The sequence below is a fragment of the Pelodiscus sinensis genome, chromosome 17 (assembly GCF_052426305.1).
Source record: "Pelodiscus sinensis isolate ZL-2025 chromosome 17, ASM5242630v1, whole genome shotgun sequence".
NCBI lineage: Eukaryota > Metazoa > Chordata > Testudines > Trionychidae > Pelodiscus > Pelodiscus sinensis.
Window position 1 is genome coordinate 10804341 of NC_143068.1, and position 136396 is coordinate 10940736.

A 136396-nucleotide genomic window follows, 5' to 3' on the forward strand; every position below is an offset into this window, starting at 1 on the left:
ACTTCTTCAGATGAGACAAAAAACAGGACTATGTAGCACTTTAAAGACTAACAAGATGGTTTATTAGGTGATGAGCTTTCGAGGGCCAGACCCACTTCCTCAGATCAAATTGTGGAAGAAAATTGGCACGCCCATATATACCAAAGGAAACAATCAAAAAAATTAACACATATGAAAAAGACAAATCAAATTTCAGAACAGAAGAGGGATGCGAGGGGAGGTTAATGTCTGTGAGCTAATGATATTAGAGGTGATAATTGGGGAAGCTATCTTTGTAATGGGTATGGTAATTAGGGTCCTTGTTAAGACCTAGATGTAAAGTGTCAAATTTAAGCATGAATGACAGTTCAGAGGATTCTCTTTCAAGTCTGGTGTTAAAAGGTCTTTGAAGCAGGATGCAGGTAATCAGGTCATTGAGACAATGCCCTTTCTGGTTGAAATGGCAAGAAACTGTTTTTTCTTTGTGATCCTGTCTAATATCTGTTTTGTGGGCATTGATTCTTGGGCGAAGTGTCTGAGACGTTTGTCCAATGTACGTAGCAGACGGACACTGTCGGCACATGATAGCATAAATTATATTTCTCGATGAGCAGGAATATGTGTTCTTGATCTTATAACTCACTTGGTTAGGTCCAGTCATGGTATCAGCAGAGTGAATATGTGGACAAAGCTGGCAACGGGGTTTGTTGCAAGGGAAAGTTCCAGGGTTGGTGTTAGTGGGGTATGTTCTGTGGTTGTTGGTAAGGATCATCTTGAGGTTAGGTGGTTGTCTATAGGAGACTATGGGTCTGTCTCCTAGAGCCTCTCAGAGTTTAGTATCCTGTTCCAGTATAGATTGTAGTTTATTGATAATGTGTTGGACGGGCTTAAGCTAGGGGCTGTAGGTGATGACAAGTATGTTCTATTGTTGGTTTTCTTGGGTCTGTCTTGAAGTAGATGGTTTCTGGGTATTCGTCTGACTCTTTCAATTTGTTTTTTTATTTCTCCAGGTGGGTAGTTGAGGTTTATAAATACTTGTTAGAGATCCTGAAGTTTCTGGTCTCTGACAGTGGGATTAGAGCATATGCGATTGTATCGAAGGGCTTGGCTATAGACGATGGATCGTATGGTGTGTTCTGGATGGGAGCTGGAGGCATGAAGGTAACTGTATGAGTTGGTGGGTTTTCTGTAGAGTGGTGTCTAATTTACCATTGGTGATTTGTACTGTGGTATCCAGGAAATGGATCTCTCGCATAGAATGTTCCGGGCTGAGATTGATGGTGGGGTGTAGGTTGTTAAAATCTCTGTGAAATGTCTCCAGTGTTTCTTGGCCATGAGTCCAGATCATAAAGATGTCATCGATGTAGCATAAATAGAGAAGAGGTAAGAGGAGACGGGATCTGAGGAAACATTGTTTTAAGTCAGCCATAAAGATGCTAGCATACTGTAGGGCCATGCGTGTACCCATGGCGGTGCCGCTGATCTGGAGGTATAAGTTGTCCTCACACTTGAAATAATTGTGGGTGAGAACAAAGTTACATAGGTCTGCTGTCAAACTGGCAGTGGTGTCCTCTGGAATAGTGTTTCTAATTGCTTGTAATCCGTCTTCATGTGGGATGTTGGTGTATAGAGCTTCTACATCCATGGTAGCAAGTATGGTGTTATCAGGGAGGTTATCAATATTTTGAGTCTCAGACACTTCGCCAAAGAATCAATGCCCACAAAACAGATATTAGACAGGATCACAAAGAAAAAACAGTTTCTTGTCATTTCAACCAGAAAGGGCATTGTCTGATTACCTGCATCCTGCTTCAAAGACCTTTTAACACCAGACTTGAAAGAGAACCCTCTGAACTGTCATTCACTTAAATTTGACACTTTACATCTAGGTCTTAACAAGGACCCTAATTACCATACCCATTACAAAGATAGCTTCCCCAGTTATCACCTCTAATATCATTAGCTCACAGACATTTACCTCCCCCCTCCTCCAACCCCCTTCTGTTCAGAAATTTGATTTGTCCTTTTCATATGTGTTCATTTTTTTGATTGTATCCCTTTGGTATATATGGTCGTGCCAATTTTCTTCCACAATTTGATCTGAGGAAGGGGGTCTGGCCCACGAAAGCTCATCACTTAATAAACCGTCTTGTTAGTCTTTCAAGTGCTACGTAGTCCTGTTTTTTGTTTCAGCTAGACCAGACTAACACGGCTACATATCTATTACTATTCTTCAGATGAGGTTTGTCCATGAAAGCTCATGAAACTCTGTATGAGTGTGTGTATATAAAAATAATATATTTATTAGTCTCTAAGGTGCTCTAGGACTACTCGTTTCTGCATGGATATAGTCACATTTCCCTTCCTTGGGAATACCTGATTCCCAGAAACAATTATACAGATTAATCACTTAGGATGCTACGTGTCACTGCTAGAAGAATACAGCAAAGGTCTTTTGTTTTCACCTCTTTTGGGATGTGTGTTCTCCCGGACAGAAGGAAAATTAAATCTTGTGTTAAAATATTATTAGAAAGAAGCAGATTCTGTTCTTAAAATCAACAGCACGAGTCTGTGGGCTTGGTCACATCAGGTGTAGCAACAAAAATAAGCATAAGAAAGTTATCATGGAAGATCTGTTTGTAATTTATCATAGTCGGGGGTGATCCGTTCAGAGAGGGATACAGAGTATGTGACAGATCATTGGGAGTCAGCTGCTAAGTGTGGGCAGTTAGCAATGGATTGAGAAGGCTTCAGAAATCCTGCTGTGTCAGCAAAGGAGTTCACTTTGCTAGTCATTCAGGGTTGAGGGAAAACACTGTCAGAAGTTAAAGGGTCCAAGTTGAGGTTGGTTTAACTTACTATTTGGTCTAAACGAAAAGATAGAGATTTCTTTGCAAAGTCCTTATAATTCTTCACTTGTAATTTGTTCTTTAAACAAATCATTCAAAGAGATTCAGAGATCACTGGCAGCCGCCCAGCGGGAATGAAGAACTAGCTAAATAAAGCAAACCAAGGCAGCCACGCAAGGGAGGAAACCAATTTCAGATTCAGATTTCCAAGAGATTGTTGGCAACAGCAAAAGGTAGGGGAGAAACAATTTTCTACCTTTTGGAACACCTGCAGCAATAGACCATTCCAACCCTTGCTTGAAAGAGGGAGCTCCCTTAAGTTGCTCTGTTACATCCCGGGCCAATACTCCCACCATATGGTCACCGATCACCTGTAAGTGAACCAAACTGCTGGATTCTCCATGCTCCCAAGTCAACTGGCTTTGGAAAATCTAGTTACAGCTACTTGTACATGTTTCACCTAGCCTAGTGGCACACTGGGCGTCTAGTTTAACCCCTCGTGAGGCAATGTAGCAGGAAAGCACAGAGCACAGGCTTAGCAAAGGAATCTCTACACCATGGAAACTCAAGGACTCAAGACAAGAGTTACAGACCTTTGCAAAGAACAAGTCTTGAGATGCCCCCGCTCCGAGGCAGAGCCAGGCTTTTCTTCCAAGTCTGAGGCTTGTCGGTATTCCAGGCTGTGCAGAGTCTATCCTGCTTTGTCTTTCCTGCAAGTCCTCCTAATGTTTGGCAGTGGTTAGAACCCCTGGACCATGGCAGAACCTCATTCTCAAATATATTCTCTGCTCTGGGCTACAATGCTGTATACTTAGCTGGAACCTCCATGCCCGTTCGTCAGTCATGTTTGCCCCACCCACAGGTCCCTGTGTTGGAAAAAAACACTGTTTCACTTGGGAGGACAAGTTGCTGAGTCATTCAAAGTCAATGGCTTCAGATTATGGTGTTGCTGGCTATTAGTCATTGAGGTGTCAAACACCTTTCTTTAGCAAGGCAGCTGTCTGAATGCAGCCTAATAGGCTAACTTTGGGGCATGTCCAGACATGGTGTAACTCATTACGCCAGGGCTACTCAACTTTGGAAGCGCCGGGGGCCACAATGATACTCACAGCACATGCCGAGGGCCGCAACTTAAGTGTGGTTGCATATACATGCACATATATATGCAAATAGCTTCTTTCACACTGACAGGCATGAATACAAAGATTAAGGCAAGACTACACAACACGCAGGCCCCATTTAAGTCAATTCTGCTGATATTAATAAAATGCAATATCTACCCGATTTCCACCCATATGACAGCACTTTTAATGAGCAATGACAGTCCAGGGATTTAACTACTAAAACACATATCAACAGAAACATTGTATTGACTCCTTTTTTGTTTTGGCTTCACAACAGTCCAGGAATTTAACTACTAAAACACATATCAACCCACGCTGCACCCTAAATCCAAACTGCACCCTGGGCCACAAACAAACGGGCCACAGGACGCATGTTGAATAGTCCTGCATTACACAATAGAGGTCAGATTTGGACATCAATTTTGCAATTTCTAACTGAATCCAGTGAAAGCAATGAGGAGTCCTGCTGCACCTTAAAGACTAAGGGTATGTCTACACTTGCAGCCTATTTCGGAATAGAGCTGCAAATGTAGACATTCGGAATTGCAAATCAAGCCTGGGATTTAAATATCCCGGGCTTGATTTTCATCTTCCCGGCCGGGCGCCATTTTTTGAAATTTACAAGCCCGGAATAACTGCCCATGTCTACACGTGGCAGTGAAACAGGCGTTCAAAATAAAGCCTTATTTCAAACTACCTGTTATTCCTCCTGCAATGAGGTTTAACAGGTAGTTCAAACTAGGGCTTTATTTCGAACGCCCATTTCCTGCCTCATGTAGATGCGGGCAGTTATTCTGGGCTTGTAAATTTCACAAAATGGCGCCCAGCTGGGAAGATGCAAATCAAGCGCGGGACATTTAAATCCCAGGCTTGATTTGCAATTCCGAATGCCTACATTTGGAGCCCTATTCCAAAATAGACTGCAAGTATAGACATACCCTTACAGATTTATTAGGGCATCAGCTTCCATCGGATGAAGTGGGTTTTACTCACAAAAGCTTTTGCCCCAATAAAGCTGTTAGTCTCTAACAACGCAGACTCCCTGTTGTGTCTGCTGACACAGATGAACACGGCGACCCCTCTCTGGGACTTGAAACCAGTGAGCTGCTCTTGTGGTCCGGGAAAGCTTGACGGAATGGTTGCTGGTGAGATCCCAAAGGGGAAAGTGGAGAATCGGCAGGGCTCCAGAAGGGTGGCACAGGGTTCCCTGGATGACACAACATTCCCAAAGTCCCTCCACAGTGCATTCTTCCTACTCATCCCAGCTGCACTTGCATTAACATTTGCACGCTCCTGAGAAGCACAGCTTTCGGACTGCCCACCAGGTCAATGGCTGCACCAAAGGAGCAGATATAAATCCCCCCAAACATGATGTGTAATCATATCCTATGTTAGCGGGATGGATCAGACCTCTGCATCTTTGCTCACTGACTGCAATGGGAACTGGGGCAGCCGCTAAAGGCAGAGTTGGGGACAGAGCATGCACACACTGAAAACATTTCTAAATGGCTTCAATGTGCACCCTACTGTGCCTGGGACAGGGTTGCCGATAGAGGAGGCGGGGAAAGAGGCCGATGCCCTGAGGCCCAGTGATTTAAAAAGGCCAGCGGCGGCCAGAGCCCCAGGCCCTTTAAATTGCCACCAGAGCCCCACGTCTGGTCCTTGCTCCGCCCCTTCTCCTAATGCCCTCCCCCTTCCCTAATGCTCCGCCTCTTCCCGGGCTCCCAGAGCTGAGCCCCCTCCACATTGCGCAGGGCCTGGCAAAGTCTGTCACCATCCCTGACCTGGGAAATAGAACTGGGCCTTGCAGCGTGTGAGAAAAGTGCATTAGCAGCTAGCAAGAGGCAAGAGTCTGTAGTTCACTATCTTTCAAAGTACCAGGAGATTTCTTAAGTGCAGTCTGATCATATGGAGTATAACTCCTCATATTTCTCACTCAATGGCCTGCTTCACAAAGCCCTGAACATGGCAGACAATAGCACCCTGCCCCAGTGCTCGTTCCCCCAGCTCTGACAGAGGCTCGCATAGGCTGAAGTACAAAAGACTTTTTTTTAAAAAGAAGATATTAATTATGCCTTTGATGTTCCATAAAAACAGCGCGGCTTCTGCTTAGTATCCAGAGGCCAATTGACAATTGTTTATTAGTTTTCAAATAGCTGAAATTCATGTCAAACATTCCGCATGGTAGAAAAATGTTTATGAAGTGTTATCGTGGTTTATTTAACCATGAATGTTTGGGAAACCAGTATAAAATATAAGGGACCACACAAGACTCTGAGTATGATGATCATGACAAATACTTTACAAAGCATTGGTAAAAGTCATGTCACTTTAATCCGCAGACAGATCTCAGTCAGATAAAAGATGTGATTGAGATACAATAGCATTCTATGCTCATTAAGGCAACAGAATGGGCAACCTATTTCATTTTTACTGTAAAGGAAATGTCCAATATTAGGAATACGCTAGACAATGTTGCTCATGAAGGCCAAATTATTCTGAGGTTAATTGCTGATCCTGCACTCAGCCAAGGTCTTAAATCCAGGGAAGGGGGGAATTTCCTAATACGACCTACAAAGCCCAGCTGGAGTGTTCCATGAAGAGCACCAGGAGTCCTGAGAGGGAATTCAGATGTCAAAGATTAATATTCATGCATCATTAATATTTATAATAGGCAATACTCTGCATTCATATGGATAGTATCCAGGCCACTGCAAATTAGTAATCTTTTTTCAGACTTCCACTTGCCATGCCAGAGAGCGCTCTTCTGGTGTTTGATTTAGCGGGTCTAGATAAGACCCACTAAATCAAACGCTGAGGGTGGCCCTAATTGATGCTGGTACTCATGGCAGTCATGAGGCGTAAGGGAAGCCAATGGGAGCATTTGCTCCCTTAGTGAAGATGGCATCAAGTTCAAGTTAAGGTGAGCCAACTCTAGCTGTGTATTTTACTTAGCTGGAATTGCATACCTTAACCCAACCTTCCAGGTCTAGTGTAGACCTGCCCCTAGGATATATTTCTTAAGACTGTTAGGGTGTGCCTGAACTACATGGCTCTGTCAACAGAGCCATGTAGATTAGTCAGGACGGCAAAGGGAAATGAAGCTGCGATTTAAATAATCGCGGCTTTATTTAAATCAAAATGGCTGCCGCGCTGTGCCGATCAGCTGATTGTCGGCTCAGCGCGGTAGTCTAGATGGGGATCTGCCAACCCCAGAATCCTTTGTTGGCGGATCCTGTAAGGCATAAAGGATCTGCCGATGAAGGGTTCTGGGGTCGGCAGATCCCCGTCTAGACTGCCGTGCTGTGCCGACAATCAGCTGATCGGCACAGCGCAGCAGCCATTTTGATTTAAATGAAGCTGCGATTATTTAAATCGCAGCTTCATTTCCCTTTTTCGTGTAAACTAATCTACATGGCTCCGTCGATGGAGCCATGTAGTTTAGACGTACCCTTAATGCTGCAAAGATGTTTTGCTAACATGTACTCCAGTTCTGCAGGGTGTTTCTTATAATGTCAGAATCTACCCTCCTAACACAAGTCAAATTCCCATTGACTTCATTAGGGAAGGGAATGCATGAGGATTTATAGAAACAAAGGAAAGGATCATCTAGTAAGCATCAGATAGTAGTTCAGAGCCTTTCTATTGGCAGCAGCTCCTGTTAGATTTGATTCTCAGGTTAGATATTACAATATCTTGTGCCATTTATCTCCAAAGAATCCACATTCCAAGCAGAGAATCACAAGGGAATCTACCCCACACTGACTCGCTCCCCAGAGTAACTGCCTTTTCCTTTCACGTTTATATTTGACTGCTCCACATTATTTCCCTCATTTATTTTATTTTTGCCTTTTGACATATGAGTGCATCTGCCTAAGTCGCTTTGCTTCACTGTTGTTTTGCAATGAAACTTAATTTTTTTTATTTTTTTTATCCCTCTCTAGCAACTTCATGATGGGGCTAGAGTCTGTTCCCATTCAAAAAATCCCACAGGCTTCTCAGTGCATGCAGAAGAGAATACCGTGAAAGTTCACATTGCAGGTTCGTTTCAAACCATCCAAGTTCCCGCACAAAGGGACCCCCTCCTCTTCCTCTGCTATCAAGGGGCCGATTAACCCCCTTTTTTTGCACTTTTTTCCATGTCACCTTAATCCTCATCACCTTTTTCCTTCCATCGTAACATTCTTGCTTTTCATATTTTAAACTCTGATTTCTCAGAACCTCCCCCCAAAGTATTAGAATTTCTCTCAAGAAATATACCATTAATATATCTTTATTATGTGTAGCTGATCCTCAGTGCATGGGCAGTGACTTTTTTATTTTCCCTGCTTGTCCCTGAGGCATCTGTTAAGTCATTTTATTTTGACATGTTATCCCTATTTGTTCAATTAAAACTTGGTTTTTATTATCTGTTACGTGCCAATAGACAACAGAGCCTTAACGCTGTTGTATAGCCCCTCCTGTCGTGATTTTTAAGCAGTATGGGGAACCTCCCTCTCTTTCTCCATTCCCCCCTTCCCTTCCAAAAAACCCCATGGATTGAGTTATCCAGACTGGCAGCAATTTACAACCCCCGTTAATGGTCATATAAATTCCAGTGGCTCAAGGAAGCCTCTAGTACTTGCTGCTCAGACACAGCTAATAGGTCTGGGATAACTGCCATTGCTTGTTTCTGTGTTATGAGTCTGGCTGTTTATATCTACAGTACAAGTAAGTAGTAAAACACGTTTTCACGATCTCAGAGTCATTCAAGGAGACCCAGTAATTGCTCCCTCCAAAAGCCATCAGGGGGCTGGAGGTGGCAGCAGGCACTCCCTATCTATAGTGAAAGCCATTGGACCAGAGGCCCAGCACTTTCCTAGGCCCTTCTAGGGGCCTTGCTCTCAGGTCTTAAATCTGGATCCATTAAAGTCAGTGATTCCCAATGACCGAGCCACCGGATCAGACCCTCGGCAAAAAGGGCTTGTCTACATTTGAAAGGCTACAGCAGCACTGTCTGAGTCAATGTAGCACTTCAGTCAGGGGTGGGGAACCTATGGCCCAGGGGCTGGATCCAGCCCCCAGCTTGCCTGGTTCTGGCTCCTGAGGCTCTGGGCTCCCCCACCGAGCATTGGGGAGCTGGCTCTCCAGCCCTCCTGCTACCCCTCTCCACTCCTCCACCCTACATCCCACCCGGGCCTCCCACTCCTGCACCCTCCCAGTCCCACCAACCCACTACTGCACCCTCCCGCCCAGACCCCACACCCCAAGCCCACTTCCTGGCAGCCCCCTCCCACACACTGAACTCCTCATTTTGACCCATCTAAGAGTGTGGGGGGCACAAAATCTAGCCAGGCCCCCCCTAGGCTCTGGTGTGAGAGGGGAATGTGAGGAGTCATTCAGGATTTTTTATATTTTGGCTTCTTTTTTGTGTGGCCCCTGACCTGATTTTTCTATGGGTCAGCGGCCCCCAACCCAAATAATGTTCCCCACCCCAGCCTGGAAGGATTCTCCTGTCAGCATAGCTAATCCACCTCCCCAACAGGTGGTTGGTAGCTCAACAGCAGAATTCTTCCATTGACCCTAGCTCTGTCTACACAGGGACTTAGGTTGGTGCAACCAGGCTGCTCATGGTGTTGATTTTTCACACCCCCATTCGCTGTAATTGAAGAGGGGTAGAGGATGACTTGGAAGCATATGATTATCAATGACACAGGAAGATTTCATTTGAAATAGGAGGACATGGGTCACATGGCAGCTGATAAGCAAGCCTGGAGGATGAGGGACGAGCCCAGTTTGCTGAAAAGCATGGGATGGACTAAGGTCATTCGCCAGAGTTACGCTGACCTAACAGTCTACTGTAGACTAGGCCTAAGATAAAAAAAATGAAACAAAACAATCCTGTTGTGCACCAGTTCTTATGGTAGGAATGTTCATGCTGGCTATTTGTAAGGGAATCCATAGAGTCCATACAATCCATGTTGACTGTTCTTGCTCCGCAGAGAGCCTCTGGCTATGGAGAGAGAACAGGCAGCAGGGCAGGGCAGAATAAGAAACCAAGCAAAAATAAAATGCATGATCAATTCCACCTCGTAAGGGGACATGATGCATCGGGGACTTAGGAGACACTGCTCACCTGGGACAGTTACTGGATTGGCTGTGTCCCTACTGAAAGTCTTGTGAACAGTGTTTCCTGTGAGCTGAGCGCTTGGGCAGCCCCCCAGGAGAGATTCAAATGCCGCCCAGCTGATGAGCAGAGTGCCCACAGGGTCCCACAGTGTGTTTCTACTGGTGGTACATATCTGCACATGTCGTGGTGCATATAATAAAATTTATTCTGCACATGAGTGGGAAAAAATTAGAGGGAACAGTGCTTGTGAATAATTAAATTGGCACCCAAATCTTGTAAAATGGCTCTGGCAGTGCTGAAATCCACTTATTTAACACTTAATAGTTTATTTTAGCTGCTTGAGGAAATTGGCTGGCTTCATGCGTGTAAGCTGCTAACCACATTAGTATTTTAGATCATCTTTATTTTTATCAATGGCAAATATTATTGGCGACAACAACTTATTTATTCATTGCAAATTCCTTATTGGTGGGTATTCACAACACTTGAAGGACAGCGGGCAAATAAGGTTGTACACACATAGACAGGCATCTGCAGACTTGCATTCACATTTGTTTCTGTTTGCAAAAAAAAAAAGCACAATCGTCAATGTCATATTTGTGCTTTTTACTGCATAGTGAGCACGTCTGCTGGCATAGCTGAGCTAGCACTACTGAGAGATGTGCAAAGAGCTGTTAATGGCAGGCTCCTTTCAAAAGACTGGGTCAGAGTTTCCTCTCAAGTTTTCATAGCTCCATTTGCTTCCTTGGTGCCACTCCTGAGCTGGTAAGCAAGAGAAAAATCAGTTCTGGGATGTGCTGGGATTAGGGTTCCCAGATGGTTTAACCAAAAATACCACACACACACATACACACACAGACACACACGGTATGTCTACACTACCCCCCTAGTTCGAACTGGGGGGGGTAATATAGTCATACGGAGTTGCTACACGCGGCACGGGGTCCGAACTAGCCGGCATTTAAAAATGGCGCCGGCCGGCTTTATGCAAATGAAGCCCGGGAAATTCAAATCCCAGGCTTCATTTGCAACTCCGTATGACTACATTACCCCCCCTAGTTCGAACTAGGGGGGTAGTGTACACATGCACACACACCAAAAAAAAACACCAGGGAAAAAATTCTGTTGAGAAAATAAAAAGGGGGGGATCAAAATTGTTAAGTAAAAAAACTAGTGTGGTCCCTTAAAGAAAAGCTTTTGAGGTGCCACTCACCATCTTGCCTCCCTGCGCCAGGCCAGACAGCTGTGGAACCCAGTAAGCACCCAGGATTTTCGCCTGCTGGCTGGGAAAAAATCAGAAAATACCGGACATTTTAGGTGTCCGGTATTTTCTGAATTTTTTTACTGTAGAGGAGGCAAAAATACCGGACTGTCCAGTTCAATACCAGACACTTGGCAACCCTAGAGTGGATCAATGTTACCAGATGAAAATTACTAGCTGAAAAGGGCATATTTAGCCAATTTTCAAACAGAGGTGCAGTGTTCTCTCCCAGGGGAACTTTTTAAGGTTCTTTAAAAAGCTGGCACTGGGCCCAGTTCATCACTGAAATTCTTAAAACTTTTCTAGAAAAATTGGTAGCTTGGGAACTAATTTGGCTCAATTTTCAAAGGTCCCCTTTTCCCTTCGTATGAGTTCTAAGCAGGGATTTACAGTTTCTCTTCAAAGGACACAAGAGACACATGGATAGTGACTCAAAACCAGATAATATTTAGTGATTTCAGCAGAATTCTGTATGGGTTTTCAGCTTTGCTTGGAAGTGGCTTCATCTTAAAGTAAAATTCAGGGGGCCTGAGTCTTCTCAGCTCAAACCAAATTATAAACTTTCAGTCAAATCCATCTTACCTTACTTGTGCAAACAATATCCTAGAAAAGCCTGTGGGGTCTTAGAATAAGGCAAGCAAGATTTGCCCCCTATAAATTATTTGAATGCACCCTGCCAGTAAGGTATCTTTCAAAGCTTGTATTTGTCTCTATACCACTGTTCTCTACAGGACAGGAACTTACATTTCTAAATCCGTGTCATAAATATTTCAACAAAAATACTGGACACACTTGACATTATATCACAATCTACATGACATTTTATTTAGAAAATACCGGACATTTGTATTTTCTCATTTATATTTTCTCAATTTGTTTCCTGAACAGAAAGCTCAAATACTGGACTGTCTGGTTCAAAACTGGACACCTGGCAACCCTAGTGATAAACCCCCTACTGTGAATAGAAAAGGGAGATTACCTTTTTGTTCACATAATTAGGGACAGTGCATTTGAAGCAGGAGACTCTGAAGTCTATTCCTGATGCCACTGTGCTGTTGAATGAGGCTGTGTGTGAAACGAGCTGATGGATTTCTAGCTGGCCACAGATTTGTCATAATATTACTGTGTGATATATGCATTATATACCCTGTGAGTACTTCTTATACTGAGTGTAACTGGGAAGAGGTCACTGAATGAATACTGTAATTGTGACACCTCTCCCCCCCCCCCCCCAAGTTTCCTCTCATGAAAAGAGGAATTTCCAAAATGATTAAGGTGGAGTTTACACTGAAAGCAGCAGGGATTCAATTGCTTCATGTATAATAAATGCAACTTATCCTCCCTAAAACTATATCACTTTGAATATATTAAATATGCTGCTGACTGCATGTCTTTTTCACACTGTATTATTCACTGTATTTTTTTTCAGACAAACCCACCTGCTACTGATAGTAAGAGATATTCCACCATAGGAAACCGATTCCCTGCCAGTCTGTTACCATTCACCAACTTCATTAGGCAATATTCCTGTTTGGGGATAGAAAGATCTGGTTTGTTTTTCTGCATCACAGCTGCCAATTTAAAAAAAAAAACTTTTTAAAAGAAATCATGGACAATTTTCATGTTTAGTGGAAAAATCTAATGTTTTGATCAAAATGGCATTTAAAATGGTTCCTAAGTTTCCATTTACCAAAAATATAGGCTTTTGGAAAATGAGAAATTTTAACTACAGAGTTTTGGGGGTGGAAATGGACTCACTTCAAACCCTTTGCCACAAAAACAACTCAGAATTTGCTTTCACAAAGTCGGTATTTCATTTTCTCAAACAACACTAGATACAACACAATAATGGGCTGACAGTGATACAACACAGACCGGTTTTCCCTGGGTGGATGATACATAACCTCGTTCTAATTATGTTACAGATCCATGCATTGCTTTATGCAGGACTGTAGGTATAAACCAAGGTTCTAACATTCTTCTGTAACAGGAGTTGGCCCCGTAGACTCGCAGCCCATTACTAGACATATTTTGCTGTAGGCCCATAGATTACCTAACAGGGACATACATTGTGAAAGGAGTGGTATAGTCAGTAAGGTAGAATTTGGTCATCTGGCATGTTATAAGTGTTCTGAGATTACCCAAAAACATTCAACAGAACAATCTGTGACTGAATCTTAGATTCTATATTGCCAGATCACTGCATTGACACCATAACCAGTGCTGAAGGAATAGTCAATATTCCCTCCCCTTCTGTTATTTATCAAGTCCTGGGTTACCTGGGTCTTTGCAGTCATGAAGGATCCAGAAGAGCTGGAGTAGGCAGGAGACAAGTGCAGTAAATCAGTAGCTATTGTAGGAGAGGTGATTTTAAAAAGCCAACCTCCTCCCCACCAGGCCTTGTGGAAGAAACTTTGTCTCCAGAACTTAGCTCCACAATCTTCAGTTGTCTCCTTGCAACAGATCAGCAAGAAGGTGAAACAGCCCTGAATTTCCAGGATACTACATCATCCCCAAAAGGATTATCCTTCCCCTTCTTCAGCAACGGAGGTACTATCTCCACCCACGTGGTTTAGATGATTCATTGCAGCTTAACTTCCCCCCCACACACACACACACTTGCTCTCTCACAAGCCAAAAAAACCCTTCTCTTACTAAATGAAGATGAAGCCTCTGAATGCTGTCCATTTTTCATAAATTATTTGTGAGCTCTAGGCTTTCGTGTCGGCGGGGTATGTCTGTGGTGCTTGCGGGCGATTGATTGCCTCCCTTGCGTTCCAGGGAGCAATTTGATTATGATATAATTAAGCCTGACAAGGTTATCAGATGACCCTCTGCAAAATTGTGAAGCACTTTCTGTCTTTGGCAAGTTAGATAAATGAAGCTTTTTCTGGGAGCAGCACAGCAAACCAGCATGGAGAAAATGCCAAAGGGATACCAATGGCTCGATGCCATATGTAAGGAGAGAGGCACAAGTCCGACTCCTTTCCAACGCATGCCCCATTGCCTCCATCATTCACACCCCTCAGACTGCTGGGGCACTAACTTTGGTATGTTAGTTTATGATTCTTTTTGAGGTATGCATTTTCACATACAGGTTGAACCTCTCTAGTCTGGCACCTTGGGACCTGACCGGTGCCAAACCAGAGAATCTGCTGGACCGTGGGAGGTCAGTATTGTCTAGCAGCATGACCAACACTTCCAGTGCTTACTGGGCTCTTAGAAGACATTTAGGGGTGAATTAGAGCTAAATTATAGCACAGAACGCTGACAGCCGGGACTGGTGGCTGTAAATAAACTTTATGGGACTGTGGGAAACTTGGTTGCACCCATGCTAAGTGCACATCCAGCTGACTAAAATCATGCCGGACCATGGAGGTTGCTGGACCTGAGAGTGCTGGACAAGTGAGGTTCAACCTGTACTTTGTTCAGAGTCACTTATGTTCCAGTTTCCAACCATCTTTCTGCAGTGGATATTGTTTTATAAATGGACAGCTGTAGCCTACCCATAGAAGTGATAATGCTTAAGCTGTAGAATGTGGTGGTGGTATGAAATTTTTCTCCAGGGGATAAACTAGAGACTTGGCTTTGAGAAGGAAAGTTCTCCTCTGCCAGCCTATGGGAGGAAGGTTGCATCACGCACGGAAGGCTCCCAGCAGGGTTGGCTCTAGAGAAACATTGTTCATGCTGGTTTGAGTGGCAAGCAATAGGACTTTCATGGTGGCATGGCCACCATGTCTCTGTCCAGTACCAACTCTGTCAAGCTAACAACTTAGTCCCAAGCCACCATGTGAGCCAATGGCATAGCAGTCTACTATGCACCAACTTGCCACTGTGCACCAGGCCTGCTGATGGGGGCGGGGGGAAGGGGGCAATTGCCCCAGGGCCTGGAGATTCAAAGGGACCTGGAGCTCCTGGCCACTGCCTCTGCTGCTGTGGCAGCAGCAATGGCTGGCGCCCTGGGCTCCTTTGAATTGATGCCAGAGCGCAAGAGTGCTGCTTTGCATGGCTCTGAGGGCTGCAGGGGGAAGGGGCAGGGAAGTGTGCTGTGGTCTGGGCAGTGCTAAGGGCTGACTGCCCATACCCTTGTCCCCTCTGCCCAAGGCTCCACTCCACGATGCCTGCCCTGATGGCTGTGCTCAGTGTTTTGTGATCTCTGCTGCCCTGCAGGCATGCACCCCTCTCCCCTTTAAAGCTGCAGGAAGTATCTGACAGCTGAATGAGCTTCTCCCTTTGGGGAACAAAGAACAAAGCATTGGAATGCTCCTGCCTGTTCTGCCCTGCTAGGAACACAGCGGCAGGCAGACTGCTGCTGCAGGGGGAAGGATGGAGAGACTACTGTACTGCTTTGACATTCCTCAGCACCAAGAGCTCATAGAGCTAGGAAGGAATCCCAAGAAGCGCAGGAATCAGTTCTGCTTTCCCACAACACTGCACTGGGGGATGCTCACCCCCCATTGCTTCGCTCTACCTGTCAGTAGGGGAGCTAGCAATGTGGCAATGAAATGTCGGTAATATGAGGCAGAAATACTGGCTTGACCAATTTTCCCTTTTGGCGACTTTTGCATGTCCACAGCACTTGTGTCACCGAATCTTCCCAGTGTAGACATAGCCTAAGATTTTGTGCTGGCAGATCACCAACTGGTGGTTCTTGGGACCTTAGCTACAGTGATGGCAGCACAGTATATCACACATACAGGCCTGGCTACAGTACTTATATTGTCATTTTAATGGCTGGCTCATAAATCTGCAGACTTGCCAATAGTCACGGGGTGTTTGGAAGGAGATGGTGATCATTGCTCGGAAGGCACCTCATTTACATAGAGCCAGAGATCATACTGAGAGCAGCTCTCTGGCACGGTTGAGTCCAGCAGCTCTGACGGACATTTTTTATCTCTGAACTTTGTTTTCTCTTTGGGAGGAACAGGGAAGGTTTGTTTCTGTGCACTTGCAGGTCTCTATGGAGTCAAAACAAACTCCCCAGACTCGGGGTAAGTCCAGGAGCCGCTGTCAGCCAGGAAAGTGCCGGTTTGGGAAAGGAACGCAAGATTGACTGACATTAGTCTGCGCTGTGCTCATACTCCTTTCACAACCTTCTCAGGTTGAGGGGCCAAGGCAATGAACGCGTGTACTCGGAGTCCACAGTAAAGGTCCCTGTAGAGCTATTCTACACACAGACTTGGCCTAAAATTACAAAGTCAGTTTTTTAACTCACTGATTTTGGACTCAAAGTGTTTTGTTCTCAAATCAGTGACCACACACAGCCTTGCACAGACTTTGTGTGTAGACCACCCTTAGTGCCCACATGATCAGTAAGGTGTCCATACCTAGAATGGGCATGTTTCACAGTACTGTCTCAATGGGGTTGCCAGCACTTCCTCCACACGGGCTTTATTCTCCTATGTGCATAACTTGGTTTTAATACTCTAAAGATGGCCAAATTTCTTATTGGTTGTGAATTTAGCCCTGTCCTCAGCAAGTAAACTTTCCCATACTGAATCTCCTATATCCAGAAAGAGATGACTAGATCTCCCATCGACTCCAGCTACTCTTTGCATCTTGGTGGCACACCGGCATCAATGGGAATGTGCTTGGAGAACCATTCATCACGTCTACACTGCAGCCTCAATCCATCTTATAGTGTAGACAAGGCCTCAGATTAATCTAATGGCCTACGTGTGGAAATCAATGTCAGTGAAAAGGCAGAAACAATTGAAACTTGTCAGATGGGCAAAATTCTTGGCATATAATTGAGTGCCCTTAAATATTCTTACTCTTAAATAATGAAAATTATTCATGACTCCTCTTTCCCTTTAAAAACCAGTGGGTTGCTATCTATCTAGCTATCTAACTTCTGCTCTCTAACACTTTCTTTCTTAGCAACACAGATCCTCTGGATTTCTTTTAGTACAGGGAGCAGGCATTTTACTGTTGATTTGAGACACCTCCCAAAAAAATTCTTGTCCTTTGCAAATATTTATGCCAGAGCTAATAAAGCCACTGAAATCATCTTGCATTCTGCAGTGTATGTAGCTACTTAGACATGAGGGAGAGACTTTGTTTTCTGTGTATTGCACCAACAGAAGCCTTTCTGTCATACAAAAGTCACTGAAAACACTTACAATCCCCTTCTTCCTCCAAATACTTACTGAGCAAACAACCAAAAACGTACCCCAAGCAGCATTTTTATCCTAAAAGGGAAGGCATGTGAGAGAGCCCCTCAAGTCCTCTGGGGACTTTGCTATTGCTGTAGTTTATATGGAAGACGCTTAGACATGACCATGATGAGTGTTGGTTCAACACGTGAGAACCGAGGGAGGGACTCTTGATGCTGGGGGTGGGAAACCAAGACTGAGAGTCAGTTCAAGATGGAGACAGAGACAGAGCAAAACTCTACTCTTTCTCTCCTGGGGATGATGATGCTTCTTCCTTTATCTCCAGCAGAAGTCATCTCCATTGAAAGTGCATGTTTTGCTGCCAGTGCCTGGAGCCGGTAGACCGTTTAGTTCTGGTTTGTATCTGAAGGCAAACCTATCCAGCAGGGCAGTGGCTGCAGTCACCTTACGCACCACTGAAAGACGGTAATTAAACTCCTCTTTGTAACAAAAACCCTATTTTCTTTCACATGTAAATGAATCACATAGGGTGGAATTGGGGCCCCAAATGAAGTAAATGGCCAAATGCCTGTTGTCTTTCATGGAGACAGGATTGCAGCCATCATATACAGACTTCCTTAATTGCATAATTAGGAAAATAATAACTTATACTAGATGAAGATCTGACCCAAAAGTTGGTGGTTAGGTCCATCAGCGGCTATTAGTTTGCCAGAGGCTGGAAATGGACGACAAGAGAGGGATCACTTGAGTCCCTGTTCTGTTCATTACCTCTAGGGGCATCTGGCATTGGCCACTGTCAACGGACAGTATACTGGGCTAGATGGACCTTCGGTCTGACCCAGTCTTGCCATTCTTATGGCACCAGGGGTGGTGTAAGTGAGCACTGTCTTCACTGGAATTACTCCTGATTGTATCAACAGGTGTGTTGTAAGCAAAACTCGTGAAGTCATTCTGCCGCTCTACTCTGCGCTGGTTAGGCTGGTTGTGTCCAGTTCTGGGCGCCACATTTCAAGAAAGATGTGGAGAAATTGGAAAGGGTACAGAGAAGAGCGACAAGAATGATTAAAGGTTTAGAGAACATGACCTATGAAGCCAGGCTTCATGAACTGGGCTTGTTTAGTTTGGAAAAAAAGAAGATTAAGGGGGGACATGATAGCGGTTTTCAAATATCTAAAAGGGTGTCACAAGGAGGAAGGAGGAAATTTGTTCCTCTTGGTTTCTGAGGACAGGACAAGGAGTAATGGGCTTAAAGTGCAGCAAGGGAGGTTTAGATTGGACATTAGGAAAAAATTCCTAACTGTCAGGGTGGTCAAATATTGGAATAAATTGCCAAGGGAGGTGGTGGAATCTCCCTCTCTGGAGATATTTAAGAACAGGTTAGATAGACATCTGTCAGGGATGGTGTAGACGGAGCTTGGTCCTGCCTTGAGGGCGGGGGGCTGGACTCGATGACCTCTCGAGGTCCCTTCTAATCCTATGATTCTATGACTCCTGTCTGAGAGGAGAATCGGGTGCTGTTTTATGCTTTAGCATCTACAACCACCCCACTAAACGTGTATTTGTCCCGCAAAAAGCCAGGTCTGCGATCCAAGACGAGAAGGGCTGCAGGGGGCTCTAGCCACATGTCTGTATAACTCCTGTGCCCTAAGCTCCCTTTGGCTTCATTCCTTCAGGGAGAGTTTTGAGTGCGTGGCGCGCTAAGCTGGCAAATGAGAGCTGAATGGTAAACAAGGGCTTAGTCACCTTTCCTGGGTCCAACTGGGTCAGTGACCTAACAGAACAGTTCCTCTCTGCCCTCCAGCCTAGCTCTTATTAAAAGCACTTGGATTTCTCCCTCCTTCCCCACCATTAAATCAATACTAATGGGCTATGTCTAGACTGGCAAGTTTTTCCGCAAAATCAGCTGATTTTGCGGAAAAACTTGCCAGCTGTCTACACTGGCTGCTTGAATTTCTGGAAAAGCACTGATGATCTCATGTAAGATCGTCAGTGCTTTTCCAGAAATACTATGCTGCTCCCGTTTGGGCAAAAGTCTTTTTCCGAAAGACTTTTGCGCAAAAGAGCCAGTGTAGACAGCACAGTAGTGTTTTCCGCAAAAAAGCCCTGATTGCGAAAATGGCAATCGGGGCTTTTTTGCGGAAAACCGCGTCTAGATTGGCCACAGACGCTTTTCCGCAAAAAGTGCTTTTGCAGAAAAGCATCCTGCCAATCTAGACGCGCTTTTCCAAAAATGTTTTTAATGGAAAACTTTTCCGTTAAAAGCATTTTCGGAATATCATGCCAGTGTAGACGTAGCCGTGGTGAGGAGAGAACACCCTGCGTGACAGCCTTTAAAATCGGAACAAACCAGAGCCCTTTGGGAGTGTTGCTGGGAATATCCTTCGCTGGTTTCTAATATACCTCCCTGTTCTGTAGAACAGAATGTTCTACTCATGAAAGGAGGACACACAAACATTCGCCCCCTCCCCATCTGCACACACAAAATCCAACGCCAGCTACTGATGTGGATGTGCTCCCCTTGGGGCAACTGAAGAGGGAAGGGGACAAGGTTCTTGAGGGTATGTCTACACTGCAACTCAACACCCCTGGTGGTCTGTGCCAGGTGACTAGGGCTCGCAGGGCTTGGGCGAAGGGACGGATTAATTGCAGTGTAGGCTTACGGACTTGGACCTTGAGAAGTGGGAGGGACCCCGAGTTTGGTCTGCAGCCCGATTTCAGAGGCCTACCCTGCAATTCAACAGCCCCACAGGCTGAGCCCTGGGAACCGGAGTCAGCGGGCACAGGCCAACCGTGGGTTTTTATGTGCAGTGTAGACATACTCACAGCTCCTCAATGCAGGGGAATAGGTGGCTCCTACTAGGCAAAAATATGGGCCAATGGGGTTTTGTTTTGGTGCTCAGCACTCGCCTGAAGTCTAATTTCTATTTTCAGTGACACTCCCCAGGTCCCTTTTCTGTAGTCAGCAGGGGGCAGCTGAGGACAGAATTTGGGTTACAGTTTGGGTGTCTTTCTATTTTTCAGCAATAGAGATGTAGCCGTGTTAGTCTGGTCTTGCTGAAACAAAAGACAGGACTATGCAGCACTTTAAAGACTAACAAGATGGTTTATTAGGTGATGAGCTTTCATGGGCCAGACCCACTTCCTCAGATCAATATGTGGAAGAAATCTGAGGAAGTGGGTCTGGCCCACGAAAGCTCATCATCTAATAAACCATCTTGTTAGTCTTTAAAGTGCTGCATAGTCCTGTCTTTTGTTTCTGTTTTTCAGCATCCTTCTCAACTAAACCGACATGCCCCGGCCACTAGCCCTCCTGGATGGTCACAAACAATGCAGCCACTTGGCCTTCCTGGCCCTGCAGAGGGCTAACCGCTGAACCCCATTGGATGGCTCTGTGGAGCAGCGCTGCATACACATCTAATGCCAGGGTGCAGCAGGGCTGTGCGATAAAAGGCATCCTGGGAAGAGATAAGCAGGCTCGGTATTGAAATCCTGTTCCCCACTTTGGCATGGGAGGACTAAAATGTCTCTATTCCTGGCAAGCTGCCTTTACGCCACCCACAGATTAGATGCAAAGCAAATTCAGGCCAAACGTTCACCACCCAGATTAAATATCACCCCAGGGACAGCGGTGCCAGAGCGGGCAGCACAGGAAGCGAAGTGGTGTCAAATTAGCATCCGGAGAACAATAAAAAATGGACAAATAATTTGGAGGCCCTTTGGGCGTCTGATCTAATCTTCTCCCATGGGTCTGATTTTTCTCACTGCTTTTCCTGCTATTGCAGCAGAGCTGGGCCAAAAGTTCCTGCGTGTTTAGAAAAGTAGCAAGGGAGGTAAGGTAAGAAGGAGCTCGCTGCGGTGCATACCAAGTGTCGGGCATTAAGATATTGCAAAGGGATATTCTGAAAGGGGAGAAAGGGATTCTGATCTCACTGCTGTTTTAAACGGGTGTCACTGCATTGAGCCATACTCTGCTCCCAGCAACAATGGGGCCAATCTGCTGCTGTTTCACTGAAATCAGTGGAGTCGGTCAATATTAGGTTTACACCTGTGTAACTAAGAGCCGTGTAGCTTAGTGAGTTGCATCAGCTGAAAACAGTTACTCCCAATTTACACAGGTGTAAGTGAGATAGGAGCTGCTCAAACAATTCCAACAAATGGGGCCTTATTTTGATTGAGGGGACCAGTATTTTCCAAGCCATGAATTCCTGAACCAGATGCTACTCCTGCTGCTAGTCAACTTAGGTTTTAGTTAGCAAAGGCTGTTCCCGCCACCATTACCTGTATCTCGCTGGCATGCATTTCTTTTTAATAAGTTGAGCACTGAACACTTACGTCGCTACCTGCCATGGGAGATACTCAGTCCACTAAATCCCTCCGGAAGGCAAGCATTTCTTTAATGATATTGTCTCCAATGGGGTGAGCGATGCATTTGACACAGGGTTCTGCTCACTCGCCGTGTGCCTCACATCTCTGGTGGGTTTTTTGGCTAATTGTGGTACGAAATCCAATAAAAGGTAATGATCGGGAGAGTAAGAAACTGTGAGGATGTGGGGGAGGGAAAGGTCATAGTTCATGTAGTCTGAGAATAGCCTGGTTTTTAGCAGTTCCTGGTTGCTGAAGCTATATGCACCTGAATTAAAATTTTGATTTATTAAACAGAGTTTGCTCTACGAGTTTGTTAGTATTATAGCAATTCCTGAGCTGGCACCAAACAGATCAAGCAAGTTCCTGGAGGACTGTTGCTACCCTCATTTACACCAGTGTAAAACTGCAGTGATGCCACTAAAAGTTATGGTGGCGGTGCAAGCAAATCATACACAGGAATCCTGACCGAGGGCAGATGCAGGCACAGAAAGGAGACCAGGGGACAACAGCGGAGGAGTCTCTGGTGGAGTCCCAGGAATAGGGTGGGCATTTGGAAGCCCAGAAGCAACTTGCATGGGCACATGCCCTAATAGAGGTCCCAGTTTTCTGAGTGATAGGAAAAAGAGCATAAATGGAAAGGGAGAAGCTAGCAAAGATAATCCTCGCCCAGAACTTCATCTCCAGAACCATGGCTCTGGGGGGAAATGGATCACCAGGAAATGCCAGGGTGGAGGCCACAGCAGTAGGCTGGATTAACCATGTATCATTTTGCAGAGCCAGTATTGGTGCTGTGAAAATGGCCCTGCTAGTTCTTTGCTTATTTGAAAGTGCAGACCCGTGGGTCCCAAAATGTGATGTGTAGAGCTCTCTTGTGGGAAGATGACTGCGCACAAGGGCTACATCTAGACTGGCATGATTTTCCACAAATGCTTTTAATGGAAAAATTTTCCGTTAAAAGCATTTGCGGAAAAGAGCATCTAGATTGGCACGGACGCTTTTCCACAAAAGCACTTTTTGCGGAAAAGCGTCCGTGGTCAATCTAGACGCACTTTTGTGCAAAAAAAGCCCCGATCGCCATTTTCACCATCGGGGCTTTTTTGTGCAAAACAAATCTCAGCTGTCTACACTGGCCCTTTTGCGCAAAAGTTTTTGCACAAAAGGACTTTTGCCCGAATGGGAGCAGCATAGTATTTCCACAAGAAGCACTAATTTCTTACATGAGAGCGTCAGTGTTCTTGTGGAAATTCAAGCGGCCAGTGTAGACAGTTGGCAAGTTTTGCCGCAAAAGCAGTTGCTTTTGTGGAAAAACTTGCCAGTCTAGACACAGCCCATGTGTTGGCCCTCAATCTTCCTTCCAGCAGCCGTATTACTGAAAGGAAGTTAAATACAGCAAATGCTTTCCTAATTGTACTCTCCCCTGCAGCAATGGCTGTAGTTGTCATAGGGATGTTATTTTATCCCCAGCAAAAGAGGGAGTGGTCTGCCCAACCGTGAACCGGAATGATGGTCCATGGTTAAGATGCGTGTCAGGGTTATCCGTAATAGCCAACATAGCTTTGTCAAGAATACATCATGCCAAAAACTAACCTGATTTCCTCCTTCAATAATGTTGCTGACCTAATGGACATAAGAGGGGGAGGGTAGGGTGTGTAGCAGTAGATGTATTATACCTTGATTTTGACATAATCCCACATGACAGTCTCATAAGAAAACTAAGGAAATATGGTCTAGATGAAATTACTAGAAGGTGGGTGCACAGCTGATTGAAAGACCATACGCAAAGCGTAGTTCTCAGTGTTTTACTGTCCAACTGGGAGGCCTTATCTTTTGGTTCTTTTGGTCATGTAGGGGCCAGTACTAAGTTCCGTACTAGCCAATATTTTCATTAGTGATTTTGGTAATGGAGTGGAAAACAAGCTTATAAAATTTGCAGGTGACACCAAGATGCTTGCACGGTGAAGCCAGGATTAGACTTCAAAATTACCTAGACAAGTTAGAGAATTTGTCTGAAATCAACAATGTGAAATTCAATACTGGAAAGTGCAAAGAACTACTCTTAGGAAGGAAAAATAATCAAATGCACAAGTACAAAATGGGCAGCAGTACTGAAAAGGGGTTATAGTGAACCACAAATTGAATACAAGTCAACAAGGTGACCATTGCAAGAAAAGCTAATAACAGTCTTGAGTGTATTCACAGAAGTATCATAGGTCAGATACGGGTGGCAATTGTCCTCCTCTGCTCAGCATGGGTTAGACCTCAGATGGAGAACTGTGGCTGATTCTGGGAGCTGCACTGGAGGAAATATGTGGATAAACTTGAGAAAGTCCAGAGGAGAACAACAATGATAAAAAATTTAACAAACCTGGTCCATGAGGAAAGGTTAAAACTGGACGGCTACGTCTAGATTGGCATGATTTTTCGCAAATGCTTTTAACTGAAAAGTTTACCGTTAAAAGCATTTGTGTAAAAGAGCGTCTAGATTGGCACGGATGCTTTTCCGCAAAAGCACTTTTTGCGGAAAAGCGTCCATGCCAATCTAGACGCGCTTTTGCTCAAAAAAGCCCCAATCGCCATTTTCACGATCGGAGCTTTTTTGCGCAAAACAAATCTGAGCTGTCGACACTGGCCCTTTTGTGCAAAAGGACTTTTGTCCGAATGGGAGCAGCATAGTATTTCCGCAAGAAACACTGATTTCTTACATGAGATCGTCAGTGTTCTTGCAGAAATTCAAGCGGCCAGTCTAGACACAACCGGCATGTTTAAGAAAAGAAGATTGGAGGCAGGATGTGATAGCAATCTTCAGGTGTGTGAAGGACTCTTACAAAGAAGGTGATGAGCATTGCTCTTCATGTCCACTGAGGGTAGGATAAGAAATAATTATCTTGTTCTGCAGTAAGGGAGAGTTAGGATAGATATTAAGAAGCTCTTTCTAATGATAGGGAAAGCTAAGCACCGGAATAGGTTTCTGAGGGAGGTTATGAGATCCCCTTCATTAGAGATTTTTAAGAACATGTTGGACGAACACCTGTTAGGGATGACCTAGGTTTACTTGGTCCTGCCTCAAGACAGGGGAATGGACTTGATGACCTTCCCAGATCCCTTCCAGTCCTAAATTTCCATGATTCTATTATATAAAGCCAGTGCATTAGTTACCATGAATCAGACTGCACTACAGTCACAAGAGGAGGAATGTTATAGCTAATAGGAACCTTTAAAAAACACCTAAAAGAGCTTTTCCATATATCATAGTGTCATTATTTTCCCCTTCCAGAGCTCAGAGCAAGTGCTGAATATTCTATGGAAATTCTGAGAACTGGCTCTTTTAAGTGGCACATTGCTTCCTTTTTTAGGCCTTATAAAGTCCCACATTACCAGAATTAAAGTCAGTCACTAGCGATGAATGCCCACAATGCACCACAGCTCCTGGAGCTGTGATGGGAAACACCCCATTTGGGAGGAAAACACACATCTGCCAGATGAGTGTTTCAAAGAGATATGATGACTCTTCCGAGCTGCTCAGAGGATTGATCTCGGGGAAGTGTTAATGAGCAGAGTCCTCATGAGGCAGTTAGTGGAGCAGGTTAATTTATCACAGGAATATCACCCTATTACACAAATAGTATCTTCAGATACTTACCGGGAGACTGGCCCTGTGGTGACTGAGATTGATCCACTGGGGATTGATTTAGCAGGTCTAGTAAAGACCCACTAAATCAACTGCCAATTGCTCTATCATAGACTCTGGTACTCCATCAGAACAAGCAGCGTAAGGGAAGTTGATAGGAGAGTTTCTCCATCAACACCCCACACACACGGTGGAGACAACTCAGTCTGAAGTATGTCGACTTTAGCTGCGCTATTCACATAGCTGGAGTTGTGTACCTTAAGTTGACATTGCTCCGTCGTGTAGATCTGCCATCAGACTCAGACCTGCTGTAACTCCATCCATGTCAATGGAGCTACAGCAGGGTTGAATATCAGTCCTTGTTATTGCTGAGGTGAGGGATCCTCTGTCATTCCTGGCCTAATCTCACTGGCCCTAATTATATCTCAGAAGGGTTCGGAGTAAGACAAGAATCCTGACCAATAACAGAATTGCTCTAGAAAGATCATCACTTTTTAGGAGTCTTAATGCTTCTAATGCAAATGCCATGGAACCTGATTCATCTTCACTGACACTGGTGTAAACTCTGGGTAACTGTGAGTAACCAATCAAGGCAATAGGCCATCTCTTTACCTAGGGTTCAGCAGTATAGCTCTCCTGGAGTCAGTGAAGTTATGCTGATATTATACCAGCTGAGAATCTAGCCCAGTGAAGCTACATAAGTGTCAGACTAAATATATTATCGTAGCAACAAAAGAATAAGCCCCCATGCAAATGTTATTTCTTGTGACACGTTAGCTGCTTTGCCTCTGCTCCCTAGCCAGAAGCAAGAATTGCAGAGATTGAGGAAATTGAAAAATAATTCAGAATTAATTTTGAACCTCAAGAAAGATGGCTATTTTGGGGCAGAGATTCAGGCTAGTTCTCACTGCCTATAATCTAATCCCAGTGGCTATTCTGATTCATGGCCAAGTGGTAGAAACTGGCAGCAGTTGCTTTTAAACAAGGCTGCACTGTATTTTTTTTTTTTTAAGAAGTGCATTTGGTCTCAGGAGGATGCATCAACACTTTGATGCCGAGCAGAAAATAAAAATATTTGCACTCTGCTCATTTCCAGAGCTACACATAAAATGGTTCCCCGTAGGGCATATCCAAGAAAAAGACACTAGAAATAAAATATAAATTTTAAATAGCAGTAAAATGGTTATAGCTTTTGAGGTTATGAGTATTCAGCTTTTATTGCTATGAAAATCAATTTACTGAACTTAGGTTTACTGCAAAATTAAAAAAAAACAACCTTAAAATCTGAATTCATTTTGCTTCGCTGGGGTTTTTATTTTATAGTCGATACACTAAAAGGAGATTCACTTCCCCTAACAGATGCCACTCAGCACTGAATCTGCAAACTATGTGCTGTGTTGAAGCCGTTTTGTTAAACATCTGCTCTGACCTGCCTGCATCTTGCCTTTCATTTTCCCCTCCCTCGGAATAGGAAAAGCAGATTCAGATGTTTGACTTTTTTTCAGGACTGACACACTTTCTTGCATACTGTCACGGGCTCCCTATTTGGGCCCCTATATCTTTATATAAGGAGCGGCCAGTAATGCTGGTTGAATGAAAGTCGCCCTGGCAGCGGGGTGGGGGGTCCGGGCCCTTCCTCCCTCCCTCCAGACCCCGACCCAGGGCCCTAACACCAGGAGCTGGGGATCCTGATGGCAGCAGATGGGGGCTTGCCCCTAAACACGCCTGCTCACGGGTTCCACAACCCTCCCTGGGTCTGTTCCTACCCCGCCGGTGAGTCTGGCCGAGCGCCCCCTCTCCACACCTACGATGGGTGGGAGATTACCTCCTCTGGCCCCCTTCCGTCCGTCGCTTCCCCCTTCTCCTCGCCTCCTCCATCCCTTGTGCGTTTCTCCTGCTCCCTGCTTCCCCTGCTGCCCTGTCCCTCCTCCCTCTTATCCGTGGCCGGGTCCATTTCACCCTCTCCCGCTTCTGGGTGCCCCACCCCTCTCGCCGTGGTCGCACCGCTGACGTCAGCGGGCGTCCCTGGTGCGTGGAGATGACCGCCCGTCTCCGCGCTCACCCCGTATGCCGGCGCCGTCCAGGCTGAGCCTCCCACCCTGCTGCCAGAGTCCGCACCTCCCGGCGCCAGTGGGTGATGGGGTTGCCCCACCCCGTCACACATATCTCCTCCAATTTATTAGTGAATTTATGTCTGGTAAAACACCAGATTGGCAACTGCATGATGCCCTCTCTATGGACACAGAACAGACGTAGCATGGACAGTGGTAACTTGTTCCTCCCAACTATCCTGTCTAGCTGCCTCACAGTTCTTGTGGGAATTGTGGGATCACCTCTAGGGGTGATCTCCAAACTTGTTCAGTCTTCTTCGCCAAGATGGCAGGCCATGGGGCAGTTAGCCCATGCTGATGATAGCTTTTGTATCGTGGACTAGGAAACTCCTATAGTTTTTCCTTTCTCTGTAAATAACGTAGCTGGGGTCACCATGTCTTAAGCCAAGCTTGGTGCTGTCTTCACATTGGAAGATTGATGTAAGCAAATGCTCCCGTCAGCATCCCTTACTCCTCTTGCGAGGAGTACTGGCATTGAATGGAGGTGCTCTCAGTGTTTGATTTAGCAGGTCTTAAATAGTCCTGCTAAATTGAATGCCAAAACATGGATTGCCAGGGCATAAGTATGTGGCCCTAGACTTCAAGAACACTTCTTCCTTTAGGATTTCTGCATTTCTATGTGTGTCGTCCTGAATGAGGAAAGTGTAGGCAAATTATTTCTGGCTCCAAAGGCTGTTCGTTACAAAGAGGAGGAAATGATAATTCATAAAGAAGAAAACTCCACTGTATGCAGACATATATTAATAAGTAAACCATTTGTCTGATATGGACACAAGTGCAGTTTGCAGGTATTTGGCCCCATTACACTTCAGTCATTCCACTCTGCTTTATCTGTCTACCAAGTAACACAAACATTTATGAATCTACATTTTTAAGGCTTTTAAAGGTGTATTTAAAATGTGTTTTCTTTGAAGTCTTATCTTTGCAATTGCTCGTGTACTGATAAAAGCCACGTTTAGCTGCCTCTCAAGGAGCTGGCTTGAATACTGTCTGTGCCTGAAATATTTCATTCGCCTGGGTCAGAGTGACAGGGAAGAGCATGCAGGAAGCAACAGGAAGCTGATAAATGCTGCCTTATAAGTGGCATTTGTGTTGTTTCATGCAATGTAGTGTGTGCTGGCTTTTCCCCTGTTCTTGTGCAATGGAATGGCCATTCTTGCAAGAAGTGGCACTGTCAAGATTGACTGGCAATAATCTGTTTGGGTCTTTGTTCAGTAGAACCCCTTTATAGTGAACTCAGACACAGTAAGGCTCTTTGTATGCATGTTTTACTTCTCTGGAAAGCTGCAGGCTCCTCTATCACACTCTCTAAATAATGGTATTTATGGCCATGATGGACCAAGGAGATGTGTATGGATATGGATTTGAGAGGTCAGTCCACATCATGACTTAGGTTTGGATTCTGGTTCACTCTGGCATATGGATCTAATCTGGAATAAAAGTCACACTTACTGGCTGTTTAGACAGAAAATGAAATGAGCATCCCAAATAATTTCAGCATATCACAATGTGTAAACTGTGATTCGGGCTGCAGTCAGTGTTCCCTGTAAGCTGAGTGCTTGAGTGGCCGCTTGGGAGAGATTCAGATATCACCCAGCTGATCAGATGAGTGCCCACAGCTGGCAGCAGGTGTTTCAACTTGTGGTGCACATCTACACATGCCTCAGTGCATATAACAAAATTTATTCCTCACGGGATGGAAAGAATTAGAGGGAACCTTGGTTATAATGAATCGCCATTGATAGCTATGATGCTCTGTGTAATACATGACTTCACTATCTCCATGGCATATTTCCAGTCTTTCCCCTTCCATTTAAAATAAAGACAATATCAACAGCCAGTGTGAATACCCTAGACAGAGGCTTGACCAAAAGCCCATTGACGTAAGTAAGTAGAAAGGCTGTGATTGATTTCCATGGGCCTTGGCTCCAGGGCCAGCCCAAGGGTTTTTGGCGCCCTAGGTGAACTATAACTTTGGTGTGCCTCCCCCCCACCCCCATACATACACATTTAGTATAGAAAAAAAGGAGAAGTCTAGAACGAAATATGTTGGCATTCAAAATGAACAATATAAAACTAAACCTAAAAATTTTTATTTATTTTTTTCTACTTTGCATTAATCCTAACACAATTATACTGGATGGTGTAAACTGCCAGTAGCTGACACTTTAAAGTTTTAACCGCTTTGAGTTGTATGCTGTGTTTCCGGTCAGTGCTAAAACGTCTTCCTTCCGAAAGAACCAATGTGGGGGAAGTTATGAAAATCTTTATTCCTTCACACTGAATGAATTCTGGTTTTGAGGTGCAACTCTTTTGCACTGGGCCATCGATCACAGCTCGTACCATGGAGGAACACCTATTGGGGGTAACTGACCAGCCTTCACTAAGCAGCAAGCAACACTGACTCCACTGTATGACTGGACAACACTGGGCTACTGAGAATGACTGGACTACCAGACCCTGCCCTGGGCAACAAACCCAGGCAGTGCTCATTTGAAGCTATGCCATGAGACGTTTTACCTGTGTTTACACACACAGCTGGTCTCCACAATGTGGAAAAAATAGCTCAGTGTCTGATATGGCAAGAATGCATTATTTTACAAGTACGATATTTGATACTTTCACGTAGAAGAGACTAGAAGACTTACCCAGTGTTGCCAGGGTCCTTAAGAGCAGCGAGCTGGTGCGGGGGCGGAGGGGGGGTGTGAGTTGCAGGAGTCAGGTTGTGGAGTTGAGGAGGGGCGCAGGGCAGGTGGCAGAGGGACACCCCACTTGCTGGCTTGGCCCCCGGGAGAGGATGGCTGCGCACTTCACTCGCTGGCTTGTCCCTGGGCCAAGGGAGTTGAGGGCCCTGCCTAATGGCTTGTTCACCGAGCCAGGGCAGGGGAGACCCGGAGCAAGGGGGGTTGCATAGGCCAAATCCACCAGCACTCCCCAATCCCAGTCTTGGGGGCAGAGGAGAGGCCAGGTAGGCTAGCCAGGGGTGTATATGGCTCCTCTTGGGGGGGGGGGCTTTTCTCCCACCCACCCCCCATGCTGGTGGTGCTTTTTCTATCCCCCACATCTGGCAGGGACCTTTTCTCTCTCTCCTCCTCACATCTAGCAGGGGCCTCCCCCCCCCCCCCCCCCCATACAACAGGAGCCTTTTCTTTCCTTTCCCCTGTCCAGCAGGAACCTTTTTTCTCCCCCACTTTTCCGCCAATGGTCTTTTCTTTCTTCCACCCATTCAATAGGGGCCTTTTCTCCCCCCTCCATCCAGCAGGGACCTTCTCCTCCTTCTCTCCCCCAGTGCTCTGATGCTGCAGACTAGGGCTGGAAGGGAAGGATGGGGGGGGGGCACTTACTTGATCCAGTGGCTGGCAAAATGGTGATCTCCAGTCCTAGCTGGCCACACTCTTGCTGATGTGGCTGCCCCCAGTGGTCACTATGCAGTATAGCATCCCTCCAAACAGCCCCCTCCCTTTCAACGTAATGGAAAACAATCCCATTCCAAGCACTTCCCATTTTCCTGGTACAGGCAAACCATGACTTTGCTTTCAGTTAGGAAGAGAGGAAGCTGCATACCAAATGTGGTGTTCTTAGATCTTACCGTTCTTGAACAAACGGACTCACAGGTGGACAGACAGATGCACATTTCTAAAATATATAGATAGATAACATATTAATATATTTTTAAATAGAGAAAAAGATCACTTCTGTTTAATTTGGTACCCCTTAAAGTTAACCTACATAGTTGGACTGGCCCTGCTTGGATCAGAATACAAATACAGACAAAACCCTTCCTAGCAACATAAACAGTACCATCAAGCCCACAGGGAAAATTAATCAGCAAAGCAGATTCCTTTTTTGAAATTCCCAAGGAGTTTCTACAACGACTGATGAATAAACCGGGGACCCATACCTTAGTAATTGCCCCTTTAATTACAGGCAGCTCTGGACAGGTAGCAGTTATGTTAATTTGGTGAAAAAACTCTAATAATGTGCAGCTATCATAGATTTAGCACTCTGCCCCTGTCAGGGCTGTGGCTGACTCCCTCCAATACTGCCTTACTAGTGAATAACTTGGAATAAAGAACTCCTCTCTGGAAAGCAGCCATGTTCTTTCAACCTTGAGCTCAGTAACCGTTTCATAGTTACTTTCCTTCATTTTCTTCCTCAGAGTTCTCGGGTACAACTTGTCTGAACATATGCTGAACCTGATAAGCCTTTGGCAGCCTCCCGAATAAATTGCTTTAATAAAAAAAGGTAGCTATTTCGTCAGGAGATGCAAGTGAGGGCGGGGGGGGGGGGAGCAAGACACAAATGTGAAAATAGTATACAGGCAAAGGGATCATGTGATCAGCGTGGCAGTTGAGGTGTTAGGAACACAAACAAAACGTAAATTACCACAACTTGAGCAATCAGGCCATAAATCGGAGATGAAGGCGATTGCTAAAGCCTTTTACCTGGAGGTTTTATTTGCGTATTCATTTCTTTACAGACCACAAAGAAGAGACACACTTCCTATCCGAGAGCACAAAAGACTCATTAACAATGCTTTGACAAACCCACAGAAGGTGAGAGAGATGGAGACAAGAACAGAGGAGCGGCTGGAGCGGCCCTAAGGGCTGAGGGGGCAGTGTGTTTTGCTCCAGGAGGTGCTGGGGGTGGCTGCCCCAGTCCTGCCCCTTCCATATGAAGCCCCACCCTTTCTGGGAATGCAGAGCTGCCCCCTCCCACACACATAGAGGAGAGGTGATACAAAAGCCACTCCAAGGGCTGGACAGTGGCACCAGTACAGGTGTTTCTTGAGAGGAGGGAGACAAATTCCAGTTCCCAACATGCATCCCCATCAGGGATCACAGCTGGGATCAGTCCTCCCCATTCTCATGTTCACACAGCACCTGAGCTGGTACTCATAGACTTTAAGGTCAGAAGGGACCATTTTGATCATCTAGTCTGACCGCCTGCACAGTGCAGGCCACAGAATCTCACCCACCCCTCCTAGAATAATCCTCTCACCTGTATCTCAGATATTGAAGTCCTTGAAATGATGGTTCAAAGACCCCAAGATGCAGAGAATCCTCCCACTAGCGACCTGTGCCCCATGCTACAGAGGAAGGCGAAAAACCTCCAGGGCCTCTGCCAATCTACCCTGGAGGAAAATTCCTTCCCAACCCCAAATATGGTGATCAGCTGAACCCTGAGCATGTGAGCCAGACACCCAGAAAACTGCTAGGACTTGAGTTCTCTGCAGACCCCTACCCCCATTTCTCCCCCCATACTCTGCCAGGCAATAGGAGACTCTCTGTGCCCCAGGTTGGAAAACCACTTGACCCAGCTGTCACTCCATCTGGATGGACCGGCGGACAGACCTGTTTTGAATGGACTCCCATGCACCCAGTCACAACTCCACTCACTGCAATTTGGCCTGGCCTGGCCTTCGGTGCAGTGATGTGGTCAGGTTGGATTTTAGTGACGTTGTGACCATGCAACCAGAGCAATGCTCCAGACTGCTGATTTAATATGGGACCACTGCTTAACAATGGTTAGACCATGTCCCCATGGCTCTACATCCTGGAGAACATTGAGGAAATGCAAAAACCTTGGACAGAGTAGAAGCATTGGCCTTCCCCCAGACCATGCCCAGGGGCAAGATCCAGCCTACCTAAAACTTTGGTCAGGTCCGCGGACTCCATCTGGCCGCTTTCTACTTATGTCCTGCTCCACTGTGCCACGCGGTGGCTCAGGCAGCAGGATCCTATTTAAATAGCTCATAGCTCCTGGTTGCAGCTCTACCCTGGTAGAGCTAAAGCCGCAAGCCCTTTAAATAGCCACAGCAGTCCCGGGAGGCTGCCAGGCAACGCAGTAGTGGCAGGGCTGGGAGCCCTTTGTTGTGTTTTTAATTCAACTCTTCTGGCCATAGACAATTTGGGAGGGGGGGCTAGTCCCCCCCAGCTCTGCCCCAGGCCCCGCCCCTTCTGGGGGTGGAGCCAGCCCATGACCATGTACCAAAACTCAGTAAGTGGCCCTCCTGCAAAAATTATTGCCCAGCCCTACCCCAGACCCTAATTGGTGCCCTGGCCAGATCAGGACTCTTACCGCATGCTCATGAAGGGAGTTCTAGACCCCTCCAGTACTGCTCTGTGCTTGCAACCCATCTTGCAGGTAGAAGTGTGATGCGGGAGAACAGTGTCCCCACCAAGATTCTTCTCCTTCTCCTACACTGAAGAGCAACAAACATGATGAAAGGTCTAGAGAACATGGGCGATGAGTGAAGACTGAAAGAATTGGGCTTGTTTCTTTTAGAAAAGAGAAGACTGACAGGGCACATGATAGCGGTTTTCAGGTATCTAAAAGGGTGTCACAAGGAGGAGGGAGAAAAATTGTTCTCCTTGGCCTCTGGTGATAGGAAGTTTTTCCTAATGTCCAACTTAAACCTCCCTTGCTGCAATTTAAGCCCATTGCTTCTTGTCCTGTCAGGGTGGTTAAACACTGGAGTAAATTGCCTAGGGAGGTGATGGAATCTCCGTCACTGGGGATATTTAAGAGCAGGTTGGACAGACACCTGTCAAGGATGATCTAGATCAGGCATGTCCAAAGTCCGGCCCGCGGGCCAATTGCGGCCCGTGTTCCGGTTTAATACGGCCCCCCAGGTAATTTGGCAATATCTATCTTTTATGGCCCCCAACGAATCCATATGTATTGAGATGAATACATTGTAAAATCTCAGTTAGTCAGTTGGTCTAAATCAGTTATAAATATATTTGGACACAACATGTATACTTGGTGTTATGTTCCTGTTCATATTTTTTTAACTTAAAAGTTGACAGACAACCTTTATTACCAAGAATATGTAATGTACTTTACAATGTTCCTGACGTATATTTCAGCTTCCTGGATTTTTTTTACATCTGGCCTTCAGATATGAAAGGCAGAGTGCTTTAACACCTGTTTAGATTTGTCATCCATGTGACGAAATGAAAAGTATGCCGTTTGCAATACACTTTGCATAAAATAGTTAATTTGCATTTAATTTTAATGGTTCAAAGAATGTCAGGCAAAATGGTCGGCCCTCACGCATGTTCACTTCATCAAATCTGGCCCTCGTTGAAAAAAGTTTGGACACCCCTGATCTAGATGGTGCTTAGTCCTGTTGTGAGGGGAGGCGACTGGACTTGATGACCTCTCAAGGTCCCTTCCAGTTCTAGTGTTCTATGACTATGACTGGTTGATAAGATGAGGTCAGAGACTTGGCTCCACCTCTTCCCACCGACATGCCGGCCCGCCTGCACAGCTGTCCCAGGAAAAGGAGTGGACCAGGGGTGAGACTCCACAGAGCCAGAGGTCAACAGGGATTGGACTGAGACTCAGGGTTGTAAACCAGACCCTGTGACAAACTGATCCTTTACTCTGGACAGATTGTAAATGTCCAGTCTAACCCGGTGTACTTTACAAGGGTTTCTTGGAGTATCCGAGTTAAGGCCCTGGGGCTATGTCTACCCTCCCAGGTTATTCTGAAATACGTTATTTTGAAATAATAACTCCCGAAATAACTATTTCGAAATGAGCGTATTCCTTTTCACGAGCAGGAGCTGTTATTTCGAAATAACAAGCCCGTTATTTCAACATACCAGGCCTGTCAGTGTGTTGTTTTGAAATAAGGAGCATTCTTTCGAAATAGCTCCCCAGCATAGACATGCCCTAACGCAGCCATGGCCAACCCACAGCTCACAAGCCGCATGCGGCTCTTTCCCCCACAAAAGTGCAGCTCGCAAAGCCACTCCTGCGGCCCCATCCCCGGCTTCCTCCTCCCCGGTCCCCAGCTTCTCTGTGCTCACCGGGTCGTCAATTCAAAATGGTGTCCGTCGACAGGAGCCTGATATGGGCCAAAAGCCTAGGCTTGCTTGCCCCTTAAAAGGGCAGCCTCCTTCCCCCCCCCATTGACAATTCTGGGGGGCTTTCCTGTTTCAGCTTTCTTTGTTAAATGGGGTTGGCCATCCCTGCCCTAAGGGTCCAGCTGACGGCACTGTGTAGTAGACAGGCCCACCGACGGGGAACAAAGAGGGCAACTGCCCTGGGCACCAGCGATTCTCCCGGCCACTGCCACCTGACGCCCCAGGCCCTTCAAATCACTGCCAGATTGCCACACCGTGTGCTCCAAGCAGCCCTAAGCACTTTGGCGGGGGGGGGGGGGGAGCTGGCGTGTCACGCTCTGGTCGGCCCTGAGGGCTGGCTGCCCCAGCCCCACTCCTTCCACCCAAGGCCCCACCTTTTCCAGGAGTGAGGAGCCAAGTACCCCCACACTCCATCCAGGGGCCCATCATGGCTGTTGGCTCCCCTGGCAGCAGAACCACGTGTAAAGCTGTGTATGGCTACACACACTTAGACCCCATTTTAATACAGACTCTTAGAAATAATATGTAATGCTTTTCATTTTCAAAATTAACTCATCCTGTGTAAGGGAGCTAAAGAGATACTGTAACCTGCTGTCTAGTGTGTATGTACCTCTACTCCCTATTGGATGGAATCTAAGCTGCCCACCAGTTTGTCATCGGCAAGATCAGGTTGCTTCCTGATGAAGATTCTGTAGCTGAAGTGATCCGGGCTTGTGCTTTTGAAAAAGGGAGCTTTTAGGTACAATTCTTCAGAGCCACTAGAAAATTCTGAAGGGCCATTCCGTTCAACAGCAGAGTGACCACTGTGAAGTCCATTCCTTGCCACATTATTCTGCCTATTGCACAAATAGAGAGAGTGCACAGCAGAGGTTACGAGAGTTGCCCACCGCCATAGGAATAATCAGTGTTAAAGCCAGGACTAAAATTTAGAAATTCCTGCTTCTCAATCTGGATTTTAGACATGAAGGGAACAAGAGAATCCATGTCCCGGTTCCAGAAAGAAGCCTGTTTTACTACATCAAAAGCCCAGATTGACATTTGGCCTCTGTAAAAGTTAAATTAAGGTCTGCTTTTATTGCTGCCAATTAGGCAGTAAGGAATTAAATATAAATGATCTGTCAGTACAGTTCAAACATTGCAAAACCAAATGCTTCTCAAGGATTGCATCATCCAGACACAGAAGAGTAGCAATTAGGCTCTTGGGTCAAATCTGGTCGCACTGGAATTTTAGTAGAATTTAGTCCTTAGTCTAGAAAATAGTTTTCAATATTGGCCACTCCACATGTTCCAAAATAATGGGTGAAGCCCTGAAATTATGAGATTGGCCTAAAAATCATGAGGGGATGGCTCTTCAGGGGCAGAGGAGGGCTGGTTGTTGTTTAAATTGGGTTCTATTTATTTGCTCCAGCTTTTTTTTTTTTTTTTTTTTTTTTTTTTGAGTCTTTAGGATACACTTAAACCATGAAGGCTAGAAACTTCCATTTTCCTTAAGTGGAAGCTGGTATTCTCCCCAATCCTGTGACTCCAGGAGCTGGGGTTTGCTGATTTTTCTCAGATACTGTGAGACATGCAATAACATGCCCAGAGTTAAGAACACTGAATTTCTTAAAACAAGTTTAGCCCCAATTCTGGCCTCTGCTGGGGTCCCTGTAAACTGCCTCAAGCAATGACTTATTTTCCTATAATATTGCAACAGCTGGGCTGGTGGGTAAAACAGATTATCTCTGTATGACTTAAATTTTGGGAATCTCATTATCACATGAAGATGCTTTAAAGTGAGGAAGTCCGGGGATTAGCACTTTGTGCAGGACAGGTCAAGCAGAAGTAATGCTGAGTAAGGAGCAGCTCTCACCTACCAACTGCAACAGATGCTAGAGAGGATGGAAATAGAGAGAAAATTGATCTTCTGTAGTGTCTGCAGATTAGTTTGTCACTTAAACTCCACTTAGGTGACTCATAGACTCATAGAATACTAGGACTGGAAGGGACTTCATGAGGTCATTGAGTCCAGTCCCCTACCCCCATGGCAGGACCAAATACTGTCTAGACCATCCCTGATAGACATTTATCTAACCTACTCATATATCTCCAGAGATGGGGATTCCACAACCTCCCTGGGCAATTCATTCCAGTGTTTGACTATCCTGACAGGAACTTTTTCCTAATGTCCAACCTAAACCTCCCTTGCTGCAGTTTAAGCCCTTTGCTTCTCACCGTCCTCTGCATTAGTTCGGTTGGTAGTTTGGAGAAGACTGTATGGCAAGGGTTAATACATTGTACTTTGCCAGGGACCTGTACAATGTATTCATTCTTGGAACACTGGAATGCTGCCTAATTAGTAGGAAGGCAAATTAAGACAATGCTATGGCTAGGTCTTTATGCATGAGAGAGGCCACAAGAGGGAGCTAGCTAACACAAGTACTGTGGTAGGGATGTGCAGAGGCTTTCATATTTAGGGCATGTCTACAGTAGGGAGTTATTTCGAAATAACAAGGCGAGCGTCCACACTACGTCTACGTCTACACAGCACAGTTATTTCGGAATAAGTTATTCCAAAATAGCTTATTTTGAAATAGCATGTCTACACTGCAGGAAAGCCTCAAAATGAGTCCGAGGCAGACTTCCTTAATGTAGACATGCTATCTCAATTTAGAGCTCCAGGAGGAATAACTTAGAATGGCCCTGGTGAGGGGCTATTTCGAAATAGAAGTGGTGACGCATCTACACACGCTTTCTTTCGAAATAGCTATTTTGGAATAGGCGTTATTCTTCATAGAATGAGGTTTACAGAAATCGGAATAAGTCATCCGTTATTTCAAAATTATTTCAAATAATTTGGAAGGAATTGCTGTGTAGACACACCGTTATTAATAACAACCATTATCCCAAAGTAAGTTTTCCGTGTAGACACACCGTACCAAGACTGTTATTTCAAAATAATGGGCTTGTTATGTTGATACAATAACTCCTGCTTGTGAAGAGGAATAAGCTTATTTCAAAACAGTTATTTCGGGAGTTGTTGTTTCAAAATAACTTATTTCAAAATCACCTGATAGTGTAGACATTGCCTAAGGGTAGGTCTACACAGCAGCATTATTTTGGAATAATTGATGTTATTCCAAAATAACAAAGAGCATGTCTACACAGCAAGCCTTTATTTTGAAATAATGGCAAGCTGGAAGACTTCTTACTCTGACTCCTGTAACCCTCATTTCACGAGGAGTAAGGGAAGTTGAAAGGAGAGTGTTCTTCCTTCGACTTCCTGCTGTGTAGGTAGTGCCAGAAACCGAATTAAGCTATTTCGACTTCAGCTACACAATTGACATAGCTGAAGTTGTGTAGCTTAATTCAACTTTTGCCCTGCTGTGTAGACATGCTCCTAGGGATGAGTGATGAGTTATTTACACTGCTGCACTTAGGATGTATTTTTAAATTGATCGAGGACAAAGCTGGCCAAAATTTTTTTGATGGAACAAGCTTTCCATTGAAAAATGTCATTTTATCGAAACAAACATTTCATAGGGAACATGCAGATTTTTGATCAAATTTTTGCTGGATAAATAAAATGAATCTTTTTTTGCTTTTTTGTTCCATTTCAACCCTATTGTTTAGATTTGTTTTGGTTTTACTTGTATATGATATTAAATATTAACATAATGCTATGTTTATATATAGAATGTCATACTGAATATTTTATTCTTCTTGAGAAAAACACAAAAACACTTAATATTTCATTGCAGTTCATTATTATTCATCCAGTTCAGGAAAGCTTTTCTTACCTGTTAAGGCTGAGGTGTTACTGATATATTAATTACAGTGAATAAACTGGCTTCAGTTACACATTTTATTAGTAAAATTTTGAAAGACTGCTAAAATGTGCAAATTTCTCATTCTTTTCTTGGTGCTCTCAAGAATGGAGTCCTTTTAGTGGAAAGTTGTATCAAATATTTGAGCTGGGCAAAACATTTTTACTGAGAGAGTTTCTTCCATCCAATTTTGCATCTTTCAGAATCTGTAGAAACCTCTATGAAATTGAAGCCATTTTTTTAATTCTCAAACTCCACAAAGACAACTCTCACTCAGAGATTCACCCTTATGAACTTCAGGGAAGACATTGAGGCGGAGGAAGGAAAGGTAGTTTACAGGTCAGGCCACTTCATGGGGACTTGAAAGGCATGAGTTAAATTCCTGTTTCAGACACAGACTTCCTGTGTGACCTTGAGCAAGTCACTTAATCTATCTTGTTCCTCATTGTAACGTAGGGATAACACTTTCCTGCTTCACAAATGTGGGGGTAGAATCCATTCATTGCTGGTTATGCCAATACTAATGTGATGAGTTAACAATCTTGCCAGAAGCTAACAATCTTGCCAGGTCCGTGGGCAAGGAGGGGGGAGGGGCCTGTCTTGGTGCATCCAGAAGTGGGTGGAGCCTCAGGCAGAAGGGGTGGGGCTGTGGCTAACCTTCCTCTGGCAGTCCTCAGTGCTGCCAAGTGCACATCACACAGGGCTCCTGTCTAGTGGATTTTGCAGAATTCTGGAAACCAAGAGACTACGAGCTCTTTTCCCACCTATGTTAATGTTTGGCACTGTATAAACGTTATTTGGGAGGCAGCTATAATTAACTCCCACATCAGCAAATGAGGAGTCTTCTATCTTGCGTATCACCAGGTGGGTGTGTTGTCGCTTTGGGTCTTGCTAGGGAGTTGTACGACTGGTGTTCCTGAGCAACTGGTCCAAACTAGTTTTCTCTCACCGTCTCAGCTTGCTCATACAATTGATTTAATCCCTTTTCATAAAGCATTTGTTATTATTCCAATATGCCTCTGTCTTCCAAGGGCAGTGCAACCTGCGCCGTGCCCTGCTAAATCCAGCTTGCTCTTTCTATGCATTCAAGTTCTTCAGTGGAAATCCTTCATAGAATCATAGAACCATAGAGCTGAAAGAGACCTCAGAAGGTCATCAAGTCCAGCCCCTTGCTCTAGGCAGGACCAATCCCAACTAAATCAACCCAGCCAGGGCTTTGTCAAGCCGAGACTTAAACACCTCTAGGGATGGAGACTCCACTACTTCCCTAAGTAACCTATTCTAGTGCTTCATCACCCTCCTAGTGAAATAGTTTTTTCTAATATCCAACCTGGACCTCTCCCACCACAACTTGAGACCATTGCTCCTTGTTCTGCCATCTGTCACTACAGGTGCACTGACAATAGTCATTAGTAGATTGCTTGCAGGAAGACTGATACAGCCAGGAGATACGGTTAAACACCCCCTGATACCTCCTGGAGAACATCAAAAACTTTACAATAACTTTGCTGTTATAGCACATATTTAATTTTCCCCTCTATTCTCTTTTTACTAAGCGCATTTGTATGGAATCCGGATTGTTCTCTTTGTAATCACTTCCTACCATTTATTATTACTCTCAAATTATACTAATAATCTGTTAATTTCCAGGCCAACACATTTGGCTGGATTTTCAGAAGAGCTCAGCATTAATAAGCAAAGTGTGCTGTTTTGAAAACCTGATTCATGCTTATATCAACAATGTCAAGAAAACTTGGACCCAGAATTTGGTTTTGTAAAACCAAGCTTCGACAACAGACTTTTTTTTTCATTGCTGTTTTACATTTCAAGGGAAAAAATTGCTCCCAATTTTCACACGTGTTTGTGCCTACAAACTCCAGTATCTGTGCGTCACTCCTGATTTGAAGGGGAAAAAAACACGCTGCAGTGTTTGCAATCCAAACATGACCACATCCTGCTTATGCCCGAGAAGTAGAAAACTAAACTGAGCCATGGTGAAATTGATTAGCCTGTTTCCATTTCCCAAACTCAGGGAAATGCATATAAAATAAAAAGTAATATAGATCTTAGGAACTTAGAAAATTGAATACATTAGCAGCTAGCCAGATAGTTATGGAATCATAGAACACTAGAACTAGAAGGGACCTCGAGAGGTCATCGAGTCCAGTCCCCTGCCCTCATGGCAGGACCCAGTACCATCTACTATCCCTGATAGATGTCTATCTAACCTTCTCTTAAATATCTCCAGAAATGGAGATTCTTGTTGGAGTGGTTGCTCTTGTCCATTTGAAGTAGGTTTGCGCACCGCGTGCACCGCGTCTTCCGGAGCGTTTTCCCTAGCGGTACCCGTAGCACCAGCAGGACGCCTCCTGGAGTGGCGCCGCCATTGCGGGACATAAATACCCCTGCCGGCGCTGCCCCACCTCAGTTCCTTCTTACCGCAGCGATGGTCGTTGGAGTGTCTCTATCTTTCTTAGTCTCCTAGGGTATGTCTACACTACCCCGCTAGTTCGAACTAGCGGGGTAATGTAGGCATACCGCACTTGCAAATGAAGTCCGGGATTTGAATTTCCCGGGCTTCATTTGCATAAGCAGGGAGCCGCCATTTTTAAATCCCCGCTGGTTCGAACCCCGTGCAGCGCGGCTACACGGGGCTCGAACTAGGTAGTTCGGACTAGGGTGCCTACTCCGAACTACCGGTACACCTCATTTCACAAGGAGTAACGGTAGTTCGGAATAGGAACCTAGTCCGAACTACCTAGTTCGAGCCCCGTGTAGCCGCGCTGCACGGGGTTCGAACCAGCGGGGATTTAAAAATGGCGGCTCCCCGCTTATGCAAATGAAGCCCGGGAAATTCAAATCCCGGGCTCATTTGCAAGTGCGGTATGCCTACATTACCCTCCTAGTTTGAACTAGGAGGGTAGTGTAGACATACCCCTAGTTACTTAATGGTTCCCGTTTTCACATTGGTTTGTAAATAGTTCTTGTAGTTAGATAGTTAGGTTCTTTATTTTATTCCTTCCCCCTTGGGGTAAGGAATGCCAGGGCCACAAGGCTTCAAAACGTACGCTGACTGCGGGAAGTTTATGCCCAGGGGCAACCCACACGACAGTTGTCTTAAGTGTTTGGGTGAGGCACATCTGGCTATTGCCTGTAAGATCTGCAAGTCCTTTAAGCCCCGTACCAGAAAAGAAAAGGTTTCCCGCCTCAAGCTTCTCCTCATGGAGACAGCGCTTCAACCGGTGCTGCCGGAACAGCCTGCGGTGCGCAGTGCACCGGCTTCCACGCGGGAGGCTCCTCACCGGCACCGTGCGTCGGCGTCAAGGTCTCGGCACCGGTCTCACTCTCCTCCGACTAAGAGAGTGAAGAAATCACGGGGAAGGTCCCCTTCGAAGAAGGCAGCTTCGGCTGGGCACCGCGCCACGGGCTCACCGGTGCGCGTATCGCCCCCACCTCACCGTCGGCACTGAGGAGGCCTCGATAGTTGTGGTTGCCTGCCTCCACACTGTCCTTCCATGCCGGATACGTTCGAGGCAGCGCAGGACCTTATTGGCCTCACGACCTCCCCGCCATCCTTGGTTGACTCGGAAGGGTCGAGGTCACCATTGTCGGAGGCTCTGCTGGCCACGGCTTCGCCCCAGCATGGCCCAGGTCGGCATGCTAAAATGGCTTATGCGTCGGGACCATCCCATGTGGGGTCCGTATTGATCACTACTTCAGCACCCTTCTCGACGCCGAACCATCATTCTCAGGGAGCTTCTAGCCATGCACGAACTTCGCTGCAGTTGAGTTCCTTGCCAGCTCCCCACCTGGCGGTGCTGGTGCCGTATCTGAGTAGCCATGTGGAGTCCACTCAGACATCTCTCTCCCCATGGAGGTCACCCAGGAGCTAGCGTCCGTCTCCGTGCCTTCATCTGCACTGGCATCGATGCAGTGATCTCGACAGGCACCGGGCCTGGGTACCCTGGTGCCGCAACCGATGGCCGCAACTCAACTGGCACAGGGCCTGAGCATCCCGGTGCCACAGCCATTGGCGCCATCTTATCCGGCACTGAGCCTGAGCACCTCAGTACCGCAGCTGCTGGCAACTTAACCGGCACCAGGCCTAGGCACCCCGGTGCCGCAGCTGCTGGCAACTCAACCAGCACTGGGCCTGGGCACCCTGGCGCCGCAGCTGCTGGCGACTCAACCGGCCGCAGCTGGCGATGGCACTGTCTGTACCAAGTCTGGGCGCCCCGGTGCCGCAACTGGGTGCCGTAGAACCCTTGGCACCGGGTCTGGGTCCCCCGGTGCCGCAACCGTCAGCGAGCCTCCCGGCACTGGGCATGGGTCCCCCGGTCCTACAGACAGTACGGCCCCGACGTACTCATGCGGGTAAGCCAGAGTCCATGGCAAGGTTTGCCCCGCACTCCTCCTCGGCTCCACCATGGCCGGAGTCCAATTACTCTTCGGACTCGGATGCTGTCTCAGTCCGTTCGGGCTCTTTGAGAGCATCCTCAGCCCACAGGTCCAGGTCCAGTCATAGGAGGGACCACACTCAACAGACGTGGCCTCCGCACCCGCAGTGGCCTTTCTGGACCCCCTGGGCCTACCATCAGTGGCAAGGTCAGCTGCCTCCTTCTCTGGGAGGCAATCCCAACCGACGGCGTGCCTGTTCCGGGCCCCCCCTCCCCTCTTTGGGTGCCACAACCCGATCCAGCGGCACCGCAATCCTCGGCACCGGAGGTGGACCCATCGGGAGCGCAAGCCGCCCAGACGGCACCGCAGTTGGCGACAACTGTTCCTGTGCCAATTCAGGAGTCGTCGTCGTCTTCATCTCCGGATGAGGCACTAGCAGACCCTGCACCGAGTCTGCCGTCAATGGATGCCCACACGCATCAGGACCTCCTCCGCCGCATGGCTTCCAGCCTGGCTGTTATGGTGGAACCTGTCATCGAGGGCACGGATCCAATGGTGGACATCCTCACGGAAGATGCACCTACACGATTGGCCTTACCGCTTAACAAAACGGTGTCAAAGATTACCAATGCCCTGTGGCAAACACCGGCAACCTTGACCCCTACCTTAAAAGGGGTCGAGAGGCGTTATTACGTTCCAAACTCGGGATATTCACAAACCTGTATTCACAATCCATCCCCGGGTCGTTGGTCGTACAAGCCGCAGCCCAAAAGGAAAGACTCCCTCAGCCTGGTCCTTCCCCAAAGGCGAGGAAACCTAAGCGGCTGGACCTGTTGGGCCGTAAGGTTTGCGCCACAGAAGCGCTGCAACTCCGCATCGCGAATCAACAGGCGATGCTAAGCAGGTATGCTTTTAACACTTGGCAGGCCGCCGAAAAGTTCCACGACAGACTCCCTGTGGAAGACTGTCAGGAGTTTGCGGCGGTTGCCTCAGAGGGTAAAGTCATCGCGCGGACCGCTCTCCAGGCAGTTCTGGACACTGTGGACTCAGCAGCCCGCACGATGGTGACTGGGGTCGTTATGCATCAGGGAGCATGGCTCCATGTCTCGGGAATTCCCCCGGATGTGTAGCATACGATACAGGACTTGCCCTTTGAGGGCAAAGCTCTGTTCTCGGAGCACACTGACTCTAGGCTCCATACGCTAAAGGACACAAGGTCTACCTTGAAGTCTTTGGGCATCCACACGCCGGCTCCGCAGCGGCGACAGCTGTCCTATAGGCAGCAGGGGAGGGCGCAGCCCCAGGCCCCCCGTGGGGATTACTGGAGGCGCCACTCCCGGGCCTCCGGTGGAGGTTCCAGGGCGGCCACGCACCTCCAGGGCGCTAGGGGTCGACATCGTCGCCCCAGAACCGATGCCCAGCGGGGAGGTCCTCACGGTCCTTCCCATCAGGACAAGCCCCAGTTTTGACGCCCTGTTCGAGAGTCCTGTACCAATCTCCTGCCCTGGCCCCCCCTTTGGGGCCAGGCTGTCCCTTTTTGCCCAGGCATGGGCCATAATAACATCAGATGCCTGGGTTCTGAACACTGTGAATGGGGGCTATTTTATCCCGTTCCTAGGTCTGCCGCCCTCAAAACCCCCTTCTCCATCCATAGCAAGGGACACCCCTCACGAACACATACTGTGTCAGGAGGTGTCTGCACTCCTCGAAAAAGGAGCAATAGAGGAGGTTCCTCCGCATTTGCGAGGAAGGGGTTTTTACTCCCGTTATTTTGTTGTCCCCAAGACGAAGGGAGGGGTCCGCCCTATCTTGGACCTTCGAGATTTAAACAAGGCGGTCAGAAAACACAAGTTCAGAATGGTGACCTTGGCATCGGTCATCCCAGTGCTACAATTGGGAGACTGGTACGCGACTCTCGACCTCAAGGATGCGTACTTCCACGTGGCGATCAGACCCAGCCACAGGTGGTTCCTCAGGTTTATGGTGGCCCAATCACATTTTCAGTTTACGGTGCTCCCTTTTGGTTTATGTACGGCACCGAGGGTATTCACGAAATGCATGGCGGTGGTTGCCGCATATCTCCGCAAACAAGGCATGCACGTGTTCCCATACCTCGACGATTGGCTGATCCGAGGTCGCTCGTATGGGCAGGTAGAAGCTCACGTGGCACTCACAAGAGCCCTCTTCCTAAGGTTGGGACTCATGATAAATATCGAGAAGTCATCCCTGACTCCCTCCCAACAGTTAGAATTCGTGGGAGCCCTCCTTGATTCGAGGGTGGCAAGGGCGTTCCTACCCAAGAGCAGGTTCCTCTCCATAGTGGAGCTGATCTCGGGGTTAACCCGGTCCCCTATCACGACCCCTCGGGTCTGCTCTAGGCTCCTGGGCCATACGGCGGTGTGTACGTACACGGTCCGCCACGCCAGATTGAGGATGAGATCCCTGCAGGCATGGTTGGCGAGGGCCTTCAGCCAGTCCCGGGGTCTTTGGGACTCAATAATTACGGTGCCCACAGAAATTCTGGACCCCCTCTTATGGTGGACCCAGGAAACTGTGGTATGCAGCGGGGTTCCTTTCAATGCCCCTCCGCCCTCCCTGACGCTGGTCACCGATGCGTCCGACCTGGGCTGGGGAACACACCTGTGGCGGCACAGGACTCAAGGCCTTTGGTCTCCCTCCGAGCGAGCCCTGCACATAAACGTCCGGGAATTGCGGGTGGTGAGGAGAGCCTGCGAAACATTCCTGCCAAGGCTCACCCACCGCTCCATCCTGGTTCGTATGGACAACACAGCGGCGGTTTTTTACCTCAACAAGCAGGGCGGGGCGCGATCACCTCCCCTCTGCAAAGAGGCCCTGCAGCTTTGGCACCTGTGCGTCAAGCACGGAATCACACCTCAAGCGGAGTACCTCCCAGGGTGCACAAACCTGCTGGCAGACACGCTGAACAGATCCTTTGGAGCCCACTAGTGGACCCTCAAGGACTCGGCTCTCCGCCAGGTTTTCCGCAGGTGGGGTTATCCCCGCCTAGACCTGTTCGCCTCAGCAAGCAATGCCAAGTGCTGGAACTACTGTTCCCTGCTGAGGCTGGGGAAATATTCCCTGGGGGATGCCCTGATGACCGTGTGGCCAGAGGGCATCCTCTATGCCTTTCCCCCATTTCCCCTAATTTCCAGGGTATTGACCAGGGCAAGAACCTTTCGGTCCTCGATCATTCTCATAGCCCCAGGTGGCCCAGACAGTTCTGGTTCTCCATCCTAGTAGACATGCTTGTCCAGACCCCAATAGCACTCCCTCTAGTCCAGGATCTGCTAACTCAACCCTGGGGCAAGGGGAACATGGTTCACCCAGATCTCCGATCTCTCCACCTAACGGCATGGTTTATCTGTGGTTGAACCAACCTGAAAGGGAATGTTCCCAAGAGGTTCAGATGGTTCTCCTCAGTAGCAGGAAACCCTCTACTAGATGATCGTATGCTGCCAAGTGGCGGCGCTTCTCGTCTTGGGCGTCCCGGAGAGGAGTACACCCATCCTCGGCTCCTATTCCAACTATTCTTGACTACCTTTTCCAGCTTCTGTCTAGTGGCCTATCTTTTTCTTCTATCAAAGTCCATGTGGCATCTCTCTCCGCCTTCCACGTTGGTATGGCAGGAGTTTCCCTTTTTTCTAACCCGGTGGTTAAAAGATTTCTTACTGGCCTGGAAAAACTGTACCCCTCAATGAGGGCCCCGCTTCCCGCCTGGGACCTTAACGTGGTCCTCCACAGGCTTATGCTACCTCCCTTTGAACCGTTGGCCACGTGTTCCCTGCAGCACCTTTCATTGAAGGTTGCTTTTATCGTGGCCATTATGTCGGCTCGAAGGGTGTCAGAACTAAGGGCGCTAACGGTAGACCCGCCCTACCTTGTTTTTTCCCATAACAATGTAAGATTAAGGCCTCATCCAGCCTTCCTCCCGAAGGTGGTTTCCCCTTTTCACCTGTCCCAGAAGATTTATCTACCGGTTTTTTTCCCAAAACCTCATGCCTCCCCTAAGGAGCGGGTCCTGCACTCCCTGGACGCCAAGCGGGTGCTGGCATTCTACATTGATAGGACCAAACCGTTCCGTAAATCACAGCAATTGTTTATTGCATTTGGGGACAAGGTGAAAGGGTCGCCTATTTCCACACAAAGGCTATCACGATGGGTGGTGCAATGCATCATGGAATGTTATCAACTGGCTGGTAAAACCCCACCCAGGGTGAAGGCACACTCTACCAGGGCACAGGCGTCCTCGGTAGCCTTTGGTGCCCAGGTACCAATCACAGAAATTTGTAGGGCAGCCACCTGGTCTTCCCTCCACATGTTTGCAACACACTATGCGCTACCTTAGCAGGCCAGGGAGGATGCAAGGGTGGGCTCTGCAGTCCTTGAATCTGTGATGTAAATATGTAAATATATATCCGGTTGTCTTTGTTCTTAATTGGTGCCTTGTCAGTGTTGCATTGTTCAAATAAATCCATTTACTGTTCACCTTTCTTCATGACTCTGGTGGTATGACTGCTCCGACCCCTCCTCCGTGGGGTTAGCTTGGTAGTCACCACTACAAAAAGGATGTGGACGCATTGGAGAGGGTCTAGCGGAGGGCAACCAAAATGTTTAGGGGGCTGGAGCATATGACCTATGAGGAGAGGCTGAGGGAGTTGGGTCTATTTAGTCTACAGAAGCGAAGAGTGAGGGGGGATTTGATAGCAGCCTTCAACTACCTAAAGGGAGGTTCCAAAGAGGTGGGAGAAAGGCTGTTCTCAGTAGTGACATATGGCAGAACAAGGAGCAATGGTCTCAAGTTGCAGTGGGAGAGGTCCAGGTTGGATATTAGGAAACCTATTTCACTAGAAGGGTGGTGAAGCATTGGAATGGGTTACCTAGGGAAGTAGTGGAGTCTCCATCCTTAGAGGTGTTTAAGTCTTGGCTTGACAAAGCCCTGGCTGGGTTGATTTAGTTGGGATTGGTCCTGCCTAGGGCAGGGAGCTGGACTTGATGACCTTCTGAGGTCTCTTCCAGCTCTATGATTCCCCGTGACACCCTTTTAGATACCTGAAAACAGCTATCATGTCCCCTCTCAGTCTTCTCCTTCCCAAACTAAACAAGCCCAGTTCTTTCACTCTTCTTTCATAAGTCATGTTCTCTAGACCTTTAATCATTCTTGTTGCTCTTCTCTGGAACTTCTCCAGTTTCTCCACATCTTTCTTGAAATGTGGTGCCCCGACTGGACACAATACTCCAATTGAGGCCTAATCAGTGCAGAGTAGAGTGGAAGAATGACTTCTTGTGTCTTGCTCACAACACTCCGGTTACTGCATCCCAGAATTATGTTTGCTTTTTTTTGCAGCAGCCTCACGCTGCTTATATTTAGCTTGTGGTCCATTATGACCCCTAGATCCCTTTCTGCAATACTGCTTCCTAGACAGTCACTTCCCATTCTGTATGGCTGTGTCTACACTGGTATCCCTTCCAGAAAAGGGATGCTAATGTAGCACTTTGGAATAGGCAAATCCGCTGGGGATTTAAATATCCCCCGCAGCATTTGCATTAACAAGGCTGCCACTTTTTTCCGGCTTGGAGATAAGCCGGAGAAGCGCCAGTCTAGACATGATTCTCCGGAAAATAAAGCCTTTTCCGGAGGATCTCTTATTCCTACTTTCAGTATCCTTTCATGTAGGAATAAGAGATCCTCCGGAAAAGGCTTTATTTCCCGGCGAATCACGTCTAGACTGGCGCTTTTCTCCAGCTTATCTCCAAGCCGGAAAAAAGCGACAGCCATGTTAATGCAAATGCCGCGGGGGATATTTAAATCCCCTGCGGATTTGCCTATTCCAAAGTGCTACATTAGCATCCCTTTTCCGGAAGGGATGCCAGTGTAGACGTAGCCTGTGTGTGAGACTGATTGTTCCTTCCTGAGTGGAGTACTTTGCATTTGTCCTTAATTAACTTCATTCTATTTACCTTAGACCAGTTTGTCCAGATCATTTTGAATTATGACCCAATCCTCCAAAGCAGTTGCAATCCCTCCCAGCGTCGTATCATCTGCAAACTTAATATGCCAATATCTAAATCATTGCTGAAGATATAGAACAGAACCGGTCCCAAAATAGAACCCTGTGGAACCCCACTTGTTATGCCCTTCCAGCAGGATTGTGGAATAACTACTCTCTGGCTACGTCTACACTGGCACCCTTTTCCGGAAATGCTTAAAACGGAACAGTTTTCCGTTATAAGTATTTCCGGAAAAAGCGTGTCTACATTGGCAGGATGCTTTTCCGGAAAAGCACTTTTTCCGGAAAAGCGTCCGTGACCAATGTAGACGCGCTTTTCCGGAAAAAAGCCCTGATCGTCATTTTCGCGATCTGGGCTCTTTTGCGGAAAAGACTACTGTGCTGTCTACACTGGCCCTTTTCCAGAACAGTTTTTCCGGAAAAGGACTTTTGCCCGAACGGGAGCAGCATAGTTTTTCCAGAAAAACACTGACAATTTTACAGTAGATCGTCATTGCTTTTCCGGAAAAGCAAGCAGCCAGTGTAGACAGCTGGCAAGTTATTCTGGAAAAGCAGCTGCTTTTCCAGAATAAGTGGCCCAGTGTAGACACAGCCTCTGAGAACAGTTATCCAGCCAGTTATGCACCCACCTTATAGTAGCCCCATCTAATTTGTATTTATCTAGTTTATTGATAAGAAAATCATGCGAGATCGTATGAAACGCCTTACTAAAGTCTAGGTATATACCACATCCACCGCTTCTCCCTTATCCACAAGATTAGTTATCCTATCAAAGAAAGCTGTCTGATTAGTTTGATATGATTTGTTCTTTACAAATCCATGCTGGTTGTTACCTATCACCTTATTGTCCTCCAGGCGTTTGCAGATGAATTCCTTAATAATTAGTTGCTTCATTATCTTTCCTGGCACAGAAGTTAAACTGACTGGTCTGTACTTTCCTGGGTTGTTCTTATTTCCCTTTTTATAGATGGGCACTATATTTGCAAAAAGACCAATCTCTGCTGTAGCTTAGAATTAACTTGAGTTCTAGTCCCATCTTTTCCAATGAGCTATGTTTTCTTGAGCAATCAGGTGGAAAAGATTGTTGAGCATAAGGGGTTCATACATGCTCGCAGAGGACCATTTCAAATGAAGAAGGCAATTACGGTTAAACAGGCAGTAGGGTGTGTTACAACTTGTTGTAATGGGCCATGAAACCAGTGCCTTTGTTAAGCCCATGATTGTTAGTGTCCAGCGCAGTTACAAATTTTAGTTCCCAGGCTTGGTGTTGTGCAGGTTTCCATTCAAGACAAGGACTGAGTGGTCCAGAGGGGCCGACAGAGTTGCCGGACCCTTGGGCAAAGTGGTAGTGGGACAGTCTGGCTCCATGCTTCATGAAGGGGTAGGTCCTCAGGCAGAAGGGGTGGAGCTGAGGCTCCAGAGGCAATTTAAAAGGCCCCGGGCTCCAGCTGCCACTGCTGCTGCAGTATCCTTGGCCCTTTTGAATCACTGAGCCCCGGGACAGTTGTCCCCTATGCTCGCCCCCATCAGCAGGTCTGAAGTCTTCAGATATGGGGTGGCTATTCTGAGAGGAGTGTTCCCCTGTGGGCTATTGGTTGCTTTTGTCTTTCATCATTTTTCTGCGTGCTCATTCAAGAGAATAGCGATTCCTGGTTTCACTCAGACTTCTGTTGTTGGGACAACACAAGCATATAGGAATCCCTTATGCTTAATCATCCGTCCCACCACGTATGTAGCTCAGGCAGGCGTTCTGGTTACCTTCTCCAGACCTGTGCTCTACAAAGAGCTCTATGAAGCTTAAAGTTTGACCCTTCCATGCAGGGGCATTGCGTATCATAGGCAGGGGAAGGCATTGCCTTTCCCACACCACCAGCCTGGCCCCACCCACATTCCATGCACCTACTGTAGGCATACTGGGGCGGAGTGTTGCTGCCCCCAAGTACCTGCCTTCTCTATGCCCCAGTGCTGGGAAGGCTGGAACTAAATGCCTCTCTGCCTCCTCGTGGTGCAGGGGATGGGGTATTGGCTCCTGTGGGGGGCAGGACCTAGGCAGAAGGGGCAGGACTGGGGGTAGGGCTGGAGGCAAAGAAGCTGGTCCATTAAAAGATATTACCTCACCTACCTTGTGCCTCTGAAAATAATGTTGGTTGTAATGTTCTGCAGGGTCCATGCGTTGGGTTAGTCATTGATAAGGGAATCTCTATTTTAAAAATGTGTTTAATCTGACTATGGTTTTCTCTGAAAGAAATCATTGATTTTTTCCAGATGTATTAACCTGGAGTTGTTAGCTCAAAGAAATGACACCCTTTATCCTGGATTTAAATAGGAAACAATTTGCTAATTGGGAAGAGCATTTTTCCTCTCTTCCATTACATATTTTGCTCTGATTTCCTAACTATGGTTCCACTCCTCCATACTCTCATCTTTATTATCTGAGCAGTCTCATTGAAATCAGTAAAATTGTTCATAGTAGTAAAGTTAAGCATGTGGTGCAGTGTTCACAAGATCAAGGCCTATAAGAAGGCAAGCAACTCATCTTACGTCACACCATCAACCCTTTTGGAAAGGCTTCCTCCACCCCAGATAAATTGCTGCCTGTTTTCTTGTAAGTATCTTCCAGGGACAGGAAACCAGTGAAAAAGAAATACAGTGTATGTACAAAGAATGGTTTCTAAATCAGGATTTTTAACACAAGTTTTGGAGGCTGTTCCTAAAGGTCTTTAAAAGGTTAAAGAAACTCATTCCTGCCTGCTCTCTATTTGACCCAGTGCCAGTCCCGCAAACTCGGGCATGCACTTTAAAGTGAATGTACAAATGGCCTACTACCAGGAAGCACTGTACAAATACAGGATGTCAGGCTTGTACAGGAGACATTAATACCAAAGCTCTTTTTTTGGCTACTGTTGATATGTGAGTGTGATAAAACCTGGGAACAGGCTAATGGTGCCATTGGCGTATTGTGTCTTTAAATACCAGTGCCTCTTTCTTAGCTTAGAAATCACCCCTGTTGGTTAAATCCAATAAATGTGATGTTCTTTAGAAGTTTATAGTGATGGTGGACAATCAGTTTGTCTTGGCCTTTGCTTGCCACATTCTTACAGGGCCTTTTCACCTTCACAATGCAGGGGGAAAGGTTCAGATGCATGAAATCTCCTCAGATATCCAGTCAAAGGGATCACAAAGGATAGAATCCATCCAGAGTAAAACGGAACGCACATTCTAAACAGGAGCACGCCTACTCTGACATACACACGCTGACGAGTCCTTGTTAATCTTGTTTGGGAACCTGAGCTAAACAGAGGATGCTCTGCCTTCGCCGGGTACACATCCCATTCATGGGCAGATCTGAGAGAATTCTCAGGACCATTCTTGAAGACCCAGAGTTGTAGTCCATTGTTTGCTCTGTGGTTTGTTTTTGAAAGTTGGCTAGCAACCTCTGGTGGATAGTACTTGTAATATACAATGATCTACTAGTGACCGCCTGCTCTTCCTTCTGCATAAGAAAACAATAGAGCTGCTGGGCTGAAAAAATTTGAATGGGGGAGATTTTAATCCCCTCTTTGAGAAATCTTTCTCTTCGGTTCTCTACAGGTTCTCAAACAGCCTTCACCACAATATTATCTGAGCCCATTTTTGGTGGGCATTAACTGATGTGGCTAAGATCTACCATGAGTTCGTTTGCTCTTTCCTCTCAATCTCTCTCTCGGGGGGGAGGGGGGGAGGAGGAGAAGTGTGTGTGTGTGTGTGTGTGGTTTTGATGGGGTTTGTGGAGGATTGTGTGTGTGTGTGTGTGTGTGTGGTTTTGATGGGGTTTGTGGAGGAGTGTGTGTGTGTGTGTGTGTGTGTGTGTGTGTGTGTGTGTGTAGGATTGCAAAACCAAGAGGAAGATGCTACGAAAAGTGTCTAAAGCTTATTCATAATACTGTCTGTAGCTCTTGTCATGCTGCAGGAATCCCAAATACTTTACAATTATATATACCTAGCCCCTTTGGAATAGAGCCACCTCCAGGATGGGGAGACACTGACACACAACACGCTCAGCAACATGGAGAGAGGGAAGCTGTAGCCAAGAGTGCAGTGTCTAAGCAGCTCAGAACAGGACCCTGAATTGCAACCTGATTTGAAAGGCCTGATAGTAGGGAGGAGCCTACATGGGTTTGTTATACTGCTACCTCTGGGCTATCTTGGTTCACAGACCTGAGAACCAGGTCCAATGCTGGTTCCACCACACCAGCACTGCTCACTCAGAGCACATTAGACCAGGGATGGGCAATAATTTTCACAGGGGGGCCACTTAATGAATTTTGGTACATGGTCACAGGCTGGCTCTGCCTGGGGCAGAAGGGGCGGGGCTGAGGGGACTAGCCTCCTCCCAGAGTTGCCTGTGGCCAGAGGCTCTGAATTAAAAACACAGCTAAGGGCTCGCAGCTCCTGGCCCCGCTGCTACCATGCTGCCTGGCAGCCACCCGAGATTACTGCAGCTATGTAAAGAGCTCATCGCTCCTGGTGGCAGCTCGGCACTGGCAGGGGCTGGAGCCATGAGCCATTTAAATAGGATCCTGCCGTCTGAGCCACCACCTGGAAATTCAGTGGCACAGGCAGCAGGATATAAATAGAAAGTGGACAGATGCAGTCTGTGGGATACCTCTGGTATCCCAAAATAACATTGCAGTGTAGACATACCTTAAGTGAGGCCAGAATCAGGCCCTACAATAAGTGTTTCACACCTGAAGTATAGATTATGAAGTCATGGAAGGTGTGGAGGGTATAAGTTACTATTCCGCTGGGGAGACCCGGCACAATGTGGAGAGGAAGGATGTTTTTCCCTTAGAACTCTGGCATCTAAGGAGATTCCCTTCAGAAATACAAGGGGTGCTGGGAAGTGAGTTTTGAGGGGGGATTTGAAGGGGAAGAGGCGGGGCTTGACCCAGGGAAAGCGGGAGACAGCTGTTCCAACAGCTTTGATTTAAAAAAGTACCAGCATGTTCAGGCCTTTTGACCATGATATGAGCCCATACCCTTGAGTTTGGTTTAATTTCAACAGATTTAGGTGCAGCAGTTCCTTCCCATCCCATCTGTCTCATCCCACCCAGTTTCCATGGCGATGTATAGCACACCCTCATAAATTTGAAGTGGAGGTGGAGGTTTTTAATTCGCACTGACGTGATACACAGTAAGGCCCCCTTCATGGTGATTAGGTTTATGATGTCAATAAAACTCCTGGAGCCCATGCTGACAAGGTCAGTGATGATTGATCGCCTGTAGAAATGTTTCTTAAACCATCACTGAAATGCCTATTAATAAGCAAAAACTGAGGAAACTAACAAGAAATGCTACATCGAGGCTGGGAGTCTGACTTCAAACCATGAAACCAAGACATTCGGAATTTTACTCCTGCTTCCTTAATTCTACAGCATCCCTAATGGACCAACACATGTAGGAACTGATTTGGACCCATTGGTCCATATTTGTTCTGTATGATTGTTTGTTTGTACTATGGTATTGGCTAGGGACCCCATTGTGATAAACACTGTGCAAACACAGAACAAAAAGATGGTCCCTGGTCCAAAGAGCTGACAATTGTAGTATAAGACAGACACAGCTGATGGATCAAAACAAACAGAGAGTAGCACAAGGAACCAATGAGATAATGCTGTCTAATACTTAAACCCAGAGGGGTAATATGGTCTGGAAACATAGCCATCCTGGGGATTTATGGGCCCCTACATAGTTCTACTAAGCTGGTGCTCCTGTGCCCAATGGCAGCTGGGGAGCTGACAATTTTCTAGAAATGTGATTTTATCATCTTCAGCAACACACCAATGAAATGTTTTTAAAGCAAATTTTAACCGAAGATCCTATAAACTAACCCAGTAAATTCAGAAAATGACAGAATATACCTGCTCATCAAGTCTAGTACTCTGCCCTCATGGCAGGACCAAGTGTAATCACCACCTGGCAGATTTGAACCTGGGACCTCTGAAGCAGAGTATACAAGCTTCTACCCTATGAGCTAAAAGTCAGCTGGCTCCCAGCCCATGCAGTAGAGGTCTCTTGGTCTTAGCTGTTGCTGTCATCTAGGTACCACTAGCATTGCTCAGTAACCACACAGTGGGTACGTCTAGACTACAGGCTTTTGTCGACAGAAGTTTTGTCAACAGATACTGTCGACAAAACTTCTGTCGACAAAGAGCGTCTACACTACATTCAGTTCTGTCGACAAAGCAAGCTGCTTTGTCGACATGGTAGTGTGGATGCAAAGGACAGTTTACATGCAATAACACCTTCTGTCGACAGAAACTCTGTCAACAGAAAGCGTTATGCCTCGTAAAATGAGGTTTACCAGCGTCGACAAAACTGCTGAGTTCTGTCGACATTATGTCAACAGAACTCAGCGGTAGTGTGGACACAGGTATAGTTTGGTCGACAAAAGTCCACTTTTGTCGACCAAACCCTGTAGTCTAGACACACCCTGTAAGTGTGTGGGTTACATAAGCACCATCTAGATCATCCCTGATGGGTGTCTGTCTAACCTGCTCTTAAATATCTCCAGTGATGGAGATTCCACAACCTCCTAGGGCAATTTATTCCAGTGTTTAACCACCCTGACAGTTAGAAAGTTTTTCCTGATGTCGAACTTAACTCCCCCCCCGCCCCCTTGCTGCAATTTAAGCCCATTGCTTCTTGTCCTATCTTCAGAGGCCTAGGAGAACATTTTTTCTCCCTCCTCCTTATAACACCCTGTTAGATACTTGAAACCGGCTATCATGTCCCCTCTCAGTCCTCTCTTTTCTAAACTAAACAAGCCCAGTTCTTTCAGTCTTCCCTCATAGCTCATGTTTTCTAGGCCTTTAATCATTTTTGTTGCTCTTCTCTGGACCTTCTCCAATTTCTGCACATATTTCTTGACATGTGGTGCCCAGAACTGGGCACATTATATACAATGATGTATATGTTTGGATCCATCAGCCCGCTGTATTTCACCATGTTAGTCTGTCCACCCCTAATTGACATATCCCTCGGCGACATAAACTATCTGCCGGGAACGAGCAAGTATGAAAGGGGCCAAAAGACACTTGGTAGCTATTTGCTCTTTCAGTGAGCTCCTGTGGAGCCCTCAGCCAATAGTAATGAACCCCGAGTTGCTTTGTGACCTCACTTTCCCACAAAGAGCAAGCGAGGCGTTGCATACACGTGGTGCCACACACGGTCCTGACGGGTCTCCTAAGGCCCACAGCTGATTGGTTGGCTTGTTTCCCCAGCCTGCTACTGACACAATACTGGTGTGCACGCACCTGCTTAGGAACGGCAGCGCCTCAGCCCCCGGGCAACCTGACACAGTACCAGTGAAGTGCAAAATTGAGGTTTTGCAGCCAAGGGTGGTATAAGGCAGGGGTGGGGAACCATTTTTGGGTCAGGGGCTGCTGACTCACAAAAAAATCAGTTGGGGGCTGCACACAAGTGAGAAGCAAAAAAAAAAAACCCTTCATTGATGTGGCCCCCAACTGAGAAGGAGACACTTTCCACATTCCCCTCCCACACCAGAGCCTAAGGGGCCCAGCCTAGTAGATTTGTGTACTCCAGCCCTGTGGTAGGGCATCAGGGGGGCTGGAGTGCCAGCACAGGCTCCCCCATGCTGGGGGGAGGGCCATGAGCCTCGGGGGCCAGATACAGGCAAGCCGAGGGCCTCATCTGGCCCCTGGCCCTGAGGTTCCCCATCCCTGGGGGATGAGTGGAGGCCGCCTGCAGGATGACATTAGGAACATTGCCAGGGGATGGTTGGCTCTAACATGGACACTCTTGATGAGCCAGATCCTCTGCTGGTGTAAATCAGTGTAGCAACATTGACATCAATGGACCTCCGTCAGTTTACACCAGCTGAGGATTCTGCCTCTTAGCTGGGAGCTGAGACTCTCTGTGCAGCTACAGAGCAGGTGTGATCTGGGCAACAGCAGGGTAACCCTCCCTAGCCCGGCTGCACCACCAAAATACTCCTACCCTGTTTGGAGGAACCTCCTTCAGGGGCAAGAGTTTGCGCTCCATGTCCACTGGGGTCTGGGCTTCTTTGCCAGTTGGTCCCAGTTGCGGTGACGGCATTAGTGGGTGTTTGGTTTCCTTAGACAAATGTTGTCACACGCTTTTAGCTCAAGGGGCAGCCTGGGCTGCTACGGAACTGAAAGGAGAGCTTGTTGGAGGGGGGTCTCTATCATCTTTTTGACAGAGTCTCCCAACCTGCTGCAGAGGCAGCTACCATGCTGTGTTTCGTTACCGACGCAGCACATTAGAGGGGCAAGTCCCTGCGTGCTCTCTCCGCCATTCTCTCACTGTGTCTCGCAGAGACTTTACCATCGCCTGTTCTCTCTTGGCTCATCTCCTTACTCGGGAGTCAAAGTCTTTTAGATAGTAAATACACGTTTTGCACATTTGAACTGTGCAAATGAGCGCCCCTCCAGAAGCAAATCAATTCTCCTGCAGGGGAAAAATCAGCTGGCAAGTAAAGAGGAAATACAGGTTGGTTTCCTGCTTGTATAGTGAGCTACGTGGTTCCATACAGGGAAGAAGACAATATTTCTGCCCCAAAAGCCTTAATCTATGCTTTTTTTTTTGCTTTTTTTTTTATAAACAAAGCAGCCTTCTTTTGCACGGCTTCCAGGACTGTCAGAATGGTGCAAGAATGGTGGAAGCTCTAGTGCAGATGTCTCACTGATTTTTTCACTGCCGTGCCATCAAGCCTCAGGGCAGGGGGACATGGGCAGGGTGCTAAAAACATGGTCCCGTCTGCACTCGCATTCCCACTATTGGAGGTATATCAAAGGTGGTGCCACAGCGAGCTATTAAGAGTGCATGGTTTAGTGGAGTGTGCACTGGTTTGGGAGTGTCGTGATGGTTTAATGTTGTAATCCTAGCTCTACCGATGGCCTTGGATGGGTATGTCACATCTCTGTGCCTCAGTTTACCCATGTACACACACACCTGTTTTGTCTGTCTTTTCATTTAGATCATAAACTCTCTCTGGTTCAATACATTTCTCTTTTAGCACAATGGGCCCCCATCTCAGTTGGGCCCACATAGCTGTATTGTAACATTAATGTTGTTAGCCCGCCCCTAAAAAATCCCTAATGGGCACCAGCGTGGTGGAGTCAGCAGCCTTGTTCAAACAGAATGTGAGTAGAAGGATTAAATGGGATGTCATGGTGCTTTCTCTGTAAAATAACTACGTTATATAAAAAGACGGAAAACAAAAATCCCACTGTTATGGCAGATGCATTATTTAAATGGGCCAGGTTGTTAACATGAGTTGAGTTCAACCAACAGCACAAGTTGAACTATAATTACAGGAAAACAATCAAATCCCTATCTGAGTTCATAACAAACTGGTCTTACCGCTTTTGTGTATTATAGCAGAACTTGTTTGGCAGCTTGGACGAAGCCGTGCCGCCTTTCTGCTGCTGGGTTAAAGAAACGTAAACCAGTAGAGCAAGTTGGACAGAAAAGAAAAAATTATGGCTTATTGTCTGTGCAAGTTCACCCACACTGCTCCCTTCTATCTCCCCAATGACTGCAGACTGACCACGGCTTAAGGCAAGCGAGTGCCGGCGGAGTCGAGAGAGGCGAGCAGCAACGCAGAGTGAGTAACATTGTGCATGGAGTGACCTTTATCTAGCCCTGGCATCCCAGGCAAAGTCACGGAGCAAGGAGGGGAAGAGCTGATTCATTCTGTGCCCACAATGGAGGAAGAGGTGAGGAGGGAAAGCACGTCAGTGCTCAGAGCTGCTGCTGTCACTCATCAGTGCCTTGAATCACGTTCAATTTTTAACCGAATATGTGGAGTTGTTCAGGGATTCAGGGGGAGGGAGGCTCCCCTTCCAGATTTGGTAGGCAATCCAGAGAAAGTTGGAATTCTACTGCATCAGCTGGCTTCATTGCCTGCTGCAAAGTGAGGGGGAAACAGCTTGAAGCAGCATCTGAGCTAGCCAGGCCAGCAGAGACCATGTTGAGTAGTAATTCCATTTCCCTGGTGGGGGTCTTGGTTGTCCATGTTGGTCTTTTTGCTAAATGGAGGTGCAGCCGGTCAAAATGTGGGGGTCCTGAGCAGGAGACTGATCCTGCTTTGGGCAGGGGGTTGGACTCCATCTCCTGAGGTCTCTTCCAACCCTGAGATTCTATGATAACTGTCTTGAAAAATATAAACAGTTGTTACAAGGAGAAGGAAGAAAAATCCTCTCAAGTTGTGAGGATAGGACAAGAAGCTTAAATTGCAGTAAGGGCAGGTTAGGCTGGACATGGAGAAAAAACATCCAAACTGTCAGGGTGGTCAAGCACCGGAATAAATTGCCTAGGACAGTTGTGGAAACTCCATCATTAAAGATTTTAAAGAGCAGGTTAGCCACACCTGCCCCCCCCCCCCACACTGCAATTTACAACAGTCCTGCTAATATCATGTCCCTGCTTTAGTTTTCCAAACTAAACAAACACCATTTTTTTTCAGTCTTCCCAGTCAAAGGCCATGTTTTCTAGTCCTTTAATCATTTTTGTAGCTTTTCTCTGGTCTTTCTCCAATTTGTCCATGTCTTCCCTAAAATGTGGCACTCAGAACTGGTTACAATATTCCAGTTAGGCTTAATCAATGCGGAGTAGAGAGGAAGAATGACTTCTCATGTCTGGCTTACAGCTGTCCTGCTAATTCAGCCCAGAGTGATGTTTGCTTTTTTTGCAATAATGTTACACTGTTGACTCATATTTCGGCTTGCGATTCACTGTGACAAAAGCCCTGCACAATTTGTATCCTCATCTGCATCTGTAGCCACAAAAATAAGCCCCAGATATTGGCATCCACATCCGCGGATTCAGATACCCATGGATATAAAGTAGATGTTGGTGGATTTGCAGGGCTCTGTATCTTATTCTTGTATAGCAGCTTGTTTGCTGTCTGCAATATCATTTAGTCATAGGATTCCCTGGCTGTTTTACAACACTGTAAATGAGACAACTAAGACATCTGTTCAGCAAGATATTTAAGCACGTGCTGAACTTTAAGCATGTGAATTATTCCTCTGGCATCAATGGTAGTTTTTGTGGGCTTACAGTTGGGCATATACTAAAGTATCTTTCTGAATAGGAGATTTAATTTGCCTGGCGAACAGAGTCAGAAAAATGGGGGAAAAAAACACTTGGCTTCCTTAGAGCCTTATTCAAACATGGCAGGATACAAATGTCTTTGCCTCCTTGAATTGTGTGAGGACAGGGAAAGGGGTGAACATGTTCTAACCAGTCAGCAAATATGCAGTGCAGTAGGACAGCTTGAATGTAACAGCTGCCTAGATGCGCTTTGTGGCAGTAGCTTTGGTTTGGAGGCTGGCTTACGGCTTCAAGAAATGCACATTTCAGCTAGTTGCACACCAGAGAAGGGAGCTGTCTAACCCACAAAAAGTAGAATCTTCAAGTTGTTTCAACGGCAGCTGTACATGCCCCCACTGTGGCCAGACAATTAAGGATACTGAGTGTCTACATCAAAGGCTCTCAGTCAAGCACATTCAGAAACAGTCACTCATTCTCACTACCCCCTGCCACAAGGGCATTCTCTTCCCCAGGCAATCAGGAGGCCAACTGAGGCACAGAGTAGGCCAGTGGCTTGCCTGGGACCGCACAACTGAGGAAAATGGCAGAGGTGGAAATAGAATTCAGACCACCTGACTCCCAGCCCTGTTTGGCTCACTGGATGGCAGTCCCATTACCATCCTTAACACCTTCCAGGCTCACACTCTAACTGCTGTCATTGTGCTGCTCAAATTACCCAAAAGGTGCATTTAGAACAAAGTGCATTAATCGGAACATTGACTCTATTATTTGTGTAACGCCGACAGGCAGAATTGAACCTGGAACCTCTGGAACTTAGAGCATGAGCCCCTCCTGCATGAGCCAAAAGCCAGGTGCCTCTCAGCTAAGGCTGTAGAACAGACTCATAATTCTCTCTGGAAGTGCCACCAGTTGGGACAATACACCACACCCAGCAAACACTGGAGGCTCTAGCATATCTTACTGTAACTGCCTGGGTGCCCTGGTATGTGTATTGTGTATGCACAACAAGGCATCTTTATTGCCCCGTGGACCTGTTTTGCGCTCCGTGCCCTCACATTCCATTAACCTGAAGGAACATGCACCTAATAACAGTCCAAAGAGATATGAGAGAGAGAAGATTTTTTGATGCATAGCATCTCTGACAGATCACAGCCCTGTATTATACAACCACTTGAGTGAGCAGCCCTGAGAAGCGGTGAGGCAGCTAGAGCAGGGATAAGATGGGGATGAAATTGAAGGAAAGTGCATGCTTTACCCAGGAGAGCATCCACCTAGCCCAGTCTGACCACAAGGTACTATGCTAGGCAGCAATGGTGTGCTCATAAAGAGAGAATGGTTTCCTACCTAGTTATTCTATTGATTTTGCTGACCAGTATCAATGCCTTGCTAAAAGGATTGCAGAGGTTTTGTGTTGAATTTATTTCAATACAGGTTGAACCTCTCTATTCTGGCACGTTTTGGTCTGGCAACATCTGTGGTCCAGCTTGATTTTAGTTAGCCAGATTCCACTTATCATGGGTATGGTCAAGTTTCCCTTGATCCCATAAAGTTTGTTTCCAACTGCCAGTCCTGGCTCTCAGTGTTCTGTGCTGTTATTTAGCTTGAATGTACCTTTAAATGTTCTCTAAAAGCCCAGTAAGCAGCGGAAGTGTTGGTAATGCTGCTAGATAGATAGATGCTGGTAGACAGGATACTGGGCTAGAAGGACCTTTGGTCTGACCCAGTACGGCCGTTCTTATGTTCTTATGTAGATACTGTTGACTTCCCGTGGTCTGAACATTTCTCTGGTTCAGCAGTGGTCAAGTCCTAAGGGTGCCAGACTAGAGAGGTTCAACCTGTAATAACAATAAGCCAATAGGGTGATTTATGTCTCCAGAGAGCTTTCCAAATGCTGACTAACCATTTGCACTGCAACATGTAGACTATGTTTCTGATTTGCAGCTCTCTCGTTGCTTTGGGAATGCTAACCTAGATGCCATGGGGATTGGCAGCAGGTAAGGCAGCTGTACTGATAAGAAGAAATGTATTGATCCACACTGGGTGCAGATGGGGGTGGTAACATGCATTGGGCTGTTTTGTGAGCAAGAAGGATGGGGCATGTTGCCAGATTTTGACTTCTATCTCCCTAATGGGGCAGGAATATTACTTACCAAAATAGCTAGATTTGGGGTGGTTGAGTGAATAGGAAACTGGTTTGCAGTGCAGAGGACTAGCTAGTGGAAATGACTAGCCAGATTTTATGGAAGCAGAATATAATGGCCCAAGATGGAACTGGGCTTTATTGCCCCTGCTGTTGTGAAAAGGGAAATATTTCCTGACTGTAAAGACTTCAGCTCTAGCCAGTGCACGGCCTTTCGGGGAGTCGTACCAAGCGGTTATAATCCTTCTGCAAATGCCCTACCGAGATTTCCCCACTCAGAGGGGAGCTCCTCCACTGGTGCATCTCTACTGCAGTCACATCTTCCCTCCTGCTCCTGGTGCAGAGGGGGAGGCATGGACAGGAGGAGGTTTGTGTAGCTCTTTAGAGAGGGCTGGTCGGGATTTACTGCCGAGGTGTCCTCACAAGTCTCTGGCTCCGTTGATGATGGTAACCAGAAGGCTGCTTGCGTGTGTGCTCAGTGAAGTGGGCCGTGTCGACTTGTGCATTTAGTCTCCACAGCAGACCCCCAGAAAGCCCCCAAAGACCACAAACCAGATAAGGATCGAAGGTGCCAGGCCAGGTTTATTGTAAAGTGAAGTACAGTAATAGTTGTCAGTAGACTACTGAACCACTACACATTTGTACTTGCCACAATGGAATGACTCAGTAAGTGAGAAATTTCCACTGCCCCCTAGGTCATTCAAAGGCTGTCTCCCCCAAAACACCACATTATATACAGGTGCAAACAAATCACACCTCACTGCTGACGTTGTCAGGTTATCACCCTCTGACGCTACTTAGCTACCACCCATCAACCTGTACCTCGTGGCTTGATTATATCATCATGCTGTCATTTTAGTCCTTTTCCTGAACCTGAGGCTGTATCTGTGGGGAGTGAGTACCAAGATTGTTTTGAATGAGCTAGTGGTACCACCTGATTTCAACTTATGACCAGTACCAATTATTGTTCCGCAGTCAGTACCTAGCACCAATGAGTGTTTTACACTCTCCGCCCTGTTCGTGCCAAGTTCTGTGGGCTGGGGCCTGCCTCTTGCTCACGGCTTAGCTTTGCTTCATGTTAGCCATGTTTTGTCCATTGGAGTAGGCCTCAGGCCTCAGATCAGGCCTGTGCTGCATGGGCTTCTGTTTTAGGCCTTCATCTGACTACAGTTTGCACCAGTTAAGCTTCATTCCAGTGGCACCCTATAAAGCTGCCTGGCAGCAGCTTTAAAATTCATCGCAGCCACGACTGGTCCAAGAATGAGGAAGCAGAAGCTGACTCCCTCACAGCCCACATAGCCACTTATCTAAAGGGTTACCCCTCTGGCAGCACAGCGCCATGCTGGGGCACTGGCTGGGTACTGAGTCAAAGGAAAGAATGCCACATGCCCGATGACCAACAGCACCTGCGTGTTCGTGATGAAAGATTTCCCAACCCCCTGGCTTGACCCTGCTTAGCTCAAGAGCCAGCATGATCACAGAAATGTTGTAGTGTGGGTGCAAGGCTGATGGGAGTGTCCTTTGAGTGATCAAACAGAGACAACACGCAGATCATCTGTTCCAGGTTTAAGATCTGCTCCAGCCTCCTCTGCCCGCAGGGCTTGGGAAGCTTCAGATCTTTGGGGGCAGGTAGAATGAATGAGGCTCTTTTTGCCTTTTTGCCTTTCATCTTAATTATTGGCCTGATGAAATCTCAGGCCCAGCCTGAAGGTAGTGAAAGAGTTAAGAAGAAGGTGACAGGTAAGCTGCAGAGAGGAGCAAAGTCGGATGAGCATTAAACTGTGAGAACAGTGGTTCTCAAACTTTTTGACCTGCGACCTACCCCGCTCACTGCAAACCTTTCCAAGGACCACCAGCCAACCACCCATGATGACAAAATGGGTGTTGGGGAGGTGGGTCTGGTCAGGAGGTAGGGTGCAGGAGCAGGCTGAGAATGGGAAGTCTGGGAGGGGGGAAGGGCGCAGGAGCATAGTGAGGGGTGTCAGCTGGAAGGGGGTGCAGGAGGATGATGGGGGTGTGAGATCTTGGCAGAGGGGGGGTGCGTGGGGATGATGACTGTGTACGGTGCTTACCTGGCACCGTACTGCTCTCCGGACACCACTCTCCGCTGCCCCCATGGGCTGTGATCCCAGCCAATGGGAGCAGCAGGGAAACCCTCCAGACGAGCAGTTTCCTGTGAGGCCATCTCCCCCCCTGGGGGGAGTGGCAGCATGTGGAGCCGCTTCCTTACCCCACAAGCCTGAGAATCTCCCCTCACCCCAGCAGCGAGAAGCCAGCGCTGGTGTGCCTTCCTCACGGGTCAGGGGAGGGGTTGGGACTGGAGAGCTGAGGCGGGGCTGGAGCACCCAAACAGGCCCCACACGGCTAGGGGAAGCCGACGACCCATTTGCAAGATGGTCATGGACCACTAGTGCTCTGCAGACCACGCTTTGAAAATCACGGTGTCAGTGGATGCTTTTGATCAATCCAAGAAAAAAGTGGTTTGGTTGAAAGCCAAGGAGACCCTTCCTTTCATCTCCATCTGCCTGATAGTAACAATGCCAACAGCTGACCTTCTTTAATGTGAAACTCCCTGGTTTTAAAAGATGCCTCAGATTGGATCTTCTTACTGGGCAAAGCCAATCAGAGCACAACATTGGGTTCTGCTTTGTAAGTCTGACCCACAGCAGCACACCCCATTCTTATAAATAACACTGACGACAACAGCCAACTCGTTAAGGATTTGATTATCCGCATTGTTTCCAATGCATGAAAGTTTTTTCTGTTTATTTGCATGCTCACCACCCAGACTCAAGATGCACTAGCACCTCATTATTCTGCAGCAGCAGAGGTTTGTGGCTTATAGCAACACAGATACAATGAATTGCTCGGACAAAAATCTTTTTTCTTTCTTAATTATACAATCCCAGACATCATTTGTGGAACAGGACACATGGAGAGCACAATATGAGCTGCAATGAGGTAGGAATCTGCATTTATGAGCCCTATGGAGGCCATTTTTCTAAGCGCTGCTTGTCAAATTTGCAAGACACATTTTGAATGCCTGCAATTCAACTGTGGGTGCCTATCAAAAACTAAAAGTGTAAGAAGCTTGACTACCCATAATTTAATTAGCCACAGTCGGGCATACATTTTGGGTACTCAAAAGCAGGAGGGTAGCAGGCAGTTGTTTCCCCTCCAGAATGTTCATGCACCTTTCTCCCCTCCCCATAAGCCCCATTTGCATACAAAACCTGGCATGCATATGTGGGATGCAGAATGCAAGAGGATTCTTGGTCTTCCGATAGCCTGGTATGGAAATATAGTGTTTAACTGGTGCACAAGCACTTTTGCAGGTATCTGGTTTCAAACATGTGGCCCTTGGAGGCTGAAATAATCTTGGAACAGGCAAACCCTTCAGGAAGCATCAAACTCTTCCCTAGACCATACCAGCATCTTGTCCAAAAACAGGCCTCTACCACTTGAGTTGAAGGAGAATCTCCATTAGTTGTTAGCAGTGCGGGATCTATAGCACCAAGTGGAGAGATGCTGATTCCATTCACAAGAGAGGAGTGGAATATTCTTCTGCACCAAAAAATTAACACTTCTCACTTAAGATTGAATAGGGTTAGCTTGATAACAGAATATGGTGTATATTGACTGATATCATGGTGTGCATTGTTATCGAAAGTCTTTCTAGATTATTTTCAACCTGAATTCCAGAACATAAAGGTTTCATTAAGGAGAGGGACTGTGGCTCAGGGTTGGAATATAGGTGTGTGAGTCAGGTGTTCTGAAGTCTGTTCCTGGCTCTGCCCTTGCCTCTCTCCTTGTCCTTGTCCCTGACCCTTAATCTCTGTGCTCCTCAGTTTAACCACCAATAAAATGTGGATAATAATAGTTCCTTGCCCACTTCACAAAGGATTGAGAGACCAAATTAATTTAAGGTCTCTCACATATGGGATTGCCAGATTCCGCTGGTTTCTGTCTGCATAGGTTTTTTTTTTCCTACTAGTATTGCGAAAGTGACACCCACATAAAGCCAGGGCACGTGAAGTGAGGTGTATGTTGACTGCACACAATATTGACTGTGCTCCTCCTCTGTCCAATCAAAGCACAGCAATAGTTCAATCAGCACACCCCGCACATTCTAGATAGGCAAGTGCAGTGAGCAAAACTATGCTGTCCTGGGAGACTATCTTTGTAAGGACAGTCTTGTGGTCCACTGAGCTGACGGAGGCCACTCGTGCGGCCCAAACTGGCTTAGGTTGCCCCTCGCTGATCTGTGGGACTGCTCCAGTGAGTCAGGCTCTTTCCATGTGTAAAGCTGCAGCATTGGCCCCAAATGGAGACTGGCCTTTGTGACAAGGAGACATGAGAATCTGTCCTGACCTGCCATATTTCAGCAGGGATTTGGTGAATCTAGTGATCGATAAGGGGTCTTACCCCCCTCAGTTGGCTGCATGCCCAGGACGGGAGGTAGAGTTAACATAGCAAGGGGAAAATACAAAGCCAGCTTTGACTTTTTCCAAAGTAGTCAAAGCTGCCTCTAAGCAATGGGGGCTTGACAACCAGTGTGCTTTTTTTGGTAATTGTTTCCATTGGTGTACAATGGCAAAACAGATGACACTTGACTGAAGTGAATTCATAACTGCGCAGGCTGGGACTTGAAAACGCTGCTTTCTCTGGCTGGATTTGCTCTTGAGTTTTCTCTAGCACTAAAATACTGAATGTAAATAAAGAAGAGCGGTGACTCTGGCAAAGCCTGCTGTTCCATGCAGAACCTGCTGTAAAATCATGGTGCTGCCATTCAAGTTTAACTTGTTTTGAAGCAATTGCAACGTACTTAACTACGTAAAAAGGAGGGTGCTAGGATCCAGAGCCAGCAACCCAAGCAACGGCACTGGTGGAGCTTCAGTGGTGCAGAATCCATGGGAAGAGCTAGCAGATGGCTGCAAGTCTCATTTTACAGCCTGGGGGGAGTGAATCGGCAGCAGGGACTTGTACTGACAGAGCACCACTGGTGTCGCTACCTGGGTACAAACAACCCTCAAGCCGTCATTCCCACCTGTGTCAAGTCGGCGGAAAGCCCGGCTGTGTTGTAGGGGGTAGCGTTTTGCCCCACAAATGATCTGAAGAAGTGGGACTGTCCCACAAAGCTCATCACCTATTAAACCATCTTGTTAGACTTTAAAGTGCTACATTGTTTTTCCTTTTGTTTTTGCACCACAAAGAATCCTGCTCCCAGAGTAGGCGAGTCTGGAAGTTACTCTTCAGACTGCTGCTGCTAAGTTCCTCTGTGTAACTTCCCTGGGCCTGTGCAACACCAGAGTGGGAAAACAGCTTGTGGGCTACACACCAGGAGCTCCATTTGAGACACTTTGTGCCACCTGTGACAAAGCCAGGTCAGAGGGAGAAAGGCAGTCCTAGGAGGGAGGACAAAAAAAGCCAGCTGCCTTGTTAACAAGGAGGGGCCATTTAGGAGCAGCTGACAAGGAGCTGTCTGAGGCAGATTGATAGACAGGGAGTGCTTTGCCTGAGGCTCTTCTCACCAAAGGGAGAAGATGGAGTCTGGCAAGAGTTAGAGGGGCCCTTCCCGCACACCATAAGTCTGTTGCAATAGATCACTTAAATGCTCAGCAAAACTGAAATGGATGCAGTGCACCAGAAAAGCAAAACAGTCTCCCTCTGGACTACAAATTACTCCTGCTGGTCCTGGCCCTCCCTGACGGATCAGCCGGCCTCTCCCAGTATAGATCCAATTTAGAGTTTTCAAATTAGAGAACGAATTGGGAGGGGGAGCCAAGATATGAAAGCCTGGCCAGCTAGGAGAGTTCCTGTCTCATAATCGATTATCGGGTGGTCTCGGCATGCGCACCGTGTAAATCTGTTCCGACACTGGAGAGCTCTCGAACTGCTCCTGGTCAAGCTGGTAGCTGTGCTCCACTGATCCCAGCATGCTAAAGCCTCCCAGCCCTGCAAACTTTGAGTTCATCTGCGTGTTAAATACGTCGGCTTCTTCAGTTACGCGCTTCCTTTTGAAAGCAAACGCGGCTCAGGGTGGGGTTCCTGCCACTGGCACAATCTGTGGGCTGCAACCTGATCTTCATGGAAGCCCTGCTGTCCTGCCGGTTCCCACAGGGTCCGGCCCCTCCCTCTGAATGAGACTGATACTGCCTTTGAAATGAATGACAGGCTGGGGAAATCACCAGGGAACCAGAAGCCATTCAGGGTTACGGTGTCAAAGGCAGCCGTTCAGAGGATGTCCACAAATGTGGTAATTGTGCCTGGCAGGGGGTAGTTAAGAGCCAAATAACCTGATCTTCTTGAGCCCTAGGCTTGCCAAACCCTCCCGGATTGTCTCAGAGTCTCCGGGAACTAAAATGCTGGAATTAAAGATTATGCCACGTGATGCAACCACCCGGAAGACGTTCAACCAAAATTGGCACCCCTATTGCATGCCTGTAAGGCTAGTAGTCCAAGCACAGGTCAGGGAGCAACAATACGGCCTTGTCTTTCAAAATTCGGCTAAAAGCCAAATCACACATCTTTCTCAGTACCTGTTGAAAGTGGTGAATAGGAATGCTTTGATGAGGCTGCTGTGCCTTTAAATGGAGTACTGGTTGTATGCTAGTGTCTATGGAAAAGCCCTGTAGAACTGAACAGAAAAGGGGAACGTTCCTAGTGGTCTGTCGACCCAAACTGTAGAATTTATTAGAGAATAATTTGTCCACTATAGAATTCTATAGGATGGGTCAAAAACCAATAGGAATTATCACACTTTCTATTAAATGCCTCTGGTTTTTAGAACAATGTTTATGGGAAAGCCAGAGGCCAGCTGGCTTTCCCATGAGGGGCATGCTTGCAGGTAGTAAGCAGTTAAGAAAAGCAGATAAACAGTAGGGACTGGAAAGGCATTCTACCCACTCACACCAGGGTTGAATTTGGCTCCAGGAGTTCAGAGGAAGAAGAAGAGAAAACCACATGGCTGAAAGAAGATCCTAGCCCCTCTCTCCAGCCAGGAGTGCTGGTGTAACTGCAAAGTGTCCCCCACATAAAGCGATGTGTGTGAGACACAGAGAGAGGCTGTGGTAGGCCTTAGAAAAGGCTACAGCAACCACTGGACGTGAAATCCTTGCCCCATTAAAGACACTGGCAAAATGCCCATTGAGCTCACTGAGGCTAAGATTACCCACCAGGGCTTGATTCTGCAACCTCTGTTCATGCTGTGTAGAGCTTACTCCTTTTGGGGGAACCCACTGAAGTGAATGGGGTTCCTCCCACCAGTGTCATGCAATGGGAGGAATTGCATCTTCTTTTCCTGGTCCCAAAGATCCCCAAGCTAGATTCCAAAGAACCTTATAGAATCAGAGTTGGAAGAGATCTCAGGAGTCATTGAGTCCAACCCCCCCTACCCCAAAGGAGGACCAATCCCAACTAAATCATCCCAGCCAGGGATTTAAAAACCTTTAGGGATGGAAATTCCAACACCTCCCTAGGGAACTCAGTGTTTCACCCCCCTCCTGGGGAAATAGTTTTCCTAATATCCAACCTAGACCTCCCCCACTCCAACTTGAGACCACTGCTCCTCATTCTGTCATCTGTCACCACTGAGAGCAGCCTCTCTCCATCTGCTTTGGAAGCCCTCTTTCAGGTAGCTGAAGGCTGCTATCAAATCCGCCCTCACTCTTCTCTTCTATAGACTAAACAAGCCCAAATCCCTCAGCCTCTCCTCATACGTCATGTGCTCCAGCCCCCTAATCATTTTGTTGCCCTAGGCTCGACTCTCTCCAATGCATCCACATCTTTTCTGTAATGAGAGGAAGAACAGAATTGAATGCAGTACTCCAGGTATGGCCTTACCAGTGCCGAAAAAAGGGGAATAATCACTTCCCTAGATCTGCTGGCAATGCTCCTATTAATACATGTCTATATGTCGTTCACCATCTTGGCTACAAGGACACACGGTTGACTCACATCCAGTTTGTCATCCATTATAACTCCTAGGTCCTTTTCTGCAAAACTGCTGTAGTCCCCAGCCTGTAACAGTGCTTGGGATTCTTCTGTCCCAAGTGCAGGACTCTGCACTTCCTCGTTGAACCTCATCAAATTCCTTTTGGCCCAGTCCTCCAATTTGCCTAGGGTTAGGGTTAAGTACGTGGGAAGTGGAAGTGCAGAGAGCAGCAGGGATGGCAGTGGGACCCATAGAGTCACTAACATGGTGCTTTGGTTGAGCTGTCGGGAGAGACCAGCTGGAAAACTCACCGGGTAAGCCAGAAAATTCATACTCTGTGATCTAACTAATATCATTGCTTTCTTGGTGCTGCTGCATCCACTCTGCTCATCATCTGGGAGGCATTTAAATCTCTCCTGGGTGGCTGCCCAAGTGCTCATCTTACAGGGAACACTGGTCATGACCCACTCTGGGTGCCTGACCCACAGTTTGAGAACTGCTGCTTTAGAAGAAGAGAGCGAGGTGTACATGTAACAACTGTTATTTAAGTCATCACTGGGCACCTTTGCATTAACAAGAGAAAGTCAGGAGCCTTAAAGGTAGTTAGACCCCCTAGCCTCCATTACAGTCAATAAGTGTTAGGCAACTTGAAGATCAGGGCCTGAATCCCAGCACACTGGTATCAGGGCCTGAACTGTAGCATACTGGTATCCTTTGATGCTCAAATCTAGAGAGGGACATCTACTGGCCAGTGATCTAAGTACACTGGTGTCTTGTGGGAGTCATGCAACATCTTCATCTGGTTAAAGAATATTTGGCTAAGTTAAATGCATTCACGTCAGCAAGACATAACGAAATTGACTGTGCAATACGTACGGATCTAACAGAAGCAATCTCAGAACCATTAGCAAAGATCTTTGGGAACCCATGAAGGACAGGTTGGGTCCCAGAAGATGAGAAGGGCAAACACACTACATATCTTTAAAAAGGGAAAATAAAGAAGACTCAGGGAATTATAGCCCAACTGGCCTAACTTCAAGACGTGGAAAGATACTGGAACAAATTATGAACCAAACAATTTGTAAATACCTAGAGGATAATCATATTGGCCAACATGGATTTGTAGTGCTTCATTTTTTTCCGGGACTAAGCCCCGGCACCTCTACACTTGGCATTTTCTAGCTCCAGCATCTCTGGCCTTGCTGCCCTCATTATGAAAATAAAAAGATTGTTTGAGCCCTGGCACCTAATTGCTTACAAATGAAGCATTGTGGATTTGTCAAGAACAAATCCTACCAAACCAACTTATCTTTCTTCTTTGGTTACTAGCCTAGTAGGCAGGTGGAAACACTAGATGTGATATATCTTGATTTGTATAAGGCTTTTGACATAGTCCTACATGACAGTCACTTAAGAATATTTGGGAAATGTGGTCAAGGTGAAATTACTCTAATGTGCACACACAACTGGTCAGAAAACCTTACCCAAGGGGCAGTTATCAATAGTTCACTGTCAAACTGGGGGGCATAGCTAGTTGAATCCTGCAGGAGTTTGTCCTGGGTCCAGAACCAGTCAATTGGCTTGGAGAATGGAGTGGAGAGTACGCTCAAAATATTTGTGGGTGACACTAAACTGGGAGGAGTTACAAGCACTTTGGATGAGAGGACTAGAATTCAAAACCATCTTCACGAGTGAGAGAACTGCTCTGAAATCAATTAGATGAAATTCAATAAATGCAAATGCAAAGAATTACACTTAGGAAGAAGAAATCAAATGCCCAACTAGCAAATGAGGAATAACTGGCAAGGTCAGCGATGGAGAACCTAGACTAGTGAGAGGGCCGCATGAGTAGCTCTCCTCCATCTCATCTCAGTGAGCCGCGAGATTGTTGTAACCAAGATGGTGTCCCTGGACAGGGTAGTTTTGCTGCTGCATTTGTGTACCTAGAATTTGCGGGCTGTGCTGACTGAACCATAGCTGCACTTTGATTGGATGCAGAGGGAGTGCAAGGCTCTCTTAGACTATGTTGTGTGCAGTCAGCATGCACCTCACTTCACATGCCCTGGCATTACGTGTGTGTCACTTCAGTAATACTGGTAGGAAAAAAACTATATGGAAGGAAACCAGCGGAATCTGTCAACCCTGCTTGTGGGCAATGGTAAACAAAATGTCCTATGGGCCACAGGTTGCCCACTGCTGGCTAGGTAGTAGTCCTGCTGGAAAGGATCTGGCATTTATAGTAGATCATAGAATCACAGAACACTAGAACTGGAAGAGACTTTGAGAGGTCTTTGAGTCCACTCCCCTGCCCTCACAGCAGGGCCAAGCACCGTCTAGAGCAGTGTTTCTTAAACTATGTTCCGCGGAACACTGGTGTTCTGTGAACAACTCGCAGGTGTGCCGCAACCTCTTCTTTGTTTTTGTTACTTCTCTGGGGTTTGTTTGGTTTTTTGTGACAATTTTTTTTTCCTGAAGAAAATTGTCATAAGTGTTCCTAGGATATTTTCTAATTAAGGAAGTTTTTCCGCTTTTCTCGGTGGCTGACGGAAGCCCGCTTGGGACATACGGCAATTAAAGGGGCTGTGACCGCATTTTGGCCTGACCTCCCGAGGTCTCCCTGGTTACTCCCCCCGGTGCTTTTTTTTCCTCTCAAAAATTTTTAAACAGTGCTTTTTTTTTAGAAAGCATCTGGCAACCCTAGATGTTCCACATAAAAAAATATTACTGTTTGGTGTTCCTTGGTCTCAAAAAGTTTAAGAAACACTGGTCTAGACTATCCCTGAGAGATGCCTATTTAACCTGCTCTTAAATATCTCCAGAGACAGCAATTCCATGACTTCCCTGGGCAATTTATTCCAGTGTTTAAACACCCTGACAGTTAGGAAGTTTTTCCTAATGTCCAACCTAAACCTCCCTTGCTGCAGCTTAAGCCCTTTGCTTCTTGTCCTGTCCTCAGAGGCCAAGGAGAACAATTTTTCTCCCTCCTCCTTGTGACACCCTTTTAGATACTTGAAAACTGCTATCATGTCCCCTCTCAGTCTTCTCCTTTCTAAACTAAACAAGCCCAATTCTTTCAATCTTCCCTCATAGCTCATGTTCTCTAGACCTTTAATCATTCTTGTTGCTCTTCTCTGGACCTTCTCCAATTTCTCCACATCTTTCTTAAAATGTGGTGCTCAGAACTGGACACAACACTCCAGTTGAGGCCTAATCAGTGCACAGTAGAGCAGAAGAATGACTTCTCGTGTCTTGCTCACAACACTCCGGTTAATGCATCCCAGAATCAAGTTTGGTTTTTTTGCAACAGTGTCACGCTGTTGATTCATATTTAGCTTATGGTCCATCATGACCCCTAGTTCCCTTTCTGCAGCATTCCTTCCTAGTAAGTTGCTTCCCTAGACAGATCACACACTTAATATGAGTCAATGATGTGATTAAGTTGTGAAAACCTCATTTGGGGGCTATACTAACAGAAGTGTTGCATGTGAGATATGGGAGGTAATTATCCTGCTCTTCTTGGCACTGGTGAGTTCTCAGCTAGAGCACTGTGTCCAGTTCTGGGTGTCACACGTTAAGACAGATATGGACAAATTGGAAAGAGTCCAGAGGAGAGCAGTGCAAATACGAAAAGATTTAGAGACCGTGACCTCTGAGTAAAGGTTAAAACAACTGGGCACGTTCAGTCTTGAGATAAGAAAACTGAAATAAGGGAGTTATAAAGAGGACAGTGATCAATGGTTTTCCGTAGCCACAGAAGGTAGGATAAGAAGTTTTAAGCTGCATCAAGGGAGATTTAAGTTAGATATTAGGACAAACTTCTAATTTTAAGGATAGTTAAGCTCTCTGGAATTCATATCACTGAAGGTTTTTAAGAACAGGCTGGACAGATGCCTGTCAGGGATAGTCTAGGTATAGCTGGCCCCAGTGGATCCGACAGCTTAACCGGGCCTTGGGGCATGTGGGGGGTGGGCCTGCTCTGTGCCCCTAGAAGAGGCAGTGCCTCAAGCAGAAGAGGTGTGGCTGAGGCTAGACAGACCTTAGCACCGCCTGGAGGATGGCATGCCTTCCTCAGGCAGCTGTTCAGCACTCTGGTAGCAAGTTAAAGGATAGTAGCAGCAGAAGGGCTGGGACCTCCAGGCCCTGTTGAATCACCGGGCCCTGGGGCAGTCGCTCTCTTTGCCTCCCCTCCCCCCATCAGTGGGCCTACCTGACCCCAGGATGGGGAGCTAGACTAAATGGTTAGTCGAGACCCCTTTCAGCCCTACATCTCTCTTATTGTGAGTCAATTTTGCTTTTCCCTTTTATAGAAACTGACCGTGATGACTTAATTGGGATAAGCAAAGAGTCCTTCACCAGGTGTGTTTACCACAGTCACAAAAACGGGCACAGAGAGCGGACTGTGTCATGCATCATAAAGGCGACGGCTCTTGAAATAGGAATGGGATCATGGGGCAATTGGGATCCAGCACCCAGTCAGGTTGCGAGTGCAAATACGCCTGACTCATTCCAGTCCCTCGTTAGCATGCATGCAGTCCTGAGACGCAGCCCAGGCCACCGCTGCATCGGCACAGCTGTGTGGGGTTGAGGGCAGATGGGCGAGCGTCTGTCTGGTGGGCTGTTGTCCACACTCCACACAAATAGGGGACAAGGCTGACACAGATGCAGGTCAGTAAAACACACTCCTTGGGTTCGTGAAAGCCCAACCCCCACGCGTGTCTGGGATAACTGAATTCATGGTTGTCCCTTATCCCTCTCTTCATTCCTCTCACATCCAAGGCTGACTTTCCTACTGTAACGTAGACTCATAGGCCTGGCAGGGACCTTGAGAGGTCAGGTGCAGTCCAGTCCCCTGCCCTCATGGCAGGACTTTTAGGGTGTGTCTAGTCTACATGCCTCTGGCGACAGAGGCATGTAGATTAGGCCACCCGGCATAAGGAAATGAAGCCGCGATTTAAATAATCATGGCTTCATTTAAATTTAAATGGCTGCTGCGCTCTGCCGACCAGCTGATGATCAGCTGTTTGTCGGCAGATCGAGACAGTCTAAACGCGCCAAAGTCGACAAGGAAGCCTTTGTCGACCGGCACAAGTATGCTTTGTGAAACCAGGTTTACCTGCGCTGGTCGACAAAGGCTTCTTTGTCGACCATGGCGCGTTTAGACTGCCCCGATCTGCCGGCAAACAGCTGATCATCAGCTGGTCAGCAGAGCGCAGCAGCCATTTAAATTTAAATGAAGCTGTAATTATTTAAATCACGGCTTCATTTCCTTATGCCGGGTAGCTTAATCTACATGCCTCTGTCACCAGAGTCATGTAGTCTAGACATACCCTTATTGAGATCATGAAGGTGGGACCATGAGGCATTGCCAGGCCTGAAATATGCCGTATTCCGGACTCTGTGCTCCATAAAGCTTACCAGACTAGTGCTAGCACCTGGGTCTGTTTGCAACCACTCGGCTGTTGCCACATTTTTTTCCCTTCCAAAAGAATGGATCAAATATTCAAAGTGAGCCATTAACGGCACACTGGGGTGGGGCTGGGCCAAGCCATTATTTCCCTTGGCGCTGCTTCTGATACAGGAGTTCCATGCAACTCCCACTGTTTGCACAAGCAGTGATGTGTAACAAGCATGTTGTCTGGTTGTACTTATAAGCTTCAGAGGCAGTGGGAGTATAGCAAGCACATTGTCTGGTTGTACTCAAGCTTCAGAGGCAGTGGGAGGTGAAAAGGCAGCTGCCTGCCAGGACCCAAGAAATGGGAAAGAGCTAGAAGTCAGCTGATCTTTTCCCACTCTGCCCCCACTGCAAACACTTCCTTGGCAGGATATTTCAGGCAATCCTGTGACTTAGGACAAAGGACTCAGAAACAGAGTATGGCAAATCATGGATTTTTTTAGCCTTGGGCCTTTCTAAAAAGCGAGGAAATTGTTTACGGTCAAACTGAAAAGGAAAAAAATTTCAGCAGATCAAAAGTAAAAAAAAAAAGTTTTGATTTTGAGCAGTGAGCATGTTTTATATCTACTGCATATTTGAGAGAGTTTGTGTCCTTGAGTAAGCGAGCGAGTCTCTCTGTCTGTCTGTGTCTGTCTGTTCAAGAATTGCTCCTAAACGGAGGGGCACATCTCACCTTGTCCCAAGCTGCTGCAGTGTCGGAGGGCTGGGGTAGTCCTCTCTCCCCGGGGCAGCCTGTGTATTGAACCCCGCATCTCCAGCTCCACCCCAGAACAATGACTCAAATGAAGAAAACCAAAAATTGAGTTAAGGACCCGAGCAACACTGGGTAAATCCTCTAGTTTTAAATAAAATTAAAAGACATTTCAAAACAAAAAGTCGTTTTCAATTAAACAATTGAAACGGTTGGTTTTGAAAATGTCAAAATGATTTCAGATATTTGGAAGGCTGGGACGCAGATTTGGAAAAATCCAGTGAAATCGACACAACTTCTCAAAACATTTCTTGGTCATTGAATCTTCATCTTTTGCTAAAAGAAAAGTTTCCGTTGAAAAAATTCACCCAGCTTTTCTCAGAAGTCCCTGGCTCCGATCCCGGCTCTGTTCCCTAGGCCATGCTGCTTTTCCACAGAGGCATATGGAGCTGAGGACATTTTGATAGCCCTTTAAAATGAAGAATCCAGTTCTGCCCTTGGACACACATCTGTAACTCCTATTGATGTCATTTAATAGACACTTTGATGGGGTAATCCATATGAGAGTTACATAAGCTCTTTTTTAGAGTACTCTTATTGAGGCTTAACAACCATATAATAGATCTGTTCCTAATTCTGTTTTGTGGTTATTAATTCCAAATAAATATGGAAGCTATGTGAGCCACAACTCCCAGCAAAGTATGTGATTAGGCTGGCTACGCACACACTTTGGGTGTGTTACAGACAGACAGTCATACCTGGATAACTGGGCTTCAGGCTGTGTGTTCTTTATTGCCTTTGGGAAGGGGTTGCAAAATAAATAATCATTATAAAGCATTTTCCCTCCAAGACCGTATGATCCCTGCTGTTTATGGAGCAAGTGAAACATTTGGAGACTTGTATTCAAAGAGCTTGGGTGTGCAGTTTAATGTCTATTCTGTAGATACAAGTACTGTGATCAATTATGCATCTAACTGGTCAGCTGCACATGCAGGTTCCCATTTTGCATGTCTAAACATGGTAACTGCATGCAAATTAAACATGTCATTTGTGCTCACAAGGGCAGTCCTAAGTCCTTGAATACTAGCCCCTTTACCAATAACTCTTCAAACTCTCCCTCCTATTTTGCATGGCCATGATTTGCAAATGCAGCTGATTGATAACACGGCTTTTTCATGAGTGCAGACAATTATACATGTCAAGCAGGCCACTCCAAAGTAGTAAGTGAGGAGGTCAATTAGAGGTGCATGCAAAAAGTGGGTACAAAATATCAGAGACTGCTTAAGAAAAATTGGCACTTAGGGTGTGTCTAGACTACAGGGTTTTGTCGACAAAAGTGGACTTTTGTCGACAAAACTATACCTGCGTCTACACTACCGCCAAGTTCTGTCGACATAACGTCGACAGAACTCGACAGTTTTGTCAACGGTGGTAAACCTCATTCTATGAGGAATAACGCCTTTTGTCAACAGAGTTCTGTTGACAGAAGGCATTATGGCATCTACACTGTCCTTTGCGTCTATACTCTCATGTCGACAAAGCAGCTTGCTGTGTTGAAAGAACAGGATGTAGTCTAGATGCTCTTTGTCGACAAAGCCTCTGTCGACAAAAGCCTGTAGTCTAGACATACCCTTACAGTCTATTTTAATGTCTTTCTTTTTGGAAATATTGATATTCTCTCTCTCTCATATTTAACTTCACTAATTTATGCTTGGATAATGGCTGCATTCCTACTTGCTGTGTTCATTTTGTTCTGCACAGGAATTAATATAGGTTTATCAAGAAATCCACTGTGATTTTCAGCAAAGAGAATATAAAGCTGTCTCAACCTCTGTGTTCATCTGAATGCTCACACGACAAAAGCTTGTGCCATCTTCCCTTTCATAACATGCATTTTCTCAGTTTCAGAAATCATGGAGGAGATTGTAATAAACCTTTGGCTAACTGGGAATGCTGTAGTTGTAGCCAGGTTGCACACACACCCTGGCCAGCCAAAATATCAAACCTACAGCGGGGCTAGAATATGACTCCTTGTGCTTGATCTAAAGGAAAAATCTCCATTCACATACGTCTTACAGTAATTATAACTGATCACTACTGATCTCATGTAGCATAGGGAAGTGGTGCACATAACTATTTCAGTGCACTGGAATTGATATGCACATTGTGGCTTGTGAGGGAGAGGATGAGCCAACATCAATATCTTTTGGGTTGCCGAGTGTCTGGTTTTGAACCGGTATTTGTGCTTTCTCTCTGGTAAAAAAAATTCAGAAAATACTGGACATGTCAAATGGGGCGGGAGGAGGGAGAACAGGCCAGGAATTAACTTTTGCTGGGCTTTTTTTTTCTCAACAGAATTTCTTCCCATTTTGTGGGGGGAGGCAGGGTTTCGATATTTTTTGTTAAACCATCTGGCAACCCTAAATATCTTCAGGGATTAAAGGGTCAGTGTCAACTTAAAAATTATTCTTGTCTTAAAAGTTTTAACTGAAGATTCTTGCCAGTAACTTTCAATGATTATGATAGCTGAGCTTAATATAAACATACATTTTTTTCTGGGTTGTTTGTTTATTTTGTGAACATAACAGCATGTGATGTCCAAAGAGTTTTATTTGCCCCTGAATATCGGATTGTTTTCCTCTGGCCCTGTGAGGCTATGTCTACACTGCAGCGCTATGTTGGGATACCATTATTTCAAAATATGGGCATGCTATTCTGACATCCCTGTAAACCTCATTCCTCAAGGAGTAAGGGACATTTCTGAATAGCAATTTATTTCAAAATAAGTGCTGTGTAGACAGCGCCCAATTTCGAAATTGACTCAAAATAAGTTACACAATTTGCGTAGCTCAAATTGTGTAGCTTATTTTAAGCTCCAGGTGCAATGTAGATGCACCCTGACACAGCAGATGAGGCAGGAAAAAATTATGGGCTATCTGCCTGTCATGTGATTCAGCAGGAGTTTAAAGAAAGGAGCATGTGCGTTTTCCGAGGAATGGGGTGTCGTGTAGACATTCAGGCTCAGAGTCCAGGCTCTCGCATCCCATGAGGGGGGAAGGTCATCTCACAATCTATAAGGTATTTGTCCTCCTGATATCCTATGATGCAGGGCAAGGTTATCCCCATTTCACAGACAGGGAACTGAGGCACAGAGGAGATCAGAGGCTGTAGGGGAGCAGAGAACCAAATCCCGGACTCCTAGATGCCCCTCTGACCAATGGACCATTCTCCTTTTTAATGTGGGTATAAAAATCGCATTTACTGAGAGGCACTTAGAGTGGAAACTGCTTTTTAACTCAGGTCTTTTAATTAAATAGAGCTGAAACTGATTCTTTCTCTGCCTTTCAGGTTTGCTGTATGACCTAGGGCAGTTTTCTTAGTCTCACTGTGCCTGTCTGTAAAATGGGCTGATAATTCTTCGCTCCCTATCTTATAAGAGTGTTAGAAGGCTGAGTTCTGAAAGGTCGTTCTGAGAACCCTGCATGTAAGATGACATAGTAAAGCAAGGCTGCAGCTGCATTTATTGTACATGTCTGCTTCCCGCCCCCAGGCAAGAGATAAGCGAACAGGCAGCATTTCAGATTCCTTCCATGGCAGGTGTTGAGATCAGCTGTTATAGTGACTTCCTTCTGATTCTGGTTCTTCAGTCAGCAGCTGCACCATGTGCAGATTAACATCCTCCCCACATACATGCATGCAGAGCCTATCACTCCTTTCCAGCAATAGCCACCTACCCACTTTAATCAAACTCAGTTAGTGTGTATCTACACATCCTAAACTTGAAATAAGATATGCAATTTACGCTATGCAGATTGATGTATCTTATGTTGATTGAATTTCAAAATAGCGTATTTTGAAATTTGGTGCATCTACACAGTACCATATTTCAAAACAACGCGCTATTTCGAGACATCCCTTAACCTTCATGGAACAAGGGTTACAGGGATGCCAAAATAGGTCCCAAAATAACAGACGCACTATCTCGAAATAGCAGGCGTGTTCAAATGATGCGGGGTAGCTATTTAAGGATACGTCTGGTATCCCGAAATAGCCCTGATATGTAGACGTACCCTTAGGCTGTGTCTAGACTACATGCCTCTGACGACAGAGGCATGTAGATTAGACACATAGGCAAAGGCAAATGATGCCGTGATTTAAATGATCGCGGCTTCATTTAAATTTACATGGCTGCCGCGCTGAGCCGACAAACAGCTGATCAGCTGTTTGTCGGCCAGCCTGCTAGTCTGGACGCTCCCCTGCCGACATCAAAGCCCTTTGTCGGCAGCCCCGTTATTCCTCGTGGGATGAGGTTTATCGGGACTGCCGACAAAGGGCTTTGATGTCGGCAGGGGAGCGTCCAGACTAGCGCGCTGAGCGGACAAACAGCTGATCAGCTGTTTGTCGGCTCAGCACGGCAGCCATGTAAATTTAAATGAAGCCGCGATCATTTAAATCGCGGCTTCATTTGCCTTTGCCAAAACAACAAATCTACATGGCTCCGTCGACGGAGCCATGTAGTTTAGACGTACCCTTAGAGAGCAATACAAATTGATCATCTCTATCCATAGAAAAGGGATCCAATTTTTAGCTGATCTGTGAGTCTCCCTTTCAAACCTATAGTTTTGCAGTAACAAATAATTCCCAGTCCAGATTTATGGAAGCAATTAATTGCAGTGGCATAAGTCATGTCATTTCAATGTAGAAAGCCCACAGTTTGCAGATGCGGTCAGATAGTGGGCCTTTTTAATGTCCTAAAGAGCATCTGTGAGTGCATGTTGTAGTGCAGAATTGTGCCTGCCATTATTTGTACCCCCAAACTGGGCACAAAAAAGGAAACCAGGTTTTGAAAATCTGACTCCAAATGTTGAAGATAGAAATGGTGTTCCTGGCCTCTGTTTGTCAGAGGCTGGAGAGAGATGGCAGGAGACAAATCGCTTGATCATTGTCTTCGGTCCACCCTCTCTGGGGCACCTGGTGCTGGTCACTGTCGGCAGACAGGCTACTGGGCTAGATGGACCTTTGGTCTGACCCAGTACGGCCGTTCTTATGTTAATGTACTTGCTTGTTTTTTTAACGGTTGAGTAAACGAGGTTTTCTCCATTTGGATAGCTTAGATGCTTGTCATGCTTTTCAACCTTTGCAAAAACGTGAAACGTGATTCAGAGGGGACACTATTAATTATCCTATTGTGTCTGTGTTGTGTTTTGTTTTGGGCTAAGAACTGAACAATAAGAAAACCACCAACCTAGAACTAGGAGCAGAAGATTCACGTACCCCCGAGGCATGCGGGAAGACCCTGAACATGGCCAACGAAAGTTTTGCAGACTTCTTGAATAAGCTCAAAGAAATTCATGAGAAAGAGGTCCTAGGTAAGAAGGCACTCGGGATCACTTCTGCAAAGAGGCAAAAGTAAATTTTTTGTTAAAGCTAAGAGTGGAAACAAGTCAGAGCCTTTTATCTAGTTCCAAAGAACTTGGGCTGGGGTGGCGTGTCTGCAGAGCAGAGAACCTAGGGAAGAAACTACTGCTCAGCTGAAGTGTCATTGATCTGGGCCAGTGGGAAGCATAGAGGCAGGATCAGATCCTCTAGAAAATGAAGAGGCTGGTGATAGAGGGGTCAGGCCACTTCACGTTCAGGAAGCACTAAGGTTTCAGATGTCCCAGGATGCAAATCTCAGCACTTCGGGGGTTGGGTGCCAACATATGACAACTACTAAAATAGCCTGGGTGACAAATGTACCAGACGGATCCCTGGGAGCCTTACAGAACATGAGGTTTACTGTGGAAATCAGCAACACTTCATACCATGAAAAGAAGCTCATGTAGTTGTTATTTTTATGCTGTCAGATTTCCTGTGCTCAGCGTGCTTCCCACATGTGTGATGTAATTGTACACCTCTCTCCAGCCACTTGGGAGGCATGGGGGGTAGGGGGTTCAAAGCAGTGCAGAATGAATCTTTCCTGAAATACTCCCACCCAAGCAAAACACAGCACTAAGAATCCTATTTCTGTCCCCTTCCTGCTTCAAGATCAGACTGAATTTCCTCTGTTGGAAGCACTCTGCTGTTATCAGCTGGACCTTCAATCTGGTCTAAAATAACCTGTCTGGGAAATAAATAAGGAGTTGGCAGAAGAGTGTAAATGGGAAGCAGTTTACCTATTAGGATATCTGACTTCAGGTAGGCAGTCATTGGACACTCGTTTGAATAGAGGTTGAACCTCTAGAATCCAGACTTCCCTAGTCCAGCAATGTCTCTGGTTCGTCATTGTTGGCGATCCTGAACTAGGGCCAGAAGTATTGCTGGACTAGAAGGGCAGGGGGCAGCTGATCTCCTGAAGTCCAAGGGAGAGTGGAGTTCCAGCACACATTACCTCCCCTGGTCCAGCAAATTCCTTTGTTCAGGACCGGTCAGGTGTCAGACCAGGGAGGTTCAACCTGTAGTAAATGATCAAAGAGGAAGAGGAAAGAAGCAAAAATCCATCCTGAAAGATAGCTCAGCACTAGTTGAGATGAGGAGTCTTTGTTACAATTGTTTGTTTCTTTAAAGCATTAACCACTTGTACATTATTCAAAGTAAGGCCATTAAGAAAAGAAAGCATATGATACTACTTCCCATGGTTCCGGTATTAAAGGCATTTCCAGCATCAGCTTTTTGGATAAAACTGTTATATTTTAACCTATTCAGGATTACAAATACAGTTTCACCAGCTCTAACTCTACACCCTCTGGTATTTTAAAGCAGGGGCTTGCAAACTTTTCAGATTACTGTACCTCTTTCAGGAGTCTAATTCGTCTTGTGTAGCCCCAAGTTTTAGCTCACTTAAAACTGGTTGGCTTATAAAATCAGATATAAAAATGCAGAAGCGTCACAACATACTACTACTGAAAATTGCTTACTTTCTCATTTTACTATATAATTATAAAATAAATCAATTTGAATATAAATATACTACTTAGATTCCAGTTTGTAGTGTATAGAGCGGTGTAAACAATTCATTGTATGAAATTATAGTTTGTACTGATTTTGCTAGTGCTTTTTATATAGCCTGTTGTAAAAAACTAGGCAAATATCTACATAAGTTCATGTGCCTCCTCCAAGATCCGTGTCTTTTCAGCGTTATACATACACCTAGCTAAGAACCACTGTTTTAAAGACTACTCTGAGCAACTCAGACTCCAAATTTAGATAGTGCCTAAAAAATTATCTTTAAATCAATCAAGAAAAAGAATTCTACTTGGGCTACAAATATCGCCAACATGGTTTGAAGCCTAAGAGTGTAGAATTTTGCTAATGTGAGAACTAGAGCTAAGAAAACCATTGGATGTTTTTGGTTCAAGAGCCAAACAAAAATTAATTTCAGATGAAAAGCACCCAAATGAAACAAAAAAGGGGGGAGGGGAGAAAGAAAAATTATTTTTCAGGCTTTCATTTGGTTTCATTTTGGAGTGTTTATCATCCTGTTTTGTTTTAATACATTAATATAGCTACATTTCTAAAGGAAGCATTAATTCAAAATGAAAAATCTAAACTTTTTTTTCTTTGGAATCAATTTTTAGGCAATACTATTTGCCAAATTCAATCCAGAATTCAGTGACCTGAAAAATGCAGAGGGGTCCGGGGGAGGGGGAGGGGGAAATTTACTCTGCATTGAAAATATTTTGCACAGCTCTTATGACAAGTTTTATAACTAGCTAGAAACAAAAGTAAAACTGACTAGACTGCTTTCATTGTCCTAGCAAAGGGGAATGCAAATATAGTAAATGGTATAAAGGAACAGACATTTTTTAAAAATTATTTCCATTATAATAAACTAACTAAGTTGGCAGGGAACCTTGTTTTTCAGAAATGAGATTTTAAAACTAACGGTTTCCTTTTAAGTTGCTGTGCTCTGCTAAAAGTTATTGGAGTACATTCTGTTTCTGAACTGTCACATAATTTGCAATAAATACCCATCTCCTGAGCCTTCATTAATTATTCCAGGACTGCAAACAAAGCTAACAGAGCTGACAACCGAGAAGTGTCGGTGAGTAAAGCGAGTTTTGTTCTGTACTCTAAGCTGTGGTTGTAAAGCTCTGTTGGAGGGATGAGGAAAGGCTGCACTATTTACTCATAACATTGGAGACATCTACCCTAGGCTGTAGGCACCCTTAATATTTGTTTAAAACCCACAAACTGGAACAAGAGGGCAAGTCCAGTAGCAAACTCACTGTGGGTATGTCTACACTAGCCCCCAGTTCGAACTAGGGAGGCTAATGTAGGCATTCGAACTTGCAAATGAAGCCCAAGATTTAAATATCCTGGGCTTTATTTGCATGCTCCCATCTGGTCGCCAATTTTAAATGCCACTAGTCCGGACTAACTGCCTGCGGCTACATGCGGCAGTTAAACGGCAAGTCAAACTAAGTCCTTAGTTCAAATTACCTGCTACACCTCATTCCAGGAGGAGTAGCAGGTAATTCGAACTCAGGACTTAGTTCGAATTACCGTTTAACTGCCACGTGTAGCCGCGGGCAGTTAGTCCAGACTAGTGGCATTTAAAAATGGCAACTGGATGGGAACATGCAAATAAAGCCCTCGATATTTAAATCCTGGGCTTCATTTGCAAGTTTGAATGCCTACATTAGCCTCCCTAGTTCGAACTAGGGGGCTAGTGTAGACATACCCAGACTTCTTTTAATATAATCCTCAACGCAATCAGCAGTGCCCTGAATCACTCACCTAGCAAGGGGGTCGTACCCACGAAAGCTCATGATACTATCTACATGTTTTGTTAGTCTTTAAGGTGCTACCAGACTATTTGTTGTTTTTTCAGTTTTTCCTAGCAAGGGCAGTTCAACTTACCAAGTTGTCCATTCAGAACTGATCAAGATGCAGTGAGGCACATGAAGAACTTCTGAGCTACTGCACTGGCATGGCGTGAGAGTTTAAAAACTCTTTGCAACACATTCAGTCAGATTAAGCCAGAGAGATTCTTCTCCCACCCTACCATTTTGACATTTTCAAACCTTTTACTACCAAAACAAGTTGTCCTGTGGCGACTTAGCCTGGGCTACACTAAGGTGTTATTTCGAAATAGCCCCCCTTAGGTCAAATTTATAAGCAGAGCATCCACACTACCAAGCCCATTATTTCAATATAACGGGCTGGTTATTTCGAAATCTGTACTCCTGCTTTCCTCGGGGAATAATGCTAATTTCGAAATAGTTATTTTGAAACAGTGTTAGTGTGGACACTCTGGTGCTGCTATTTTGAAATAACTATTCCCCAGAGTCATTCGAAGTAATTACTCCCCGGTGCTTCCTGGGGCTCTAAATTGAGGTAGCATGTCCAGATTAACGGAGCCTGCTTCGGACTGATTTCAAGATTTCCCCATAGTGGGCACATGCTGCTTCAATTTTGTAAAATCAGGGGTTATTAAGTCAAATGTGATTCATTCAAAATGATTTCCTAGTAGACCTGCCCTCCGAGACTATCAAAAATACATAGGATTGTAACGTGGTGCAACTCACCGCCCCAGCGCCATCTGTTGGTCACTCCGGGAATAGCTCTGTTCACCCAGAAGAGGGTACTCCAGTGCTGATGTCTCACCTGCTATTCCTTGTTATTAGTGGTTCTGCCACTTTACATTAGGACCCGTGTCCCTCCCACAATGCAGCACCCCTCCCCTCTGGATACTGCCCTTTCTGCAAAAGCGCATCTAGATTGGCACGGATGCTTTTGCGCAAAAGCATCCGTGGCCAGTCTAGACACGATTTTGTGCAAGAAAGCCCCAATCGCCATTTTAGCCAGTAGTCTTGAGCAAGAGGGCTTTTTCCCGAGCGGGAGCATGAAAGTATTTGCACAAGAAGCACTGATTTTGTACATTACAAAGTCAGTGCTCTTGTGCAAATTCAAGTGGTCAGTGTAGACAGCTGACAAGTTTTTGTGCAAAAGCACCTGCTTTTGCGCAAAATCTTGCCAGTCTAGACGCACCCACCTTGACTCAGTGACCGACTGCTAGTTGTCATCTAGCTGCTGCGTCAGGGGCAAACCACAGTCTGAAGTAGCCATTCATCATTGGCAAGGGTTGTGGATCTGCTGCCTCCCTGCAGCCCTAGTATCCTCAGGCCTTGCCTCAGGCCCTGCAGCCTGAGAGTGAGGTCAAGCCAGAGCTCCCGCGTTGTACTCTGTCTCAGGAAGCCTCTAGCTTCCCTGGCAACCAGGTCCCTCCTGCTCCACAGCGGGAGCAAGAGTGTCCCCCCTCCACTCCAAGAGCCCCCATTTATACAGCCCTCAGCTGGGTCCTAATTGGCTGATACATGCAACAGCTGCTTGCGCCATAGCCCCAGCTCTCCCGCAGGGCTGGATTTAACCCCTGCTAGGCCAGTGCGGGGCAGATGCCCTGTCACAAGGATTATGAGCTTTCGAGAGTAAAATGAACTTCATCTCATGAGACCCTTTTGTTAGTCTCTAAGGGTACATCTGAACTACATGGCTCCGTCGATGGAGCCATGTAGATTTGGTTTTTTGGCAAAGACAAATGAAGCCACGATTTAAATGATCACGGCTTAATTTAAATTTACATGGCTGCTGCGCTGAGCCGACAAACAGCTGATCAGCTGTTTGTTGGCTCAGTGCGCTAGTCTGGACGCTCCTCTGCCGACATCAAAACCCTTTGTCGGCAGCCCCGGTAAACCTCATCCCACGAGGAATAACGGGGCTGCCGACAAAGGGCTTTGATGTCGGCAGGGGAGCGTCCAGACTAGCGGGCTGAGCCGACAAACAGCTGATCAGCTGTTTGTTGGCTCAGCGCGGCAGCTATGTAAATTTAAATGAAGCCGCGATCATTTAAATCACGGCTTCATTTGCCTTTGCCTATCTGTCTAATCTACATGGCTCCATCGATGGAGCCATGTAGTCTAGACACAGCCTAAGGTGCCACAGGACTACTTGTTGTTTGAAAACTTACAGACTAATGCAACGCCCCCTGCGGCGTAATTGTCATTTTGCAATCTTAAGGTGTATGCATAGGTTTGGGGAGGTTGTTGTTGTTGCAATACAATATATATAGGCTTGGCAGTGTTTTATTTTATATAAGTTTGATGGATACTATCTATGTTTATTTTTAAGCATTCTTTATTTGTATCAGTTTAAATTTTACAGTTGTGCAGAATTCTGGTTTTAAGCATTTTTTCCTGATTTGTATCCATTTAAACCTTCACCATGTCAGGAAATTATGCATGAGGGTGCCAGGCAATAATTATTTAAGCACAGTAGACAATATTCCAAAAAGACAAATTGTCAATATCATGTGTCAAAATATACAAAATAAACAAAATATACAAAATATACCTTACATTAAATTATAATAAATTCTCAAGCAGCATGTTTCTTACTGTGCCTACCTGTGCATTCTGATTATTACCAATTGAAATATTTTTTTCATTGGTTTGTGTGTACAGTGAATTTAACATATATTAGCAATTTCCAGTAAAAATTTGTTCCTTCCAGTCCTAACTACATGGAAATGACAAACCAAGCAGTGGTACCCAAAATCTGTATCCTGTTGAAGTTTTCATCATTTATCCCTGGGCCCTAAGTCAGGTTCCATCCCCTGTTGTTAACAGAGTCGTTCACCAGTGCACCTCTGGTTCACCAATTTTTGAGCTCAGAGCAGGCTGTGTCCTTTTGTGTCCCATCCTGTTTCTCCCATGGGAATTGTTACCCTTGCACTAAATTGCTCTGGTGCCAGTACTGAATCTGTTTATATCCCCATCTGTCCAATGCACTTACTGCTCCACAGAGCAATCATAGATGAGTAATAATAATAGTGGGCGTGGCATGACTGGGCTAGTGGATGAATCCTGCTACTGGCAGCACACTGGGAACAAAGCAGCAGATGTTTGGGGTAAATCAAATAACCTTCTTGTTTTGTCCCATGCTGTCCCCTGGATCAGCGATGCCCAGAGAATGGAAGAGCTATTTGCTAAAAACCAACAGCTAAGGGAGCAGCAGAAGGTTCTTAAAGAAAATGTAAAAGTGTTAGAAAACAGGTAAGAAGTGTGTGTGTTTGTGTGTTTGACCTAGTGCTGTTTTGTGCCCAATAATGTACATGCCTACACAAAACTTCTTTGTAACACCATTGCAAGGAGTGGAAGATAGCACTAACTAGTGCTAGCAAATTGCGAACCCATGGGGCCAGACTCTGCTCTCAGTTACACCAGTGTAACTGCAGTACCTCCAATTGCAGGGTTGTGATTGACAGACATACCATGTGGAATGCACAGGAGGTAATTGTCCCATTCTTCTTGGCGTTGGCGAGACCTTATCTTAGCTGGACTCCGCTGTCCAGCTTTGGGTGTCACACATGATGAATTGGAGAGTCCAGAGGCAAGCAAAAGAAATGATAAAAGGTTTAGGAAACCTGACCTAAAGGGAAACTGGGTATATTTAGTCTTGACTGAAGGGAACCTTCAAATAGGTTACAGCAACAGGGATCAATTATTTTCCATGTCTGCTGAAGGTAGGACAATAAGCATGAGTAACGGGTGGAGCCCCCTTCTGGGGAGGCTAGACCCGGCTCTGTCCCTTCTGACCCCTCTGCAAGTGGAGTCTCGACGACCTCCTCAGCCAAAGGAGCCCTGAGCTGTTCAGAGCCCTGAGACTCCCCACCTTCACTGAGGGAGCCCCAAGCTGGCCAGAGTCCCAAGACACCCACACACATAATCAAAGGAGCCCTGGGGCTCCCCTCATTGGCCCCAGGAGCCCTGAGCCAGCCAGAGCCCCAAGATCCTCCCTTGGCCAGAGGAGCCCTCAGATGGCTGGGCCTGGAGATCCTTTTCCCCTGGAACCACAAGACTCTCCTTTGGCTGGAGGTGCCTTAAGTCAGACACAATCCCAAGAACCTCCCTTGGCCAGAGGAGACTCAAGGTAGCTGGACACTGAAACATGCCCCACCCCACCCTATTGCAGGACCCCTGAGACCTCCTTCCCCCCGGAGCCACAAGACACCCTCCCCTTTCAGCTGAAGAAGCCCTGAGCCAGCTGGAGCCCCAAAACACACATGCCTCATGGCCAGAGCTCTGAAGCTCCCCCACCCCAAGGAGACCCAAGACCCCTTCAGCTGGAGGAGCCCCAGGCTGGCTAAAGCCCTGAGCTCCCCTGCCTGGAGTTCTGGACCAGCTGTAGCCACGCCTCCTCACCCCAGACCTCAAGCCACCCGGAGAAAAACATGTGTCCCTGCATGTCTCTTCCCTAGAAGAAGCATTTGCTGCAGGTTCCAGAGCGACTGAGGAGGCAGTATCACATATTGCCTCCCCAACCTCTCTGAAACGTGTATAGAGCATCACGATAAATCCAAAACTGCTCCCCAAAGCCCCACAGCTGGGAGTTCGGCAGCCAGAGCAATGCCAGAGGTTGTATTCTACCTGCTGCCAATGACAAGAAGTAATACGTCACCGGGACCCCAGGGTATTCACCCAAGGATTCTGAAGGAACTCAAATGTGAAATTGCAGAACTAACTCTGGTATGTGACCTATTGCTGCACCAGTTCACCGGAAGGTAGCTAACAAATCCATGGCATGGCAACGCTTTGACTACTGCACACCAATCTGGTTGCCTCTCTCAAAAATTAGAACTGGAAATACCACAGAGAAGAGCAACAAAAAGGAATGGGGCCCGGCACAATTTCTGAAGGAAGAGAGATTAGAAAAACTAAGGCTATGTCTACACTCGCGGCTTCTTGAGCAAGTACGGCCATTCTTGCGCAAGAATCTGCAGAGCGTCCACACTGCCCGCCTGCTCTTGCGCAAGTAAATTTACAGTACGGCGTGGTAAGAGGTAGTTCCTTGCGCAAGAGCTATGCTCTTTTTTGACAGGTGTAAGCCCTCTTGCGCAGGAGCTCTTGCGCAAGAGGGCAGTGTGGACGCTCAGCAGGGATTTCTTGTGCAAGAAAGCCCTATGGCTATCAGAGCTTTCTTGCGCAAGAGAGCATCCACACTGCCATGGGCGCTCTTGCGCAAAAGCACAGCTCGCACATGGCAGTGTGGACGTTTCCTTGAGCAAGAGTTCTTGCACAAGAACACTTGCGCAAGATGTTTTTGCGCAAGAAGCCGCGAGTGTAGACATAGCCTAGGATTCTTCAGATAAGAAAAGAGGTGACTAAGGATTTGATAGAGGTCTGTGAAATGATGAATGGAGTGGGAACTGAATAGGGGAGTGTTATTTATCACTTCCTGGTTTATGTTTTATATGGACATCCAAAATAATTAATAGGCAGCCGGTTTAATAGGCGTGCTGCTACACGCGGCACGAACTAGGTAGTTCGGACTAGGCTTCCTAGTCCGAACTACCGTTACTCCGAGCTCCAGCTGACATTTAAAAATGGCAGCGCCCAGCAATATGCAAATGAAGCCTGGGAAATTCAAATCCCGGGCTTCATTTGCAACTCCGGTTGACTACATTACCACCCTAGTTCGAACTAGGGTGGTAGTGTAGACATACCCTTCGAGTTCTTTGAAGGGGTTAACAAAAATGCGGAGAAGGGGGATCCAGTAGATATAGTATACTTGGATTTTCAGAAAACCTTTGACAAAGTCCCTCACCAAAGGCTCTTGTGTAAATTACATTGTCATGGGATAAGAGGGAAGGTCCTTTCATGGATTGAGAACTGGTTAAAAGACAGGAAACAAAGGGTAGGTAAATAAATGGTAAATTTTCAGATTGGAGAGGGGTAACTAGTGGTGTCCCCCAAGGGTCAGTCCTAGGACCAATCCTATTCAACTTATTCATAAATGATCTAGAAAAAGAGGCAAGCAGTGAGGTAGTAAAGTTTGCGGATGATACTAACCTGTTCAAGAAAGTCAAGACAGAAGCAGACTGTGAAGAACTTCAAAAAGATATCACAAAACTAAGTGATTGGGCAACAAAATGGCAAATGAAGTTTAATGTGGATAAGTGTAAAGTAATGCACGTTGGAAAAAATAACCCCAACTATACATATAATATGATGGGGGCTAATTTGGCTATGACAAATCAGTAAAGAGATCTTGGAGTTATCGTGGATAGTTCTCAGAAAACGTCCACACAGTGTGCGGCGGCAGTCAAAAAGGCAAATAGAATGTTAGGAATTATTAAGAAAGGGATAGAAAATAAGACACAGAATATCTTACTGCCCCTGTATAAAACTATGGTACGCCCACATCTTGAATACTGTGTACAGATGTGGTCTCCTCACCTCCAAAAAGATATTTTGGCCTTGGAAAGGGTTCAGAAAAGGGCAACAAAAATGATTAGGGGTTTGGAACAGGTCCCATATGAGGAGAGGCTAAAGCAACTGGGACTTTTCAGTTTGGAAAAGAGGAGACTGAGGGGGGATATGATAGAGGTCTATAAAATCATGAGTGGTGTGGAGAGGGCGAATAAAGAAAAGTTATTTATTAGTTCCCATAATAGAAGAACTAGAGAACATCAAATGAAGTTAATGGGTAGCAGGTTTAAAACTAATAAAAGAAATTTCTTCTTCACACAGCGTGTATTCAACCTGTGGAACTCCTTGCCAGAGGAGGCTGTGAAGGCTAGGACTATAATAGAGTTTAAAGAGAAGCTAGATAATTTCAAGGAGGTTAGGTCCATAAAAGGCTATTAGCCAGAGGATAAAATGGTGTCCTTGGCCTCTCTTTGTCAGAGGCTGGACATGGATGGCACGAGACAAATTGCTTGATCATTGTCTTCAGTCCACCCCCTCCGGGGCACCTGGCACTGGCCACTGTCGGCAGACAGGCTTCTGGGCTAGATGGACCTTTGGTCTGACTCAGTATAGCTGTTCTTATGAGTCTTTAAATCACTGACTCCCAGGAGCTGAGACTGAGTGGCAGAGAATGGATTGCGTGATGATTTCCTATTCTGGGGCACCTAGCACTGGCTGCTGTTGAAAGACAGGATACTGGGCTAGATGGACCTTTGGTCTGACCTAGTAGGACTTTTCTTATGAGTTTAATTGACAGCAGTGGAGATCTAGGGTTAGATGTTCTAACTCTAAGGTAGCTAAACGCTGGAATTGTCTACTAAGGGAGGTTGTGGAATCCCCATTCATGGTGGTGTACAGGTTGAACAATCCCCTGTCAGGGATGGTCTAGGTTTACCTGGTCCTGCCTCAGCACAGGAGGATAGACTGCAGAGGCCGTCCCTACCAATATACAGATGCACAGAGCACCACAAAATTTGCAGCACCAAATTGCCCCCCAATTTTGTGGTGCTTTAGGCAGCACAGTAGGTGACACCAACGTTGGTGCCGGCCCTATTTCCCATGGACAGCACACAGCAGGGCCATCCCTGGGGGAGGGGGCAAAGATCACTCCACTGCTCCATCCCTGCTCTGCCCTGTCCCACCTCTTCCTGCCCCTGCTCCACCCACTCGCTGCCCCCATGCCACCTCTTCCTCCAAGCCCTCTCCCTCAGTGACATGGCCTGGTAGCAGGGGTTGGGTGGGGGAAGCCCACCCTCACATTCACCCTGGCCCGCTCTGCTCCACCAACTTCCAATCGCATTGCTTTGCTTCCCACTGTGGGTGAGTGTAGGGGCGGTCCCACCGCTTCCCTCAAGCCTCCTCCCCCAAGTGACACAGCTAGGAGCTGAGGGAGTGGAGTGGTCACCCTGCTTCCCACCCACGCGTGTGGGGTGGGCCCCGACCCTGCTGCCTCCCTGCCCAGGTCTCCTGCCCCTCACCCTCCCACAGCCTTCAGCTCGACCTCCCCACACAGGGGGTGTCATAGGGCACAAAACTTCTAGGGACAGCTCTGGATTAGATGATATTTTGAAGTCCCTTCCAGCCCTATGTTTCTATGAGTATGTGTAACGGAGACTTAATCTGGTCCATGGAGTGTATTGAAACTTCTTTCACTTGCCTTACTATCGGCTTTGAAAACTCATGTCTCCGTGTGATCGCTATAGGGAAGAATTGGGTATCTGTACACCTGGGTGGGCAATAAGACAGAGGTGGTTTGCCTGGGCGAGCCTCTGCCACTTTATTTACCTGTAGCTCCTCTGGTGGGCCACAGTCCCTGTCTTCACCTGTGCCTCCTCAGGTACAAGTGCTTGCAGCTCCCGTTGGCTGCAGATCACCCTTCACAGTCAATGGGAGCTGCGGGAAGTAGCGTGGACCAGGACACCACTTCCCACAGCTCCCTTTGGCTGGGAACAGTGATCTGCAGCCAGCAGGAGCTGTAAACGCCCATACCTGCAGAGGCACAGGTAAAGACAGTGGCTGCGGCCCACCAGAGGCTAATCCTGGTGCATGTCATCTGGCTTGCAGGCCGGTTGTGGCCCACCACTGCTCTACACACTATGTAGAGTGGCTCACTAAACTAGACATGTGGATTTTTGCCCAGCATATCACTGCCATGAGTGCCAGATTTCGCCCTTTCATGGGACTGTAGATCTGCCTCCCGATGCAGGTGGGGTTGTTTCATTGGCTCATATGACCACAAAAGGGTAACTTCGCTTCTTGGCTCTCTGGTTTTTCGTTAAGGTTGCGAGCAGGTCTCTGTGACAGATGCATGGTTGCTCAAGAGCTCGCCAAAAAGAAGCAAAATGAGTATGAAAACTCCCACTTCCAGAGTCTTCAGCACATCTTCATCCTCAGTAAGTACAGACTCTAAACAGACCTTCCGTTCTGTCCTGCTGGCATTTTGCATGTTTGTACCTTAAATGTCTGCAGATCATGTGGGAACAATTGCTTGTGCAATCCTGCAGGGTCAATGACCAAATGTCAGGGGTAAAAATCTGAATAGCTAGGCCTAGGAAAATCAACATTTCTTATAAACTCCAGAGATTGTATCAAAGGGTACGTCTAAACTACATGGCTCCGTCAACGGAGCCATATAGATTTGTTTGTTCGGCAAAGGGAAATGAAGCCGCGATTTAAATAATCGCGGCTTCATTTAAATTTAAATGGCTGCCCCGCTCTGCTGATCAGCTGTTTGTCGGCAGATCGGGGCAGTCTGGACGCTCCCCTGCCAACATGAAAGCCCTTTATCAACCTCCCCGGTAAACCTCATCATACGAGGCATAACAGGGAGGTCGATAAAGAGCTTTCAGGTTGGCGCGGGAGCGTCCAGACTAGTGCATTGAGCTGACAAACAGCTTTCAAGTAGGAATAAGAAATCCTCCGGAAAAGGCTTTATTTTCCAGAGAATAACGTCTAGACTGGCGCTTTTCTCCGGCTTTTCCCCAAGCCGGAAAAAAGCGGCAGCCATGTAAATGCAAATGCCGCGGGGGATATTTAAATCCCCCGCGGATTTGCCTATTCCAACGTGCTACATTAGCATCCCTTTTCCGGAAGGAATGCCAGTGTAGACGTAGCCTATGTGTTGATCTTCCTTGCTCCTGTACCTCAAGTGTCACTTTCACACAGGTGTAACAGCCAGACACTGGTGTCATATATCTCCTTTGTACTGTAGCTATCTCTCTCCTGGTCCATCATTGCCACTTGGCTTGTAGCAATCATGAAGAAGCACACACTTTTCACCCTAAAGATCCCAGAATTCTTTGGGAGAAGGAAAGGGACTTGAGACTCTTTTGGAAATCTGGATTTTAACGTCCTGGTAGACAAAGCAGACTTCCGTTTCATGGTCTCATCCCAAAGACCTGCCCAGAGGAATCCTTGTCATACTTAACATACTTTCATATCCACATTGCACGGCAAGCACATGCTTCGACTGCCAGTGTATGTGACAGCAAGGGGTGCCATCAGGGTGAGGGTGAAGCAGGGACTATGATGGAGAGGAGATGCTGTCTGTTTACTAAGAGGGGATCAGCCTGAGCTTCCTAGTTACTGCTGTCTTCCTGGCCATTCCTGGAAGGATCATTTCCAGAAGAGGATGCTAGCAGGAGAGAGACTGTAGAGCCAGACCCACAGACAGATGCTCTAGGGCCATTTCCAGAGGGCATGCTGCCTTCAAGAGTTACAACTCCCAGCTGTGACATCACCATAGATAATGTGTATATGTAGGCAGACAGAGGCATTTTAGTCCATGTATTTTGTAATGCTCCAGCAGGGGGAGATAGAAGGCAATGAACAGCCAGGTCAACTACAGCCAGGAACTTCAGGGGATAGCCGAGTTAGTCTGTTAGGGTATGTCTGCACTTGCTCCCTAGTTCGAACTAGAGATACAAATGGAGCATACCAAAATTGTTAATATTTAAATCTCATGCTTAATTAGCATATTTACGGCCAGCCATCATTTTGGATTCATGGTATTGCGAAATAAGTTGCCCTGTGTAGATGCGTTATTCCGAGAGAAAACTCTTCACACGGAATATCTGTTAAACCTCATTGCACGAGGAATAACAGTTATTCCAAGAGAAGGGTTTTCTCTCGGAATAACGCGTCTTCATGGGGCAACTTATTTCGCAATACCCTGAATCCAAAATGGCGGCCGGCCGCGAATATGCTAACTAAGCGTGGGATTTAAATATTAGCAATTTTTGTATGCTCCATTTGCATCCCAAGTCCGAACTAGGGAGCAAGTGTAGACATATCCTTACAGAAAAAAACCACAAATGGTCTGGTAGCACTTTATAGACTAACAAAACATGTAGATAGTATCATGAGCTTTCGTGAGCACAGCCCACTTCTTCAGATGACCAGAGTTATGATTTTAGGACGTGCACACCCAAAATAAATAGGAGAGGGGAAGGGGAGGGAAAAAAAAGAAAGGGGGTGGGAGACAGAGAGCTAGAGAGAATCAGTAAGTATATGAAGATTGGGTAGTTAAAATGAAGCAGATAAGAAACAAAGTCAATAGATAGTAACCTTCCAGCCAGGTCTATAGGAGAAGTTCAAATTAAGACACGCAACTCCAGCTTTGTTAGTTTGAACTCTGGCGCCATCCCCACAGCGGGAGGTCAAGGGGAGAAATGCTCCCATTGACTTCCCTTACTCCTCGCAAGGAGTAGGAGTACCAGCACCAATAGGGGAGCCCTCAGCATTTGATTTAGTGGATCCTTGCTAGACCCACTAATTCTAACGTCAGAAGATCAACCTCTGGAGCGTGGATCTGCCAGTAAATATAGACATGGCTTCAGTATTTAAGGGATGGTAGAAATTCCCGCCTTTGCCACATGGGTCTGGAATGCTCATTGTGCACATTTCTAATGGTGGAGGGAAACTGGAGCATTCGACTTAGGCCATGTCGACCCTAGACCTGGAAAGTCGACTTAAGGTACGCAACTCCAGGTGCGTAGAATACATAGCTAGAGTTGGCTTACCTTAAGGGTGTGTCTAGACTACGGGTTTTTTTCAAAAGGAGATATGCCAATTTTTCACTAATTTGCATATCTTCTTCCAATCACTTTTTCAAAAGTGGGTTTTTCCAAAAATGAAAGTAGGGTGGACACAATGTTTTTGGAAAAAACCCTTTTTCGAAAAACTGCGTAAACTTCCTTTTTTTAGGAAGAGAGGCTTTCCTCTCCCAGCATCTTGCCCAGCTGAGTTCACGTCCAATCGCTAACCTGCCTCACTCACCACCTCTCTCCGCAGGTAATGAAATGAACAGGCTGAAGGAGGAAAATAAAAACCTGAAGGAAGAACTGAAGAGGCTCCGAAGTCTAGAGTAAGCTCTGTTCCAGGTTTAATTCACTGGGTGGTGTTGGGCTGCCCGACGGCTCCCCTAAGAAATTGGCACACAGTTGAGCCAACCCAGGATGAGAACCTCCTGTCCAAGGAAGCGGAGATCCCTGTACAGTTTGCACCATTGGTTTTAGTCCAACTTCCTCCTATGAGCTTCCTGTTTCTTCCCTCGTCATCTGTCCGCCTGCATATGATGGAGGCCTTTACAAAGTGTTCGTCTGCAGTATCGTTGGAACCAGTCAGGATCAATGCTTTCCACCTGGTGATGCAGGGGGTGGAATGGGGATGGGGTTCATACAAAGTTCAGGGAATTTCCTGAGCCTGGGTCCCCTTTGTCTGGTTCTCTGGCTGAACAGTGGTTGCCCTACTAATGAACAGGAGAGTGAACCCCTACCACCGACTGCAAGTGTATCCTCAACCCCTGAGGACCACCTGGCACTTGTTACATGCCCAGCATGCACACAGCGCACCACTGCTAACATACTAATTACCTGGGGTGACATCCTGGCCCCACTGATGGGAGATGGGCATTTTGCCAATCGAACGGGGGCAGGATTTAACTCTTGGTTTTTAATAGCACCAGCTTTACCTCCGTTCCCACACTGTGTCACCCCTCGAGATCTAACACCTCTTGGCAAAGCCATCGGGACCTTGGGCAAAGGCAGAATTCTGAGTCATTAGAGTGGATCTGCAGGAAATGGATCACATTTCACATGGGAAAGTGAACTGCGAGAAAGAGAATCGGAAGGGGTTAGGTGGGGAGGATGTTTGCTACAAGTAGTGACCTAGCACAGCGCTTTGGTGAAACCCAAGTACCATGTCAGGTTAGCCAACATACACAAATCAGCTCATTCCTTAAGGGTTTAAAGCCCGTAGAAATGATCACAAAGAGATCAGTGGAGAAACATGTTTGCTTTGGAAGCCAAAACGTTTCCTCGGTTTAACAAGAATGCTCACTATTGTACCTGGCATCTCTCACATGACTGCAGAGGTTTCTAGGCCTGGAACTGGCTTGACTCACCGAGCTAGAGCTGTGCCAAAGTTTGTACCAAAACCTCCCTGCATTGAGGCTTTGTATGGCTAAACTGAAATCTTTGCAGAGTCGCCACATTTGTCCCAGAACTTTGTGAGGACATGGGCCCGTAACTGGTTTGCACTGAATTCACACCAAGGCCATGGCTGCCTATGAAATTTTGCATAGATGACTGAGCCGCTGAGTTTTGTTTTGAGATGGTGTCAGGACTGCCATGGGGTTTTGAGGTGCCTAGGGCACACTCTGAACCTGAGACACTCCCCACCCCCTTTCCAAAACGTTACCATGGATATGAAAGAGTTGAAGAGGAAGGAGAGGGGATGGAAGGTCAGAGAAAGCCCAGGTGTATGGGGTCACAGCATTCCCTGTGGGGATGGGGAAACTTCCCTGGGTCCAGGCGGGGGGGAGGGGGAGGCACTCTGGACCCCACCACTCCCTAGTCTACAGCACTGTTGAGGGCAGCATCCCCAGCCTTTGACCCTGCTCTTACCTCCAGGCTCTCGGCCTAGTAGGTCACCTGAGGCTCAGCAGGATGAGGCGAATGGCAGTGACAGTGGACTCTGGTCCTGGCTGGGGAGGGCATGTTGCTGCCCACTCTCTTGATAGCCAGTGCCAAACCTGAGTGACACTACAACTCCAGGTGCCAGGTTGCCGTGAGTCTCACACAAATTAGACCTGGCCTCCCCTCTTTCATTTTGGGAGCCCTCTCAAACAGGCGGCATGGGGCAAACTGCCCCTTTTGCCCTCCCCTCTGTGTCTCGGGGTGGTGTATTGGTTCAGAGCAAACCTCAGCATGACATTCAGTTGTGGGGAGCTGAAAGGGAAGATGTTTCCACAAGTGCTCAGGAAGCCCAATCGTCTTGTTTCCCAGGGCTCTGAGTTGTCGCATATCCGTTAATACAGCCCAGTGTAACGCTGGCACATGGGGCAGCCTTCGAAGTGGTAGTTTCCGTCTCACCTCATTTTCCATTCCTTTGCATTGCAACAGGGACCGATCAAAGCACCAAAGAGCCCTCTCCAGAGAAAGCAGCTCCACCCCCGACTCCCCATTGGCTTTACTCTCCCCCGTCAGCTGGAAACCCAGCACAGACAAAGCAGCTAGCAGAGACGCAGAAGACGGGTACCATGAACAGCCTGGCCAACCACTGGCAGAAGGTATATACTGCTGGCTCCAGCAGAGGGCGTGTAGGGACCAATGAAACAGGAGCAATGAACATTAAACAGAACCCCGCAATGAACATTAATCTGGAGCATAGTGTCTGCTTTGCATGGAATTGCATGGAGAATAGTAGATAAGACAGGTAGACAGGCACTTGGACACTCACCCCACCGGCTCACAACATTACTGCCACACTCATCTGAGCTCCTCTCAGACGCTTCCCAGGCAAACTCCCTCTGCTGCTCACTCAGTGCGCTCTGCCCATTTTATAAGGGTGCTAGCTCGCAGCAGGTGCTCCGGCTCAAAGCACACTTGGTCTCTGGGGATGTCAGGGGGTGGAAAGGGGAAGGTCTCTTTATTTGGCACTAGTGAGGCCATATCTGGTGTATTGCTTCCAGTTCCGGGCCCCCCATTACAGAAAGGATGTGAACACATTGGAGAAAATCTAGCAGCCGGCAACAAAAATGATTAGAGGGCTGGAGCACATGATTTCTGAGGAGAGGCTGAGGGAACTGGGCTAATTTAGAATAGAAGACTGAGGGGAGGATTTTATAGCAGCCTTCAACTACCAAAGAGGTTCCAAAAAGGCTGGAGAGAGGCTGTTCTCAATGGCAACAAATGGCAGAACAAGGAGCAATGGTCTCAAGGTGCAGTGGGGGAGGTCTAGCTTGGATATTAGGGAAAACTATGTCACTAGGAGGGTCATGAAGCACTGGATGGGTTCCCTAGGGAGGGGGTGGAATCTCCATCCCTAGAGGTTTTTAAGTCCTGGCTTGACAAAGCCCTGGCTGGGATGATTTAGGTGGGGTTGGTCCTGCTTTGAGCAGGGCGTCGGCCTCGATGACCTCCTGAGGTTTCTTCCAACCTTATGATTCTATGAGCAGCAGTACTTCAAAGGAAAATATTCTTCTGAGATGCCCCGGGGTCATCCATCACAGATGATGTGTGGGCAGGCGAGTCTTTTCCCTTTGTTCCTGGCAGCCTCCTTGCAGAGAGTCCTTAGGGCTCCTTCCAGAACCAAAAGTGAGACAAAGAGTTTCCCTTTTCAGCACTGGCCTCCAAATCCAGACGCCCACTGTTATGCATGCGGCTGATTGTACCCCCACCCCGGACCGGGCATGCCACTATTAGGCTACGTCTACACTGACATGATTTTCCAGAAATGCTTTTAACGGAAAAGTTTTCCGTTAGCATTTTCAGAAAAGCGCGTCTAGATTGGCAGGACGCTTTTCCGGAAAAGCGTCCGTGGCCAATCTAGACGCACTTTTCCGCAAAAAAGCCCCGATCGTCATTTTCGTGATCGGGCTATTTTGCGGAAAACACTACTGTGCTGTCTAAACTGGCCCTTTTCCGGAACAGTTTTTCGGAAAAAGACTTTTGCCCGAACAGGAGCAGCATAGTTTTTCCGGAAAAGCACTGATGATTTTACATTAGATCGTCAGTGCTTTTCCGGAAATTCAAGCGGCCAGTGTAGACAGCTGGCAAGTTTTTCCGGAAAAGCGGCTGATTTTCCAGAATAACTTGCCAGTGTAGACACAGCCACAGTGTGTAGGCAGCCTTTTGCACAACCAACCAGGCCACTGGTGTGCACGCACAAAACACCTCTGCATGCGCTTTGTTCCTTCCCTTCCCCCACCTCTACTGTCAATTGCACAGGCAAAAGTGAGCATACAAATTCAAGAGCTGGCTTCAGTCTGACAGAAAATTTGGCCCCAGATACTTAAAAATCTTTGTTAGGAAGCGCTTGGTGCCATGACAGTTTTTCATGGCTCCTTGAGCAGATTTGTTGGCCCGATTTTTTAGACTGCTGTATTGTAGCATCACGTGCAAATGGAACAGATGGGGGGAAATGCAGAACTGCTGTAACAGACTGCTGCATAGCTTGTGCAATGACTGGTTGTTGCCTTTATTTTTAGAGCAGTCTGCAGGACAGAGAAGTTCTCTGGGCAAGCGGATTTCTCCAAGTCCTGTTCTCCAAGAAGCACGTGCTCTGGAAACGGTAAGAGTTCCCTGGGAAAACGTAGCACTGTCCGTCTGTCCTCCTCAAGTTGGATAAGCTACGAAAGAGAGGGGATGAGGAATGAAAACGTGGGGTGAAATGACTTGACATGTGTAACCCACACACAAAGGTTATGTCTACACTCACGCCTTCTTGTGCAAGTATGGCCATTCTTGCACAAGCATCCACAGAGTGTCCACACTGCCCGCCTGCTCTTGCGCAAAAAGAATTACAGTACGGCGTGGTAAGAGAGGGCTTCTTGCCTAAGAGCTATGCTCTTTTTTAACAGGTGTAAGCCCTCTTGCGCAGGAGCTCTTGTGCAAGAGGGCAGTGTGGACACTCGGCAGGGATTTCTTGCGCAAGAAAGCGCTATGGCTAAAATGACCATCAGAGCTTTCTTGCACAAGAGAGCGTCCACACTGCCATAGGTGCTCTTGCGCAAAAGCACAGCTCGCACATGGCAGTGTGGACGTTTTCCTGCGCAAGACTTCTTGCACAAGAAGCCGCCAGTGTAGACATAGCCCTAGTGTGGTTACTGAGCAATGCAAGTGGTACCTAGACCACAGCAACAGTTAAGCTCAAGAGACCTCTACAGCATGGGCTGGGAGCCAGTTGGCTTTTAGCTCAGAGGGTAGAGGCTCCTATACAGAGGTCCCAGGTTCAGATCCGCCTGGTGGCAATTACACAAGGTCATTCAGTACATCACTGGCAGAACTAGAAAGGGAACAGTCTCTTATTGTGTCTCCTGTTGATAAAGTCGACGGCTCTGCTTTGCTTTCACGTTTATATTCTGTAAGAGCCTGAGGACTTGCCTAGCAGCAGTTTGACCATTATCCTGTGACAGCATCCAATCTTCTTCAGCTCACACTGGCTCCTCTCCTATATAGGGAAATCTCTTGGGACTGAAGTATAGGAATAGTGCACAGTCTCAGACAGGGGAACAGCCTGGCCCTGTGGGATATTTTCAGAGGCAGGGAATCCCTGCTGTCTGGTTTGAGCTCGCATCTTTTCTAATCTTCCACCACTTTGAAACTGAAAGTGCATTTCAGCAGAGGGCTCGGTGCGATGGAGAGCCAGGCTTCGTGCCCCGAGAGTTCAGGGTCCATAACACTGAGTCCCCCAGTAAAAACTCAGGTCTTGTCTGTACTAACGCTCACCGTCAATCTAAGCTAGATGTCTTCAGATATGCAAATAGCAGAAGTCAATGTACTTATCAAAATGTTTTCTGTGCAGTAAGGTCATGGAGGCTGCTCCACTATCGATGCCGGCTACTCTTCTCATCCTGGTGGAGTACCGGCATCGACAGGAGAGCACTCAGAGATTGATAAATTGATGGCCAGTGGATAGATCACTGCAGCATTGATCCTTGGCATAGTGGAAACAAGTTGGCAGTCACATGCATGCTTAATTCTGGCACAGGATCCAGTGATAAGAATTCAGACCAGGTCTTCACTAGGCTGCGATGATTGATCTTCCGGAGTTCAATTTAGCAGGTCTAGTACAGTCCCTCTAAATCAAACTCATAGGGGTGCCCCTCCAGCAGACATTACTCCGACTCCTGCAAGAACTAAGGGAAACTATGGGGACAGCAGGGAAACTCAGATCAAGGTACGTTGACTCCACTTCATAGTTAACATAGCTGGAGTTGCATATCTTAATTCAACCTTCCCCGTTAGTGGTTTTGGTGAGATTGCAGATGGGAGGTTACAGTAGTTAATGAAGATATAACAGTAGAAGCTGGAGTCAAAGCCGGTAGGCAAAAATGTAGAGTAAAGGATTATTCAGAGCCTTTTCACAACAGCAGAAAGCTCATTCTGTACTGATCAGAGTCAAGCTCATGCAAATGGGGGTCTAATGATTTGACCAAAGGACGAAGAATCTAAGAATCTTGGCTAAGCCACTAACTCCTGGCATGACCTTAGACAAGTCACATGACTGCCTGGTCTGTAAGTCAATGCAGATGAAAAATAAGGAATAAAGTAGGACCTGCTGAAAAACATGATGCTGCATTGGAATGGAGCCTTCTGGGGGAAATAAATGGCAGCTCATTATTTAAAATTCCAACACTGTATTGAAGAAGCCTTCAGTTGTTCATTGGAAACTTAACAATAAATTAATCACTTCTTGAATGTAAATTGATATAAGAGAACATGTATCATCACTAACAAAAAGCAGGGTTTTCTGCTGCCATTGTTCTCTAGCCAGCTAGACTCCTTTCAACTGGGGAGCATGTCTGAGAGCCCTTAGAGAAAACTGAGCTTTAAACCCTGGAAATGCACATTTTCCTCTTCTGCCTTTAGACTTCCCAGAGGATAGCTAACCAGCTGCACGGGACCATCGCCTTGGTCAGAGCTGGGGCCAGACCGTGCCTCCCGGAAATCATCTCTGCCAGGAGAGCAACATCACCGCTGGCAAGAAAACCCTCCCTGTTCCTGGAGTGTGAGCGCAGCCCCAGCCGTGAGGCGTGAGTAGCAGCATCTCAGTACTGATACAGCTCCAGCATCACGCTCTCCTTCGGCCTGATGCAGAGTCACTGCACTCAATGGAAGAATTCTCCACTGATGTCAAGGGCTTTGTATCCAGACCCAACAAGAGGGAGTGCAAAGGTGCAGTTGTCCCAGCACCTGACAATTCAAAGCAGCAATCCGCTGCTGGTGGCTGAAGCCTCAGGCCTTTTAAATCACCACCAGAACGCCACATTGGAGCGCTGAGCCATGCACTCTGGGCAGCACTAAGGACCGACTGCCCTCAGCTCCGCCTTTCTGTCCTTGCCCCACCCCTTCTACCTTTGGCCCCGCCCCCTCTGGGAGAGTGGAACCAGGGCTCCCCCTATCCTGCCCCGGGGCCCAAGGAGGCTGACAGCTCTGCTGTTTGTACCAAGCAGCTGTTGTGTCATCAGTGAGTTTTCTTTTTACTTCTCTCTCTTCTCTCCCCATCCCAAGCCAGTTCTTCCAGCCAGCACATAAGCCCCACCATGGTCTTTGAACCAGGAAGAGCCAAATTTCACACAGTTTAGAGCTTAGGCTTGGCTGAGTCTTCTAAACCTTGTGACTCTAGCAAACTGGGCAGGAAATCTGACAAACAGGGCTTCTTCCAGAGGAGTTATTCCTCTCCCCACGAGGAATAAGCCCTCTTGCACAAGAGCTCTTCCACAAGAAGGCAGTGTAGGTAGGCAACATGAATTTCTTGCGCAAGAAACCCCTATGGCTAAAATGGCCATCAAAGCTTTCTTGTGCAAGTGAGCATCCACACTGCCATGGATGCTCTTGTGCAAAAGCACATCCCTTGCGCAAAAGCACATGGCAGTGTGGACGCAGTCTTGTGGAAGACCTTTCGCACAAGAAGTCTTCTGCAAAATGGTTCTTGTGCAAGAAGCCTGCAGTGTCGATGTAGCCCAGGAGCCTGGTTCTTACGCTATGTTACGATCAGTCGGTCAGCCTTGGTGGGTTTACTCCTTACCTACGCCAGGGCGAATGAGAGGAGTCAGGCCCCTGGAGAGCGTTCTCTTCAAGTATCTCCGGTCGTCTGCAGTTGGGCACATCAAGAATGGCAGAGATAGCATCCAAGTAAACCCAGAGCTCTCCCGTCACCACACAAAGATCTGAGCACAGGACAGAGAATCCATTATTCTTTGTCGAATCCACCTGGCTATTCTTCGTGGCTCATCACAGCAGACTCTGAGCTCCTCCTGGCTCGTTAACTTCGGTGGCGATTAGGGCTGAGACAGAGTCTATGAGTTTCCCACAGTGAAAGCCAAGCTTGGGTGGGCTCTCAGGGTATGTCCACTCTACAAAGTTAATTCGAACGAACAGACGTTAGTTCGAATTAACTTTGATAGGCGCTACACTAGCGCTCCGCTAGTTCGAACTTAATTCGAACTAGCGGAGCGCTTAGTTCGAACTAGGTAAACCTCATTCTACAAGGACTAAGCCCAGTTCGAACTTACTAGTTCGAATTAAGGGGTGTGTAGCCCCTTAATTCGAACTAGTGGGAGGCTAGCCCTCCCCAGCTTTCCCTGGTGGCCACTCTGGCCAACACCAGGGAAACTCTATTGCCCCCCTCCCGGCCCCGGACCCGTTAAAGGGGCACGGGCTGGCTACGATGCCCGTGCCAGGTGCAAGCCTGCCAGCACCCAGCCAGCAGACCCTGCACCTGGCACGCCATGAGCCAGCCACCCGATGTCCCCCAGCCCTCCCCCTCTTCCCGGGACCAGGCTGGCGGCTCCCGGGAGCTTGCCCGGGACTGCAAGAGGCGGGCACCCACCTGGTCTAGTGTGTACATCGTGGACCTCGTCCATGACCTCCACACTAGGCACAGGAAAGTAGCCGTCTAGGGCAGGAGAGCTGCCAGCCTGGCCACCCAGGAGCATGAAAATCAAGGTGGTCCACTGAGACCCCCAACCTTGAGCCCTGAGCTTACAATGGCCGTACTGGGTCAGACCAAAGGTCCATCTAGCCCAGTAGCCTGTCTGCCGACAGCGGCCAACCCTAGGGACCCTGGAGGAGATGGACCAAAGACAGTGACCAAGCCATTTGTCTCATGCCATCCCTCTCCAGCCTTCCACAAACTTTGGGCAGGGACACCACTCCTACCCCCTGGCTAATACCACTCTATGGACCCAACCTCCATGACTTTATCTCACTTCTCTTTAAACAAAATACAGTACCTGTATTTTGTTTCAGCTGCACCAGACTAACACGGCTACATTTCTATCACTATTCTCTTTAAACTCTGTTCTAGTTCTAGCCTTCACCGCCTCCTACAGCAAGGAGTTCCACAGGTTGACTCTTTGCTTTGTGAAGAACAACTTTCTGTTACTAGTTTGAAGCCTGCTACCCATTCCTTTCCTTTGGTGTCCTCTAGTCCTTCTATTATGGGAACTAATGAAGAACTTTTCTTGATGCACCCTCTCCATCCCACTCATGCTTTTATAGACCTCTATCCTATCCCCCCTCAGTCTCCTCTTTTCTAAACTGAAAAGTCCCAGTCTCTTTAGCTTCTCTTCATAGGGGACCTGTTCTAAACCTCTGATCATTTTAGTTGCCCTCCCCTCTCCCACCCTCTCTCTTCCCCTCTCCCACCTCCTTTTCCCAGTCTCCCTGAGTTTTGTTCAATAAAGAGAGATTCTATTTTTGACCACAAGTTTATACATCAGGAAGGGGGGCTAGGGAAGGGTAAGTGGAAGGAGGTGAGGGAGGAATGGGGTACGAGCCCCCGATGGGGTGGACTGGGCTGGCACTGCGGGCTTCTGGGGGTGGAAGCTCTCCTGCAGCCCCCCAATTGCCTCCTCTCCCCAGATGGCAGCCTGCGGCAAGTGCAGCCGGGCTGATGGCCGAGTGCTGTGATGTGCCCAGTGTGGGCACTCAGGGCACTCCAAGCCAGGACTGCTTTGCAAGTGGGGCACCCCTGAGAACTGTCTGTCCGGGGTGGGGGTCGGGACCCTTTAAGCACAGCCCTTGGCTAGCCTGAGACGGCAGCTCCACGCTCTAAGTCCTCCTCTGATGCCCTGCCGGCACTGCTTCCGGCCATCCTTAACCCCGGTTCAGGGTCCACTCAATGTGGACATGCTAGTTCGAATTAGCAAAACGCTAATTCGAACTAGTTTTTTAGTCTGGATGCGTTAGTTCGAATTAGCTTAGTTCGAATTAACTAATTCGAACTAAGTTAGTTCGAATTAGCGCTGTAGTGTAGACGTACCCTCAGTGAAGAGGGGCACTGCCAAATACAAAGGAATAGTAACAAGCAAGGACTCCATGGATACAGGCAGGGTTTTCTGACCACAGTTTGCACACCCCACCCCCCTCTCCCTCCATTGCTCAGACCTCCTTCAATGTGACTGTAAAACTGTACAAATGAGTATGTTGGAGGGAGCGGGGAGGGAGGAAGGAAGGAAGGAGACTGACTGGCTGACTCTAAGGGCAATGTAAAACTGTCAGGTTTTGGCAGCCTAGAGCTCTGTCTTCCACTGGACTGCATGTTCTGTCTCCACTCGTTCACGTCTTGATACAGGTCCCCCAGGCTCTGTCCATGGAGGATCTGATCCAGTTGGGAAGACTTGGTTCTTGAGCTCTAGCTGGAGCCATTTAGTTCTGAAGGTCCCCCTGTTAATCGTTGGCGTGGCAGACGAGATGGAGGCCAACACATGGGAACATAGAATCATAGGCAATTAGGGCTGAGGAGACCTCAGGAGGTCACAGAGTCTCACCCCGGGCTCAAAGCAGGACCAACCCCAACTAAATTATCCCAGCCAGGGCTTTGTCAAGCTTGGCCTTAACAACCTCTGAGGATGGTGATTTCTCCACCTCCCTATGCAACCCATTCCAGAGCTTCATCCCTGCTCATAGTGAAATAGTTTTTCCTAATATCCAGCTTAGATCTCCCTCACTGCAACTTGAGACCATTGCTCCTCATTCTGTCATCTGTCACCACTGAGAACAGCCCCTCTCCATCCTCTCTGGAACCCCTTTTGTAGTTGAAAGCTGCTATAAAATCCTCCTCACTCTTCTCCTCTGCAGACTAAATTAGCCCAGTTCCCTCAGCCTCTCCTCATAAGTCGTGTACTCCAGCTTTCGAATCTTTTTTGTTGCCGTCTGCTGGACTCTCTTCAATTTGTCCACATCCTTTCTGTAGTGGGAGAATCCAAATCTGGGTGCAACACTCCAGATGTGGCCTCATCAGTGCCAAATAGAGGGAAATAATCACTACCCGAGATCTGCTGGCAATGCTCCTACTAATGCACCCCCAATATGCCGTTCGCCTTCTTGGCTACAAGGGCGCGCTCTTGACTCATATCCAACTTCTCATCCACTGTAATCCCCAGGTCCTTTTCTGCAGAACTTCCACTTTGCCAGTCGACCCCCAGCCTGTAGCCGTGCGTGGGACTCTTCATATCAGCTTGAGCGCACAATTGATTGGCCCATCTACAGCCTGTAGGCACACACCCATTTTTGCAGACATGCAGGCAGCAGAGTGGTGTGTGTACCCAGCTACTTGCTTTGCACACCCACATACAGATTTTGCACAGCTATAATTACTGTATGTGGGACCTACTGTGGGTATGTCTACACTACAGAGTTTTGTCAGAAAAACATCCATTTTTCCAACAAAACCTGAGTTATGTCCACATTGCAATCGCGTTCTTCAGAAAGTAAATCGAAAGAACAGTGGGGATTTTCTGGCTTTGGTAAACCTCTTTCTACAAGGAAGAAGCCTTTTTCCGAAAGAGCTCTTTCGGAAAAAGGCATGTGTGGATGGGGAAGAGGGAGTTCTTTCACAAGAAGAGGAAAGAGGAAAAAGCACAGATGCCCTGGTGGCCACTCTGTCTATAGTAATAACAGGTTAAATGCAAGAGTGCATCCATTCAGTGTGGACGCTCTCTTTCGAAAAGGCAAATCGCTTTTTCGATGCACTTTTGTGTGTGGACGCCCTCTTCCAGAAGAAGTTTTTTCAGAAGATCTCTTCTGAAGAAAGGTTCTTCCAAAAGAAGCCTGTAGTCTAGACATAGCCTGGGTGTATGTAAACTGTCAGAACTTCATTGATCTCCACAGCGCTGTGCAAGTTTACATCAGCAGAGCATTGGGCCGGTCAGTGGCAGCACATGGAAAGCAGATGCTCACAGAAGCACTGTGATAGTGAGATGTCCTGTGTGGAAACTTGTGGTCAATGATCTTTGTTTGTTTGTTTGTTTCCTTTAGTTGCTTAAGAACAAACAAGCCAGATTCCCACAAAGCCACTTCGTCCTGTGAAACTCTACAACTAACCCCCAGGAAGGAGCAGCTCTGCCTCCTTAACCAACATTTCCTTCTGCGCCAGTTTGGACGCAAGAGCAACTGTGCTTCTGCAGATAGGGACGCTAGCTCACCAAGCCGCTTGCTCCGGGCCAGAGAGGATGAAGACAGAACAAGGCTGCAGGAGGAATGGGATGAGCAAGCTGCCATTTTAGAACTCCCTGGGGCTGTAATGTACACACGGGACCAGCATTTGGAGGGGAAGCTTCAGTTTCTTAAACCCAGAGAGAGGCTCCAGTATCTCCTGGCACAACAGCATCAGCGAGGATTCAGGGCTAAGAGAGAAGGCGACCAAAATGCAACTCCAGTTCCGGTTGCTCGTGAGGAAAGGCCCCTTTCCCCACCACCTAGCACAACCGTGGGGTGCAAAGAAGAGAAGTCGCTCCTGCAGGAACCTGTGGAAGGGGAAGGTGTGTGGAGAAACAGGGACAACGCGGAGCAAAGGGAGAAGACAGCGAGAGGGTATCTCCTGGATGGACCTCTGGACCTGTCCGATTATGGCAGGAGGGAAAACCTAAAACCTGCCAGCTGGCGCCCATCCCCCAAACAGCGTGAGGCAGACAGTCCGAGCCCAATCCAAGCAGAAAGCCCCGCTCCTCAGCCAGGCAGGAGCGCCAGCGCGCTCTCAAGAGCAGAGTGTGAGAACTCCCACCTACCCAGCAGCCAGCTTCGTGCGGCCAAAGCACTGCCCATCAGCAATGAGATGGAGCAGCTGAGCGCCAAAGAGCAAGAGGCCATTGCAGCATCCTTGGTGAGTACATCTTGCACTGGCATCTGGAGGGAGGCTGTGGGTGGCCGTCACTTTGCTGGGCTGATTGCAGTTTTAAAGAGGCATTAGCAGCACTGGTGTTGAACATTCTGATCTGATGGCGGTACTGTGACCCTCCGGGTGTGCAACAGGGTGGTGGGGCCAGTCCTGGACTTCGTGGACAATTTGCCCAGTGCAAACCCCCCCAATACAGACACTAAATGGCACCATTGCTCTCAGTCTCAGAGAAAACCAAGGACTGAATGGCCCATGGAAAGGAACCACACTCTAAACCTCAGGGTCTGACTCCTCCGGATTAGGATTAAGATGCACTGAGAGATCCTGCACCTGCCACTCCCCTTGCTCAATCTGTGCATAGTGGACAGTAAGGGCCTGTGACAGTATCCCACAAACATTCAAAAGCCCCTAGCTGATGCTGTCCGAGGGAGATGTGCATCTTTGCAGTTATCCTCCCTGCCATGCTGGAGCAGGGCACCAGATTGTTTCACTGCCTTCGAAGAGGGCAACATTTCCAGCAACAAAGGCACTGGGAGTTCTGCCCACCCGTTAGTAACTAACGCAGCAATTGCCATGTGTTACAGGGCACTTCCACACATGGACAGCCCACTGGCAAGCGAACTTCATGTGATGCTGCCACAGAGTCCAAGATCCCGGTGGGAGTGTCTCCGAGGGCACAGAAGCAAGAACCAGGCGCTCAACCAGGTAAAAAACTCTGCTGCAAAAGCAACATTTGAGAAGGCAGGAGCAGACAGTGCTGGTCTCCTTAGCACTGTAAAGTCTATAAATGGGGCATCTAAACATGTCTGCAGCATATGGCAATTGTTTTAAATGGCATGCTGTAAACTCCAAGAGGAAGACTTTCGTACACAAAAGCGCTAAGGTCACCTGGGCACCAAACTCCCATGGCAATCAGTGGCAGTTGAATGCTTACCTCCCATTTGTGCCTTGGAAAACCTCCTCAAGGCTACCATTTTCACACCTGCATTAGGGATGTCAAATCCTGTTTTATTCGTTAACCGATTAAACATTAAGTTTAACCGTTTAACTGATTAACCAGGAGCAGGCAGGCTGGTGCAGCCCCCTGGCTGTTATTTCCACTCCAGCTCATCTGGTATGCCATATATGAAGAGAGGCTAAAGAGACTGGGACTTTTCAGCTTAGAAAAGAGGAGACTGAGGGGGGATATGATAGAGGTATATAAAGTCATGAGTGGTGTGGAGAGGCTGAATAAAGAAAAGTTAATAATTAGTTCCCATAATAGAAGGACTAGAGGACACCAAATGAAATTGATGGGCAGCAGGTTTAAAACTAATAAGCGAAAGTTCTTCTTCACACAGCACATAGTCAACCTGTGGAACTCCTTGCCAGAGGAGGCTGTGAAGGCTAGAACTATAACAGAGTTTAAAGAGAAGTTAGATAAATTCATGGAGGTTGGGTCCATGGAGTGCTATTAGCCAGGGAGTAGGAATGGTGTCCCTGGCCTCTTTTTGTGGAAGGCTGGAGATGGATGGCACAATACAAATCGCTTGGTCATTGTCTTCGGTCCATCCCCTCCAGGATACCTGGTGTTGGCCGCTGTCGGCAGACAGGATACTGGGCTAGATGGACCTTTGGTCTGACCCAGTACGGCCATTCTTATGTTCTTATGTTCTAAGCTCAGGGCTCAGGGTCGGGGGGGTCTCACTGGACCAACTTGATTTTCATGCAAACCTGCTCCTGGGTTCGCATGTGGCCTTTGGTGGCCAGGCTGGCAGCTATCCTGCCATAGACAGCTGCATTCTTGTGCCTAGTGCGGAGATCGTGGATGTTGGAGGCCTCCCCCCAAACCTTGATGAGGTCCACGATGTCCGCACTAGACCAGGCAGGCACCCGCCTCTTGTGGCCCCAGGCAGGCTCCTGGGAGCTGCCAGCCTGGTCCTGGGAAGAGGCGGAGGGCTGGGTGGCAGCGGGTGGCTGGCTCATGCCGTGCCAGGTGCAGGGTCTGCTGGCTGGGTGCTGGCAGGCTTGCAACTGGCACAAGCACTGTAGCCAGACCATGCCCCTTTAAGGGCTCCGGGGCCGGGAGGGAGTCAGAAGAGTTTCCCTGGTTTGGCCCAAAGTGGCCACCAGGACAACCTGGGGGAAGGGCTAGCCTCCAACTAGTTCGAATTAAGTGGCTACACAGCCCTTAATTTGAACTAGGCGTTACTCCTTGTAGAATGAGGTTTACCTAGTTCGAATTAAGTGCTCCGCTAGTTCAATTTAAATTCAAAATAGCGGTTTGTATGTGTAGTCCCTATTAAAGTTAATTCGAACCAACACCTATTAGTTCGAATTAACTTTGTAGTGTAGACATACCCTTAGTCTCTGAGGACATGTCTACACTAGGAAATTATTTGAAAATAACTAAATTTGAAATAATAACTTCCGAAATAACAAAATCGAAATAGCATGTCCACACTACAGAGGAGCCTCAAAATTAGTCCAAGTCAGACTCCATTATTGTGGACACACTGCCTCAACTTAGAGCCCCAGGAAACACTGAGGAGCAATTACTTCGAATTATTCTGGGGAGCAATTATTTCAAAATAGCAGCAGCAGAGTGTCCACACTAACGCTGTTTCAAAATAACTATTTTGAAATAAGCATTATTCCCCGAGGAAAGCAGGAGTGCAGATTTTGAAATAACCAGCCTGTTATTTTGAAGTAACGGGCTTAGGGGTGTAGACGCTCCGCTTGTTATTTCGAAATAAGGGAGGTTATTCTGAAATAACTTTTTAGTGTAGACCAGGGCTCAGGTGCCACAGGGTTGCTTGTTGATTGATGGAAATTTACTGTAAATTATATTCCCCGGTTATATTGGTATACTGAAAATCAGTCCCCCAAAGCACACACACTTGGGCCTCCTACTAAAATCTCAGCCCGGCGTACCCTGTGGCAACTTCACTTGGGAACACAGTTTATTACCAGGTTAGACTTTTGCTTAGCTCAGCGCTGCGGCAGACTCCCTGGTAAGCTCCAGTTACTTGGTGTCCTGGCGCAATGCAAGACAGCCATAAATCCAGCATAACTGGCTAGTATTTACAGCTCCTGTGATGCTCGAGGCAGCTGGAGCTTAGTGGTGGGTTTGGTCCCCGGGCTCTGAGCTGTGCCAGCATTTCTTACCTTTTCGTTTTGAAAGGTCATCAGTCTCCGTGTCCCACTGACCATGGCTCTGATCAGTGACCGGAGCTGTGACTGATTTTGTGCAATACCTGTGAGGGATTTAGGAACTGTTACTGCCAATGCCGATCAGTTACGCTTCCCCTCCTGTTTCCCTAGAGGAGGACGATAAAGAGGCTGTGAAGCAGGACTCCGAGGAGCCCAGCACATCTGACAGCGAGGTTTGCTTCCTTTGACAGACATATGCTGAGAGCAGTCCAAAGCTGGTTCCTCTTTAAGGCTGTGAATTTCAAGGGTGAAAGTCAGTGGGAGCCGGGCCGCTTTGAAGAGCCCAGCAGGCAACTCCTGTAAGACAAAACTATGCTATGGTTTCAGTAGAAAATGAGACCAAAAAAAGGCAACACGCACACACTATTTCCCCAGGCTGGAATGGGCCCAGCTGCTGTCTCTGGGTTGCAGGGAAGTTCTGCTTTTGCTTCCTCGTGTGATTTGTCCTGCATTACTAAGGCCAGGTCTACACTAGGGGATCAGTTTGAATTAAGATATCCAACTCCAGCTACATTAATTACGTAACTGGAGTTGACATACATTGATTCAAACTTTGGCACCATCCCCACAGTGGGAGATCGATGGGAGGAACACTCCCGTCAACTTCCCCTACTCTTCATAAGGAGCAGGAGTACCAGCATCCATGGGAGCACCCTCAGAGTTTGATTTAGCGGGTCCTTACTAGACCTGCTAAATCAAACTCCCAAAGATTAACCTCTGGAGCTTCGATCCACAGATAATTATAGATGTGGCCTAAGACAAAAGGAAGTCACGCCCTTGCTCAGATGGCAGATGCCTAAATACCTCTCCCATCCATCCCCCATCCTTGTTCCCAGCACTTCAATAACAGAGGGAGATTCTATGCCTGATATCATTTCCTGTGCCCAAATATGTCAGAGGAAATGCCAGACAGGTGGTATAACTGTTGTAGAGACCAAAGGCTTTCTCAGACCATAGGGTATCCCTTGCCTTTAGTGTAGTTCGTCGGTGCTGGTAACATATTGACCTCATGGAGAAATATGGCACATCCAAAGATAGGAGAAAGATGTTTTACTTTTCCTGGAACATCCAATTATAACCACCTGGTGTTTGCCTGGCTGAAAGGCGGCTTCTTTAGCAGGATCTCCACATCCTGCTTTGGGATGGTCGTGCCCGTGGTTACAACCCATCACACGGCCACAGAGCATCCAGATGGGAGAATGTGCTGAAGAGGGGAGAGGATGTTGCTGGATGAGTCAATTAGGCCAAGATAAATAATAAAATAATAATAATAATATTGTAGTGCCGGGCAGTCCTAGTCCTGGAGCTGGACCCACATGGACCCCAAAGAGCATAAAATAAGTTTAGCAGGAGACAGCAGGCAGAGAAAAGACGAAAGGGGAGCACAAGGAAACAATGAGCCAGCACTGGTCAGCAAGGCAGGGAGCGGTCTCTACACACCAAGCAGCGAGGGCCCACCTTGGCAAACATTAAAGGGGGCTGTTTTTCAAGGGTGAGTGCTCATTGCTTGCTGAAAGTCGGGCCTCTTTCCAGCACACCACACTGATCATCCAGTTTGTAAATCTTGGGTTGTACACTTGCCACATGCTTTGAGCTCCTATGGGGAGAGGCAGGAGAGAAGGGCAAAGTCCTGGGATCGCTGGGACATTCACAAACAATTGCAAATTTGCTTTTTAGCTCTGTGCTGTGAGGGGGTGAGAATGACTCCAAGGGCAGCAGGATGGGTCATGGGTGGTTGGGTGGGCCAAACACTGACCAGTTTTCTGATTTGTCCAGGAGGCTGCCGCTTACGAACATGAAATCCACCAAGAAGAACGCGCGGAAGGAAAACATTCGTGCACAGAGAACAAAGATGAGGTCTTGCAAAAGAAAAGAAAAAGAGGGCAGGATCCAGGGATGACAGGTATGCAGAAAGAGGGCCTCCTCGTAAAGAGCAGAGCCCGGCTTCCTTTGTCTGACTGATATGAATCCCCCTGCTCTTTGAAATGCTGTCACATACCCCAACATTAACCAGGGTCATGACTCTATTTAGGCATAGTAAGAGAAGAGGGCTTGAGTAATCAAGGATGGAGGAACTGGGTAGGTCACGGTTATGGGCATGGAAGGTAGGGCTACAGGAACACCCACCTCAGCTCCACCCCTTCTGCTGAGGCCCTGCCCCCCATGGGAGCCAAGCCACCTCCTCACCTCCCCACCATGGAGAGGCAGGGAGGGTGGACGTGTGCACCCCCCAGCCTCCCTGGCCAAGAGCACTAAGGAGGGCAGGCACTGGGGACAGCAACACTCCGCCTCTAGTATGCCTACAGCAGGCGTTTTGGTGGCTGAGTGTGGGTGGGGCCAGGCTGGAGGTTTGGGAAGGCTGTGCCTTCCACTGCCTATTATACCTGACACCCATGGTCACAGTAGGTGACATTCCTGCAAAAGTTACAAGAGTTGGAGACCTGTCCGGTTCCTGCAGTCCTGCACTCTAGTGGAGGTCCTTCCCAGCCAGGGCAGAGGTGCTGTGGGTTAAATCTTGTACTGCCACTGCCTGGTACCGTGGATGCAAAAGAGATTTCCTACACCAGATATGGGTGTGGCATACTAGTACGGACAGAGTTTTGCAAGTGGCAAATGGACATGGGGAAATTAAAAAAAAAAACCTAAACTCATAATAGTACAAAGGGGGAAATGGGCCTATGAGAATGGCAACATTTTATTTTTCTTCCTTTCCTGCTTTCTTTTCCCCTTGGCTAATTTTCAAATGTTGTGAGCAGCAAATAGGGTTGCCAGATTGTTTTTTTGTTCGGTATTTTTTCTGAAACCAACAAACACGTGCCCCCTTTAAAACACACGTGTGAGGCTTTTTGGCCCTAACACAATGCCGGCAGCCGCCCACTATCTTGCCTCCATGCACGGGTCTGGACAGCTCCCCTGTGGAACCCGGTAAGCACTAGGGTTGCCAGGTTGCCTCCATATTGAGCCGGACAACCTGGGATTTTCACCTCCTGGCCGGGAGAAAATCAAAGTACTGGACATTTTAGGTGTCCAGTATTTTCTGAATTTTTTTACCAGACAGGAGGGGAAAATACCAAAGTGTCCCATTCAATACCGGATACCTGGGAGCCCTAGCAGAAACACAATTGTGGCACAGACCTCCCCAGTTTCTCCAGGTCTGGAACTTTGAGCGATCGAGATATTAATGGGGTGAGCTATTGTTTGCAAAAGGTGAGCGTCAGTAAATACAATGGAGCCAGACTCTGTCCGAAGTCTCCTATCGTTTAGCAATAACTAGCCCATATGGGCCTGCTCTATAGGAATATTAGAATTGCCAGACAGGATCAGAACCAAGGTCCATCTAGTCTAATATTCTGTTCAGCTGATTCAGAGAATTGTGCAAAACCCTGTAACAACCAGTAGTTACAGATTGGCTTAACTCTTGAAACATTAAATTTCTATCCTTTCCAAAACTCACTATTTGCATTAAGCCTTATAACTTTGGACATTTTTCTTGTCCACATAAACAGCCAATCGCTCTTTGACTCTTATGAGCTCTTGTCCTCCAAGACATCCTGTGGCAGTGAGTTCCACAGTCTAATTACACACTGCGGGTATGTCTACACTACCACCCTAGTTCGAACTAGGGTGGTAATGTAGGCAACCGGAGTTGCAAATGAAGCCCGGGAAATTCAAATCCCGGGCTTCATTTGCAACTCCGGTTGCCTACATTACCACCCTAGTTCGAACTAGGGTGGTAGTGTAGACATACCCTGAGTGACAAAGGATTTCCTCAGGTCAGTTTTGACTTTGCCACCTTTCAGTTTCTTTAAACATCCCTTTGTTCTTGTGTTATAAGACTGGGAGAACAGAAGCTCCTGGTTTCCCCTCTTGGACAGTCACCTAAGCTTGAAGGGGGGCTTATTTAATAAACAACACCCCCGAATCCATCCCCTTGCCCTCCATAGAGCGTTAGTATTTTCCACATTGTCACCCATATAAATGATTCTAGAGTCTGCAATATATAGGACTGCAGTCTCCCACCAGGCTGAATTATTCTAGACCAGGGGCGGTGGCACGTGAAGTCCTTAGCCCACCTTCCCCCATGCACAGTACAAAGAAGCACATGGCTCCAGCAGCCAGCCGCTTCCGCAGGCAGCATGCTTGAGGGTCCTGGTGGGGCGGGCCGTGGGCCAGATCCAAAGGCTTGACAGGCCAAATCCGGCCCATGGGCTGTATCTTGCCCACCCCTGTTCTAGGCCATTCATGGCTATTTATGCTTTTCTCATGTTACCTCTTATTCGTCTCCCTTCTAAGTAACGATCCCAACCTTTCTATCCTATTTAAGAGGCATTTTTCCTGGCCTCTAGTCATTCTCATCACCCTTCTCTGGACTCCTCCTCCCCTATCAGTATTGCACACAATATGCAGATGTTCTACTGATTTATAGAATGGCATTATAATAGTCTCCATCCTGTTCCTTTGTTTTGTTTCACTGAGATTTGGATCAGGCCCCATATACAACTATTCCAGTGACCTACCCTTGATTAATTAGCATTTTAAGAGAAATACATGAGGGGCATTCAGCCCTGTTCCTTGACCCACCGTGGGCGTGTTTGCTTCCACTACGTGAATTTCACACTGCACAAATGTTTGCCCAAGGTGATACAGTTGGTTCCTTATGATAAGACCTGCCACACTGTACATGGGTAACTAGTGTATCTCTAAACAGGGAAGCCCTTGCTAATGGTTAGCCAAGCCAGCTTGGGAGAGGAGTGGCTGAGAGAGCCACCTAAGCTAATAGGTGTCAATGCTAGTGTTTGTTTAGCCAGTACCAAGTACTGCTGATTGAAAGACTAAGCAAAATACTCCACAACGTGTTATTGACATTTGGAGAAAGCTTTCACACAACCACTGTTGATCTTTGAGCATGGCCATAAAGGTATCACCTTGCTAACAATGGAATGTGTTGTACGGGTATTTCCTAGAGGTGAATAAGCAGAAAATTACTGTTGACAAGGTGAGGGACCTAGCAGCAGGCCTGTCAAGCCGTAAATGCTGCTCCATCATAAATGGCTTGCTAGTGGCCCTCTTTGTGCAGTCAGAAAAGAAAGGACGGTGTTGACCAATTGAAAAATGTATGGACAGGTGTCACCCAAGCTTTAAAGAGGGATTGTATAACAAGCAACAGCCACCTCTTACCCTACTTCCCCTCCTTCCTGAGATGCCTACAGAGGCAGCAAATGAAAACTTGATCAAACAATAAAGAGCTCCTCTTAAAAACAAATCCCGAGCTTTGGAAGCTGTCAGACTAAGAGCAGATGTGGATAGGGTAATGCCAGCACTGATGAAAATCTTAAAAGGTTGGATCCTGCGAGTGGGCTGCAGGATTGTGCACAGTTGTGCAGAGTTTGGAGATCAAGAAGATCTCTGAGGTCTATCTGTCAGGGATTATTGATACCCAGTCATTTTTGCTGTATTTAAGCATTTCTGGGGTTAGGTCCTGCCACCAGCTAGTGCTGGGCTGTTTGCCGTGCTTTGTGAAGTTTTTTTGGAGGGGGGTTAGATTACACAGATATGTGATACAAACACATTGAAAGAAATTATGTAAAACCCGGTGCCAGATTTTCCTCTGAAGGGTGCACGGTGGGTGGTGGAATACACATCTGCATCGGTTCATGCAGTTCGCTGACTTTTGTAGGTCTTCGTGATAACTCTGCATACAAGCTCAGGAACACATTTTGTACCTTCATGTTGTGAAAATCCAGCCTCTAATTTTCTCTTCATCTATTTACTGTTTCCTTTTAGCATCTGACTCAGCACAGAAAATAAGGGCCACCTTTACCAAGAGCCAAGACCCATTTCTAGCTATCCAAAAAGAACATTATGCACTTGGCTCCATTTGTGTACACAAATCCAACAGCCAAGAGGAGCTTTGCATATGCAAATGCCTACTTGCACACAATTGCCCACTCTGTGCAAACAAGCATGTTTTGCACTCAAATGCAGATGTATGCACCGCCCAGCTTTCTGTACATGTGCACTAAGTCAACAATTAAGTATCATATAGTGCTAAGAGTTCTAGCGTCTCATGATCACCTTTGCCTGTGCAATGAATTTTACGCCTCAAAATGGACACACACCAGTTTTTTATGTGCCAAACAATTTTTCATACACCAAATAATTAGTTGCAGATCTGCTAGAGGCCAGTGTGGGCTTGACACTTACAAAAGAGATGCACACACACACATGTTGGGTCATGGGCATCAACAATTTTCTTCGACTGGGTCATGAGAAAAAAAGTTTGAAAACAGCTGGTTTAATGAAAGGCATTATCCTATGGTGTATTGCACCCTCAAACAGTGGATGCTCATGGTTGGATTGAGGCTGCCTGAAAAATCCATCCCTAAAACTCAATTGGTTATTTCACTTTTTTGTTTCAGAGTCAAGTTCACTTTCTTCTCATCCACTCCTGCTGCTGTTTTTCAGATTCAGAGGGTATTCAGAGGGCATTTCATACATCCTCATTAAGCTACCTGAGTCTGTGGATATTTAAAACAAAACCTAACACTGTTTCTATTCCTCTGTAGTTTGCCAAGTCTCATTTTGGTTTACACAATTGATAGTCTGGGCCTAGAAATTGTTGACCATTAATAGTGGTCTGAACAGTCCATGGCAATGTGACTAACACCTGTGGTCCTCTTCCTGTTAACAGCATATAAGAAGTCAGCAAGAGGAAGAAGGAAAATCAGAGCTCCCCCAGCGATGGCTGATGCAGCCGAAATGACAAAGGAAAGAGAGCACGACAGCCCTGCTTGCAGCAATGACGTCTTTGAGGAGAACTAACTGAAAAGTATGACAGGAAGTGATCTCCTAGACCCTGCAGACTGCAGGAAAAGGCTTGAACCGGGAGCCAGAGAACCCAGTGTTTGACCCCAGCTCTGATACCGCCTCCCTCCGCCAGTTGGGCAAGTCATGCAACCGCTCTCCCCACAAAGTGCGGACAACAACGTTTTTGTTAGCTGCGGGGAGCTTTTGGGGGACTAATCCCCAACCGTGTGCAAAGCACTTTGAAGACCCTTGTGGTGTGCTAAGTATTATTGCTGTGTCCGAGGCATGAACCCGTGGCTGGGAGTCATGTACCGTGGCGGAGCCTGGGCCACACCGCTAAGCTAAAGCAAGGCCTGGAGAACTAACAGACCTGTGCTTTTCGCACTCTCCAACGAGAGCAGAACTTCACCGGAAAGCAAGTACTGGTGATGCCTGTCCGCCATGGCGCGGCGCAGACACAGCAGGTGGTATCAGAGGCTGTATCACTGCTCGGGCTTAAGGGTCTGATTCCTTGCTCCAGCACAGCACCTCTGCACTGGTGCCACTCCGGCACTGAGTTGCTGTCTGTGTACGGCCTGATGCTGGACCTTACTGGAGCGGGCACTTTGGCTGCTGTCTGCGAGAGGAGAACTAAGGCCTTAAACGCAGCGTTGCTTTGGAATTCTGGCATCAGGGAAGCAGCAAAGACTTTAGAGGGTGCGCTGTCAAGGCATTTCATACAAGGAGAAGCACGTCCAGAGGGTAATTACCAGGACAAGCTGATGGCAACTGGGCTTTACACGTTAAACTTCCCTTTTTTTGAGTTTCTGGCTGTAGGGTAAAAGCAGGTGACGAGGAGAACACGTCACACAGTTAAATGTATTTAGGCGCCCTTTTCTCATGCGCGTACAGCCTACGTTGATTAAACGGCTGTACAGGTTGGACTCTAAGAGGTGATTCTGGTGTTTGCATTGTCCAGAACTGGTGTTTTCCCTTTCCCAGAGCAACGCACATGGCAGGAAAGTTGACGGGGGCGGGGAGCACGGGGAGGAACGATGGGGTGGGATGCCATCCAACGAGAAGGGGGAAAGAAGAGGATGGAGAGAAGGCAAGGTGCACATAGACTCTCCTGCAAAACATACTGGGATACCTGGCAAGGTCAGGTGTGTAAATCAAAGCTGCAAGCCGGCATGAGCAGCGCTTACTCAGCAGGTCATGCTGCCCTTGGCAGCAGCATCAGGGCCTTATTTTCTTCTGGAGAAACTGTCGATGGACAGTTTTTCCACTGTGTACAAGGTATGAACAGGTTCCCTTTCTGCATCCGGCAAGCAGGGCTCTTCTTCCCACCGACTCAGTGCTGGACAAGCCTGTTCATTTTGGCCATGCTTGCAAGCAGGGATGCAGTTGTGCATAAGGTTAGCACTTCCCTGAGTCCTTCCTGGAGTGTGCAAGGACCACAGCATGGAGCAGGGATGTGTGCTACACTCAGGTCTTTAACTGGCTTCCCCTTTGAGAATCCCTGGGAGCACGGAGCAGAGTTGGCTGCTTTACTTGGAACAGCAGTTCTCAGAGTGGGGGACTTGAGTTTCTTCCCTCAGGACCCTGCCCCTGTCTCTGAAGACTGTGCATTGGCCTAAAGATGCGGCAGCATCCCAAGAAGTAGCCTCCAGGGCCTGAGAAGGGACAGAGAGGCCGTTCCCAGCTTCTGCAGTGGAGGGAAAGGGCTGCTCTGGGTCCTAATGCTGTACAAAGCCCATGTGTGCCAATTAGAATCCATGTGTCCCTTACATGTGTAAGGGGAAAGGACGCAGGGGGATTGTTCATATGGTTTAATGCAGCAAGTTTCAATCGTGGGGTTGCGACCTCGTACCAGGTCGTGGAATGTCAGGCACTGGGTCTCATTGCTGCATGGTGGCCAGTGGGGGCACTAAGGCAGCTCCCTGCTTGTCCTGGCACCGCAGACTGAGCTGTGTGCCAGAAGCAGCCGGAAGCAGGCCCAGCTCCTGGGGGAGGGACAGTGCACAGGGCTCTGCATGCTGCCCCAGCCCTGAGCACTAGCACTGCACTAACATTGGCTGGGAACCTGCTGCTGGCTGCTTCTGGGGCGCAGCATGGTCTGCGGTGCCAGGAGATGAAGGAAGCTGCCTTAGCCCCTCTCCCCTCCCCTCCGCCCCACTGCACTGCTGAGCAGGACCTGCTCGAGGTAAGTGCCTCCTGCCCCAGCCCTGATCCACCACCAAAGCCGGAGGCCCCTCCTACACCCCAAAGCTCTCATCTGCAACCCCACCTTGGAGCCCACACTCTAGTCAAATTCTGTTGAGTTACAGCATCAACAATTTTCTTCAACTGGGGCATGAGAAAAAAAGTTTGAAACCCGCTGGTTTAACGAAAGGCACCTGTACATTATCCTATGGAAAACTAGCTTAGGCAGCCCAGTGGGGGCTCTTGTTTCAGAGGAAGAGCAGAGCTGCCTGGATCAACCTGGGGATGCTCACAGTGTCTGGGTTAGGAGGGTTGAGTTCCTATCATCCTGTGCCACACCCTGAGCTGAGCTCAGCATGGCTCTGGTGACTCATTTGTGGCTGGCTGCCTTTTCCTTAGCAGCAGGGAGTCACAGCGGCTGTAAAGTGTTAGGGAGAGAAATGGCAGCCAAAACTGACAAGAAGGAACAAAGGCCTTGAGATGGACAATAGCCAATAATTCTGGCTGCATTTAGGAAGGAGAAATGGCAAAACACAGGGCTATGCCCAGGCTCTAACTCTCCGTCCCCACAATCACCACCTCTGGATAACTAGAATACCCCTGGGGGCATGCCCTATCACACCCACCCCCTCAGGGCTCTGCCCAAGAGTTCTGGACCGTCTCTGAACGATGGAAAAACTCAGCCAGTGCAGGCAACCCACATGACCAAATAAAACAAATATGTGCAGAAGAAGGACATAGGCCACAGAAATACTCCTGACAAATGAAGGTAAGCACTCCTTAGTAGTATTACTATACAAATAATTAATAATGATACTATTGGGAGGATGAATGGGGCAGAGGTGCTAAGAAAACTCCCTTATTTTTGAAATACAGCATTGGCAATGCTGGGAGGAGAAATGTCTTTTAGTCTGGCACTGCCACCTTGTGGGGAAAACATGCTAACAGCAGAAAGGTATATGCCAAAGTAGAAGTCTTTGGCCTAAGTCTACATTACACTCCCTTATGCAACTATGCAACTTTCTAACCTATGCAACTTCAGCTACACAAACAGCATCGCAGAAGTTGTGTCTTCCAAACAGGAAGATCATCAGGAATTGCTCTCTCATCAACTTCAGCTACTCTCCTCATCCTGGTGGGCTGGTTTTGTTCAACATCGTTATTAATGACTTGGATGAGGGGATAGATTGCACCCTCAGCAAGTCGGCAGCTCACACTAAGCTAGGGGGAGATACAGATATGTTGCAGGATAGGTACAGAGTGACCTATACAAATGGAGGACTGGGCCAAAAGAAATCTGATGAGGTTCAACAAGGACAAGTGCAGAGTCTTGCACTTGGGATGGAAGGCTCCCAAGCTTTGTTATAGGCTGAGGACAAACTGGCTAAGCAGCAGTTCAGTCAAAAAAGACCTGGGGATTACAATGGATGAGAAGCTGGATATGCGTCAGCAATATGCCCTTGTAGCCAAGAAGGTTAATGGCATATTATGGTGCATCAGTAGGAACATTGCCAGCAGGTCTAGAGAAGGGATTATTCTTCTTTATTAGGCACTGGTGAGGCCACATCTGGAGTATTGTGTCCAATTCTGGCCTCCCCCATTTCAGAAAGGATGTGGGTGCATAGCAGAAAGTCCAGTGGAGGGCAACCAAAATGATTAGGGGACTGGCGCATATGACTTACAAAGAAAGGCTGAGGGATTTGGGCTTATTAAGTCGACAGAAGAGAAGAGTGAGAGGGGATTTGACAGCATCCTTCAACTATCTGAAGAGGGTTTCCAAAGTAGATGGAGAGACAGATGGCAGAATGAGGAGCAATGGTCTCAAGTTGCAGTGAAGGAAGTCTAGGTTGGATATTAGGAAAAACTATTTCCCTGGGGCAGGTGGTGAAGCACTGGAATGGGTTACCTAGGGAGGTGGTGGAATCTCCATCCCTAAAAGTTTTTAAGTCCCAGCTTGATAAAGCCCTGGCTGGGATGATTTATTTGGTATTGGTCCTGCTTTGGGCAGAGGGTTGGACTCAATGATCTCCCAAAGTCTCTTCCAACCCTGTGATTTTATGATTCTATGAATACCAAAGTCAATGGGAGAGCATTCAGAGGTTGATTTATCATGTCTAAGCAGACACGATAAATCAACCGCTGGTGGATCAACAGTTGCAGCAGTCTGATTTTCAAAAGTGCTGCGTATCCAACAGCTCCTACTAAAGACAATAGGCTCTAAGGCTACACAGCATTTTGAATTTAGGAGCCTAATGGGGCAGAGTTAATAGCTAGATGCCTACAGTGTACAAATCTTGCTCATAATTCCAATTCAATGTCAAGCACAAATTGTGAACCAGCCTAACATTTAAAAAAAAGAGGAGTCCTGAGGCACCTTAAAAACTTGTATTTGAGAATAAGTTTTAGTGGGCTGGAACTCACTTTGTCAGATGCATGAAGAGGAAAACTTCAGTTTCCGTTGTTTTTGCAGAAACAGACTAACACAGCTAGCCTCTGAAACCTAACATTGAAGACATCCTTGTTGAGCATCTGGAAAGCCATCAGAGGCTTAAGTGATCCATAGGCCTCACACTGGCCCTCTGAAGGGGATGAATTTCTGTTCTATGGGGGTGAAATCATGGCTCCACTGATGTCCTGGAAAAGCTCCCATTGGCTTAAATGAGGCCAGACTAGCACCACGTGGCCTTGTCTGCACTAAGGCCGTGTCCAGACTCAGGGGTTTTTTCGGGAAAAGTAGCCTTTTCCCGAAAAAACTTCCCCTGCGTCCAGACTCAAGCCGCGTTCTTTCGAAATTATTTCAAAAGAACGCGGCTTTTCTTTCGATGGCGGTAAACCTCAATTTACAAGGAAGAACGCCTTCTTTCGAAAGTTCCTCTTTCGAAAGAAGGCGTTCTTCAATGTAAAGAGGCTGTCTTCGAAAGAGAGCATCCAGACTCGCTGGGTGCTCTCTTTCGAAAAAGCGGATTTCTCTTTCGAAAGATCCGCCTGCAGTCTAGACGCGATCTTTCGAAAGAGGCTCTTTCGAAAGAAGCCTGCAGTCTAGACATAGCCCAAGAAAAGAGTGTGGTTTTACCCTACCTGAAGTGTGGCAGTTCTCAACAGGAGGTTCACAAACCCTGTCTGGGGATTGAGAGGCCCCGCAGTTAAAACCCAGAGTCTGAGCCCAGCCCCTCCTGCAGCACTGAAGCCAGGGGCAGCAGTTGAAGCCCCAATTCCCAACATTCCCCCCCTCCCACAGGGTTAAAGCAAAGGTGCAGGGGGGTGCTGCAGTGGTACTCCACTGCCACCCTGTCCTCTGCCAGCCCGCCCAGGTCCCCATCTGCCTCCCTCCTCCGTCAGGGTCCTGGCTGCCACACTGTGCTCCACTGCTCCTGGCCCCACGTTTGGGGGCAGCCAGGAGTAAAGGGGCTGAATTTCTGCTCCCCCACTATCTTAAGCCCCACTCTCCGGCGCCCCCTGCGGGGCTGAAGCCCAGAGCTGCAGGGCTGAATTCCGGCGCTCCGGTGCTCCCCATGGGGCAGAAGTGCTGAGCCCATGGGCAGAGGTGGGAGGACACAGCGGTGTTGCTCCCCTCCAAAACTACAGCGCAAAAGCAGGGCAGCCCCGAGGCAACACCACACACACACCCCCACCCACACTTCCTTCTCCCCTGCCCCAGCCAGGTCAGAGGCTGGAAGCCAGAGCTGCTGGTGCCATAGAGCTGGGCCATGCAGGACGGCTGGTGCTCTGGCTGGTGCCATAGAGCCAGCGGCTACAGCATCCCCATCTCCTGCTGCTGCTGGTGCAGGGAGTTGAAGCTACTCCTGAGCTTCCAGCCCTCTTTGCTCACGCAGCTGGTAAGAGCCTCCTGGGTGGGGGGACCCGGCTTCATGGCTTAAGGGAACAGGGACCACCGTGCAGCCCTCCCAGCCTCCCTGCACCTTGAGCCACCCACTGCCAGCACAGAGCCCCTAGCCGCCCCCAGCCACTCTCCCTGAGCTACTCCCATGCCTGCACAGAGCCCCTAGCTGCCCTCAGCTACCCCTTGCCTGCACCCTGAGCTGTTTTCAAACTGGTTGAGCTGACCCCCCTCCCCACCTTTGAGTTATAGTTTTTGGTTGCGTGCCCCCTCCCCCTCCAACCCAGACAGGCAGGAGAGAGGAGGTGTCACTCCATCACTGGACCCTGCCGTGCAGAGCTGGCTTGAGCCCTACTGGCCCCTGCACACCCAAAATAGAAACTACACGTCTGCTAAATGCGCGCACACACACACACTCCTCACACAGTCCCTCCAGACTCCAGCTGGGCCTTCAAGATTTTATAGCATGTTGTGGAGGGCCTCTGGGAAAAAAAAGTTGAAGAATCCCTGGTAATTAATACATGGAAGAATGGAGGGCCCTCTGTAGTGAGTCAGCATGGCCTCCCGCTGACCCAGAGGAGGAAACATCCATCAAAACCTCTTGGTGGGCGGTGCCAGAGTCACCTAGCCCCTCCCACAGGAAACAGGAAGTTAGAGCTGCAGATATAAGAAGGGAAGCTCCCAGCTCAGTTGGAGCAGGGCAGAGGCTCTTCCCCAGTCCCAGCGTTGGAGGGCCCTGCTGCGCTGCTGTCTGGTGGACGACTGGATTGTGTTGCCTGGGCTGCTACCAGGTCCTGAGCTCTGGTCTAGACCATAGGGTTGCCAGGTGTCTGGTTTTCTACCAGACAGTCCGGTCTGTCTAGTAAAAAAAATCCAGAAAATACCGGACATGTGCAGTGTCTGGCATTTCCTGGTTTTCCGGCTGGTCATGGGTGGAAGCGTGGAGGGGGTGATGGGAGGTGAGGCGCAATTGGTGCTGGGAGCCCTGGTTGCGTGTGAGGAGGAGGAGGGGCAGCCCAGTCCATGCTCCTGTGGGCTGGTCAAGCATGTGGTGGAGCTGCAGCCAGACTGACTTGCGCGGGACGGGAGCGCCCTGAGATCTGCACAGCCTGGGTCAGTCCTGCTCCCCGCTGGCTGATTTGCTCCCCTGCCCCCTCCTAGCTGGCCGGTTCGTTGATTCTCCCCGACTTCTCCTCCCGGTCTTCCCTGGCCATTCCCTCCCCACCCACCCCCCGCCACCAGCTCTACCTCCCGTTGGCCAGTTCCTGCTCCAGATCTTCCCCGGCCAGCCCTGCTGCACCCCCTGCCAGCCCTGCTTCCAGCGGCCAGTTCTCCCCTCCTCCTCCTTCTCCTCTTCCTCCTCCTGAGCTCCCCTGGCCAACTCCACCCCCGCCAGCCACCCCCCCCTTCCCGATATCCCGCAGCCAGCCCCGTTCCACCCAACCCACCCACCCCCGACCATCCCTGCTTCCTGTCGCCCCACCCCATCTCCCCGGTCAACCTCACTGCCCCCCCTTTGCTCTGTTTCCTGGCCCCCCTTCCTCCCAGCCAGCACTGCTCCCCTCCCAGCCAGTGTCCCCTCCCTCCCCACCCAATGAAGCGTGTCCAGTATTTTTTTTTATGACTACCTGGTAACCCTACTAGACTACCCCGACTGTGGCTGGACGGGGTCCTTCCCTGGTGCTAGGCAGAAGGGAAGCCTGGGCAGACTCTTTCCCCTCTCCAGCATCATTGGAGGTTGGAGCCTGTGATGTGGGGATGTGAGAAGAGGGCTTCTAACTCCACTCCAGAACTGGGCAGAGCCTTGATGCAGCAATGAGAAGCTGGACTCCCAGTCCCATTCTAGTTCCGGCCTAGCTCCTGGGGCAGCGAAGCTCTGTGCTGCCCCTTACTAGGGTAGAATTGTGGGGCTGTAATAAACCCCAAAGAAGGAGCATGGCTACATTAGGTATGGAGTAAGCTGACCTTTTTCAAAGGACCCATTGGGGAAAAAACATGAACTTACACGGGACTTCAAAGAAAGCTCACCAAACTGGATATAAGTGCACTGAGAGCAAAACAATTTAATTAAAGACGGAATTCATTTCTTAATATAAAATAATCCCTGATGCATACCTATGCTTCCTTGGCAAGGGAAGCATTTAAAAATCCTGCCAGCCATAACAAACTCATAATTTTTTTCCACTGAGAGCAAAATGCCATCACACAATGAACCTTTGTTTTACTGTATTCTTTTACTGTCTTTCCTGTTGGCTTTTTGTCCAGATTCTGACTTGTTTCAAAGGGATTTTTCAGCTGATGGCCTGGTACCTTCATCCTTTTGGGAAGAATCCTTTTCTGGGGGGAGACCAGAGGTTCTGGCTCAGCAGGACAGAGGGGTGGCAGCCCCAGAGGGCAGGATGGCAGGCTCAGTGGTATGATCAACCCATCAGGTGACAGTCTCAAGGGGATCTCTGTGACCTGAGTCATCACACAGCCCCCTTGAAGGTGTCTCAGACTGGGAACTCAGATGTCAAGGTACCCAGACTCACTAGTCATTTTTGACAATCACATCTTGAGTGTCTGTTTTTTTAAAAAATGTAACTAGGCCCAAGTTTTCAAAAGGGCTGCTCGCCTCATATCATATCTGTGGCTACAGTTCTGCATGTACAAATAAAGTGTGACACACACACACACACACACAAACACACACACACACACACACACACACACACAGAGATACAGATGTAATTCATGTATCTGCCTCCTTGGACTGAATGGCATAAAGGCTGATTCCAGACCCAAGGCCTGTATTTCAGATGCATTGCATGTGCAAGCGCAGAGGCTGGTTTTGAAATCTTGGTTCATGAATTCAAAATTACCAGTAATGCACAATATTACCTGAGCAATCAGAACACCTCACCCCTCACCAGACTTCCTAGTACCCAGCTTTTGAATGGAGATACCAGCCAGCCTTCACCTTGCTCCTTTGCCCACACCCCCAGCACGCTACCAGCTCAACTAGCTTTTTCAGTCTTCAGCTCCTGCCTGACACTAGGATGTCTCAGCTGCTGAGTGGGGCAAAAGATGGATCAGCCAGGCAGACTCCTTCCAGCCCTGCAAGGGGTTCGCTGTCTCCTGCCATTTCCTGTTACCTATCCATGTCACCCTGCCAAGCTGTGGGGAGCAGATATGTTGATGAGAAGCAGAGAATCCCTGTGCTCCCAGAAAGGCAGCTCCATTTCCATGCAGTGGTGATCTTGGGAAGGCTAGTGGCTGTGCAAAAAAGCTCCCCTGGTGCTGGGAGGAAACCTAAGGCAGCCACTGCTATGAAAGGAGGTTCGCACTGAGTGAGGACAGACATGGAGGCAGCCTGTTGAGATGCTGAAGGTGAACAAGGAGACTTGGTGGACTGCTGGATCACTGATCTGCTGGAGAGAAGGAAGGATGGAGCAGGGCTGGAAGTGGATTATGATGTAATCAATGGATTTTGGAGGGGTGGGGGCAACAAATGATGGTAGCTTTGATTTGAGTGAAGGCGTTAATGGATTTGGGAAGGGGATTATTTAGGAAGTTACTTTGATGTGGTCCTTGGCCTTGGGGAGAGGGGTCATTATATCAGGTTTCTTGAGGCAATATACACAGATCTTCCCCTCTCACCCATGGGCATCCCTTTTTCTCTTCTCCCTGTTTTCCTTTATTCCCCACCCCTGTCCCGACTGCATCCTGCTCTACACCAAGCGGGACACTATCTATGCTGAACACTGGCTATCTATTCCGAATACTGACTTTTTGCTCCTTATTCAGAAGACAAATGTTATGAGATCACCCCAAGAAAGTCACCAGTCTGTTAGTAACCATCCACCCTGCAGTTCCTGGGCCGTGTGATTCACGAAAGGGTTTGATTCATTCAGTCACGAAGCATCGTGTAAATCCCGCATGTATTTTTCATGAAGTGAGCACATAACCCTCCCCAGTGGAGAGTTATATGATTAATCAATCAACTCAGCCTTTTTTAAAAAACACTTCAATGTTGCAATGAAAGCTTGAATCATTTTCCAAGGCCTATTGGCACTGTGGTCCACTCAGTAACATTTTCCCCTGAGGCTAGCATGTCATTATGCGTCTAACTGGAAACTAGCAGTGACAGAAGAGGGTAACAAACACCTGCATGGATGCCGGTATCTCAGTTAGGGTTCTGGGGAAAATGTCCATCCTGCTCCAGTAGGGGTGAAGAGGGAACACAGCTCCCAAACGAAACTGACTGCAGTTAAACAAGGTCCTTGGACCATCACTTCAGGTCATGTGATTAATGCACCTCTGAAATCTGTCAAACGCTCATGTTTGGTTCTAAAGTTTGGGACATAGATGGGTCCCCAGAGAGATTAGTGGGCGGAGTGCAAAAGAGGCACTTTAAGATGCCTAAAAAAATCATTTATGACATGCCTCTGCAATTTTTCATAGATGCAGCCCATGTGGAGGTGGCAGCCTTGTGCTATATGTCAGAGGCATGCATTCAGTTGCAGCATCCACACATGCAGTGGTGCTTCTGCATAAAACGCATACTCATGAGGGACACGGCAGAACTAAGAGGCAAGATCAAATCAGTATCTAAGGGTATGTCTAGCCTGCACCCCTCGGCCGGCAGAGGGATGCAGATTAGGCTGGGCGAAATTGCTAATGAAGTGGGGATTTAAATATCCCTTGCTTCATTAGCATAAAAATGGCCGCCACTTTTTTCGCCACGGAGCTTTGGTGGTGAAAAGCGGCAATCTAGAGGGTGATCTATTGCTAAAGAAAGCCTTTGCTGATAGATCCCTTATTCCTCGTAAAACAAGGTATACAGGATCTATCGGCAAAGGCTTTATTTAGCGATAGATCTGCCTCTAGACTCCGCTTTTTGCTGCCAAAGCTCCGTGGCAAAAAAAAGCGGTGGCCATTTTTATGCTAATGAAGCAGGATATTTAAATCCCCACTTCATTAGCAATTTCGCCCAGCCTAATCTGCATCCCTCTGTCGGCAGAGAGGTACAGTCTAGACATGTTCTTAGATGCCTATATACAAATGCAAGAAGTATGGGTAATAAACAGGGAGAACTGGAAGTGCTAATAAATAAATACAACTATGACATCGTTGGTATCACAGAGACTTGGTGGGATAATACACATGATTGGAATACTAGTATAGAAGGGTACAGCTTACTCAGGAAGGACAGGCAGGGAAAAAAGGGAGGAGGTGTTCCTTATATATTAAAAATGAACACACTTGGACTGAGGTGGAGATGGACATAGGAGACAGACATGTTGAGAGTCTCTGGGTTAGGCTAAAAGGGGTAAACAAGGATGATGTCATGCTAGGAGTCTACTATAGGCCACCTACCCAGGCGGAAGAGGTAGATGGGGCTTTTTTTTAACAACTAACAAAATCATCCAAAGCACACGATTTGGTGGTGATGGGGGACTTCAACTATCCAGATATATGTTGGGAAACTAACACAGCAGGTCACAGATGTTCAATAAGTTCTTGGACTACTGCATTGAAGATAACTTTTTATTTCAGAAAGTTGAAAAAGCTACTGGGGGGGAAGCTGTTCTAGATTTGATTTTAACAAATAGGGAGGCACTGGATCAAATTTGAAAGTGGAAGGCAGCTTGGGTGAAAGTGATCATGAAATCATGGCGTTCATGATTCTAAGGAATGGTAGACGGGAGAACAGCAAAATAGAGACAATGGATTTCAGGAAGGCAGATTTTGGTAAGCTCAGAGAGCTGGTAGGTAAGGTCCCATGGGAAGCAAGACTGAAGGGGAAAAAACTGAAGAGAGTTGGCAATTTTTCAAAGGAACGTTATTAAGGGCCCAAAAGCAAGCTATTCTGCTGCGTAGGAAAGATTGAAAATATGGCAAAAAAACGCCTTGGCTTAACCAGGAGATCTTGCATGATCTAAAAATAAAAAAGGAATCATATAAAAATGGAAACTAGGACAAATTACAAAGGATGAATATAGGCAAACAATATAGGAATGCAGGAGCAAGAATAGAAAGACAAGGCATAAAACGAGCTCAAACTATCTACAGGCATAAAAGGAAACAAGAAGACTTTCTATAAATATATTAGAAGCAAGAGGAAGACCAAGGACAGGGTAGGCCCACTGCTTAGTGAAGAGGGAGAAACAGTAACAGGAAACTTGGAAAAGGCAGAGACGCTTAATGACTTCTTTGTTTTGGTCTTCACTGAGAAGTCTGATGATGAAGGAATGCCTAACACAGTGAATGCTAGTAGGTAGAGGGTAGATTTAGAAGATAAAATAAAAAAAGAACAAGGTAAAAATCACTTAGAAAAGTTATATGTCTGCAAGTCACCAGGGCCTGATGAAATGCATCCTAGAATACTCAAGAAGCTGATAGAGGAGATATCTGAGCCTTTAGCTATTATCTCTGGGAAATCATGGAAGATAGGAGAAATTCCAGAAGACTGGAAAAGGGAAAATATAGTGCCCATTTATAAAAAGCAAAATAAGAACAACCCAGGAAACTACAGACCAGTTAGCTTAACTTCTGTGCCAGAAAAGATAGTGGAGCAAGTGATTAAGGAAATCATCTGCAAACACCTGGAAGATAATAAGATGATAAGGAACAGCCAGCATGGATTTGTAAAGAACAAATCATGTCAAACCAATCTGATAGCTTTCTTTAATAGGATAACTAATCTTGTGGATAAAGGAGAAGCGGTGGACATGGTATACGTAAACTTTAGTAAGGCATTTGATACGGTATCACATGATATTCTTATCAATAAACTAGGCAAATGCAACTTAGATGGGGCTACTATAAAGTGGGTGCTTAACTGGTTGGATAACCATTCTCAGAGAGTAGTTATTAATGGTTCACAATCCTGCTGGAAAGGCATAACAAGTGGGGTTCTGCAGGGGTCTATTTCGGGACTGGTTCTGTTCAATATCTTCATCAACGATTTAGATATTGGCATAGAGAGTACGCTTATTAAGTTTGCAGATGATACCAAGCTAGGAGGGGTTGCAACTGTTTTTGAGGATAAGGTCATAATTCAAAATGAACTGGACAAATTAGAAATGGTCTGAGGTAAATAGGATGAAGTTTAATAAGGACAAATGCAAAGTTCTCCACTTAGGAAGGAACAATCAGGGAATGGGAAGCAACTGTCTAGGAAGGAGTACTGCAAAAAGGGATCTAGGGGTTATAGTGGACCACAAGCTAAATATGAGTCAACAGTGTGATGCTGTTGCAAAAAAAAAGCAAACATGATTCTAGGATGCATTAACAGATGTGTTGTGAGCAAGACACGAGAAGTCATTCTTCCGCTCTACTCTGCGCTGATTAGGCCTCAGTTGGAGTATAGTGTCCAGTTCTGGGCACCGCATTTCAGGAAAGATGTGAAGAAACTGGAGAAGGTCCAGAGAAGAGCAACAAGAATGATTAAAGTTCTAGAGAACATGAGCTATGAAGAAAGGCTGAAGGAATTCAGCTTGTTTAATTTGTAAAGGAGAAGACTGAGAGAGCACGTAATAGCAGTTTTCAGGTATCTAAAAGGGTGTCACAAAGAGTAGTGAGAACAATTGTTCTCCTTGGCCTCTGAGGATAGAACAAGAAGCAATGGGTTCAAACTGCAGCAAGGGAGGTTTAGGTTGGACATTAGGAAAAAGTTCCTAACTGTCAAGGGGTATGTCTACACTACCCCGCTAGTTCGAACTAGCGGGGGTAATGTAGTCATCCGCAATTGCAAATGAAGCCCGGGATTGGAATGAGGAGTACAGCTAGTTCGGATTAGGAAGCCTAATCCAAACTAGCTACTCAGTGCCGCGTGTAGCCGCGCGGCACGGGGTTCGAACTAGCCGGCATTTAAAAATGGCGCTGGCCGGCTTCATGCAAATGAAGCCCGGGAAATTCAAATCCTGGGCTTCATTTGCAATTGCGGATGACTACATTACCCCCGCTAGATTGAACTAGCGGGGTAGTGTAGACATACCCAGGGTGGTTAAACACTGGAATAAGTTGCCTAGGAAGGTTGTGGAATCTCCATCTCTGAAGATATTTAAGAGCAGATTAGATAAATGTTTATCAGGGAAGCATAGGCTGGTGGGACTGCATAGTAATGCATCTATGGACCGATGACCAGTGGCTGGAAAACTTCCATAGGTTTAAGGCCACTTTCATGGAAGTTTGCAAATTGCTTTCCCCTGGCCTAAAGCACAGCAGTACCAGAAGGAGAGCTGTTCTGATAGTTGAGAAGCAAATGGCAATAGCCCTGTGGAAGCTTGCAATGCCAGACTGCTATCAGTCAGTTGGGAATCAATTCAGAGTGGACAAATCTACAGTGGGGGCTGCTGTGATCCATGTAGCAAGGCAATCAATATCCTTCTGTTAAGGATAGTGACTTCCTGCAGGAGCAGGCACACTGGAGGGGGCTCTGGATGTGGCAACAGGGCAGGGGCTCATGCAGTGACCATGTGTTCTGAACCCCCCCATTTGCCAGGAAAGTGCAACTTTCCCTTCCCACAAGAGCTGGTGGGAAGAAGGGGTGTGGCAACGGGACAGTGGCTCACACTGTGACCATATGTTTGGCACACACACCCCACACACACCATTGCTGGAAGAGTGAAACTTTCCCTTCCCAAAGGACCCTGCAGGTGGGAGGGGATCTGGACATGGCAGCAGGGCAGGGACTCAAGGGGATGAGGGGGCCAGGCACGGCAGCAGGGCAGGGGCTCAAATCATGCTTTTTTGGAGATGAGCAAACCCCACCATCAGGGTCCAGCATCCTGAGAGGAGGGGATTGGCTCCAAAGTAATAACAAAGTCCTGGATGTCAGTGAGATCAGATGCTCCACTCGCCTGTTGACCATTCTCTTCCTTCTCCTTTTCCTCATCCATAATGTCCTCTGTGCTGTTGCCCGAGGCTGCCTGAAGAGTCTTCTTGGGAGGAATTCACGGACTGGGTTGGGACACTGGATGGCTCCCCCTTAGAATTCTATGCAGCTGCTCAATGACAATGACCCAGAATCTCTGTTTGCTTCCTTTGTCATCTTGTATGCCTGCCTGGGCTCTTTTATTTTCACATGGAACTGCTGGACATTCCTGGTGTATCCATTTTCCACCCATGGTCTGTGCGATCTTGGCATAGATAATCAACATTTTCCTTTGCGGCTTTGTAGTTCTGCCTGAACAGATTTCTCTCCCCACACAACAATCGGGTCCAGGATCTCCTACATGCTCCATGCTGGAGCTCATTCACAACCCTGCCAAATGTGCCATTTTGGGAGAGAGGGGGAAGAGGCAGCAGCCAGGCATACCAGGACATGGCTTGCTTTTCTTCCCATTCCCTGGACTATCAGGGAGCAAGGGGAAAGTGCTTTGCATGCCATGAATTATTCCTCTGCCCCCTCTCTTCACCAGCCAGGAGTGAGAGGCATGCACAGAATCCAAGTACTTTCCCCTCGCTCCCTGATAGTCTGGGGAACAGAAAGAAAAGCAAGCCGCATCCTGGTACGCATGGCTGCTGGCCCCCCTGCTCTCCCGAAATGGCGCCCTTGTGTGCTGCTGAAGTGTACTGCCTGCTCTGAGGTCTGCTCACCATGTTGGCCAAACAGGAAATGAAATTCAAACTTTCCCAGGCCTTTTCCTGTGCACCGGTGTGGTTGAGGGAAGGAGCCGCCGGCAGCTGAAGCCATGAGGACTGGTGGCTCTTCCCCACTCCCTGTTGCAGGGGATATATGGGACAATGGGCCCGTTTTTTAAAAAAAGTGAGGATGCTGAGAACAGACCTTAAATACAGGACTGTCCTGGTAAAGACGGGATAGATGGTCACCCTATGCAGGTCAGATACAAAGAGAGTAAATAACTTGCCCAAACGCGAACAGGCACAATAGGTCCTATGACCAAATTTGTGTCCTCTGTGTGTCTGGCCTCAGTGGACAGGTGCCTTTCATGCTCCCCACCCAAGCAGCAAGTCTCCTTATGCCCCACCCCCAGGGTCGTGTCTCCTTGTATGCCCATAGGTTGGTACCCCCTTGCACTCCGCCCCTGCGGGTACCTTTTCTTCTTTACACAGCGTGTAGTCAACCTGT

At 47.2% G+C, this 136396-nt stretch overlaps 1 protein-coding gene and 1 long non-coding RNA gene across 4 annotated transcripts; one reads left to right on the forward strand and one right to left on the reverse strand.

Annotated features, from left to right (window-relative positions):
- Positions 1-10449: 10449 nt before the first annotated feature.
- On the reverse strand, positions 10450-36158 carry LOC102452571 (uncharacterized). 2 transcript variants are annotated; one of them, XR_012896428.2, is made up of 5 exons: positions 36030-36158; positions 33624-33747; positions 31132-31178; positions 12762-12849; positions 10450-10618 (listed from the first exon to the last, which is right to left on the reverse strand). It is a non-coding gene; the product is annotated as an uncharacterized LOC102452571 (long non-coding RNA). The 2 variants fall into 2 exon arrangements; XR_012896427.2 differs by having other exon boundaries at positions 10450-10823.
- Positions 36159-59068: 22910 nt separating this feature from the next.
- On the forward strand, positions 59069-121241 carry RBBP8NL (RBBP8 N-terminal like). Of its 2 annotated transcripts, none has more exons than XM_025186164.3 (14): positions 59069-59280; positions 82167-82316; positions 84928-84970; positions 88884-88979; positions 94455-94567; positions 97467-97539; positions 99578-99744; positions 101665-101747; positions 104048-104211; positions 109442-110285; positions 110885-111005; positions 113604-113665; positions 115269-115395; positions 120184-121241. In XM_025186164.3, exons 2-14 carry the CDS (start codon positions 82250-82252, stop codon positions 120312-120314), a joined length of 2091 nt encoding a protein of 696 aa, XP_025041949.3. In that variant the 5' UTR covers positions 59069-59280; positions 82167-82249; the 3' UTR covers positions 120315-121241. The 2 variants fall into 2 exon arrangements, with proteins under 2 accessions (XP_025041949.3, XP_014430572.3); XM_014575086.4 differs by lacking the exon at positions 59069-59280 and adding an exon at positions 59281-59392.
- Positions 121242-136396: the final 15155 nt, after the last annotated feature.

Bases quoted from the DNA above. Each gene is read 5' to 3' on its own strand.
- RBBP8NL (XM_025186164.3), top strand. From the start codon at position 82,250: ATGGCCAACGAAAGTTTTGCAGACTTCTTGAATAAGCTCAAAGAAATT. The intron at 88,980-94,454 runs GTAAGAAGTGTG...TTTTTCGTTAAG, and splicing joins GTAAAAGTGTTAGAAAACAG to GTTGCGAGCAGGTCTCTGTG. The intron at 110,286-110,884 runs GTGAGTACATCT...CATGTGTTACAG, and splicing joins AGGCCATTGCAGCATCCTTG to GGCACTTCCACACATGGACA.